Source organism: Neovison vison, chromosome 6 (genome assembly GCF_020171115.1).
Source record: "Neovison vison isolate M4711 chromosome 6, ASM_NN_V1, whole genome shotgun sequence".
Classification (NCBI taxonomy): domain Eukaryota; kingdom Metazoa; phylum Chordata; class Mammalia; order Carnivora; family Mustelidae; genus Neogale; species Neogale vison.
The window spans coordinates 66,861,512-67,005,690 of NC_058096.1; the positions used below are offsets into that span (position 1 = coordinate 66,861,512).

Genomic DNA, 144,179 nt, shown 5'->3' on the forward strand with positions numbered 1-144,179 from the left:
ACATTCATTTTGGCAAACAGCCTTGCTTTGCTGTTACTAATATTTGCAGCAAATTTACCTTAGATTAAAAATCATTTTTTTTCCCAGAAAACTACAATCCAGGGAGTCAAGCCTGACAGCAAGAAGAAATGGAGTTGAGGAGTTCTATTCTGTTTTCAAGGCTGACCCTGAAGCCATCAGTGATGGGTTACTTTTATTTTTTAATAAGGGAGAAAATAAAGAAACTGAGATTTTTTTTTTTTTTTAAATGAAGGGCAAGAAAGAGGAAGAAAGAGGGAGAGGAGGAAAAGGTTATATGGTAATTTTTGTTTTTGTGTTGTTGTATTTTATTTTTTTATAACCTAATTAAAAAAAATTATTTCTTAAAAGAGGAACACAAAGAGCTTTAGTTGGCTCAGGTCTTTGTCTATGCATTGACTTCCTGCTTCCTGCACATCTCTGTTACAACAGGCTTGTGCCAAACTCCACATACAGAGCCTGATCTGCATAGCTCCCTTTTGTGGGAAAAAAATCAGGGCTAATTCTTGTGGCTGAGGATGCGAAGAAAGGCTGGAGAATATTCTAGCTGACGAAAAGTGCTTTAAAAATCCTTTTCCAAATTCCTACAACTGCTTTTCTAAAAGCACTGCCTAATGTTCTTATTCTAAGTGCCTCTTTTTAGCATACCTGGATTTCCAAAGGACTTCTGAAATTTAATTAAAATGCAAGAGAAAGTAAATTTAGTGTTTTTTGCCTAGTTTTAAATTGCAAAGCTGAAACTGTGGGCTTATTATTATTTGTTAATATGGAACAAAATCAGGAGTGATTTTTGACCTGCTGTAGAGCCAAAGCAGGAAAATGGGTGTTGAATAAGGCAGCAAATTGCAGTTTTTGGAAACGAGGTCTATATATTAAAGAACCAGGGCAGAGAGAATTAAACAAGCAGAAAAGATGGGTTAAAAAAAGTAACGATGAACAATTATGCATACGCACATATACACCACCACCCTCAAAAAACGTTGGATTATGAAATCTAAGAATCCTAGTCCATAATTCATGTAAATGTGTTGCTGTGGAACTTATTTTTACTTCTCTCCATAAATACATTGTTGACACAGAGAATAAAATTCTTAGTTTACTGACTACAGTTAAGAGGCATTTCAGGAGCTGACTTTCCTTAAAAAAAAACAAAACAAAACAAAAAAAACAAAACACAGAAACCAAAGAGGCCGTAATTCTCTTTTGGTGCCCTCATACAGGTCTGAGATCTCACCCCACCTATTTCCAAATAGAACACAATAAGACAGTGCAGACATCTGGAACCTAGAGTGAAGGATTTAGTGAGTGAGCTGTCCATCTCTCGGAGAATTCTTCTTTTCTGGTACTGCCATTCTCTATGTATTATTAATCTATTTATATTTAACTCCAGCTCTGAGTCGGCCTCTTCTAGCCACCAAACCACTTGCAAAGCATAGGAGAGGGAGACTAGGGCTGCTATTCTTAGGCATCCCTGTGTGTGATGAGAGGGGCCACAATTAAATAACACCATTTTGCTTCTTTGAAAATGACAGAGACTGTTTGCGTTGCATGACCCAGGGCTGGTTAACATAACCTTTCCCCTCAAGAGGGTCACACAACAGAGATAAATTTCTGAAGTACTTAATTAAGCCTCCAGCAAGGAGTGTGGGGAAAATTACAGACCTATAAAAACCTTCCAGTTCTGGGAAGAGTAAATTTTCTCTGCAGCACTCTGTCACTGCTCATTTACTGCATCACTTTGACAACATCTCCTATTTCCACAGGGCTTTTACATAATCTAGAAACAGGGACAGAAAGGTGAGGAACAGAGAGGACAGGGACAAAGTTTGGACCTCCCACATGGTCACTTCCTTTCAGCTTTCCATTGAAAGGTGGGGCTGAAGGGTGGCCTTTTAAGATGATTCTGTGAAAAGGCTGCAACAATAATCATCAACATGGCAAGAAGAAGGCTATGCACGACTGCCACGGCTTGCTCACTCTTCCAGACGATGAGTGCGATTCAGTCGTAATGAAGGCTCTTTAATGTTCCTCCCCCAAACCTTTTCCGATCAGGAAAGCCAGGAATCTGTCCGCAAGAGAATCACGTTAAGTCAGCATGTGGAGTTCATATGCTAATAGCTTTTACCATTTTCTCCCTTATTTTCTGTGTCTGTATGTTGGCCTGTTGTTGTTCCTTAAAGATCCATCTCTCTGAGGTTTTACCCTGATCAAATAGTAAAATAAATTCTACCGAAATGGAAAACATTTGCCAACAAATTGGTGGTAGTGTCATCTAAATCAGGGGAGATGAAGGTCAATCTCAGAACACCCACCAGTTGCACTTTTATCAGAATTGCCTGCATCGGGATGGGTTCTGCATATATACTTCTGGAGTCGCAAGCAAATGATTTCCTTCTATTATATTATAATATAACCTTATCCCAGTGTTCTTTTTGTTTCTTGGAACCTTATTTTCCCTTGATCTGATTTTTTTTTTCTTTTGTGCTGAGGACAGAAGAAAACGCTTGTGCCTACAAAAGATTCCCCCCTCCTTTTTCAACCACTTCTGAAACTAAATTTGGAAATCACCTCTCCCCGAGTTTAATAACCCACTTTATTAAGAACAGATACACACCTGATTACCTTCTCTCAGAAAGTATCTCTTCTCTATGACCTGTGAGAAACAAATAAAGACTTTAGGGCTTAACAACCATCCCTGGAAAAGTGGTACACTGCAGTTGCCACTAATGGGACTAAAAGGCATATATCTAAATTAAGAGTCTTCTCAATAGTTAATGGACATTTAGTACAATGAGTTACATCTAGAGCTAATAAGATCAGGATTGTGGGCGTATTTCCATAAAAGCTTGCCTCTTTCCCCAAAGTATTAATAGATCGAAAAATAAATGAACATACAAAAATGACTAAATAATCAGAGAATGACATCATAATAACTCATGCAGTTCTCAGTGTATGAAAGCAAATCTGGCTCAAATTTCCCAGCAGTCAGCCCAGATATACAAAACAGAATCCACAAGATAAAAACAGAGCACTACTACAATAGTTCAGCTATTCCTTACAAAGGAGTTTGTAAAATATAGTGAACTGCCACATCCCCAGGGTAAACACAGTGATAAATTCAGTAGGTCCTCAATGGAGATCAGAAGCATTCAATGAGCTTCTTTCCATGGTCTGAATCCACACCCTTGATTCAGTAGTTTCAGAACTGTCTGTATTCGGTCAGCAGGAGAAATGAGGTAAAACAGTGGATGTATCTGCACAAACCCATCACTACTACTGAAAAAATGTTCTCAGAATATATGCCCTAATATAATGAGTTTAAAATTCAGATGATAAAAAATAATTTTAAAAAAATAATGAGGGGTGCCTGGGTGGCTCAGTCAGTTAAGCATCTAAGTCTTGGTCTCAGCTCAGGTCACAATCTTAGGGTGGTGATAGGAGCCTGCTCAATGGGGGGGGTCTGCTTCTTTCCCTCTTCCTCTGCCCATCCCCCTGGCTTCACATGCCTGCTCTCTCCCTCAAATAAATAAATCTTTTAAAAAATGACGAATTCTGTTCTAACACTGGAGAAACTGTCATGTTTGCAGACACAGTATGATTTTCTTCACACAGAATTGTTGTGGCTAAGAAAAGCCATTAGCTGCAGATTAAATCTAAGACACTGAAATCCAGAATTATGAAGCTAAGAATTCCCCTAAATAAGAGCATGGCATCTTCTTCCAGGGCTATGCTACCTTGCTTTCACTGGCTTGATGGCCAAATCATCTGGATTCTTTCTCTCTTTGAGACTATGGCTGGGTTACTTTTAGCCCCAGGAGACCGAGGGTAACATTGCATTTGCTCGTCCCAAAGGTAGAAAAGCTGGTTTATGATGCCTAGATCTCAAAATGCTCGATCCCACAAAAACCAAGAAGAGGCTGATTTTCTTTCCCTCCAAATACGCCAGGAAAATCCTAACATTCTAAAGGAGGGAGGAATCACTCCTAACGGGAATCTGGAGGAGGAGCTAGGTTCCCTCTTGGAAAATAAATCTTTATACTAAAATAGAAAACTGGGCAAAATTTAGTTGCTGGGTCCTATGGTTTCAGGCAACCACCTTAGTCTGGAGGTCTGGCCAACTTCCTAATCCACATACCTTTCACTGAGATTTAGGTGATGAAGAGAGAAGGTACCTTTTTGTTGTTGCTTATAATTCCCTACTTTAAACCTGCAGTGTCTTTCTCTTATCAAATCTTGCTCTCTTCTTAAAACTTAAAACTAACCAAGCTCCCTCTGATTTTTTAAAATCAAGTCTTGCCGAACAACTTGGCAACCTGAGTCTATAACCCATTGTTTTTCTAGGATCTAACTTACTATGTATTTTTTTTTTAAAGAGTTTATTTATTTATTTGAGAGACAATGAGAGTGAGAGAGAGTGAGCATGGGGTGGGGGAGGGCCAGAGGGAGAAGCAAACTCCCCGCTGAGCAGGAAGCCCAATGTAGGACTTGATCCCAGGACGCCAGGATCATGATCTGAGCCGAAGGCAGTTGCTTAACCGATTGAGCCACCCAGGCGCCCCACCACTACATATTTTAAAGAATTTGTTTTTTATTGAAGTATAGTTGGCATACAATATTATATTAGTTTCCGGTTATTACAACATAGTAATTTGACAATTATATACATTAAAAAATGCAGTAAATGCAGTTACCATCTGTTACCAAAGTTACTATAATATTATTGAGTATATTCTCTATGCTGTACTTTTCATTCCTGTGACTTATACATTTTATAACTGAAAGTTTGTACCTTTTTATTCCCTTCACCAACTTCCAAATTAACAAGTTATTAACAAATTTAAGCAATATATTGTGGAATCTTTCTGAGTCAGACAAAGATCTGCAAGCTGTTGTTCTCAGGGTACAGAAGAGTGTATCAGATGGGGACACGGGTCTAAATGAGACAGAAGTTCTTATGTTTGAAGTCTGAAAAAAATGTGGAGAGAAAATCTGGTCCCTTGCAGTGCTTCCCAACATTTTTCACGTCATGGCACATTTAGAAAATACTAATATTTGTACCGCACACTGGGTTAAATGAAGGGGGTTGCTGATCACTCAGCCCGATGGACTCTGGCTGCTTGAACTGAGGGACTATGTCAGCACACCTGTACTGTCTCTGCCACACTCCAGTTGGGAAGTTGTGCAATGAAGCAAAATTTCCCAGTGGTCTAAGGGGTGTGGGGCTTATCTTATCATGACATAATGGACAAAAGAGTGAAATATGAGATCCCTAAATGGTAAAAGAAAAATGATTCATAAAGAAGTTATGAGAAGGGCTGTGTTTTTCTCATAACCTTAAAAGGAAATGTAATACAGAAATTAATCTTTTTCAATACTACATACAGAAATATGTTCTCTTTCACTTTACTATGTCATGTAAACATTAGGCAAACACCTTAAACTTGGTCAATACTATGTGTGATGCAGCCACACGGCATTGTGAAGGAAAGACAAACAGTGCTCAAAATCACCGGTATGCTGAGTCATTCAACATTTTCATTCCAGTTCAGGCCATAAGATGATGCTAGCAAGAGTCAATATTTGGAACACAAGCTTTCTGATAAGGAAAATTAGGGAATCTAGGAGATGACATAACCTTAAAAATAAAGGTAACATTTATGTGGAGAATAATAGCTGAGAGAGGAAAAAAACTCAGGGCTTCAACTAAGCAGAAACTCCTGGGTTCGTGGGGGTTTAAGAGATGTGAGTAAGTACAAAAAGAGCTGGAAAATAGGAAAATATAATCTGTTTTAAGGAGGGAAATCAGGTAACTTTTAAAATAACTCATTTAAATCTGGTAGCTTTCATTCTTTGCTTAGAGAACACTGGTGATAAAATAAATACGTCAGCAGGACTTGAGCAATTATACCAAGAGATAAGAGAGAGCAAAACAAGTATTCAGGCTATGAAGTTCAGGATGAAAGAATAAAAAGACAAAGCATTCTACAAAGAATTTAAACTCTCATAATATATAAATTAAGTTTAAAAATAACTTAATTGAAGCTATTACCTTATCAAAAAACCTACTGAGCTTGACAGCATTGGAAGAACCTGCAGCTAAGTACCGTGGATTCGTGCAATCCTAGAAGATAAGACACAAGATGCGCCGTTAAAAGTTAAGAAGCATAAGCTCTTTGTTAGTCATTACTGTTCCTGTTGTGTATTTCTATAATAAAATGTTAGGCATAATACTCTCATAAAATATTCAAGTAATTTTCAAGTTATAACGCACAAAGCAAAGTGCTAAAGGAAGGTAAAGCCACTTTTTGTTATTTATTGAATTTTAAAAGACACTGAACCAATGTATTCATCATCAAATAATTCATAAAGGAAGACAGGATTGCTAATCTTACTAATAACCAAACCAAGACACTAATCATGTGACTCACCTACATTTACCCTAAAAGCAGAAACAGCGCCATTAAAAACTGTTAACACTTTATTTTTTAGTACTAGTTACCCACTAGCATCATCTAATTAAGTACTATGCAGTTCATATCAATAGCAGGAATCATGAAAATAAGGAGTTAGAGGAGCAAAGAACACACAAAACAGCTGCCAGGGATTTCTCACTGATTGAATGCAAAGTACTACACTATTTGGTAGGCCATAAAGATAATAATGAATGATATATTTTTTGATAGGAATAAACAATAAAAAGTAAGTTTATTATTAAATATCATTAAGTATTATTTTTAATGATAAATAATAATGAATGATAGATATATTACTATTAAATAGGATTTTGAAAAATAGGGAAAAAAATGGGGCCCAGAAGAGACCAAACAATCTGCAACATTAAAATGAGATAACTAGTAAATTACAATGATCAGTAAAGTCTCAAAGGGTTTATTATTCTTTCCTGGAATTTCACTGTTAAGTTGCTTTTGCTTGTAATAATTAACTCGCCACCTTAAGAGATAGAGCACTTTGAATTTTACTTCAAATGCCACCTAAGACCAAACTCTGAAGATACCCTGTAGGCTCCTTTACAAAGATGGTATTTGTCTTTCAGTTGCAGATGGTCTGTGTCCCTTGGGCAATTACTGAAATCACTGCTGTTGCATTTATTCTGTTTTGTAATCTCTTAAGCCCACACGATTCTCTTCCGGTAAATTTTCTAACAATCACCTATTATATCCACATATAATATTTTGAGGCTCACATTTTTAATTTTGGCTGGACGCTGTAATACATTTTCCAAAACCACACAAAAAAAGAGACTACAACAAACTTTACAAAAATCATTAAAGTACTAGAAAAATTAGGTCTTTGAAGCCAGCAAGTTTTGAATCTGAATATCTGTCATAGTATTTCTACATTATGTGACACTGGTTAGATTACTATGCCTTTAGATTTGGGCTTACTTTTTTGTGTTATGAGGATAACATAATACTTATCGCACAGGATTTTTGTGAAAATCAAGTAAGATAATGCATGTCTGGCACATACATAGCATAGCAGATACTGAAATATTAGTTCCCTTCTCTTTTCATGCTAAGAAAATGCTATCAGATTGAATTTTCAGGCACAAAAGCGCCTAACATAATAAAAGTTAATTCCATGTATGGATCAAATAGACTGAAACATCAATGTGTAAACTGTTGTACTTGAAATAATGTCTGAACACATTTACACGGCAACTGGGGCACATAAGAGACAAACCTGAGGTAGACTTGTGTTAGACATGTTTTACAAAATGGATATTGATTAGTGATCACAATGTCAACACTTCAGAGATGACTCCAAATAGAGCTACAGTGCTAAATATAAAAACCAAATCAAACAGCAAACAAGGAGAACCTCCCAAAACTTAATTCTAGAGCTCCCAGTTACAGGTTGACCAGGCCAGAGAAACCCTATGATCTTAGGATAAGAATTTTAGAGTTTAAAGAGCCATCTGCCACTGATCATGGCTGAGGGCAAAGATTGAAGATTAATAACTTTAAATAGCTTATCTAAGCTTGCGAAAGGAATATTAACTAGGGAAGATGCTTCAATATTATCACTTTGAAGTAAACAGAGAAAAATCTGTCCTAGACACAATAAGCCTAAGAGGATTTTAAAAAACAAGTAATCATCTCCCTATTTATAATTTAAACCAACTTGTTTAGGCATAAGATGGTAACTTTGATTCCATCTTAGATATATACATTTATGTTGGTTCTTATGTTTTTTTTTAAAATAGTTTTAAGTAAATTCATATAGTAACCAAAGATGCTAGCACTAATATTGTCACATTACATTTTTACTGGAGGCTTTATACTTACTTGCTGAGTCTTTCTGACTGCTATTTCTTTTTGAAACTCGAATCAAATTTTCCTCCTCAGTTTTTCTTCCCCTGCATCCTCAAAACCCTCCTGTTGTTTCTGCTGTGTTCTTGAATCTGTACACTGATAACAGGTCAAAAGTATGTTGTATGTGAACTCTGTGGAAACCGTGTGTGCCAAAGTACCAGCACCTGAGTACCTTTATATCTTGTTAACAATTAAAAGATGGCCCTCCCTTTGCAAGGAAAATAGGAAAAATACATATCCAGGTGATGGTCACAAAAACGCACGAGTACTACAAATAGATATATTCCAAAATACACTGAAAGTAATTTCTGGAACAAATTAAGTGTATTCAATGGTAATTTCCCACTGCAAATAATGTTTGAACAAAGTAACTTCAGCACTGCTTCAACAAAGCTATGATATATTATATGTTAACAGGAGTCCTCTGGAATACTATGGTCCAGTGTAACCAGCTAGGGCATTTACACTGAATATTCCATGGTGGCAGGTGAGAAAAATAAGGTACCCCCCATGGCAATACAGAATGTAAAAAACAATAGAATGGCAGGCAGAAGTTGATGCAGTTATGGGGGAGAGGTTGGTCTGAAGCAAGCAGTGTTCACAAATGTTGATGTACAGGGTTAAGGGCTCAAAATTACCTGAGTCATTAGTTAAAATTACAGTCCTGGTCCTCTTGTCAGACCTTATGAATGAAAAGCTCCAGCTGTGGGGCACATATTCAAATTTTTTCACAGCTACACTGATAACATGAGTATGCAGTCAGGTTTGGGTAATTAGTGATCTAGATGATTTCTAAGACTTCTTTCAACTCTGAGATTCTAAATGTTAGCTGGACAATAATTAAGTGGAAAATAGGCTTAATTGTAGAGCACTGGCTTGGGAGTCAGAGTGCCTGGTTTGACCCGTATAACCATGGCCTACTTACCTCTTTTTGGTTCTAATCTTCATCTTTAAAATGGAAATACTTACAGCATCTACCTTATAGTATTGATGTGAAGACAAGTATGAGATAATGTACATAAAGTACTAGAACAGTGTGTGGCACAAATTAAGTGTTCAGTATATGATAGTCACTAGTATTATGAAACAGCCACTACTACCATATGTCTGGAATTGCCAGGGCACTGAATATGTCGCAGAAATCCAACTTGTGAACAATGACATTTAAACGGTGACCGAGGCTGTTGGCCAGGATCCTTCTCTGGGCAACACTATCTGGCTTATGTGAGAACTTTTCTTAGCCTTTTTAGTGTTTGGTTCAAACTGAGCTACATATCTCAGGAAGAAACTCTATGCTCATGAAGCACTCCTAGCTTACAATTTGTAGTTTTCTCATTTATCTGTTTGCCCTTTAAGTTAAATTCTGTAGCTTAAGAAACTAAGAGGCTTTTCTAAAGCAAGAATAATTAAGGTGTCAGTGACCTTTCTTTGTTACCCTAATTTAATTATTTTGGTGTGATCTTACAAAATCTTTTTAAGAAAAAGCCCAAGATTTATATTATTCATAGGACAAAGTTTGAACCTTCCAACAGATCAGCATTCAAGGAAGTTGAACTGACTGTCCCCATCTGACAGTCTATGTTGATTCTAATCTTTATTACATTTTGGACCAGAACCCAAATGCCTGATTTTAGTATAAAGTGCCTGGGTGGCTCAGTGGGTTAATGCCTCTGCCTTTGGCTCAGGTCATGATCCTGGGGTCCTGGGATGGAGCCCCGCATCGGGTTCTCTGCTCAGCAGGAAGCCTGCTTCCCACCCCCCCACCCCATCTCTGCCTGTCTCTCTGCCTACTTGTGATCTCTGTCAGATAAATAAATAAATAAATAAAATCTTAAAAAAAAAAAAAAAAAAAAAAAAGAATTTGTGACTCCTGAAGTCTTTGGTTTTGCCTTTATCTAACGATAACACAAGTATACATTAGAGAGAATACATACCAAATTAATTTCTTCTGCATTGAAATCCTCAGCCAGGAAAGCAGTTCTGGTTAAAACTTCGTGGCGCTTGGTTTCATGAATCTGATCCAGTTTAGTCCCTATTACCAACAGTGGGATCTGGTTATCAGCAAACTGTTCCCGGTCATAATCCCTGTGATAAATAATAATGAAGAGGTGAATAAGGGACGCCTGGTGGCTCAGTTGGTTAAGCGTCTTGATACCAGGATCTTGGGATTGAGTCCCACATTGGGCTCCTTGCTCAGTGGGGAGCCTGCTTCTCCTTCTGCCGCTGCTCCCCCTGCTTGTGCTCTCTCTCTCTTTCTTTCTTGACAAATAAATAAATAAAATCTTTAAAAACAAAACAGCTGAATAGAATTTACTTTGATATAGATGCATAATGTTTAAATGCAGGTAGCGTACACTATTTTACTGACTCTTGCTCATCCACCACCTATAAACTTACTTTTGTCCCAATTTCTTCCATTTACTTGTTCATATATCAACCCATCCTCGCCATCTACGGAGTTCCAACTACTCATCTAACTACTCAAATTTTATTTTCCTGAGTCTATAGACTACTTGAATAAATGAATGCCCAATAGGTATCTGAATGTAGGTTGACTTGACTTCTCCTAAAGCTCTGTCTTTCGAGGCTAACAGCTCAGGATTTTTTTAAGTAGATAGAAAGACTGGATTCAAACCTCAGTAGAGCAGAAACACAAGAACCTGGCATGGCACTCACACCTCTTGCCAGAGGGAAAAATGGCAAGCTTCTGGGGTATGCCTAAGTTCTATACCTACATTTCTGCCTATGAATAATAAAGAAAAATAGATCATTTTAGGAAATTAAGAAACAAGGAGGATGAAGGCCAGAAAAATCAACCATAGATGATGCTATAGCCTGGGGAAAGGTGGATTCAACAAATGGAAAGGAAAAGAAGTGGCTGAAATGCAAAATGAATAGTAAAAGGAAAGAATTAAGTGCCAAATAATTGTTTGTCCTGACATAAGAGCCATGGGAGACAGAGGACAGGCGATATGAATCACTTATAGTTAGGGGCCCTGGGTCACTGGCTATTACAATCTTTTTTTTCTCTCCCTATTTTTAACTAAAGGACACAGCAGTGTTCCTTCTATTACTGAAAGAAATATAGAGCCCAATATTGATCAATTAATTTAAATTCTATTCACATATGAGAAATAAAACACATTTGGATTTCTGGCACGTTACAAGCTCAATTTATAATAGTCAGCAAAATTCGGCTGCAAACACCTTATGACAGTAAATCAATATTGCACAATACAGTCAATAAAACCCAGTTGAGCTAGCTTTTCTTCTCCCTTTGAAATTATTTTTCTTTCTCTTTGAATAATCTAAACTTGGGGTATGTAAGTGGGTGTGTGCAAAATTACCAAATCTTTTTGCCCTTCACAATTATCTTACAGAGTCTCAGTTATTGTTCAGCCTTGGAACACAGGTGTTTTGAACTATATAACCCCCATTTCTTTTTTTTTTTTAAACCTCCATTTCTTAAAAATATTATCGTTCTATTTATTGCATTAAAGTCAATGACAGCGTGAGTTCAAGGCCTTTGATTCTGTTTACCAATATCAACACTAATTTAGGAGACATTGTCTAAAATTGAAATTTGCCTTGTTAGAGAATAAAGTTTTTTTTTTTTTTTTTTTTAAAGATTTTATTTATTTATTTGACAGAGAGAGATCACAAGTAGGCAGAGAGTCAGGCAGAGAGAGAGAGAGAGAGAAGCAGGCTCCTGCCAAGCAAAGAGCCCGATGCGGGGCTCGATCCCAGGACCCTGAGATCATGACTCGAGCCGAAGGCAGCGGCTTAATCCACTGAGCCACCCAGGCGCCCCGAGAATAAAGTTTTGAGAGTGTCCTCCTTTAGGAATATTTCCTTTTCCTATATACTCACTAACTCTGGCACACATACAAATTTTTGTATATATTTTATCAACCATCATCTTTGATAGACATTTATCTCTGTCACTTATAGTCCTGTATAATCTCTCATATGTTAATAAATATATGTACTGATATACTGTATATATAATATATGTACAGACATGGAACGTGATATATATGTTGCACATCAACATATATATTTATTACACATGTATCATATCTATGTTGCCATATATATTTGCTCTAGCTTTCCTTTTTATTCACTTTTTCATTAATCTTACATCCAATTTGAATTTTGATCTCAAAATCCTTTTTTTTTAAAAAAAACAACAGGTGAAAAACTGATGGTGAATTTTATCATAGATAATAAGGCTGGTGACATGATAACATCACAAAGAGACAGACAGCCAGGTATTGTAATTATAAGTACAATACTGCCTTGGCAAGAACAAAAACCAAAACCCTGCATTTTTTAGACCTTCTTTTTATACTTAACTACCATTTTAGGGAAAACTTAGGATTCAGAGAAACAAGTTAAGCAGACACTCATTACAAGGATACAGTCAGCAAAATCCAGAATACAAGAAACTAGTAGGACAAGCAAGCCATCTTTCACAAACTGCCAGAGAGTAAAAGAAAAAAAAAAAACAAAAAAAAGGGAGGGGAAAGTAAGATTAAAAAGAAACTTAATAAACTAAATACAATGAGTAGACCACATCTATATACTATTTTGAACAAATCAACATTTATAAGACATTTGGGAAATTAAAATAATATTTGATACTGAAGAATTATTAGCAAATTTTAAGTGTGACAATTATATTTTGGTTATATTAAAAAGTCCTTATCATATAAAGTTAAGCACAGAAATATATATAAATGAAATGATAGTTATCTTTAATTACACAGATAAAATATGTGTAACAAATATTACACAGATACAAAGATACAATTATCTTTAATAAAAATACACAGAAATATATATAGATGAAATGATACAATTGTCTAGGATTTGCTTTAAAAAATAAATGGACAGACAAACTGTGTTCATGGACTGGAAGATGCAACAAAAATTCTCCCCAATTTGATCTACAGACTTAATGCAATTCAATCAAAATCCAAGCTGACTTTTTATCAATACAGACAAGTTGATTTCAAATTTATATGGAAAAGCAAATGAACTAGAATTGCTAAACAATTTTGAAAAGGAAGGAAGCACAATGCCTCATTTCAAGACTTACAATAACGCTGCAATAATAAAGGCAGTGTCATATTGGTCAAGGTATAGACACACAGATCAACTGTACAGAATTACAATCTCAAAACAGAAACATATAAATATGATCAACTGATTTTTGGCAAAGGAGTAAAAGCAATTCAATGGAGAAAGGATCATCTTTTTAAAAAATGGTATTAGAACATCTGGACATTCATACACGAAAGTCAACCTCAATTAAAACCTCACACATTATAATTAACTCGAAACAGATCACAGATCTAAAAGTAAACCTTCAACAATAAAATTTCTAAAAGAAACACAGGAGAAAACCTACATGATCTGAGATTAGGCAGAGTTGATATCAAAAGCACAATAACACTGCGTCATGATGAAAAACTAATGCTTGAGAGATGACGGTTAAGGGAATGAAAAGATGATCTACAGACTGGGAGAAAAAATTTGTAAATCAAACAAAGTGTTATTCTTACAAAGTGTTACAAAGTGTTATTCGGAGGGTACATTCCCAAGACTGCTGTACCATTTCACACTGCAACTGAAGAAATCTGGCCTTACCCATTTGTTACCAATACTCCACTTGGCACCAAGTCCCTGTTGAGAGCTTCCAATGACCAACGATACAAGTTTTGGGATGACTTCTTATTTGTTAAGTCATGTACCAAAATAATACCTAAAACAATCAAAGAAAATAATGTCAGTACTGGAACAATTCCTCTTCACTTCACACTGGCAAAGGGAAGCTTAGTGAATACAAGTGTTAGGATGCTGAATAAACCTAGCATTTAAGTATTAGTAACAAACTCACACAATGAATTTAAAATTTCCTCTATAAATTTCTACAAATAATTAATAACAGAATTTTCTTTGTCAGTTATATAACTCTTTTTAATTCTACAAGGGCTGACAAAATGTCATTTTAGACTGTTTTTTTTTCCTTCATTCAACACTTAATGAGTGCCTGCTCTGCCTGGTCCTACCTGAACTACCTCATCAATAAAAGGAATCAAGTATATAAGATATTATATTCCTACCAAAGTTAATTGTTTCTCCACTGTGCATAGTACTGTCATAGATATCACACATACACTATTACTTATACTCAATAAAATATTAAATCATAAAAATTTATTAAAAAGATATTGGTTTAATTTGATATAATTGCTTACTGTTCAGCTGACAAATCACCTGAGCCCAATCAACTCAAAAATCTATATTTTTAGTTCTTTGAATTAATGGCTAGCTATAAAAAGCTCAATACTTTAGTCAATAAAGCAAAAGAAGTATGTCATTAGAAGAGGGTAGGAAAAGATAGTCAAAAAGTATGAATAGTAGAAAATATATGGACTTTTGAGAGATTGAGAAAAATAACAAAATGTAATGAGGCTCAGAAATACAATTAATAGAATCAAATAAGATAGCAGACAAACAAAGCAGATAACTATTATAGTATTATAGACAAAAGAGGAAAAGCTTTAATGCCTAGTAGAATTTAGAGTATTAGCTTGTGGTCAGAAGACTACAGATTTTCAAACCCCCAAACTTTCCCTATATTATCTAGATTCTACTGTGATGAGAGGATGTGAAACTGAGGATTCTTCTACCTTCAAGATGTGAGATATGTGGGAGGCCTGGGTAGCTCAGTCATTAAGTATCTGCCTTTGGCTTAGGTCATGATCCCAGAGTCCTGCGATCAAGCCTGCATTGGGCTCCCTGCTCAGCGGGAAGCCCACATCTCCCTCTCCCACACCCCCTGCTTGTGTTCCCTCTCTCACTGAGTCTCTTTCTGTCACATAAATAAAATCTTAAAAAAAAAAAAGATGTGAGATATGTCATTTCAAAAAAGAAGGGCATAAGAGTTGGCTCCTCTGGTTTTTAGAGACATGTGTGCAAATAGGGTGCTTGTGCAAGTTACAGCTGTCTTGTCTAGCTAGCTCAGATAAATCTGTATCCTCCCTGGCATCTGGGACAGAGAAATAGAGATCTGCTACTTGCCCTACAGTCAACTGTACTCCCTCTACCTTCCATAGTAAGGGCTTCTGTTAGTCAATAAGGATACAAGATACAGGACAGATTTAAAAAAGGGATAAAGAGCTACCATTCAAGAATACAGCTAACATCTATTCAGCACTTAGGTGCTATACATTATGCCTTACATTTGTTATCTAATTTGCTTTTCAGAACAGTTTTATGAGAAAGAATTAGCATCTTCATTTTTACGTATGTGGAAACTAAGGCTCAGTGAGATTGAGTCACTTGCCTGAAGTCACATGGTAAGTGAGGTAGCCAGAATTTGAATTCATGTAATCTGACAGTAAAAGATTGGGTGAAAGCAGAATAAGTCACTTTAAGGCCAAAGAGTGGTAGATATTTTCTCCTCTCCTCTACTTCCCAAACATAAATATAAAAAAACTATGGGTGAGAATTTTGGGTGGGAGATTAAAGGATTACAAAGGCCTAGATGAGCTAGTGGCTGGATAGGGAGGAGTTTATTTTTTGAGGATCTCTACTTAAGCCTTTTGAGCTTTTAAGGGCATCTGAGCACCCTTTTCCCTTATTTTCCCACTTTCATTTGGGCTGAGAGTTTTTGCTTTCTAGACCATGGGCTAGAAGGGCCATAGTGGGGCCCAAAGGAAAGAAGTCAGTGTGACGGTTGATCAGAGTATGTTCTGACCTTAGAAAGAGGTAGAGACACTTCACAGGTTTCCTTTAGGGATTGCCAGCCTTTCTCATCACAGTGGGAGGAAGGAAGGTAGGGTATTAAGAGAAGAAAGTTACTGCTAAGAATAAAGTCTGCACATTTGAATGGTGTGATCCTTATGCTCCATTTCTTAGCAAACTAAAGATGGTAGATGGAGTAAAGAACCTTCAGTGCTAAGTTTATTATTTATTTATAATTTTTATCTGAACTCTTTCTCAAAAAGATCTAAATAGCAAAAGTGTTACATGTACAAACTTCCCTGTCAGATTGGATTGATAACAGCTTTGACAAGTCATTTGACTGATATAATCCAAGTTTATCACTTGATTCTAGATCTACACCAGGCTTCATTTCTTTCTTTCCTATTCTCTAAGAAGTCACCGAACACTATACCAGTCTTACTATTTTTCTCATTTAAATACATTCTATTAATATATGCCATTTATCATGTACTTTCTTGCATGACAATGTCATATATTAGTGTCACCATCTTATAACTGTGTTTTGTTCCACTTAGGAATGTTTTGTTTCTTCAAGCAGATTGTGACACATTCAGGTAGAATTCTGAGCTAAATGGGGCACAGGTCTGAACTAATATAACTTATACTGTATTTTATACTATGTATCCAATGCCAAGTACCTTCTCTGCTTCATTTTGTATTATCCACAACACCTTATGATATGGGAAGATAGGATACTGAAAGAGGAATACAAGGAATGAAGAAGGCACTCAGTAACTGCAATGTTTATCTGACACTGAGTGTGATCTAAGCATAGTGTAAATGAGGTGCAATTAAGAGCTAAGCATCTACCAGAAGGAAAAGGGGGAGGTGCCAAATCTTGGACATCAATCAGAGACAAGTTGAAATTACATTACACAATTAAAAAAAAAAGGCATTTAAAAAATGAACTCAAAAAGGGGCAGAAGACAAAAAAACCCTCTATAGGCAAATTACAGGTATCGGTGGTATAGTCCCTGGAACTCTATGAATCCCAATTATGTCCTTTATTACACACCTTCATCTGGAAGTCTGCTCCAGGTATCTGATTATCTGCACCCTTAATAACACTCTTAGGCAGCGCTTTATAATTACATAGGATTCTTTGTAAGGGGCAGATGAAAAAAATCCCTCTATCTCTGTGACATCTGGCTTAGATGATAGGACTCCTAATGGTTCCTTCTATTGGATGTACTCCACTGACTGGAGAAATGTCAAGTACCCAAAACAAAGTTTTATTTAGTTTATGACAATAATATCACTACAAACACCTAGATAAAGAAAATATTTAATGTTCTGAATAACATGGTTAGAATCTAGAAACACAAATTCAAATGTGATATGCAGATTTAAATTAAGAGTTGTGTGTATATTAGAGCCTTCTTAAAATAAGATGTGGCTAGTGTCCCACAGCATTCTATATGAGATTATCTATACTTCTAAGCCATTAATATGTGGTAGAAATAAAAAATGCTTTACCATTTACAGAGTTGTAGAACACTGCTCTGGTGCTTTTCACACTGCTGGCACTGCCCACAGAGCCGCCAACATCCCATAATTCTATATAGTAGGTCTTCTCTTCTGGGGTTCCTTCTTTGTAGTCATGAACCTAACAAATCAATCCATCAAAATAATTATTTTGGCCTCTACGAACACTGGTAGCACCCTCATTCTAGTTTAGAGCACTGGACATGCCATATCTGCATGACTCTCTCATATCATTCCCATACTACCTCTGACTCTGATCGTCTCCTGTCTTTCAAGCTTCCTCCCTCTAATACTCCAGCTCTCTATATTAATCCTACCACTATTTACAGCTCCCCTTCCACTTCCAAATCCTGACTTCCTTCCTAAGTATAAATGCTATGATTCATCATTTTAGTCACTCCTTTGCCCTTCTGTCACGCTGTATTCAACTGACAAAATTCCAACCTTGACTATATCCACCTTTTCCCCAATTCTAGGTCTGTAAACCTGCTAGCTGGATGAGAAACTCAGAAAAATATGTATTTAAGCTAACTAGATTCATTTTAAATTCAAGTCTCCCTTTGGAACTGCCCTTTAATCAGTTTCATAGTCCATTTCCTCTTGTCCTCTCCTACATAATGATTTCATATTTTCTTTTTTTTCAAATTTCTCATATCTCTTCCTCATCCTTACGAATGACTAAGAACCTTGCTTTCTGAGACAGAAGCAATCAGAAGAGAATTTCTACAACCTGCTCTTCATATATCTATCCACCTCCCTGCATCTGTGCCCATATAATCTGCTTTCCCTTCAGCCATTACAGATAAACTATGTCCCCATGGCCAAACCCTCTTCTTATGCATGAGATCCCATCACCTTTTTTCTTATCAAAAGTGTAGTTTTATCAATTCTCCTTTTTATCATCAAAGTTTTCCCACTCTGTTGAAGGACTTCCACCAATATACGAACATATTTTTTCCCATCTTAAAATAACCTTCTCTTGACCTCATGTCCTCTTCCAGCTAATATAGCACTTCTCTACTCCTTTTTACAGCAAAAGCCCTCTAGAGAGTTGTCTATTCTCAACAGTCTCAAATTCTTTCCCTTACATTCTCTTTTGAACTCATTCTTATCACACTTGTGCCCCAATTATCCACTGAAACATTCCTTATCAAGGTCACCAATGGCTTCCATGTTACTAAATCTAGTGATCAATGAGCAGTTTTCATCTTACTCTCCCATCTGATACAACCACTCCTATGCCTTGCAGTACTTTTTTCACTTAGCTTCCTCGTTATCACACTCTCCTGGTTTTCTTCCCATTTCACAGCCTAATCCTTTTCAGTCTCCATTGGGTTGTCTTTACCTCTCCGACCTCTAATTGTAATCCAAGGTTGAGTTCTTGGATCTCTTCTCTTCTCTTTTATTACCGACTCTCTTGACAATGTCATCTAATCTTATGATTTTAAATGTGATCATTATGTTGATGAATTCCAAATTTATATCCTGACGGGACTAGTCCCTTGAACTTCAGGCTACCATATCCACCAGACAAGAATTTGGATGTCTAATAGGCATCTCAAAGTTAACATACCTGAAAATAATTTCCGGGATCTTCCCCCTTAAGCCTGTTTTTCTCCTAGTAAAAGGCAATTTCATCCTTCCAATTACTTAAAGGGCCAACACCTTAAGAGTGATCCTTAACACCGTTCATACTATGTATCACAGTTGGAGCTGGCATTGCCCTCTATGACCACTTTGGCAAGCTCATTTCCTGGTATGACAATGAATTTGGTTATAGCAGTGGGGTGGTGGATCTTATGGTCCATATGGCCTCTAAGGAATAAGAGCTCCCTGGACCACCAGACCCAGTGACAGCAACAGGAAGAGAGAGGCCTCAGCTGATGAGGAGTCCTTGCCCTACCTCATCCTCCAATACATGGAGAATCTCCTGACCTCTTTACAGTTTCCATCCCAGACCCCTTAAAGAAGGGTCACGTAACATCAATAAAGTATACTGTACCCCTTCCCAAAATAAGTAAATAAAAAGCAGAAAGAAATTTAGTAAAGAAAATGATACACATCCAGAAAGAACACTGGATGCTATAGATGCTCTCTAACAGTATGGTTTTAGTATGCATGCCTGCAGGAAGGCAGGAGGTCTTAGGAGAGAGTTGGTAGAAAAGAAACAAGAATAAAAAAGAGCAACTAGGAGAGTGTACTAGAGGAGTAGGAATTGAACTCGTCTAATTTGCTGCTATACCTCCAATTCCTTGCTCTGTCTGATACCTAGCAGGTAGGCAATATATGTACTAAATGAATGAATGAATGAATAATATAACGGTTACTGCTGATTGCCTCTTCCTTTTTTTTTTTTAAAGATTTTATTTATTTATTTGACAGAGAGAAATCACAAGTAGATGGAGAGGCAGGCAGAGAGAGAGAGAGAGGGAAGCAGGCTCCTTGCTGAGCAGAGAGCCCGATGAGGGACTTGATCCCAGGACCCTGAGATCATGACCTGAGCTGAAGGCAGCGGCTTAACCCACTGAGCCACCCAGGCGCCCTGCCTCTTCCTTTACATTAAGTTTATTTTGCTTTTAGCCAAACTCATGTCCCTTATTTTTTTACTTTTCTTTTGTATTCTGTACCCATTCACTCCTTTATTTAACCTCTACTTTGTGCAAAATTGATTTAAACCTCTCTATTTCCTCACTGCCTATTCACATCATTTGGTTTCTGCTACTTCTATTCCATCACATTTTCAAAGGTCAGCAATGACTTCATTACTACCAATTCTTTTTTCTCTCTAACTCCTCATATGTCTATGGCATTTCATTATCAAAACTCAATCCTTCCTTCATAAAATTCTCATCTCCCTTTGCTCTTCTGGTATTTTATCACCTCTTACCTCTTTGACCAATCTTTCTCTGACCCCTCTTCCCATCTACAACACTCCAAATATACCCCAAGGTTTTCCTTCAGCTCTTCTCCTTCTAAATTTGCTTTCTGGAAAAACGCATCAACTCTCAAGGTCTGGGATTACTATCATGCAGATGATTCCAACTCATAATTCTCTCTTGAGCTTCCCTACCTCATCTCTGAATGCCTTCTGGACAGTTTCAGTTGGATAGCTCATAGATCTTTCCCTTCATCATGTCCAGAACTAAATTTAATATCATTTCCTTCTTCTTTACCTCTAATATATATATCCCTGTTCTTGAGGAATAGTCCATTCAGTCATTAACACCTAATATAATTTTCCATTCTTTTTTTTTTAAAAAAGATTTTATATATGTATATATATATATTTTTTAAAGATTTTATTTATTTATTTGACAGAGACGGACCACAAGTAGGCAGAGAGGCAGGCAGAGAGAGAGAGGAGGAAGCAGGCTCCCCGCAGAGCAGAGAGCCCGACGCGGGACTCGATCCCAGGACCCCGAGATCATGACCTGAGCCGAAGGCAGATTTTATATATTTATTTGACAGAGAAAGAGAAATCACAAGCAAGCAGGCAGAGTGAGAGAAGGAAGCAGGCTCCCCGCTGAGCAGACAGCCCGATGTGGGACTTGATCCCAGGCCCCTGATACCATGACCTGAGCCAAAGGCAGAAGCCTAACCCACTGAGCCACCTAGGTGTCCCTATAATTTTCCATTCTTTATATGCACATCACTTTTTCTCTTGAGCTGCTGTAACACCTATATTCTCTATCAGTGCTATCTCAGGACCTTCTGTAATGATAGTAATGTCCACTATAGTAACCACTGGCAACATGTGACTGTTGGGCAGTTCAAATGTGGTTAGCTCAACGGAGGAGCTAAATTTTTCATTTCAGTTAATTTGAATTTAAATTGCTACATTACTTTAGTGCTTATTGTATGTAATAGCAGTGGAATACTTTTTTGTTAATACCACTCTGGAACAAGAGGCAGTACAGAGCAGTGCCCAAGAGCACAGGCTCTTTAACCAGACTGACTGAGTTTGAATCCCAACCCCATCACTTACTAGCGACGTGACCTTGAGCAAGACATTTAACACCTCTGTCCGTACCACCACTGCTTCATGTATCAAATAGGGGCAATATTAGTACCTCCCTTGAAGGTTGTTGTGGGAATTACATGAACTAGTATGTAAAATGGGTGTCTAGCCAAAGTAAGCACTAAGAAATATTAGCTATCATTTGTATTATTATTTCTAAAATCATTCATATATATAAACCTTATCCCAGCTACTAGACCTTACTTCACATTCTTAGCGAGGATAGAGATTACCTTTTTTTTAAAAAATTTCTCCTCAGTGCTTGCACATTATTATGCTGCCCAAAGAGAAAGTCAATAAATATTGATTGTATGCAATGTGTAAATTAGAAAGTTAAAATCCCATTAAAGTGAACTAGAAATGACAAGTCAATTTCCTTATTTATAATTTGTGAAAAGATTAGTTTCTGTAAGTCTTATTTTTATAATTAAGAGTAGCCATGCATTTATATTAGTCCCATTAGACTTGGGGCAACAAAATTAGAAGAGTAATGAATAAGGAATACTGCAAAATAAAACTTTTCTTTTTTCCCTTCAATTCAGTATGAACACCTCTCTACTACATACTAAATCCAAAATGGTAGTAATTACTGAGTATATACATTAAGCTCATTAGTTCACCCAGTACTTCAAATTAAACAATTACATTATCACCTTTATCAGCTCTATTTTTAGTTGGCTCTTAGATGTGAAATGAGCTAAATGGGGCAATTGTTCCTAAGAGTTTTGAAGAGAGTGTATTCATGGATCTACAAGGATTCTGGAGATATCTTCTCTCAGGTTTCAATAACACAGAAGCTGTAACTGCAATTTAAAGCTGCTACAGAAGAAAGTGTTCTTCCAAGCTATTTACGTAATGATTTTATCAGATTTAATCATTCTTGCTAGAGGAAAGAACTGTTCACTTTATTATAGCAATAGTTAAAACAATTTACATGTCTATGGCAACTTTCCTTAAGATTATCATTTAAAGGGGCGCCTGGGTGGCTCAGTGGGTTAAGCCTCTGCCTTCAGCTCAGGTCATGATCTCAGGGTCCTGGGATCAAGCCCCGCGTAGGGCTCTCTGCTCAGCGGGGAGCCTGCTTCCTCCTCTCTCTGCCTGCCTCTCTGCCTACTTGTGATCTCTCTCTCTCTCTCTGTGTCAAATAAATAAATTAAAAAAAAAGATTATCATTTAAAAATGCTTTTTATTCATGTTGTCATTCAAGAAATGCATTCTTCTCAAAGATGGAGGACAGAGACCAACAAGCCCAAGATATAGTGAAAAGTTAACAAAAGCAAGGTAACTTTCACCTCCATATGCCCCATTCTTTGACAATAATGCAATTCAGGCCAGCTGGCTTTACAGGAGTCAGTGAGGGACATACTCATTCTGGTAAAATCAGTCACAGTATAACATCACCTACAAACCTGTAGGCTAGCTAAAGCAGATATAATTTACCCCTATTTTGCAGAAGATCTACTAAGGCTCAGAGAATTAAACTGATTAGTCTAAGGTCACTCTTGAGGAAGCAAAAGGCAATATGGGTACTGCCCCAGGAAGTGGGAGTTTAACTCTGAATTTTTTTTTTAAAAATTCTTTATTTACATTCAATTTAGTTGACATATATTGTTTTATCAATTACCAGAGAATTTAGTGACTCATCAATTGCATGTAACACCCAGTGTTCATAATATCAAGTGCCTTCCCTAATGCCTATAACCCAATTACCCCTTCTCACTCACCTTCCTTCCAGCAACCCTCAGTTTGTTTCTAAAGTTAAGAGTCTCTTATGGATTGCCTCCCTCTCTCTTCATCTTATTTTATTTTTCCTTCCTTTCCCCTATGTTTATCTATTTTGTTTCTTAAATTCCATGTATGAGTGAAATCATATGTCTTTCTTCAACTTTTTTCACCAAACATGACAGATACTCTCTAGTTCCTTTTATGTCATTGCAAATGGCAAGATTTCATTCTTTTGGATGACTGAGTATATTCCATTGTGTGTGTGTGTGTGTGTGTGTGTGTGTGCATGTATACACACACACACACATATACATATACACATAAATACACACACATATACACATACACGTATATATATAAAACACATCTTCTTCATCTGTTCATGTGTTGATGGACATCTGGGCTCTTTCCATATTTTGGGTATTGTGGACATCGTTGCTATAAACATTGGGGTGCATGTGCCCCTTCAAATCACTATGTTTGTATCCTTTGGATAAATACCTATTAGTGCAATTACTGGGTTGTAGGGTTGCTCTATTTTTTTTTTTTTAACATTTTATTTATTTATTTAGCAGAGAGAAAGAGAGAGAGAGAGATCGAGCACAAGTAGACAGAGAGAAAGGCAGAGAGAGAGGGGGAAGCAGACACCCTGCTGAGCAGAGAGCCCGATGCGGAACTTGATCCCAGGACCCTGAGACCATGACCTGAGCTGAAGGCAGAGTCATAACCACTGAGCCACCCAGGTGCCCCTATTTTTAACTCTTTGAGGAACCTCCATACTGATTTCCAGAATGGTTGCACCAGTTTGCATTCACACTAACACTGTACGAAGGTTTCCTTTTATGCAAGGCCTCACCAACATCTGTTGTTTCCTGAGTTGTTAATTTTAGCCATTCTGACTGGTGTGAGGTGGTATCTCATAGTGGTGCTGATTTCGATTTCTCTGAGGCTGAGTGATGTTGAGCATTTTTCAAGTGTCTGTTGGCCATTTGTATATATTCTTTGGAGAAATGTCTTTTCATGTCTCTCTTCTTTTCTATGTTGTGCTCTCTCACAGAAAGGGATTTAGGAAAGTCCATAAGGAAATTTTGTCCAGAACTTGCTATTGACAAGTTGCCAACTGAATTTATTATCTAGTATTTAGTATTTATTATAGTTTATGTTATTATATTATTTAGTATTTAGTATTTATTATAGTTTTCTTCTACTGCTAAGAATTTGGGGACATGGCAGGCTGAAATGACACAGACATTCACAGACATTCTGACTTCAAATTCATAGAAATGCCATAAAAATGTTTTTTAAAAATAAAGAGGACAAGCTCAAGAAAAAGAAAGGAAAATACTCAGATGCTAGAAAAGAACTTAAAAACAGAGTGAGAAGTAGGAACTGACCTAGATTCAGAGATAGCTTCAGGGGCCAGTCCCTGGAGTTTTAGTGCCCATACAGGAATAGAGATCTGTTTTCTGGCTTTTAAGGCAAGACTATACATAGGTGAGTGAGAAAGACCAGATGATAGTTCCCATCAAAAATCTGGCCCAGGCAGTAAAAGAGAGTAGGAAAAACCATTCACTGGCTCAGGAAAGCAGGAAAAACTTTCTGACAGGGACCCTAGGTAGGGTTGTTACAGAATAAAGGGTCCACAAAAAAATGGAAACCACAGGCCTGTACTCCAATCAAGTATTTGGAGAATATACGTTATCTAGATGGAACGGAAACTCCTAGCTTTGAAATTTCAAGTTCCACTGAAATCCCTAGGGCTCTGGAACCAAAAGAAATGAAAAAGTACCATACTTCCACAACACAGCACACAGAACTTCTACAGAGAAGAGGGAAAAAAAATTCTGCTGAAGAAGAGATCATCTTCAAAGAATTATAAACCATACAAAGAGACACATTTTTCAAGAAACATGGTTGGCATACACAGCACGTTAGAATATCTAGACTCACTCAGAAAAAACAATAATCCGAAAGAAACCATAAAATAGTATGTTGAAAGTGATTAAAATAAAAAGTAAAGCCATAATGAAAGATCAGGATATTGTGAAAAATCTTGACATTTGAAAAAGAACCAAAAGGAGTATCTAGAAATAAAAAATTACAATTACAAAGATGAAAACTTAGTGCATATATTAAAAAGCAGATTAGACATAGTTGAAGAGATTCTTAATTAACTGGAAGGCAGATATGAGCACATGATCCAGAATACACAAAAGATAAATAACAGAAAACATGGAAGTACAATTAAGATATAAAGGACAAAAATCTAATAGAAGTGCAAAAGGAGGGGATAAAGGGAATGAGGGAAGACAATAGATAATGGCTAAAAATTCTGAAAAATGATGACAGTTGTTGAGAGGCACAACCTTCTGATAGGATGACTAAAAACAAACCCATATCTAGACATATATTAGTAAAACCACAGAACATCCAAAAAAATCTTTTAAAAGCAAATAGAAGAAATTACCTTCAAAAGGAGTAACTTGGCTGACAAAAGATTTCCAATCAGCAGCAATGTAAGTCACAAGCTGTGGAAGAGCTTCAAAGAACTAAAAGAAACTAATTGTCAATCGAGCTAATTACCATTCCTTCCCTATTTATTTCTTAACTCAATGGAGAGATTATGATAGCAGAAGAGACATTCGAAAAGGACTAGCTGGGATTAGCAAAGACCAACAGTATCTGCAAAGATGATTAATTTGGTGGACACTGCACCTGAGCTTCCCAAATGTGAAGTGGAACAGAAGACCTAAACCTAAGGCTCCAGAAGCTTTTGCCTTTACATATATTTCTAGCCAAAGGTTGTTTGTCTTAGTGCCAAAGAATTAGATAGAATTATTTAGGGAGTGTGTTAAGTGAACTCTAGATATATAGCACAGCAGTGAAAACTGATCTCTCTGGATTAACACTATTTAGACAAGATCGGGTCCATTCAGGGTGTATACCCAGGTCCATACTGGCTGTGGACTGGATTAAGACTACTTCAGATCAAATCTTGATTTTGCTTTTTTTGCATTGAGTCAACTTGATTGAGGTACTTTATTTCTCTATGCCTCAGTTTCTGCAGCTATACCTCACAGTTTAAAAAGATTAAGTTAGAAAAGACATGTAAAGCATCTGGCATAGTATCTAGAACAGAGAAGATAGTTAATAAAGCCCAGCTATTATTATTAACTTTGACTACAGTACTGCAATTTGATCATGTAGTTTGAAGGACGTATCTTTAATACGACTACAGAAAAACTGAAATATCAGAAACACATACTCTGACATCTACTGAGCAGCCCACAGTCCATGACGGATTTCCCAGTACTTGATTCTGACACAGAAGATGAACCAGTGAAGATTTCCCAACACCTGTAAAAGATAAAAGAACTCTAGTCATACAAGAAATATGCTGAAATATTTACTATGACAAGAGTAAGTCTGAACATATGTCAGTAAAAATGATATATAAAGTATGGTTGTTTAAAGGATGGTTACACTGTACCAACCATTTAATAAGCTTTAATGATAAAAGGAAGAGGATTAAAGGCAGTGGTTCTCTCAAATTGTGCTTGAATACAGTCAGTGACAGGGACTCACCATTTCACAATTCTATAGACACTCTAGTTTTCTCATATACTGATTTTTAAAAGGCAGCCAACAACTTGGCTCAGACTTAACCGTTTGGAAAAACAGAAACACTCCAGTCCCTCCTCTAAGGCAGTACCCTATTTTCTTGTAGATCCCTTGGGTTCACGGTAATGTAGTTATTAATGCCAGATATAGCATTAGGACATCTGTGTGAATAGGGAAGAGAATGAGTTCTTCTGTATACCTGTATGTAGAGTCACTCAATGAATTAACAGCATCTTGGGGTGCCATGATAACAAGCATAGTTGGTGATTCTTCATGCAATACTAGTTGTATCAAAAATTTAGACAATCTCTGTGTGCATTGCTGTGTATGAACCTACAAGTTATGTTTACTATAAAAAGTTGCATTTAGAGACAATCTAGAAAGAATTTTTTTAAAAAAGAAAAAATTGCCTGAAGAGCCCCATGAGGAACATCTAAGTTTAATAGCACAAGCAGGATTTCGCCAAAAGCACATTGTTACTATGAATAAGCACATGGTGTACTTAAAAACAATACAATTTACGCCTTTGCTTGAATAGCTGGATCTATCTGGAATATCCTCCCCCTTCACTTCCCCTTCCTCATTGGCCTGGTGAATTAATCTTTCAAGACTCAGCATCTTTCTAGTTATAAAGTCCTTCTGAATTCCACAGAGATAAAACTAAGAACACCATCCACCATCCTCTGGGTCTCCACTGTACCCTGTACATTTTTCTACAAAGCACTGAAAACACATTATTACACTTCTTTGTTTAAGGTTTTATCCACTCAATCTTTAAGTTCTTTGAGGGTTGGGACTGGGTTTTACTCATCGTTTTTATCTCCAGTATTCAGAACAGGGCCTTAATTCGTATTTATTTAGTAGCTAAAATTTTCCATGTTATTACAGAATCTTCATAAACATTTTTAATGTCTCCACAGTAGTTCAGAGAGTAGACCACAATTTATATAACCATTCCCTCTCATTATTAGATATTTAGGGTATTTCACATTTTTTGTTATGCTGAGAGAACTGTTTCAATTTTCATTTCAAATTCAAATTATTTCCTTAGTATACCTTACCAGAAGCAAAATTAGTATGTAAAAGGAAATGAACATTTCAACTTCTTGATATATGTTGACAACTTTCATCTGGTTACTGTGTTACCAGCCATACATACAAGCCTGCACGTCCTGTTGCACCTCAACAGTGTGTATGTAGTTGCTTTTTCAACTGTGTTAATTTGACAAAAGAAAAAAGTGACATCTTGCTTTAGTCTGCATTTCTTTACCTTCTGTTAAAGATCTACATTACAACTACTTTTGTTAATCAGTTATATTTCTTCTCTTACGAATTATCTGTTGATGTTCTCTGCCCATTTATCTAATGGCTTTTGGTGTTATCAATTTACATAACTTCTTTCTATATTAGCTGTCCCATGTAATTGAATCCAGTATTTTCCCAGGTTTCCCTTTAATTCTTTTTATATTTTTCAATACCGACATTTAAGATTTTTGAGTATTCAAATTTGGCTCTTTGTCTCTACTGCACTGCGTCTAATATCTGTGACCTTAGGACACACTGTTAATTTCCGTGTTTATACATAGGCTGTTTATGATGGAGGCATGTATCTAAGATCTTAGTTATCAGTCTGATGCAAGCCTTCAACTTCCAGTTAAGCATAACCGTGTCAGTAAACGGATCTATGCAATAATACTGTATGGTTCTCCACGAATTAACTGCTGTGAATGGTAAGAATTGACTGACACTGGATAGACTGTCAATAGTAAGAACAATGGAAGTGCCAGGAAAATTGGCTAATTATTCATTTCTTTAAGAATTTTGGGAGGTACTAATTCTGTCTTCACCAAACAACCAAATTAGATCAAAAGAATGCACTTGATTTGCATGGGGGAAAAAGGTCCTAAATAATTAAATAAATATCAGCTTCAAATATAGTTGTTGGTAATGTGCTAAGCTCATCCCTTATCTCTGAAAGAACAAAGGGAAAAAAAATATGTGTGTATTAGTGAGACTTTCAGGATTCCTTACTAAATCATCAAATATTTCTAGGGGATACAAAACACGTCTTTAAATTTCAAGTCATTTTTTTTTTTAAGATTTTATTTATTTATTTGACACAGAGAGAGAGATCACCAGTAGGCATAAAGGCAGAGAGAGGGGGAAGCAGGCTCCCTGCTGAGCAGAGAGCCCGATGCGGGGCTCAATCCCAGGACCCTGAGACCATGACCTGAGTTGAAGGCAGACGCTTAACCCACTGAGCCAGGTGCCCCTCAAGTCATCCTTTTATATATTTATGAACTCCTCAAAATTTCATAGGGGAAATAAGCCTTTACTCAAAAGCCAACTTTGAAGTTTAAATACAAAGGCAGATGAAGTGTAAAAAGTATATCCTTACCTGTCAGTAAATTAATGTTAAAAGGGAACTGATAAAAAGGTAGTAACTGACAGCACACATACTTAACATCCATGAATGTGTGACAAGATCAATCAAGTGGGCATGACTATGTCTTCTATTTTACAGCTAAACTACAAGGAAAAAGAAAAGCTTACTAATTGCCTGATCACTTTTCCACATTTAATGCAGCAGCCAATTCAACCCTGTTATGTAATGCATTGATTCCACAGCCTCAGCACTTACTATAGTGCCTGCTGTGTAGCAGGTACTTAAGTAATTTTGTGAAAAAGAAAAAGTCGACTAGTTCCAATAATATGTAACATCAAGGGCTTGTTAGGTGCAATAGAAAAGTGAATTAAAAGTGAGAAAGAACACCACGTCAGGTATCATGAACCATGTTAGCTCTGGATTCCAATCTCGAATTTTACTTGGTGATACTCTTGCCAAGTCCTTTTAGATCATCATTACTTTATTCATTTATATAAAACTGAGTGACTTCATTAAAACAATTTCAGCACCACTTCAAGCTAAAGAACTGGAGTTGACAAATTGGATTATATTCATAGAATTTCATAATGCAACTTTCTTAACAGAATATTAAATAATGCTATCTATAAAATATTTTGCAATGCAAATAATCTTCAGGCAATGTGGAAATGTTCTTAATCTCCTCCTCTCCACAATTGTACGCAGTCTGTAAGGCTAGTTTTCAAGCTGTTTGGGGTATATTCTCTCCACTGTCAAGCATATGGTACAATGTCTCTGCTCACAGAACACATTCACAGGTCAACTCCAGAAAATCACATCTATGAAATGCAAGGTTAGCATTTATTCCAAGTAAGAGCACAGAAGTGAAAGTTATGGTTAAAAAAAAAAAAAAAAGGGTAGACAGGCAGGAGGAGGAAATGCAGACTTCAATTTTAGTTCTCCAAAGTCCAAGGTGTCAAAAGAAGAATTTTAACACTAGGATTAAACTGAGCTCAGCATTAAATCCCAGCTGTTTCATAATATGGCTCTATCTTAATTGCTCTTTCTTACAACCTAGCACATACTAGGTTTTCAATTAGGATTACAGAGAACAAAGAAATAAAGAAACCCAGTTGAGAATAAAATAGGACTACCACCCAATATTTCATTTCATAATATGGCTCAGTGTTTTAAGTGCGTGGGCAGGTTCTGTCATTTACCTCTCTCCTCTTCACTTTTTTCATCTGTAAAATGGGGTTAATAGGGGGCTATCAGGTTAAGAGAATTGATATATGTAAAGCATTTGGAACAGTATCATTCTTCTTAGTGCACGTTTGAATTCCTTAGTGATCAAAATCTCTTGAAGGCAGGGCCCCAATGTCACAGCGCCTGATACAATACTCAATGTCCGCATATCTTTTAAAACAAAGGAACTGACAATACAAGCTAGGCTGTGGTCTCCAGGGAGACCGACTTGGAAAGCAGCGAAGGCGGAGAAAGGCCGGGCCTCCGCGCCCCCCCGCCGCGCAACGCCACCTTCCTCAAGTACAGAGAAGTCCTCTGGGAAGTGTAGTTTTTAGACCTTGAGAGGGCTTTCAGCCGTGGCCGGAGCCAGATTGTTGCGGGAGCGGAAAAATAGTGAAGGAAGAGGGTTATCGGATAACTCAAAAAGTATCGGGAGCCCTAAAGGTGGATTAAATCGCTCACCTGAGTCTCCCAATACCAGTACTTTCACCCGATCCAGGGACGCCATCTTGCTACGGCCTGGAGTTAACGCCTGTTCCGGGATGGTAGGCCAATCAGAGCTCGGCATGGTAGGGGGGAAACCTTCAATTTCATTGGCTAGTCAGGGCGTGACTGTCTTGATTGAAGGCCTCACTGTGCTGATTGGCCGGCGTGGTTAAAAAAGTGGTGAGTGGGTTCCAAAGCCGGTCGCAGGATTCAGGCGTTTTCTTTGTCGCACAAGTGGCGTGGCTCGTTTAAGCCGGTAGTTGAGGCGCTGAGGGCAGCTCTAGTGGGAGTGTTCGAGGATTCGTTTTGGTAAACCTTGTTACCTGTTCCTTGTTCTCGATTCCTTAGTCCGCGTCGCATTTCAGGATTTTCCTGTTTCCCCCCCTCTTTCTCCTTAGCTACCCGCCTCCCCTTAGCTACTCTCTTGATGTGGTCCTCCAAAGAACCATTGACCCCGGAGCGGCCAGTGTGCGACCTCGGGTAGGACGGGCTTGGATGTGCCGAGTGTGGCCCCAGGACTCACCTGGCACATTCCGAGGGAATTTAGGGTTTCGGGGTCTGTCAGTGGGAAGGAGAGAACATTACTGAACCGAATTCTTGGAGGGCATCTGGTCCACAGGTTTTGTGGTGATACGCCGCTTTGTGTGTGAAGGTGTGGAAAATACCATGAAACGTGGTAACTGAAAAATCACAGTTAGTCCTATAGGATCCGAGTTCTTCTAGAACTGGAATAGTGGTATACTGAAATAATCTAACTGGACTCCCGCATCTACTCCTTTTTCCTTTATTTCACATCCTGTAGTCAGCATAGTCTTTTAAAATAGCGAATTTGAGCCTGTCACCTCCTGCTTAAAGCCATTTGAAGTTTAAGGTGAGGGTTTCCAGTAGCCTGTCTTTTTCTTCTCTGAAAGCAGTAGTGAAGGAAGTGAACTGGGTGTCGGGGGAGGGCGGAAGCTGGCGGGTGGGCATATTGGATGAACACGTGTTTAGGAGACTTAGGGAAAGTTTTATGAAAGTGCTTGATTAGCTTGGCTGGGTGTTGCAAAGTGGTGAACAAGAGAGAGACACGAAGAAAGTACAAATCTACTCACTTCAAGGAAGAAAGGGGAAGAGCTCTGTGTGAAAGGGGAACATTTAAACTACTAAGGAGAATCTGGGAAGGTCTCTCTGAGAAATGTCATTTTATATGTGAAGGATGATTAGAAGGGAGTTTGAGCTTAGCTTTGTGGGCATGAAGAACAGCATGTGCTGTTTCTTTCAGGCCTGATGATGGAGAAACCATGCGTGGCTCATGGAATTGAGAGAATAACAGTGTGCCTGGAGATGAGGCTGACAAGGATAAACAGTGCAGAGAAAGCATTCATTTCAACTTTGTTTCTCCAATTCTGTGCCTGTGCCTGTCTAAATTTTTGTATGATGAGAAAACATGGTTCAAAAACAAAACCAACTTGCCTTTGGGGGTCTGGATGGGTAGGGAGGTGGGTGAGGCTAGGAGTTGACTGATGGACTCTGAGTCTAAAAAGAAGCAGCAGAAGTTGGTGCTATAAGGTCATACTTCCAAAAGTCTGCAGAGACCATCCAGTCTCCTTCCGTGTTTAAAACTGTCAACTGCTCTCTTCAGCTTCAGGTTACTGTTTCGTGTGGGAATGCGGCCTCACTTTTTTCCTTAGATATTTCCAGTTTTCAAGCTTAAAAATGGAAATTTATGTGAAATTTAACAGTTTTTCAATGTTGACAACTAGTTCAGAAAATTTTCAAAAATGTTTTTTGGGTCAAACAATGTGACAGAGGCTGCCAGTTTGAGACCTCTGACTTAAGTAACAGCAAATCCAAAGTCTGAGTAGGAGATTCATTGTAAGTGGGGAAGTAGAGGTCTGTAGAGGAGAGAACAAAATGGTCAGGAAGGATGATTTTAGAATTTAGAGATAAGCTGAACAGCTGCCTTCTTTGAGCTTCACTTTCTTTTGTTCAGCTACCTGCTGGACATCCTTATGGACTATTCTATTTCCTCAGAGACACAAACATCTAAAAGTGAATGCCTTATTTCTTACAAACCTCTTCCTTTTTCGGGTGTTAGCCCATTTTTCACAGTAGCAGTATTCTCTTCCTAGCTACACTGGCTCAAAGCAAATAGCTATATGTTATTATTTAATAATATTAAATATGTCATTGTTTAATGGGTGTAGTGTTTCACTTTTACAGGATGAAAAGAGTTATGGAGAGGGGTGGTGGTGATTGTACAGCATTATGATTGTATTTAATACTACTGAACTGTGTACTTAAAAATGGTTAATTGATAAATTATACATTATTTGTATTTTACCAATAAAAATATTATAAAAAAAGAAAAAACCCGAATTACTACTTAAAATTTTCCTACTCTGTTACTCCATTTCCAACACATTATCAGATTCTTTTAATTTTGTTTCTGTAATAAATTTCATTCATCCTGCCCTATTAGTTTAGGTTTGGTTACTTTGGCTCCTAATACTTCTTTCAGTGCCTCCATCTTCAATACTTCAGTTCATTTCTCTTATTGTTCTAAGAGTCACTTTCCTAATAGAGGGTCTTATTATCAATGCCAGTATTTAATGGTACTCTTATGATTCCAGCCCTGAAAGCAGAACACTTTACCTCAATTATCTCATTTAATCCATACTTCAAATCTATGAGGAAGGTGCTGTCAGTCACTTTTGTATATGAGGAAACTGAGAATTTTCCAGGGTCACAGTCTAGGAAATGGTGGAACTGGGATTCAAAACCCAGAACTATTGCTCTGCAGGGTGCCTCATAACACTCCCTTGCTCAAATCTTTAGGGCCCCCTCAGGTGTTTCAGGCAAAGGAAACAGGCGAAATGATAATGTGCATTGGCAGGACACGTAATAGCGACCCACCAAATTTGTCTGAAACAGTGGTCAGAGACTTTTCTGAGTATTGGAGTCACCTAAAGAGCTTTTAAAATAACATGATGCCGGGGCACCTGGGTGGCTCGGTGAGTTAAAGCCTCTGCCTTCGGCTCAGGTCATTATCCCAGGGTCCTAGGATCGAGCCCTGCATTGGGCGCTCTGCTTGCCGGGGAGTCTGCTTCCCTTCCTCTCTCTCTCTGCCAGCCTCTCTGCCTACTTGTGATCTCTGTCTGTCAAATAAATAAATAAAATCTTAAAAAAAAAAAAAATAACATGATGCCTAGTCTGGCTCTCCCAGACCAGCTGAAACAGAATCTCTGGGAATGGGGCCCAAGATGGGTATTTTTAAATGCTCCCCAGATGATTCTGCTTTACAGCCGGGGTTGAAAATCACTGGTCTAGAAAATGGAATGTATGGGGTGGGAGGCCAGGGAGGCCAATATAACTGTAGGAAATAATACTGAAAAAATAATTTATTTTGACATTTGTGTGCCATATTTGGTCTTTTGGATATTTCAGAGATTATGTGTTGTGTTCTGCCAACTCTTGACATGTAAAACAAGCAAACAAAAAACTGGGATCAAGTACAATCTATAGGTCAAATTGGAAAGAAGAACAAAGTATACCCAGTTGCTATGATGCTATTCCGGTGCTGAACCCAGGTACTTGCTCAGCATCCTTAAGTGTTGGGATGACAGGAAGGTTCTAGGACCTCAGGATCTAGGTGCTGCTTTATCTCCTGTATATAGCCACGCTTGATTATTTACAATCTGAAATATTAGAATTGACTTTCCTTTTTCTTTATTACGCATAGGACATTGTATTTCTCCCCCAAAATAGATTGGTTGTTTAGGAATATCTTGATAGTATAGTACTGTGGATCTAAAAATATTCTAAAAAAGCTATTAAGTCTGATTTCATTGATAACCACTGATTATAAATAAAAGTTTCATTAGAACCTAGTGGTAATAACAATATAATTCTCCACTGAAATAGTTCAGTGGGATGTCTCTGTTAAGAATTTCTCTACAGTGTAGGGAAATTTCACTAGCTGTAGTGTGTGTCGGTAGCCTAGTCATTTCTAGTATGAGACATACTAAATCAATATGGAAGCTATCGAAAAGTACTTCTAATAAGCATATTGGTTAATATTCTCATTTATTCACCACAGTAGCCTCATTTAGGTAATTGATATTATCCTTATTTCTCAAAGTAAAATGTAAAGTTGTTTAAGGGATTTTCTCAGGATCATATAGCTGCTAAAATACAGGCTAACTGAATTCCAAAGCACTGGCTTTTTTTTTAAACAGCCACGTGAGTCTAGCCCATGCCAGTTTGGACTTGTAGAAGACAGTCTTCTGGGTCATGACATGAGAATTGGGTACAGTTAACCTCTGCTTTGTCCTGCACGAAGGGATCCAATACTTAAGGGTATCTTGGGCTTTTTTTTTTTTTTTTTTTAAATTTAAGGACTGTTTACTTAATTGGCCATCAGGTTTAACTTTGCAAGGTTGGTAAAGCTATCTGGATCTAAGTGTTAATTTCTTTCAGATTTATAACAGTAATTTTGCCAAACACTCATCCAGGGATTACTTATGTGTTTATTGGCTTTTTGTGATTTTATTGTGAGAGCATGACTATGTAAAAGACCCTGAATAGATTTTGATAGAAAAATTTTACTCAAGAAATAAAGACACTTTAAGGATATGCTATCTGCTAAGTTTCTCAGGGTTTTACTGCATTCCCGAAGATCTATAGCATTAACGGTAGGGAGACCTCATTTATCTTTTTTTTTCCTCTTTCTGAAATAAAGTGGGCTTGATACAATATATCATTGCTATAAGTAGTAAGTTACTTTTTAGAATCAAGCACTGTAGATCATAAAAATTAACATTTAAGAAATACGTCAAGCTTTTTAAGTGTAATCCTTGTACTCTAGAGAAAAGTCTTATTCTCTGTTTTAACTATTAGACATTATGAGTCTTTTAAAACAATATTTTGAGTACCTTTGTGGCATTTCAAGGGTGGTAGCTGCCAGCTACCTAATGGGTTGATTATTCTAGATTTAAAATGATTACTATGTCCTTATGCTTAACTAATCTCTTTTTTTCTGAATTTGGTTTATTTAAAGTTGAAGTTCGCTGCTAAAGATGGCAGATCCTGATGTCCTCACCGAGGTTCCCGCAGCATTGAAGAGGTTAGCCAAGTATGTGATCCGGGGGTTTTATGGCATTGAGCATGCTTTGGCCTTGGACATCTTGATCCGGAACCCCTGTGTCAAAGAGGAGGATATGCTGGAGCTGCTCAAGTTTGATCGGAAGCAACTTCGATCAGTTTTGAATAATTTAAAGGGAGACAAGTTCATCAAATGCAGAATGAGGGTAGAGACTGCTGCAGATGGGAAAACCACTCGCCATAACTACTACTTTATTAATTATCGCACTCTTGTTAATGTGGTAAAGTATAAATTGGACCACATGAGACGGAGGATTGAAACTGATGAGAGAGATTCCACCAACCGGGCTTCCTTCAAATGTCCTGTCTGTAGTAGTACTTTTACAGACTTAGAAGCTAATCAGCTCTTTGATCCCATGACAGGTGAGATTTTTACCAATTTATGAGTCTTTGAAGTAACTTTAAAATAAAATATGTATTGTTTTCCTTAAATTGATTCATCTAATTTTTAAACCAATCATGTAGATAATTATAAAGGTGAATGGATTAGTATAAGTCCACCTATGGTCTTTCTTAGTCTTACTGTCATGTTTGACCACCATATTACTTTTAGAAGCTTTTTCACAGCCTTTTTCATTCACAAAGGAGTGTACCTTCCCACCCATGACCCTCCTACCTCTGCTCCCATTCCCACCCCTTATTTGCAGCCACAGCCTGATCTGAAGGGATGACTTCTCTACCACTTTGAAGTCATTCTGAAATGTTTACTTTTAACTTCTTCATTCAACAGTTATTTGAGTGCCTGCTTGTGCCAGTCACTGCCAGAAAGGTACAATACAGTGTATTTAAATGCTTTGTTAATGGAAGTACAAAGCGTTACTGGTAATCTGTAACTAGGGCATCTAATCTGCCTTTGGAGAAGGCCTCTGGAAGAAGTTAAGTAAGACTGAGAGCTAAAAGATAGGAGTTAGCCACATGAAATAAGATGGACAACTTTTCCAAGTTAACAAGTAGATATTTAGTCTCTTAGCCATTCATTAGTGGAAAATAATTGTCAACATCATCTATAATTGCTTCATTTAATTCAGTGCTTCAGTTTTAAGGATTTTTTTTCTTATCAACACAGGATTGTAAAACATGCATTTTCTAAAAGTGCAGCATGTCTAGTATTAATAGAAACTTTAAAGTGCTAGGCTGTTTAGTTGTTTTGTTATTTGTAAACTGTAAAAGAGACTACAATTTTGCTAATGACTCAGTGTATCATTTTTGTAATATTTTCTAGAGGCAAAAATCTTTAGAGAAAGCCAATATTATAAAGTTAGATTGGGCCCCTTGTTATGGCAGGATTCGAGTGAACTTTGTAGTTCATAGATCTGCCTTTTAAAAAACTATCTGAAAAATGTAATTTAAACTTTCACACACGAAATGTTTTATTGCAAAAAAAGTTAAAGATTTATGTATGTAGAATTTTCTAATTTTTGTATATGTTGTGTATTGTATATTTTAAAGACTTACAATTATTTTTTAATGGGAAATAATCCCAATACCAATTAAAGTTACTGACCTAAAGAGCTAGAAAAGCCTATGATTCTTATTTATTGTGAAGAGTCATTTTAGATGAAAGGTTATTTAAAGAATTCATGTCTGTATTAAATATTTAATTTGTCAGAACCTCACTGTTCACCTTAAAAGGGCTTAACTAGGAAGAGATCTTGGTTGTAAGAAAATTTTAACCATCCTGAGTAGAAGAATTGCTTGAGTTTGGTAGAGTGGAATGTTGTAAATATATCTGGAGAATAGACTAGAAAAGTATCATCATTTTGCCATTCACTCTAACAGATTTCTTAAAGGAACTCTGGGTTTTGGTTTTCTGATTCTCTGGGATGTTAGTATTACAGTGGTTGTCTTCATCACTCTTGACTACAGTGGAAGGTGTAATTCAGTCCCTCAGAGAGCGTAACCTAAAGTAATATGCTTCTACTACATTTATTCATTTGATTCTTACTTAATTTCATGAGACTTTCTAAAGGGAAGTATTTCCACTAATAAATCAGTATTTAGGAGATGGATCCATGAAGCTCTTTGTGTTTTACATAGGGTTATTGTCTGAATGAAACTAGTTGTCATCAAGTTGGCCTGTATAGGAAGTGGCCTAATGCTGAAATATAGTCAAGATTATTTGAATCAAGGTTTTTAAATCACTGATCAGCCAACACTAAAAGTCAACTTAATTGTAATTTCTGACCATACAGTGAAGCCTATGGTATCATGATTGAATATTCTTCGTCATTGGGAAACTTTGTTCTGAGAATATACCTGCCTTTTGATTATAATTTGGCTTTTCATTTGGACTTTGCCCTTAAGGAGAGAATGTGCTGATTCAGTGATATCAGGCCCCAGTCTGTGTGTCCTTTCTGGTGTTTTTGTGTTTTCATTATTAATGCCTTGACACCATCCCTTGGTTATACATTCCCTTTAGAAATCTTGGTCTTTTTCTCTCTGTTCCCTTACTGTGCCCTCCCCTGCTATTTTAAAGAAGATGGGAAAAACGCATTTGGTATGTGTATCAGAGGAGAAGGAGGGAACTTTTTCTGCTGTAATCTTTATGCTGTCTTTAAATCGACAGAATTATAGTTTTCATCCTAAGCCCAGTCTTGTACAAAGCTATTATACTTCCTGGTTGTTATCGGAAATTGATATTTCTGACGAAATGATAGGGGCATTTGATGGGCATCTATCTCCATTTCCATTTCCAACAATTACTGGGTTGAACTGTGGTTTATATTAGTAATTAGTGGGCATTCAGGAATTAGATTTAAAGCTTTCTAGACTTTGCTGTTAACCTGATAAAAAGTTTTTAACTCAAGCGTATGGCAGCTTTCTGCCACTGGACAAAGGGTATTGAGTCTTAGATGAGTGTCCAGAAATTCTGGGCTCAGGAAATTCTGAGTTCAGCAAGAATTGTTTTAACAGCATTAATTGACAGAAGCCAGTGATTTTTCTACTTCAGTTTGTAGCTTTTTCCTACCCCATCTCTTTTTTCCCCCTAAAGATTGTGGATTCTTTCCATACTTTCCATTTAGATTTTGCCATTGCTGTTCTTGGGTTGAACTCTCCCCAAATGTTTTATGTTTGGTATGTGTGAGATAATAGAAAAACATATTGGTCTCCACCCCCAGTTCCTTGCACAGAGCCCCTAAAACTCTTATAGTTTCCTAAGTGATAAGAGCACTCATAACCTCTTTAATTCTAATATTTGGTCTTTGACCCTGGCTTCTGAAACCCTTGTGAGAAAAGTGTCTTCTGTTTTAATGAGGTCACTCTGGGTGGGTTCTTGGATGGCTCCTAGATGAAGGCTGGTCACCTGAAAGACTACGCCAAGACCAAGCTTAGAATTTTCAGCCCACTTCCTATTCTCTTGAGAAGGGAGAAGGGCTGAAAGTGGAGTTGAGTGATCATGCCTATTAGAGAAAGCTTCCATAAAAATCCCAATAGTATGGGATTCAGGGAGCTTCCAGGTTGGGGAACATGTGGAGGTTCAGGGGAGGCCGTACACTTGGAGAGGACATGGAAGCTCTGCACCCCTTCCTAAATAGTTGGCCCTACACATCTCTTCCATTTGGATCCTTTATCAAACTGATAAATGTAAGTAAATATATTCCTGAGTTCTGTGAGCTGCTCTAGCAAATCAGCTGAATCCAAGGAGAAGGTCTTTGGAACCTCCCATCTATAGTTTGTTGGTCAGAAGCATCCATGATAACCTGGGCTTGTGACTGGTTGCGGGGGCGGGGTGGCGCAGTCTTGTGGGACCGAGCCCTCAACTTGTGGAGTCTGATGCTATCTCCAAGTAGTCATAACTAAGTCGGACATTAGGACACCCAGCTTGGTCACAGGGAATTGCAGGGGGTAAAATCGCCACATACTTGGTGGTCTGCAAAAACTGTTTTAATGAAATATGAGAGTTTTATGTAAACAAAACAAAGACCACATGACATGAAATGTCTCAGATCCGCAAAATAGCATCTTGTGGTTCATAAGTGCATGTTTTAGATTTAGCAAGCTTTGTGACCGTGTAGGTAGACTTAGTATTTCTTCTACTTTGGTAGTCTTAACTGTGGGTGATTTAGTTAATGGCACTTGTAAGTTAAATTCAGCAACGTGCTTCCCCCAAAGGAAGGGGAAGTTCATATTCTTTTTTAGATGTCAAGGATAGATGATGTAGAAATAGCTTTATGTTTTTCATGTTTCATTTAAAAATTATGCAGCCATAATGCCAGAGAAAATTTTGAAGAGAGAAAAAAATTACCCACAGAACCATTGTCCTTTTGCATATTACCTGTAATTAGAATCATAGCCAAAGATATTTTGTGGTCTCTTGATTCCTTAATGTACCAAACTCTCCTGCTTTTATCTAGTGTTCAAAATGTGTTTTAATAGGTGTGTGTGTATTTTTTTTCCCCTCTTAGTTTTCCTTTCTACCTTTTTTGGGCACTTTGATTTTATCTATTTTTTGTTGGTATAGATAATGATGCTTTGAACACTTCTGTGTATATAGCATTTTGTTCCTGCTTAAGTTTCTCCTTAAGCTCAGCAGTGGGAATAGTGGATGGAAGAATATAGTTTTATATTTCTTTAAAGGCATATATGATACTTAGTTTCATCCAGGGCTGTGGGGGAGATAAATTATTAGGTGTTTGATTTTGAAATAGTTTGGGAGCCCCATTACTGAATTTACCTAGAGACACAAGAATCCCATTTTATTTTATTTTTTATTATTATTATTTTTTAAGATTTTATTTATTTATTAGAGAGCTCATAAGCAGAGGGAGCATCAGGCAGAAGGCGAGGAAGAAGCAGACTCCCCACAGAACAGGGAGTCTAATGTGGGACTTGATCCCAGGACCCTAGGATCATGACCTGAACTGAAGGCAGATGCTTTACTAAGTCACCCAGGCGTCCCTGAGAATCCCATTTTAAATAAACTTTTAAATTAGTTAAATTAAAAAAAAAAGTCTTTTAACTAAGTATTTAATAAGATCTTAGGAATTTAGAGATTATTTTATCTAGTTTAACTCATCAACTGATGTCTGGGTGGGTACACTTACACATATCTGTGATTTGCTCTAGGGTTTGGAGGATCCTACAAAGTAAAGAAGCTAGGGCTATATAGATTTCTAGGATGTTTATGATTGAATATTAAGAAAGAATATTCAGCTTGTTTTGTTTGGATCCATGGAAAAGACTTAGAGACAGATTTTAGGATAAGTATAAAAGAAGTCTTTAATAACTTACTGCAAAAGAAAATAAGTGTCTCATAAATAACTCTTCTTTTTTTTTTAGATTTAATTATTTATATATTTGAGAGAGAGCGAGTGAGTGTGAGCATGAGTGGGGGGAGAGGGAGAAGCAGGTTCCCCACTGAGCAGGCAACCCGATGTGGGGCTTGATCCCAGATTCCTGGGATCATGACCCAACTTGAAGGCAGACGCCAAATCGACTGAGCCACCCAGGTGCCTGCATAAATGACTCTTAAAAAGAGCCACAGTATTGTAACTCTTCCACCTCTTAGTTCTGAGTCACTTGGAAATTTCGTGTGAACTCCATATCTACTTGGGATATCATATATAAATTTGGGGTTAAATCATAGGAGTCCTTTCTTGCCTTGTGACTGCAGGTGAAACTTTTTGGTTTATAAGGTCAGTTTCTTAATCCCCATATCATGAAAATTCCTCAAATTCCTTAACCTAATATTTTTATTTAGGGTCCTGTGTTTGTGAGACTCTTAAAGACTTGTTAATGATATTTACATTCATATATCACACTCCTTTTTCATGTCTTCATCTCTTTCTACTTAGTACAGGAGATGTCTCATAAGCAGTATTTTCAATTCCTGAAATGCTAACAACACAACCACACACACAAAAATCTTTCTAGGATTATTTTGCTCATTTTGCTGATTTGGAATCTTGCCCAGGATGGATTCATTACAACATCATACTAGAAAGCTCAGAGGTGTGGATATGGTTTTTTTTGGGGGGTGTGTGTGCTTATTAGAATAAATTAGAAAATAAAAAGAAGTTAGGGAAAGATTTTAAGGGACAAGTGCCTTCCCTCTTTTACTGTCTAAAATCTTTAGGTCTGATGTTTTAAAAAATACTGTTGCTTTAATCTTGAGGATTTGAGGACTTTTTTTTTAAATAAAATTTTTTGTGTGTTTAATCCTTTCTGTATTTTGATGCTGATTACATAGAAGCTAATTTGTGAAAGGTTGCTTTTTTTTTTTTTCCAATTTATTTATTTTCAGAAAAACAGTATTCATTATTTTTTCACCACACCCAGTGCTCCATGCAAGCCGTGCCCTCTATAATACCCACCACCTGGTACCCCAGCCTCCCACCCCTCCACCACTTCACTCCCCTCAGATTGTTTTTCAGAGTCCATAGTCTCTCATGGTTCACCACCCCTTCCAATTTACCCAAAAGCACATACCCTCCCCAATGTCCATATCCCTACCCCCCTTCTTCCAACCCCCCTCCCCCCAGCAACCCACAGTTTGTTTCGTGAGATTAAGAGTCACTTATGGTTTGTCTCCCTCCCTATCCCATCTTGTTTCATGGATTCTTCTCCTACCCACTTAAGCCCCCATGTTGCATCACTACTTCCTCATATCAGGGAGATCATATGATAGTTGTCTTTCTCCGCTTGACTTATTTCACTAAGCATGATACGCTCTAGTTCCATCCATGTTGTCGCAAATGGCAAGATTTCGTTTCTTTTGATGGCTGCATAGTATTCCATTGTGTATATATACCACATCTTCTTTATCCATTCATCTGTTGATGGACATCTAGGTTCTTTCCATAGTTTGGCTATTGTGGACATTGCTGCTATAAACATTCGGGTGCACGTGCCCCTTTGGATCACTACATTTGTATCTTTAGGGTAAATACCCAGTAGTGCAATTGCTGGGTTATAGGGCAGTTCTATTTTCAACATTTTGAGGAACCTCCATGCTGTTTTCCAGAGTGGCTGCACCAGCTTGCATTCCCACCAACAGTGTAGGAGGGTTCCCCTTTCTCCGCATCCAAAGCAATCTACACATTTAATACAATTCCTATCAAAGTACCATCCATCTTTTTCAAAGAAATGGAACAAATAATTTTAAAATTTATATGGAACCAGAAAAGACCTCGAATAGCCAAAGGGATATTGAAAAACAAAGCCAAAGTCGGTGGCATCACAATTCCGGACTTCAAGCTTTATTACAAAGCTGTCATCATCAAGACAGCATGGTACTGGCACGAAAGGTTGCTTTTTAGTTTGATGCTGACATACAGTATTTTTTTGATTATTGTCTTTCAAATAGTTATATCAAAGCCACAGGTTTTTTTTTTTTTTTTTTTCCTGCTCAGTGCATGTTGAAATGGGTTCAATTTTGGCCTAATTTAGAGAACTTATTGCAGGCTTTAATTTTTACATAAGTACTATACTTCAGTTTGTTGTTTTGCTTCCCAGTCATAGTACATTTCTTCCCCTTTATATGAGTTCCAGAATCTGGGAATGTTGTATGATTATACCAAATACAGATGTATCCAGTTAAGGGAGGACAGAAGCCAATTTTATTTGAGTTGAGTTTTAGAGTGTGTCATTCACAAATACATTTGAGCTCTTCTGAGTTGAAAAATTCATAAAAGCTGCTTTTTTTTTTTTTGCATGCAAACAGGTGAATATTTTACAGTCTTATGTGTTCTACAGTGAATTGTTAAAAGATAGTTTTTCAAATAACTTTTTATTACAGTGAAATAATTATAGGAAATATATTACTATGTTCTTGTCATGTCTATTGATATTTTATAATAACAATTCCTTTTCCCTTATGTTTCCCCTTGCCAATTAAACTGAAGAAATTTGCTTTATGAAATAGTTTGGAAATTAGAATAAAAAGTGACTTTGGGGACTAGCATTTTAATATATAAGCCCCTCAATATTTTAAATTATAAGAGTTATTACAAAGAACATGATGATGCTTTCAAAGAATAGCCTAAGAATGACTGTGTGACTTCTGAATATTAGTTAAGAGAGAGTTGAGTGATTTTGGAGGATTCAAATTAACATTTGTTTTCTTTCTGCTAAAAATACATAACTAATATATTAAGGTAGATGTATTAAGGACTCAAATGGCAAACCTAGTTTTTCCACTCTGTGCTCTCCCACTCAACCTAGTTCCCGTTCTCACCGCTTTTCATTGTATTAACAACTATTGTTTTGTGGTTATTCTTCCAGTTCTTTTTTTTTTTTTTTACCTCTCCAACCCCACCTCACTGCCCCCAAGCCCTTTTGAAGTCTAAGAAAGCAAAGTGATTTGTCATTAAATATGTTGTTGCTATATCAGCTTTAAAATATTAAATTTTGATTAATTCTGATAGTATTGTCAGGGATTTTTAGGGTACTTAACTACAATTGAGTCCTTTTGCATAATCATTGTATTCAGTGCACATGTCATTTTCAGAAGTTTTGTTTTGTTTTGTTTCTTTAAGCAATAGCTGTGACAGTAAAGGGACGGTGTATTAGGATTCCAGAGTCTTAACTTTTAGTCTTGGGTTATGTTAGTAATTATCACCTTTGGTGAATCCTGTAATCATTCTAGGTCTTTTTTTAGCATGTGTAAAATGATAAGTTCAGTTTGTTCTATACCATATATGTTTCTCTCAACTCTAATTTCAGAACACCCTTTGTTTTGGGAAATAGTAGATATTTTAGGCTAGGGTTTTATCACTGCTTTTAGAAGATGATGTTAGTCATTTGGGGTTAATTTGAAAGCCCTGGTTAGGAATTGAAACTCTTGGTTGTAGTAGTATTTATGTAGGAATTATGCTCTATTTAATTAGGCCATCTTCAGAAACACTTCGTGGCATAATGGAGAATAATATTTACAATTTTTTGTCAGTTTTATTTTCCCAAGATTCCAGTTCACTCCCTTTCCCCATGTATATGTAACGCATGAAATATTCAGTGAGAAGGGAAACAATGTCCAAATATGCTTCCTAAGGTATATGTGGTAGTTGGATTTATATAGTATGGTAAAATTAATCCCATATGTTAGTGATATGTCTTGAAATTTTATAGTTTCCTCTTTATCACATTAAAATCCTCAGAGTTCTAGTCCTAGTTACTTGGTTTTAACATGGAACTATCAATTGTCTTTTGTTTTATTTTGTTTTTCCTGGAAGTTTTTGAGTGAGGGGAGTTTGTTCAGTTTTTTCACAGGATTGTCCAGGTAAGTTATTTTAGCCATTATCTCTTGCTTAGATTTTGCACTGTTCTCTTAACTAGTCTCCATGCTTTCACTCTTGCTGCCCATATGGACTGTTTGTCACAGTAGCCAGTGACCCTTCTTAAAAAGCACATTAGACTCTTTCACTCTTCTGTTCAAAACCCTCCAGAGGCCTCTCCCATCATTCAAAAAAGTCAAAGTCTTTAATAGAACATATAAGGTCTTTTATCTGCCCCCAGTTTTAGAGAGAGACTCTCTCTCTCTCTCCCTTTCTTTCTCTCTCTCTCTCTCGTGTTCTCTCCACAACCATTGTACTGGCCATCTTACTTTTGCCTTGCCTGCACCAAGCATATCTTCACTTAGTTGACGTTTTACGTGCCTTGTCTTCTTGCCAAATATCTGACTCCATCAAGTCTCTTCTCACTTGCTTTATCAGAGGGGCCTTCCCCAAGTTTCTTGCACCATAGAGCATACCCCTTTCCATTGTGCTTCTTTTCCTTTATCCTCTTTTTCTTTATTGTACTTATCAACACCTGGTGTTATTTTTTTGTCTTGACTAATTCCCACTAGAAAGTGAGCTCTACAAAAACATCTCAGAAGATGATGGGTTAGTCGTAGAAGGTGAGAAGTTTTAGGACATCAGTTGCACTGTGCTAGTGAAGAGTCCGTGGACAAAAGGACGAGACCGATACAAAGCGAAGGTAAAGCAGGGCTTTATTTCGTGCCAAGCATCGAGAACCAAACCGACTAGCCGGGGCCGCCTCTTACAGAGACGTGACCCCTCCTAGCCTTACAGACTAACTTTTATGGAGCAAAGGCCATGTGGTTGAGCCTGGCCATACACAGGTGGCCAATGAGATTGCAACATAAAGAGAAAGCTGCACAGTCATACTAGGTCACACATGGGTGGCCAATTGAATTACAGTTCACCCCATAGTAGCTATTTGAACTAGCCTATCACCTTGGTCAGAATTGGCGCCCAAAAGGCCGGACCCACATTCTTTGTTAGTCAGGGAGATAGTATGGTGCTTTACTGATTGGATGTCTCTACCTGGCCTCACTCGTCCTTGCATCTGGGCTCTGTTATCTCTCCCTGACCTGACATGTCCTGGTATATGGGCTCTTTTATCAAGGGCTGGTCGGCCATATTTTACTGGTTTCCCAGACTTGTTTCTAAGTAAGTTCCTTTGGCGGGGATGGGGGGTTGGGCGGGGGTTGGCATGGGCAGGGTCAGTTTAAGTTTTACTGTATAAACAACAAAATGGCTGTTCAACCGAGGTGAAATCACTCTGGCTAAATAGGCCCTTACACTAGGGTGAGGGCTTTGTGGTAGCAGACATTTGCCTTTCGCTGTTTCCTGGTCTAGCCCTGAGGATTTGGGCTGCAGCATGGCTGCAGTACTACAGCACCTGTGCCATATCAAAACAATTGGGCCTTTTTTGATTTTTTTTTTTTTTTGGTAGGAAAATGGCTGAGTAATCCAGTTGCAATTAATACTCTTTGCAAATCTTTGACAGTGAATTTCTGGGCATTAGCTGATGACCTATTCATTGCATGTACTGGAGTAGAAAGGGAAAAAATATAATTTTAAATAATGTCTAATTGTTTAGGGAGTTGACTCATATCTTCTGCCCTTTTCCTCAATTTTGATAAACTTCCAAAACATTTTCCTTTTTTCAAAGTAAGGAAGATAAACATTTTTTCACTTTGGTTTTATTTATATTTATTTTTCCTTGACTGAATATGCAAGATAATTAAAATAAGTGTGATGTTTGCTAAAATGAATAGCATGTTAGAAAGAGTGAAGTGGAATACTTTGGCCAGCATAATAAATTTTCTCCTTCTGTGTTAGGCAAAAGAAAAACATTTGAATTTTGTTGAACTTTTCTATTTTTTTATTCTTTTGTTCCTAGCCCTTCTCTCCCCTCCCCACTCCATACCCCTGCCCTCAGTTTCATTTTTGTTTTTACATTTTTTTTAATTTTGGAAGAAAGTTAAAATCATATAAACCACTTCTTTCTTCCTCCCCACTCTCATGCCAACAATTAGGTCTCCATTTCTTTTCTCATTTTTGAGTGATAACTCACCTTCATTAGAAGAGTCCCAAGTCATAGAGTTGGGGCATTCATATACTATTGAAAGGAAAACCCTAAAATATAGTTTGAAATATCTTTTTGTAAAAGATATTATTTCTCCCTACTTTTAATACCTATTAGTTATCTACAACTGGGTGTATTTTGATCTTCTGGTGAACCTGATGCATAAAGACTCAGCTGAATAAATGCTGGGCATGTAATAGGCATGTAATGCTTGTTACAAATCCTCTCTCCTGCTTTATATTTTAAGAAATTAGAACCTATGTATATACATGGGGGAAGTTTGCTAAATTGTAGCTGGCAGGGACAATAGGTTGGGAAAAGAATGTGTAACTCAGGGTAGTGAAGTGCATTTAGTTTTTGAGTCAGAAAGATTCATATTTGCATCCAAGCTTACTGATTTTTGTTTTTAAGTTATGACCTGGTAAACCTAAAACTCTTGAGTTTTATTCCCTCATATGTTAGATTTGGATAATACAGTTGGTACAGACTTGGCTGTGAAGAACACATGGGAATATTTGTGAATAGCTTTCTTAGTTCTTTTGTGGTTTTCTGAGTGTAGATGATCAAACAATATGTTATCTTTGGACTCTTTTTTTCTCCTAATCCCATCATTTGTCCTGCTTTGTCTGAGTCTCTGTAGACTCATTTTCTCCCTGCTGCCACATTCTTACATCTAATTTGCATGTTCCCCTCTGGGTGGCTTGGTCACTGTTTCCGGTTTTTGCCTTCTTAATCTTGAAAGGAAAGATGTTACAGACCTCTGAGTTTCAGCTTGTTTCTTCTCTCATACTTAAGTAGTATAATCAGTGCACACTACATAGTACAGAGTGGTCCAGTTACAAGAAAAGTTGGGATATTTATCATATTGATTATTTAACAGCAGCTCTCCACCAGAAGTATTTGTTAAAATTCCTTGCAGAATTTTCAAAATTTACATTCCTGAGCCCCACTCTAGACCTATTGAATTAGCATCTCTGGAAGGGAGCCTGCGTATTATTTAAAAGTTCCACTAGTGGGGGCGCCTGGGTGGCTCAGTGGGTTAAGCCGCTGCCTTCGGCTCAGGTCATGATCCTCAGGGTCCTGGGATCGAGTCCCGCATCGGGCTCTCTGCTCAGCAGGGAGCCTGCTTCTCTCTCTCTCTCTCTCTCTCTGCCTGCCTCTCCATCTACTTGTGATTTCTCTCTGTCAAATAAATAAATAATTATTCTTAAAAAAAAAAATAAATAAAAGTTCCACTAGTAATTTTTATGTTTACACTAAGTGAAGAACTGGCTTGTTGGAAGACTATCTCAATCCACTAAGGTAGATCAGTATTTACAAATGGTAGTTTTGATGGCCTCTTGTTCTTTCCCAGAATCCTTCAATCACTTTTCTTTTACTCAAAAATCAAAATCAAAATGAGGCTTGGCATTGAAGACTCACCGTGACCACCCTAGTTTATCCTGTTAACTATGATTCTTTTTGATAACTCTATTCCTACTACACCAAAACTGCAGTTAAGCATTATTTTCAACTACTTTTCTTATGATAGTCTAGAATGTCCTATTCTCCTCTTCCTTTCCTTGAGCTCTACAACAGTTGCTTTCAGCTAGAAGTCGTATTCCTTCTTTGAACTCCCGAACACTTAACATACTTTATTTTTGGACTGATCTCACATTAGTCTCTAGATACCTTTCATCTCTACTAAGCTTTAAGCTTCTGATATATTTTGTGTCTTTGTGTGTTCTACCACCACCTACTCAGTAGAAGGGAACTTAGTACATAGTGTGTGCTAAGCCCCTCCCCACCCCCTCCACTGCCACCTCTTATTTTGAGAAAGGTTATTTGCATTTTTTAAACCTTTTTTTTTTTTTTTTTTCCAGAGAGGAAGGGAGAATCCTAAGCAGCCGCCGCACCCAGCACAGAGCCTAATACTGGGCTTGATCTTACAACCCTGAGATCATAACCTGAGCCAAAATCAAGAGTCAGATGCCTAACTGAGCCACCCAGGCACCCCAAACTGATTTTCATTTTTTAATGTTCACTGAAACTAAAAAAAAAAAAAAAATGCTCTGGTTTATTAAGGTCATCTTAAGTCTTTTTCTGTAAATTGTAGAATTTCTTATTTTTCTTCTTGGATATCAGACCTGTCTTTTGACAGGATGGTTCTTATTTACAATTTGTGTTTTTGTGATAAACATAGAACTTAAGATGTCAAGCTGTCTTTTCCTTTTATAATGTTACCCAGACGTGATGACTGTTGGGAGACAGTACTTCATGATTTGTCACATGTTATGAATGTCTTGCAAGCAGAGGTAGTGACTGCCTTTTTTCTGGACTATTCTTTTTCATGGATGTTTATTTAGCAAGGAGCCTCAGAAGATATATTCTCTCTAGGGCAAAGGACAAGTTTGCTTATTGTTCAGTATAATAAAAATAGAGTTTCCCTCCAGAGCACGTTTTCTTAGTGTCTAGTATCGTAAAGATAACATTACCTTCTAGAGCAAAGATAGGCATATTTATGCTCTTTATAAGAAAGTTGTGTTCCTTAACTTCAGGGTCCCCTGTAACGTAACCTACTGCATGTACAGTTGTCACCCAGCCCTCTTTGCATCACTCAGTGGGAACTGGGGCTCAGAGAACTGGCACAAAAGCTGACACTGGCTACTGCTATTGCCATGAGTAATAAAGTTCTTTATTTTTGACCTAGGAGTCTTTTGTCTTTCTCTAGCATCCATGAAACTGCAAGGATAATTTGTTAACTTACAAGTAGGATAAAAGTCTCAGATCTTCCACAGTTCTTGACAGTAATATAAAAGCTACTCTTCTCAGACGGCAAAATAGGCCTTGCTGTAAATAACTTGTTAAATCTTAAATCTAAAGTAAGCCTGGGTCTCTGGAAGCTTACTGGGATTAGGTTAGAATTTTTATGACTATATACTATCTTCTCTCTTCCCCTTCTTTTATTTTTCGTAAAATCAGATCAAGTCAAGTTAAAGGACTGTTATTCTGAGATTTCCTTCTGTCAAATGATGATGTTAACTGTAATCTCCTTTTTTCTCTCTCTTTTTCCAAAATAAAAGCATTGCTATTTTATATGGAGGAACTACACTGACAAACATGTTGATTTGTTTACTTAGCTGAAGTTTGGAATGTATGCTGTCTTCAAAAGAGAAATGGGATATTTGAGAAGATTTTTTTTTATTTGGTTGTAACGTGACAATTTTAATGTAGATAACCTGATAAATTGATAAATGAAATAATATGTTGGATGGTGACAAATGTTAAGGGGGATAAAGGGAAGACAACAATGCTAAAATTTTAGATATTGTTGGCTAAGGAAGCCTAACTGAGGTGACGTTTGAGTGAGGAACTAAAGTAAGTTAGGAAACTAGCCATTTGACAGTCTGAAGGGAAAACATTCTGAGCAGAGTGAATAGTCAGTACAAAGGCTCTACAGCAAAGTCTCTGTGTGGTGCAAGACATTGAGGAGGCTGGGCTGTAATGCTTAGAAGATGTTATGTTCAGAGGATTATAGTGTTACCGTTTGTCTTAGCTGTCTTTCTGTGTGCCTCAAGAGAACATTTGCTTTTTGCTTTTTATGTTTATCTGTTAGGTATTTCATTTGAGGAAGGCGATTTTTTTCCTTTAAAAATAATTTTGAAAACTACTGAATTAGATAACTTTTCTGCATTATTCTTTAGTTTTCATTCATGGTCTCTGAAAGTGCCCATCCATCTTTCAATAGTGAACCTAATCCCACATCAGTGTGGGTTTTTTTTTTTTTTTTAATTCAGCAGGTATTTGAACTCTGATTTAGACTTCATATGATTTATTTTTTTCACTTTTGTGTGGATTATATTCTTTACGTTTTTGTTGAAGAGAAGAGGCTGAGGCAGCCTGGAATAGTTAGAGAATAAGAGAACATACCAACTAAAACCTCTCTAGCCAAGTTTTCTAATTATCCTTTGTTACTAAATGTAAAAGCTGGTTTTCAGTTCTTGTTGACCTTGGAAATTAACACCATCCCATTTCCTCCTTGAGACATCCTATCCTTCTGGTGTACCTTTTATCTCAAGGCTTCCTCTTTTTTGGGTTTATATCTTGATTGCCTGTGCTATTCACTCTTCTTACCTTTTTAGATACTCTGACTTACTTTTTAGCTTTGGTTACCTCTATGTTGTTGATTCTCCATCAGAATTTCTGTCTAAATCCCATTCTTGAACTCTAAGTGGTTATAAGAATTGGCTTCTAAATTAAAAATAGAACGTCCCTATGACCCTGCAATTACACTCGTGGGTATTTACCCCAAAGATACAGATGTAGTGAAAAGAAGGGCCATCTGTACCCCAATGTTTATAGCACCAATGACCATGGTCGCCAAACTGTGGAAAGAACCAAGATGCCCTTCAACGGATGAATGGATAAGGAAGATGTGGTCCATATACACTATGGAGTATTATGCCTCCATCAGAAAGGATGAATACCCAACTTTTGTAGCAACATGGACGGGACTGGAAGAGATTATGCTGAGTGAAATAAGTCAAGCAGAGAGAGTCAATTATCATATGGTTTCACTTATTTGTGGAGCATAACAAATAGCATGGAGGACATGGGGAGTTAGAGAGGAGAAGGGAGTTGAGGGAAATTGGAAGGGGATGTGAACCATGAGAGACTATGGACTCTGAAAAACAATCTGAGGGGTTTGAAGTGGCGGGGGCGGTGGGAGGTTGAGGGAACCAGGTGGTGGGTATTAGAGAGGGCACAGATTGCATGGAACACTGGGTGTGGTGCAAAAAATAATGAATACTGTTATGCTGAAAATAAATAAAAAATAAATTAAAAAAAAAAAGAATTGGCTTCTAATATATCCATTTTGATGGCCAGTGGGCAATATGGATTCAGATATCTAAAGCAACTTTTCATCTTTTCTCTGCAAAGCAAAAAGAACTTGTTCTTTCTCTATTTTGGTAAATAATATCCTTGTCTAGTTGGTTAAGCTAGAGTCTTTATGTTGATGTCCAGTAGTTAAAGACCATAGGGTACTTTGTACCCACAGGTAAACAAAGTTGGGTTTATTGATGCTTTCTGCAGCAAAGGAAGCCACATGGAGTACCATGGAGTTTCTTGTGAAGACCATGCTTTACAGACTTAGAGAATTTGGGTTTTGATAGGTAATTTGGAGAGAATTCAGGGAAATGGTGGTGGTTTGTTTTGTATTGGGTACTGTCAGGAATGGGGATAATTCTAGGATTTGGGTGTCTTAATAAATCTTATCTAGGGGATGAGGACAGGGTGAGACTAGAACTGTAATTGGTAAAGAAGTGACAGTCACTCATGGCAGGTGGAATTTTTTTATGTGATTACACAGAGACCTTGTTTTTGCTTGTACTTTGTCAGACTCAGACAGGCTTGGTTTTGCCTCACTTCCATCATGGGCACAGAAGACTTTAGCTAATGTTGGTAACCTGTGATATTCTGTCTGACAGGAAAACACTGCAGCCTAGCTATGAGTGCTGGGCCACCTCCTTGCTGTAAGGGGCTGCTTTTCTCTCTCATTTGGAATAGATATAAAAGGTCAGGTACAATTTTGGCAGCAGGAAGATGAATGAAGAGTATTTTAGACAGGGTATATGGGCAAAAAATTTGCATGATATTGGCTATTTATGTGAGAAGTGGCAGTGAAACTTACTCTACTTGAAATGTATCAATAGGATCTGGTGTTACTTTGAGTTAGAGATGCCTAGTCTGTTTACTCCTTACCAGGAAAAGAGGGGTTTAGAGCATGTCTCATCCATATGTATCAATCACATATAGAGCTTTTTAAAGCTAAATGTTTGCATGCTTAATGTGGGCCAGGCACTAAGTACGTAGATTATCTTTTTTAATCCCTCAGGTAGATTGGTTTAGAAATGAAAGGTGCATATGTCTGGCATTAGGAAACAAACTGGAAATCCAAGTGAGGCTACTGGTATGGACTATTAAGTAATGTTTAAGAGTGTGAGTTTGGGTTTGACTCCTCCCTACTGACAATTAGTAGTTATGTGATCTTAAGCAATTTACTTATCCCCTTAGGACCTCTGTATTTATACCAACCTCTGAGGGTTAGTGATAACTTAGTAAGTACAAGATATACAATAGCTGCTATAACTGCTTTTATTGGCTCTGTGACTTTGAACCAGTCACAAAACTCCTTGGAGGGGCACCTGGGTGGCTCAGTGGGTTAAAGCCTCTGCCTTCGGCTCAGGTCATGATCCCAGGGTCCTGGGATCGAGCCCTGCATCGGGCTCTCTGCTCCGCAGGGAGCCTGCTTCCTCCTCTCTCTCTCTCTGCCTGCCTCTCTGCCTACTTGTGATCTCTGTCTGTCAAATAAATAAATAAAATCTTAAAAAAAAAAAAAAAAACTCCTTAGAGCCTCAGTTCTGATGTCGCTTTATAGGTTTCGTATAAGGATCAAAAAGTATACATGGAAGTATTTTATAAACAGAAAGCACTATACAAATAAATATAATATCTAGGATATTATCTTTCAAGTATTTGAACTTACTTGACAGGTAAAGGACTGTGGTTGGGTTATGATGTTTTTGGGCCAAATTATAGCGTATTAGGATGAGAAGTTTAGATTTAATGTTGTTGACTTAAGAAATTCAGGCACCAGAGGTGCCTGAGTGGCTCAGTTGGTTAAGCATCTGCCTTTGGCTCAGGTCGTGATCCCAGGGTCCTGGGATCGAGCCCCATGTTGAGCTCCCTGCTCAGCAGGAAGCTTACTTCTCCCTCTGCCTGCTGCTCTCCCTGCTGTGTGTGCTCTCTTGCTCTCTCTCTCTTTCTCTCTCTCTGTCAAATGAATAAATAAAGTCTCAAAGAAGAAAATAAATTCAGCTAGACAGACTTAGGAGCGGGGGGATGAGAGGACAAAAGTGGTGGCATAGGAAACTGGAATTGGAGAGGGAGAACCTAGGGGTTCAAAGATCAGATTGAGGCAGCTGTTTCAGGCTAGGTAATGGTGGCCTGGATTAGTGAAAGAACAGTAGATGTGAAAAATCTGAAATATTTCTAAGGAATTACTACAATTTAGTTATGAGTTAAGTGTGAGGGATATAGAAGTAAGAACAATAAAGACTTCTTGAACTTTAACTTTGGAAGTGGATTGGTTAAGTATGTTTAGGTATAAATGGTTAAGTTTGAAAAAACAGCCTTGTGACAATGTACAGGATGCCTAGGGACTTGGCTTTAGGTATTGTTTGGCTTTCCTTATAATGCAGGCCCCAATTTGTAATGTGCAAAAAGCAAGGCAGTTGGAGAAGGGTACAGGTTTCAGTGGTAAGTTGTAAAAAATTTGGTTTTAAGTATATTTAAATATAAATATGTTAGAAATATGATGAAAAACTTTGCTGTGCTGCAGGTAGAAGTGAAATTACCTTGAAATGCATTAAAAATGATAGATGGACAGGTATGTGATAAGTATTGATTGTAGAATCTCATTGGCGGGCACATTGATGTTCACTGTAAAATTCTTCGAACTTTTCTGCATTTGAAAGTTTCAATAATAACATGTTAGAGGAGGATAGAGGTACAACTCTTTGGTAAAAAACTAGTCTTGAGAATTTCTCTTGCCTGACCTGAGACTTTTGTTTCCTCTGTAGGAACTTTCCGCTGTACTTTTTGCCATACAGAGGTAGAAGAAGATGAATCAGCAATGCCCAAAAAAGATGCACGCACACTTTTGGCAAGATTTAATGAACAAATTGAACCCATTTATGCTTTGCTTCGGGAAACAGAGGATGTGAACTTGGCCTATGAGATACTTGAGCCAGAACCCACAGAAATACCAGCTTTGAAACAAAGGTTAGTGTTGACCTGTGCTCTCACCAAGAACACTTTTAAGCTGACCCATGTTTTAACTCCCAGTACTTTTGAGAGCAGTAGTGAGTAAATAATATACCCCCGACGCTAAAAGCGGGTGTTACAGAGTTTCTCAGTTTTACCACATTTGTCTTATTAACTTGTGCCTGTGATGAAATTTGTTTGTACTGAAAGCAGAATAGTGTGGGCCTTGGGCAAAAATCTTTAAATTGTCAAGTTTGATTTTAAGAACTCAGTCTGCTTAGACCCACTGCAAATCAGCCAATTGTTAGCTAATCCTGAACTGGAAATGCCTCTTAGGGATATTTGGAATTTTCCTAGCCAAGTCCTGAAGGACGAAGTTCTTTGAGGAATAAAGCATTTGTGTGCTCTCTCTCTCTTTTTTTTCTTTACTTTGAAGCTTTAACTGTACATTTCTTGTCTTAGTTTTCAGTGCAACTTCTTTGAAAGTAAAGTATAGTAGTTATTACATATGAGTTAATACTTTTTACTGTGGTTCCCTGTTTTTATTAGTGTGCCTTAAAGTTTGAATTACAAAAGTAACCTTGCTTTTGGTGTGCCATAGAAAGTTGTTTATATTCTTTTTTGGAAAACATAAATGTGAATTGGGTCAGGGAATGTTCTACTTTGCCCATTTTCTGGGCAGAGGCTTATAGTTGCCACATTGAGGCTTACAGTTTATACCTTTCCATAGAACCCAGTGTTGTAACTGTATGGTTTTCAGGAGCACTCTCAGTATTGTATATGCTGTGGTACTGATGTTATAGAAAAGCCAATTCTGGGCAGTCCTGAGCAACTTGAGTTTCTTTTGGATGGTTAAAAACTATCCAATTGTATGGAAAGTTTTACGTCTATATAAGTTGCTATGAATTTTCTAGCCTAATGTCATGGATTAGTTAGGATGCCTTTATCTGTGATAACAGAAAACCAAACTAGAGGTGGCTTAAACAGTAAGAAAAACCTGCCTGCTATCACCAGAAATGCTGAGGTAGTATAGTTCAGAAGTAATTTCACAGCTCAGTTACATACTCAAGGATCTAGATTTGTTCCATCTAGATGAACTCAGCCTATTGGTTTTCCTCTTGGGACCACAAGAGGGGCTAGCCTATGATGGCTGTGTCTTTCTTTCTGCAAGTCCAAAGTAGAAAAGGGAACTGCTTCTTCCTGTTGTCCTCTTTGAAGTTTGAAGAAGGCTTTCCCAGAGGACAACCTTCATCCTACTCTATCCCCCATTGTCTCATCAGCCAGAATTGCTGCATATGTTTATTTCTAAACCAGCATCTGGCAAAGGAAGTGAGATCACATGGTTGCTGCTTAGACTAGTGAGGGTTTACCTCTTAGGGCTGGAGAAGACCCCTGAGTCCTTTGGAGCAAATAGCCATTGGTATTTGAATAAGATCAATAAGCAAAGAAAGAAAGAAACCACAATTGGTAGGCAACTAATATCATCCACATCACAGATACCTTCTAATTTTTGTACTGGTCATTTGGTTTCTTATCAAGAAGTATTTTTTATATCTCTGTTGGCTTAAGTAATACCATAACCCTGACATAGAAGCCTATGAGGAAATTGATTTTACAAAAACATATAATTTTCCAAGCCTGTGGGTTATTTCATGTTGAAATATGCTTTAACATTCTCTGATTGTTTTCTACACAATGTAATAGTATCTGTGAATTTATTCTTGTGTTTCCTCCTCTAAATATAGTTATTTTTCTGTTTATAAGGATGCTTTCCCATTACAATAGCATTCTTTCAGCACACCACCAACATCCCATCTCTAATATTCTCCTTCTTACACAGTTCATCTCCCATTCAAGGATTTGTATTTATAAAAATATCCCTCACTCCATTCCAGAGACAAGTCTTGGTGGTACAGCAATGCTAGAGGCATGACAGTAGCTCTGTATCTAGTCACCTGGTTTCTCATTAGGAATGATGGTTACTCCAGGGATGAAGAAGAATCAGGAAACAGAGGAAACAGACTGATCAGGAAAAGGTGACAGGTTGGTCACTAGGGAAGAAAGGCAGAAATGGAGGCAGGCAAGAGAGCTAGAATGGAGTAGCGGGAGCTGCCAGCCAGAAGTAAGTCCAGTTGCTTTCACGTGGTCAGGAGAAGGACTTTTGGAACTGGGTTAGAAGGTGTTACCTTGGCTGAGATGGCCTCACCAAGCATTTGACAAGCTCCACTGCTTGAATATGACATCCTGGAAATGGTATTGATTTAGCCTTTCTGCACTGTAGGATCTGCTTCAGAGCATAACAGTTGTATAATAGCTGTCTTGCTCCTGGTATAAGAAGAAAAACATCAAATAGGATGGCATGAGAGCTCAGAGATGATAGTAATTAATTGATTAAAAAGGAAACAAGTGGCTTCATTGTTACTTGGGTTACTGATCTGTAACCAATTAAATTCTAGCTAATCCCTAGATTAGAAACCAGAGGCTGCCTCTGCAGAACTCTTTGTAGTCTTAACTCAAGAGCTGATGGACAGTTCCAGCCTTTCAGCAAGTCAACCCATTGGTGATATTTAAAAAGTCTCTCTCTTAAATGGAATTTTTTTTTTTTGTCAGCAATCTCTTCCTTTTTTGTCATCTCTTACCTAACACTCACCTTAAAGATCTTTAAAATTTTAGTTTTGAAATATTCCTCCCTCACCCCTGAGTGAGTTATAGGTCTTAGAAGTTCTAAAATTTCTTAAATAATGTAAAAAAATTCAAAACTGAATTGTCACTTTTGTCATCTTTAAGTAGAATGTGTACATTCTTTCCATAGAAGAAATTTAAATATGCAGGAGTGAACCTACCTGTCTCTCATCTTGATTATCTTTAGTGTCACATTTGCTATTAGATTTGTCTGTTGTAAAGGTAGAAATAAAATCTGTACACTCAACTGTCCATAGTTAAAAGTACCTTTTGTTTATTTTTACTTATTTATTTTTAATTTTATTTTTTTATTTTTTCAGTTCCAAGATTCATTGTTTATGCACCACACCCAGTACTCCATGCAAAACATGCCCTCCATAATACCCACCATTAGGCTCACCCAACCCTCCATCCCCCGCCCCTCCAAAACCCTCAGTTTATTTCTGAGTCCACAGTCTCTCATGCTTTGTCTCCCCCTCTAATATCCCATGGTTCACTTTTCCTTTCCTTTTCCTAATATCTTCCATGTTATTCCTTATGCTCCACAAGTAAGTGAAACCATATGATAATTGACTTTCTCGGCTTGACTTATTTCACTCAGTGTAATCTCCTCCAGTCCTGTCCATGTTAATGCAAACTTGGGTATTCATCCTTTCTGATGGCTGTGTAATAGTCCATTGTATATGTGGACCATATCTTCTTTATCTGTTTGACTGTTGAAGGGCAGCTTGGCGCTTTCCACAGTTCGGCGATTGTGGCCATTGTTGCTATGAACATTGGGGTACAGATCCCCTTCTTTTCACTACATCTGTATTGTTGGGGTAAATACGCAGTAGTGCAATTGCAGGGACATAGGGTAGCTCTATTTTTATTTTTTTGAGGAATCTCCACAGTGTTTTCCAAAGGGGCTACACCAACTTGTATTCCCACCAACAGTGTAAGAAGGTTCCCCTTTCTCCACAACCTCTCCAACACTTGTTGTTTCCTTTCCTATTAATTTTTGCCATTTGTGTAAGGTGGTATCTCAGTGTGGTTTTGATTTGACTTTCCCTGGTGGCTAATGATGATGAACATTTTTTCATGGTTGTTAGCCATTTGTATATCTTCTTTGGTGAAGATATACACTTTGGTGAAGTGTCTGTGTCTTCTGCCCATTTTTTGACATGATTATATGTTTTTTGGGTGTTGAGTTTGAGGAGTTCTTTATGGATCTTGGATATTAGCCGTTTGTCTGTAGTGTCATTTGCGAGTATCTACTCCCTTCCTGTGGGTTGCCTCTTTGTTTTGTTGACTGTTTCCTTTGCTGTGCAGAAGCTTTTGATCTTGATGAAGTCCCACAAGTTCATTTTTGCTTTTGTTTCCTTTTCCTTTGGAGACATGTCTTGAAAGAAGTTGCTGGGGCCGATATCGAAGAAGTTACTGCCTATGTTCTTTTCTAGGGTTTTGATAGATTCCTGACTCACGTTGAGGTTTTTCATCCATTTCGAGTTTATCTTTGTGTATGGTGTAAGGGAATGGTTGAATTTTATTCTTCTATACATAGTTGTCCAATTTTCCCAATACCATTTATTGAAGAGACTTTTTTTTTCCCCCCACTGGATATTTTTTCCTGCTTTGTCAAAGATTATTTGACCGTAGAGTTGAGGGTTGATATCTGGATTATCTTTTTAAAAAGTTCTTCCAAATTTAAAGATTTTTAGGGGGGCACTTGGGTGAGCCAGTCAGTTGAGCATCTAACTCTTGATTTCAGCTCAGGTGGTGATCTCTGGGTAATGGGATCGAGCCCTGTGTCCGCCTCTGTGCCTCTGTGCTCAGTGGGGAGTCTGCTTGGGATTCTCTGTTTCCTTCTCCTTCTGCCCTCCCCCATCTAAAATAAGTAAACAGATCTTAAAAAAACTTTTTTTTTTGTTTGACTTGGGGTGAAATCCCTCCTGCTTCAAACTGGAGTAAAACTGATCTTGAGTTTCCTTAATGGAGTACTGAAAATGAAAACTTTTAAAAGTAATCCCATGTTAACATTTATTTTAAATGTCCTGTTCTTTTTCTTTACTCTTCTTGTTCTCTACTCAAGTACTGAATACTTGTTGACCTTCAGAATATAGTTTTCAGATTTAATGCTAAAGATGGAGCGTAGGTGAAAACAGTGTGTTCTAGGTTATATAGAGAGAAAAACAGTAGCTTCAGAAAGAGAGAGGAAATCATTTAAGAGTCTGGATGAAGGAGAGAAAGATAAGGACAGATGTAGTTGGCCAGGTCAGAGCTAGAGAAACATTGAGTGGGTGTAGAGAGACAGAAAAGGCATAAGGCTAGCTCAGGGAGACACATTTGGGGCAGACAGGCTCAATGCAGCAAGATAAGGATGCTGACTGAGGATGGAAGAGACATGAAAAGGAGTCAGGGAAACTGGGTAAGATAGGAGAGGGTCAGAATGTTGAGTGAGCACAGAAACAAACACAGATCAGATTGAGAGAGAAAGGAAGAGAAAGAAAAGTGAATGCTCAGGGGAGATCTGAATTCAAAAAGCTAATTTATACCAAAGTGCAAACAGTAAGATTCTAGTGAAGGCAGTGACACAGCCTTTTAGAAGACAACATGGAACAGGATAGAGATAGAAAGTGACTAGGAACAGATAGGGATTAAATTGAGACAGACACAGTAATAGGGCAAAAAGTAACATTAGATAATTGTAGAAAGAAAGAACAGGTAGAGAGAAACCAGTTATTTGCATCTGTAACATAAGACTTTTAAAATATAATGTGCAAATAGATAGATGGGATATGGAGAGATGCCTAGTAGGCCTAGACTCAGAATGGGAGAATAATTAACTGGTACAAAAGCTATGTGACAGAATGGTTTACAAAGCAGCCCTGGGTACCGCTAGAGGCAGGAGTTGACATGATACAAAGGCTATGGGAAAGAATGGTTTATAGAGCAGCTCTAGGTACCACTAGAGGCATGGATCATTGTGGTTTGGATGACTGGAAAGAGCACTTTTTTTTTTTTTTTTAAATACCAGAAGTGGGAGGGGGCTTGTAAATATCCAGAGGAAGAACAGGAGAGATAGGATAAGCCCATGATTACCGCCAGAGGATGACCAGACACAGTATTCTCAGGGAGAGATGTAATTGGCCCGTCAGATACATGGACAGAGATGAACCTCAGAGAAACCTCAACCAAGCATGAGACCAAAAACTCAAGTAGATACAGTGGTCCCAGGAAGAAATGAAGAGCAATGGAGTAAGCAGAGATGAAGTAGGACCAAAGAAAAGGGAAAATAGTGAAGGTTTCTGAGAGAGTGGAGTTGGACAGGGCATAAAGCCAAATGAGTATTTATTCATTAGGCACAATGAGACAGGTCTCCACGCAGAAGATAGTCTAGGATCCATAGAAGAGATTCAGAGAAAAATGGAAGGAAGTAGAGGAGAAGTGGGCCAAGAGAGTTAGTAGACACTTAAAGGAATATAACAAAAGGTATCAAGAAAGACACAGAGCAGGTACTAAGTAAGCAGATAGTTCATGAAACATGGAGATAGTTTATGGGATAAAACATAGAGATCAAGGGAGAGTTATGCATAGAAGTTCATGTAGAGAACACATCAGTAGCAGGCAGAGAAAGACAAGGCCTTCAGCTCAGGTCATGATTCTAGGGTCTTGGGGTGGAGCTGCATGGTAGGATTCCTGCTCAGTCAGAGACTGCTTCCCACCCGTCCCCTCCCACCACTTGTGCTTGCTCTCTCTCTTTCTAATGCACTGCCTTCTCTCTTAAATAAATAATAAAATCTTTAAAAAAAAAAAAAAAAAGAATGAAGAACAGATTGAAAGTGAAATAAGTAGATAAGACACAGAACTGCCAAAGACTGAAAACCTGACTTAACTAACAGAGATGAGGAAACATAAAGTAACTAGGGAAAGATAAGGAATGATCAGACCTGGAACAGGCAAGTAGGTCATAGGTGGTAGAGATAAAAAGCAAAGCAAAATAGATCATGGTTACTGCAGGGTGGAAATAATGGTTGGGGATAGATACCAGGGTCAGCGTAGGTACAGAAATGGGACAATACGACTCAGTAAAAAAGAGATTAATTGTGCATAACGATATACCTTGTTTGGTGAATAGCAGGAGGGAAACATTAATTCTAAGTTGAGGCCTGGTTTTGTAGAATACTTTTTTAGTTTCTCAGCACACAAAGAGAAAAAAGCTCACAAAACCACTCTGAATCCTTGGTTGAGATGAGAGAGGTTTTTAAAAAGGTAACATGTTTTGTTTGGGTTTTTTTTTTTTAAACAGAATACTCATGAAAGGTGTGACTGAGAGATTTTTGTGAGCTAGTGTCTTTAAGTGGATTATGTCACCTTTATTATTCTCCCCTCTTAAGTAGATTTATTGAGACATCTTAAATTATGAAACCTCATTCATTTATATACGTGCCAGTAGACCCAGTGTTTGAGAAACTTAATACAAATATGATACCCTGTGTTATAAGCGATTTCTCAGAATTGCTAAAGCGTGTGTATATGATTGCTAGATAGCATTTATTTCTTCAGTAACCACCTCCCCAGTTGTGCTTCTTTTCCAACACTAAGACTTTACTTTTTCTTCTTCTTGCCCTCTTCTCATCTTTTTTATAGCAAGGACCGGGCAGCAACTACTGCAGGAGCTGCTGGCCTGCCAGGTGGGCACCACCGGGAAGCATGGGCCACCAAAGGTCCCTCCTATGAGGACCTATACACTCAGAATGTTGTCATTAACATGGATGACCAAGAAGATCATCGAGCCTCACTGGAGGGGAAATCTGCCAAAGAGAGACCCATTTGGTTGAGAGAGAGCACTGTCCAAGGAGCATATAGTTCTGAAGAGATGAAGGAAGGTAAGAGTAGAAGTCATTAAAATGAATTTATTTTGGGTTCAGTGGAAAATGGACTTAGTGGGCAATTCTTAGTTTTATTGGTAATTCATTATATCTGTTTTACAAAACATCCTTGCGCAGGGGCCATGCTAATCTTCTCTGTATCGTTCCAATTTTTTTTAGCATATGTGCTGCCGAAGCGAGCACTATCTGTTTTACAAAACAGTTGTGATATGCCAGGAAGTAAGAAATTAATAAGCATTAAAACTAACCAATATAGGGGCACCTGGGTGGCTCAGTGGGTTAAAGCCTCTGCCTTCAGCTCGGGTCACGGTCTCAGGGTCCTGGGATCGAGCCCCGCATTGGGCTCTCTGCTCATTGAGAAGCTGCTTCCTCCTCTCTTCTCTCTCTGCCTACTTGTGATCTCAAATAAATAAATAAATATTTATTTATTTATTTATTTGTCAAACAAATAAATAAATAAATTTATATTTATTTATATGTCAAATAAATAAATAAAATCTTTAAAACAACAACAACAAAAAACTAACCAATATATACTTGTATTAGCCTTCAACTTTGTTGAAATAATAAGTAAATTTTAAATCTCCATTTTTAGAATTAAGAAATTAACCACTTCTTTGTCTTAATTTCATGGAAAAGTCCTATTATGTTCAAAGTGGCCAAATTCACCTCTTCTTTATTCTTCTGTTACCCTAACTTATATTCCTTTTTATTTCTCTGAATTGGGAACCAAAACTATATGCAGTCCAAACTTGTTTATATTGTCTCCTCATAAATACCAATGTATTTGTGCTACCTGAAATATATAAAAAGGAGCCACCTGGTTAAAGGATTAAGGATTCTTATCAGCCAAGAAGATTGACAGAACTCCATATTAGAGGATTTTAGAACTCTCAGTGATCCTCAAAGACTTAAGAATTACATAGTAACCAGCAGTTTGAGCCCTGCAGCAATTTACTTTTTAAACCTGTAAAGTTACTGGATTCAAAGACTTTTGGGTGGTGATGTATGGGAGTAAAAAAAGTAGAAAATGTGAGGCTCAGACTGGACAGAGATTGCTCGGAAACTGGGAAGCAGAGATGAAAGGGAGTTAGTACTTCTGGTTAGGTTTTGTTGGCGGTAGAGTCTGCATGGCCCTACACTCAGGTTGGGTAGGTATCATTTCTAAGACATCACCTGAGTATAGTTCTTTAATCCCTGAAACTGAAAGCTACCTGTTTTTTGGTATTTTTCCTAACCTCTTCCCCCTTTATATTAGCATTTCTTTAACTATGTATCCTAAGAATTAAGTAGTAGTATGGAGTTGGGTAGTGATAATAAAATCAGGTAATACTTCTAGTAGGATTCTTCTTGGTGTTTTGATTTCAATCAGAAAAAAAATTTTCTTTGGCATTCATACTTTACCCACCCTCCTTAGCACTGAAAAGCTTGGCTATGATGTTTAGTTATATTGATTCAAATTGTTTCACTTTATATAGGAGTGATAGTGTCAACTATTTAGTAGGCTTGTTTTCCCCAACTTGGCTTCTTGCTTATTCTTAAAGCTACCAAACCTTTTCTTTGAACTTAGAAACAAAATTGAATTAAATGAAACCATTGTTAGCCCATGTTATATGCAGTTAGGTTTATAAGCTTAACATTCAATGTTTACAATTCCTAGAATGATAGAATTTGAATCATAAGGGCCCTTAAAAAGTTATCAAGTCTACCCAATTCTGATTTGTGAATATTTTCTTTCTGTATAAAATAGGATAGTATACTCTCATGTCTAAATTTGTATTAGGTTTTGTGATAGGATAGGCTCTATTGAATGTGTGAAGAGAGTCTTGTTTGTCCTACACTTAATTTTCCTCAGACTTCAAGTTACTTTAATATTTTTAGAATTTTACAGACCTTAATCATGTGCTCATTACTATACTGAAAGCATAGTGATCTATTCTACTTCTCTTTCCTTCTACTTTCCTTACAAATAGTCCTCTTTCCTGAAGTCACCTACATCTACATTTTTTGGTTTTATTTAAATTGTCTTTTTCTGGACCTTCTCCAAGCATAATATACTTTACTTTAGATCTAGTAACCAGAACAATATATGTTTATGCATGGATCCATCATAAATGATTTGAGTTTTACTTAAAATATCCTTCTGGTTTTTATCTAATACTTTGTTACTTTGGGTCAAGAAGCAATATTTTAAGACCAACAACTTTGGAATCGTGTACAGGGATTTTTAAAGATCCTCCCTTGCTCTGTATCAAGATAACTTGGACCAGGTCTTTCAATATGTTTTAGATTGTTTTTCTATGGGCAGATTTTCTTACCCTTGCCAATATAGAAATAAATCCGCCAGTTTTCTGCCCACTCTTAGCTCTTCCTGTGTTTTTTTCTTTCTTTCTTTTTTTTTTTTTTTTGCCATCAGCTTGGCCTTATTTAAGCATCCAAAATTGCTTAGCATCATCAGTGAACTTGACAGTTTCCCATTATATATGTCTTTTTTGTAACTTATAACTTAAATAAGACTGTTCCTAGAACTAGTGTTTCTACTTTACCATCCAGATATTTGCTCATTTATCCTCATTTTTTGTTGTCTGTCTTCATCTGTAGCAGAGCAGTTCCTTTTTTCCCCAAACCTCTCAAGACCTTTGTCATAAATCTTTGAGATAGGATTTAGTTTACAAAACTAAATTGCTTTTCCCCTAATTTTATGTTTACTTTAAACATTAATCAAAGTACTATGTTGATAATATTAAGCTTATTGGAAATTTCTTATAGGAGTGATGATTGCCTTAGAGACAATTCCTTTTTTTTTAACTCCCTGTTGCAATACTGCATTGGCAGTATAAGGACTCTTGGAAGGAGCCTCAGCCTTTAGCAATGTTTTAAAGTAGTAAACTTTGATTTTAATTGTCATTTTTACATCCATGGTATCAAAAGCCTATATTCTCTGACTTGAACTTTTAACTTCTTAATTCCTGTTTCCTTTCTGTCTCTTAAGCTGCCCAATCTCATATCTCAGGAGTTCTGCACTTTCTAAATTGTGCAATGTTACACTAACCCATTCTAATATGTGAATGAGAAGATGCTCTCACTTCATTCATGGCTGGAATTGGTCATTTCTGAGCCTTTTCTTGGTGATGATGTTGATGATAGATAACACTAAGCTAAGTGCCAGGCTCATTCTAAACACTTCACAGATATTCACTTAATCCCCACAATTATCCAGTGACACATGTACTCATTTCCCCCCCCTTTTTGTACTTGAGAAAATTGAAGCAGAAAAATGAAGTAACCTAGCCAAAACCGTAGTTAATAGGTGTTAGAATCAGGATTTGAATCAAGGAGTTAGGTTCCAAACAACATTTTTAATCCTTTTATATGTTTTAAATAGCAGTATACTTGGTACTCAGAATACAAAATATAAGTGTTTTTCTTAAATTTTCATCTGTAATTTTTCAGGCATGATATATACACAAAATGATAGGAGGTGTGCGGTGAGAGAACCTTCATTCCTGATACTAGATTCCTTTTTATAAAGAGTTCAAAGTATGTGTAGTTTGTTTCAGGAAAATAAAATTGCATTTATTCACTCATGTATTCATTTGGTGCCTAATAAGTGGTAGGCACTATTTTGGTACATGGGATATATCATTGAATAAAAAAAGAGAAATATCTGCTTGTGGAGAATGTACCTCTTAGGAAAGGAGGTAACAGGGACTGTAGACAAGAATTATTATGTTAGAAAGTAAGTGCTATGGGGGAAAGAAATAGAGCATTGGGAATATAGGGTGGGGTGAATTATAAGAAGGTGACATTTGAATAAAAACATACAGGATGTGAGGGAGTTAGCTATGTAACATAGAGAAAAAATATCCCAGGTAGAGGAAACAGGGAGTACAAAGGCCTTAAGGTCGGAGTGAATGTTACATATATAGGGAATACCATGGGGCTACTGTCACTAGAGAAGAATAAGCAAAGGGAAAGAGCAGAGGTAAGTAAGGTGAGCATGTGAGCAAGAGGGGTCCCAAATATTATTATATTATTGTATTATATTATATTATTGTAAGCTTTTGGCTTTTACTTGAAGCAAGATGAGGAGCCATGTTTTGAGTTCCCATTTTACCAGCTACAGTACTTGGTCCTTCTTAGACATAATTACATATGTTCTTATCCAGAGCTCTGTAAGGTAGATGTTCTTATCACTCCTTTTTATAGGAAAAGGTACTGAAATTCACAGACTAAAAACTTGCCCAAAGTAGTACAGCTTATATCTGAAAGGACCCAGATTCAAATTCAGGCTTTTTTATTCTTAAAACACATGTGTTTAAACCATGCTACTTAAGTTCCAGTTTGTGCAAAGTATTTTTAATATCTTATGGACAGTTCCTCAAAAACTGGAACTAGTGAAGTCTTATAAGTTATAAAGAAATGCCTTTTCTACTTAAGGAAATTGACATTCTGGTTTTTTCTTTCCAGGTGGTATAGATATAGACGCATTTCAGGAGCGTGAGGAGGGCCGTGCAGGGCCAGATGATAATGAAGAGGTCATGCGAGCACTACTCATTCATGAGAAGAAGACCCCCTCAGCCACAGCAGGCTCAGTGGGGGCAGCTGCTCCCGTGACCACTGCCAATGGCAGTGACTCAGAAAGTGAGACCAGTGAGTCAGACGATGACTCCCCACCTCGACCAGCAGCTGTGGCAGCGCATCATCGGGACGAGGATGAGGAGGAGGATGATGAGTTTGAGGAAGTAGCAGATGATCCCATTGTTATGGTGGCTGGCCGTCCGTTCTCCTACAGTGAAGTGAGCCAGCGGCCAGAGCTGGTGGCCCAGATGACACCAGAGGAGAAGGAAGCATACATAGCAATGGGACAACGCATGTTTGAGGACCTTTTTGAGTGAGCTTTCCCTACCTTTTCTTCCTTTCTCTAATGCTCATTTCAAAAAGAAATTTCTTACCGTTGAAGGAAAGTGTTTAAGTGGTATTCTGCCCTTCTCAAAGTAAAGCAGCTAAACAGTAATGGGAGAGAAGGTTTGATTTTTATGCCAGAAGCTTCCCCACAGGGTGGTTGGCTATCTAAGCATTTCCTTCCCTGCTGTTATTACAGTATTAATATCTTACTGTATTTCATATTTACCCTAATCTTTTTCCTTTTTGAGACCCATTTTTCTCCCTTCTGAAATGAGTGCAGGAGATCTGTGCAGTAAATTCTTCCCGTCTCCCTGTAGAAGCCCACTATGATCACTAATTCACTGATCACATCCTTTTAAAAATCTGGTCTGACCAAGCATTCTAAACAAGTCCCAGTATTGCTGCCAAGCAGCTTGGCAACAGACAAATTATTGATGAGAGACAAAAAAATCTTAAAACTGCATATTGCCACATGGTTGAGGATTGGAGTCAATATGTGAGGGAGGAAGAGGGATAGGTATGCCTAAATCTCTTGATTAATATCTAAACCAAAATTTATGTCCTTCAAATTGACTTGACAGAGTCTGTTGTTTTGCTTAATGCCTTTTGGTTTAGATGTTGGATGGTAGAAAACAGAAAGTATACTTGGTAAACGCTTAAGAAGAAATTAGGAAAAAAACATGGATATGGGAACAAGGAGTTCCTACAGGGTTGAAGAGTGGAGAGCATTGGGAACAGTGCCTTTTAGAATCGCCTGAGTTTGTGCTGATTTGTAAATCCTTTATCGAAAGCTAAGACTGGTCCCTTTCCTTCTCCTGTCTTCTACAGTTCTATAAATTGTCTAATGAGGCCATCCCAGCAGAAATCAGCATATAACAATTGATAACTTCTCTCTTTTCTCTCAACATCATTGAAGTCCTTCTTTGTCTCTCTTTTTGATTCTTGTCAGACATGATGTTTTAGAGTGCATCCAGTACATTGTTGAACATTGTAACCTCAAGGAACATAGTTTATTTTTGGTTCTGATCTGTAGCATGGTATTATCCCCTAAAGCAGAACTTTAAAAATAAAGAACTTTCATGCGAGGGGCTATAGCAATTGTATTTTTTATAATATTTTTTCCTTGCATTGTCATTTTTAAGTATTTATCATTTTATAGTACATGTGTGAAGATAGATTTTAGAGTATCTGGTCCTTGTATGAAGGGATGGTTGCATTTACCTAGGCTGTATTCATGACTGATTATTGACAATAAATCTATTTTATACTGACTGAAATTTGTTAATTTCTAGGTCTGTAACATCTTGGAGCATAATTAAAATGAATACTCTTCCCATTAAAGCAATGTTTCAGACTTCTTTCTCCTAATAGTCATGTTTCAAGTAACAGATGCAGTTGTTACATGGTGTAATTTTTTTCTGGCAATAAGCTGCCTTAAGACTTTATGTATGTGTCTTGTTTGGATGGACCTATTCAACTTTTAAACATTGTTTTTAAACTTTCATAGTTCTAGAAAGAACTTCATTTAAATAAAACATGAATCAGGTGTTTAAAAACATAGTTTCAGGGGCACCTGGATGACTAGGTCAGTTAAGCTTCTGACTCTTGATTTCACCTTGGGTCATGATCTCAGGGTTGGGCTCTACGTTGGGCTCTGCACTCAGTGGGGAGTCTGCTCAGGAGTCCCTCTCTCCCTCTGCCCTTCCTCCTACTTGCTTGCTCACTCTCTCAAATAAGTAATCCTAAAAAAGAAAAAAAGAAAAAAAAACGTAGTTGTAAGAGAACTCTAAGCTCTTTATTTTAGTCAATAAATGTTTCTGGATATTTTTTCTGGAGTCTGACAACTTGCATCTTCTACTTCCTAGAGCTACTGTTCTAGTTTTTCTTTTTCTGTTATCTACCAGCTTCTCAGAGAATCATATAAACTAGTTGCATATTTCTTTCCTCTCTGTTTGCAGTTCGTGTCTTGCCCGATTACTACACTGAAATGCCTTTCTCCATCATAAGTGTCCTATGTAACAAACCTTTACTCCTCAGTCTTTTTGGTTGTTTTTCAGTTTTTGATGCTATCAATCCATGCTTTCTCTTTGAAACGTTTTCATTTGGTATCCTAGTCATTATGCTGTCTTGGTTCTCCTCACTTCATTGCTATTCCTTCTCAGTCTTCAGGCTTTATTTCTTCCTCTGCTGTACGTATGAGCATACCTCAAGGCATGGTTTGTTCTCTTTTTGTGTGTGTGTGTATGTGTATGGAATTTGTGCTACAGAAGAATGTCGGGAGTGAAGATACAAGTATGAATAAGTATTTATTGCAACAGTGTTTGAAATGGGATATAGATACATGGATGTACTAAATATGTATTGATCAGAAATTAAACTATGTTCCTATGTAGTCCTGTAGCTATTAAAAAGAATATATTGATGGGAAAAGATATCCATTATGTGTTAAGTATTAGGAGGATTGTTTTTCCACGTGTGTGTGTGTGTATAGAAGAAAGTTTCTAATAGTACTTACTATGTGTCTTTACATATATTGACTCATTTACTCAGGTTTGTATAAGCAAACCTGTGAGGTAGATATTTGTATTTAAAGATATATATAATTAGAGATGACAATTACAGTCTTAATGTGTTATAATGGAAAAGATACTCCCATATTAGAAAAAGGATCCAATAGATATTTAAAGAAGTGCATGTAGAAAATGTGCAGTAGCATTAAAGAAATAGGGTAACAAAAGCAAACTTTTTATATTAATACTAGGGCTTATAGGTGTGACTTAGGTACTTTTTAAAAACCCTGGGTTCATCATTTCCTTAAAGAAAGGTCTCTGATTTTCAAAATTAATAGGAAAATATAATTCAGTATGTAAAATTTTGGACTTCAACGACATACCTAAGAACTCCATAGAGTTTGAAATTACTTCATCAGACAGATTTAGGTCTACTGAATGGCACTATAATCTGTTGAGAAAAGCCAGTCAGTGACAAAAATGATTAAAAATGGGAACCCTGCCAATTGTCTGCCTCTGAAGCTCTAGTAAGGGCAAGCTCACACAGGAGGTTGGTCAGTAGATGTAATCACAGTGTCTGTGGATCTCAGGGTGGCTGGAATTGTTACTACTTTCAGCCTGTAATAAGGGATGGCCAGGAACTCATCTCCGAAGTTGGCTATGTTATTATTATTCAAGTATCAGCCGCCCAGGTGTCTCAATCTTTCACTCCCCTGTAAGATTTAAATAGAACACTTTTCACATCATGGGATACTTCTTCCAGTTTCATTCTCTTTTTCTTTAGTGGGGAGAGTTGTGGAAAGGGCTCCTCCTATTCTGCCTACTTGCTTCCCTGGCTTCTCTACCTCTTCCACACCACCTATTCCAACTCCCATGACCCATGTAGCAGATATTCACTGAAGTTTTTATAGTAGTGGGGAGGAGGTGGGCAGCAATGGGCCATCTTGTCTAGGCATTGCAGAGTCAAGAAATACAAGAGTAGATCATATAGATCCTTGTTCTTAAAGAGTTTCTATTCTACCATCCTCACGTTTCATCCCAAGTAGAGTCCTGCTTTCAAATCTTGCTAAAACTTCAGCTTCAGCTTCCTGTTTCCTTCTCTTCATTACCCTTTTCCCCCAAAGACCTTGGAAAGTTATAAACGTACTAGAGGAAAGAACATTTCTTTATTTTATTTCTATTTCAAGTAGTACCTCGAAAGCTCTTATGTCCAAAGTGGCCTATCCAAGATGTTTCCCTAACCAAAGAGCCATTTTCCCACTCTACAGGATCAGCATGAGAGGTTAACTGATTTTAAAAGGAATTTTTTTCTCTACCCATGCCACTAAATAATATTATTCATTATCCTTTGCCAAAAGTAAGGTGATGAATAAACAGTCTAGGCCTTTAGGTGATCCACATAACCTTATATTTGGTGGAGAACTGCTTTCATTCTATCTGCCCTTGAAGTGGAAGACTTTTTCTCATTTAGTTGCCCCTTTTCTCCAAAATAATACTTAAAGAGTATTTCCACTACTTAAGGAGTGTTAAATTTAGATGATTAAAAAAAGAAATTGTCCAGTTTGGCGTGCCTCCAGCTCAGAAGACTAGGTTCTGGTCCCAGTTCCAAGTTAAGTAGACACTTGCAGGATGACACCTGATGCAGTCTTTCTGGGCCAGTTTCTCAGCTGTCAATAAGGAGAGGATTATGATAGAATCACACTGATTCCTTTCTGCTCTGATGTCTTATGGAGGTAAATGCGGCCTAATAATAACAACACAGCTGAGAAGTTTTCTGATGTGCAATAGCAATTCAAACCAGGTGAAGGATATTTCATTTGAGGGACTGCTGTAGGTGGTTTAGGTTTATAGGTTTAGGTTTAGGGTTATTTATAGGTTTAGGTTTAGGATTATAAGGCAGCAAACTTCACCTAAACAATTGCTAATTAGGTTTCTCTTTTCCTATCTTGCCAAGGTGCTTCATTTCTATCTGAATGACTGAGGAAGAAATAATTGAATATTTCATAACTCTTTTTGGTACTGTTTTGAGAGAATTGGACACTGAATGGGAACAAGATTGGGAAGAGCAGTTCCTTTTCTTTCTACCAGTTGGTTCTATGGCTAGCTTCCCAGCCAGGACAACAATAGAAAGACTTAAATATATATTTTCTTGTTCTCTTTATTCCTAAGTCTAAAAAAGTAAGAAGTGGAAATCAAAAATAAATATGAAACTCTTTAGAATTTAGAAATAGGTCTAATTCCACCTTCTATTTGTTTAGCATTTTTTTGTTTCTACCAAAGCTATTTCACAATGTGTTATCTCTAGCGGATCACTAGCTGGAATGCTATCAGTTTTTCTTTAATTACCTAAAACTTTCTTGGGGAAATGAATATTTTTAGAAAGGAACTGGTGTATTGGTCAATTTACTGTCCATTCTGTTGGCCTTTTATATTATGAAAGAAGCAAACTGAACAAGATAATTACAGGTACTCTTAAACCACATAAAGGCAAATGAGTTGGGAAAAGAGTCATGAAGTTTTATTTCTTGCTTTGAAGAACTAAAGGAATAAACTGATTCTGCTGTGCCCTCAAGGAGAGAAATGAGTACCTTAACTTCTCTTTATTTTATTTTTTAAAAAGATTTTATTCATTTATTTGACAGAGATCACAAGTATGCAGAGAGGCAGGCGGGGGGGTGGAGTGGTGGAGGGGGAGAGTAGGCTCCCTGCTGAGCAGAGAGCCCAATGTGGGGCTTCATCCCAAGACCCTGGGATCATGACCTGAGCTGAAGGCAGAGGCTTTAACCCACTGAGCCACCCAGGCACCCCTTAACTTCTCTTTAGAAAGAGCTTTCCATCCTGAGTGCTAGAGGATGCCTTTCTTCTTCCAGTGCAAAGCAGATAGACTTAGTACACGACCAGTTTCAACAATCAACCCACATTTCCCATCACACAAAAACATTCTCTCACCTACCTAATGTAAATAAGTCTGAGAAACTAGTCTGAAGAGAAGGCTAGTGCAAGGTCCTAAAGTACCTTGAATCACGTTGGGGCATACAGGATGGTTGTACAGTTTTGTTGCTGTTATATAAATATTTTAAAATCCATCCAATGATAAGTATATATAGTTTTAAAAAAAGAACCCCCACCTCAACCCATCCCCATCTCACTACCCTGAGGTAAACCATTATTGATAATTTGATGTGTGTCATCCTAGACCTTCTCTAGGCCTTTAGAAACAACATACACACCGAACTAATAGATAACACTGTGGTGCTTTTCCAGTGAATGCAGCCATGTATACATTGCCATTTGCTTTTCAAGTATCTTGGATATCTTCTCATATCAATATATTTAGATCTGCTTCATTTAAAAAAATAAGGACTAGGGGCGTCTGGATGGTTCAGTCAGTTGGGCATGAGACTCTTGATCTCAGCTCAGGTCTTGATCTCAGGGTTGGTGGTGAGTTCAAGCTCTACCCAGTGTGGAGTCTACTTAAATAAATACATAAATAAAGGACTAAATAGAATTTTATAATATAGTTGTGTGATGTTTATGTAACAGTTTCCTTATTGAGTGGCATTAAGGTAGTATCTAGTTTTCCACTATTAAAGTGCCTTCATATTTTTGTTCTTTGAGTATTTCTATAAGATGGAATCATAAAGGAGAGCCAATCAGAGAGCTTGTCCATTTTAAACTTTGATAGGTAATGCCAAATTACTCTTCATAAAGATTGTTGGAGAATTTTTAGCAGGGGAATAATTTGTAGCACTGAAATTAAGTTGGGAGTTTAAAACTGTGGCAGTTAAGTTAAGGCAGTTTCAGTAGTGTTGGTAGGTAATTTGGTCTAATGAACCAAGTCAGGGATGGGAAGGAGGGGACAGATTTGAGAAACTGGGAAGACAGAATTAGTGGATAATGGTGACTAGATAGGGCAGTACCTTGGATGAAGCTCAGGTGTCTGGATGGTGGTTCCATTTACTGAGATTGGAAATTCAGAAGGAGGGGCACGTTTTGCTCCTGTTTCAGCTCCCCATCTCCATAAGTGACATCATCATTCCAACTATATACTCCAGGCAAAACTCTAATAGTTAGCCAGCCTTTCCTTTTTTCATCTCACCATGTAATTCATCAGCATGTTTTGTAGATTCAAAATACAATCTATATAATCTAATTTTGAAGGTAGAGCTGACAGGAACTGCTGGTAAATTGAAAGGATATTCTAAATCTGACTTCTCACAACTTCTACCACTACCAGCCTACTCCATGCCACGTCACCTCTCCTTGGCTCCTGCAGCAGCCTGCCAACTGGTCTCCCCACTTTCACTCTTAAACCATCCCCCAAACATGCAGGGATTTGGTTATTCCCCCCACACAGTCTTGTTTTAAATGTAAGTCAGATGATTCTCCCCCCACTCAGAACCCCTCATTGATTTTTTTCTTAGAATAATGTCTAAAGCCCATACCCTTTTCTTTAGGCCTTAAGAGATCTGGCTTTTGGCTACTTTTATGACCTCCTGCTATTTCTCCTTGTTAACTACTCTATAACCACATTGACGTTCTCTCTGTTTTGCAAATATACCAAACTTCTTTCTGCCTTAGGTCTTTGCCCCATTTTCTTTGTGTAAAACACTCTTCTCCACTCATGTCCCTGTTAATTTATTTTCTGGTTAAATGCTACCTTCTCAGAGAAGCCTCTGCCCTATTAGTTAAAGTAATCTCCTCTTCCATTCATGATGGTATTTTCCAGTTTTATTTTCTTCCTAGAAAAATTACTATTTGAAATGAACTTGTTTATTATTTAATTATTTATGTCTCTCAACTTTTCCTCTAAAAGGCTAAACTCCCTGCAGGCAGGATACTAGCATATAGAATTAATTCTGGCATATTGTAGGCCCAATAAATGTTGAATGGATGGATAGACAGATGAATGGGCAAGGTGAACACATCCTTTTTTCCCACCAAGGCTGATCATTTTGTTCCTCACTTGAATTGCAAATATATGTATAGTCTCTTAATCAGTTAATTATGTTAACTTGTGATTCATAGTACCAAGGCTATGTCCCCAGGACTAAGAATGGAGGGTGCCAGTATGTAGCTTCTTAGGAGCAGCCAAAAAGACAGCTAAAAGCTTCAATTCTGGGGAACCATTAGCTTTAATGTTCATGAAAAGGTAATTTTTTTTCTAGGGCAACACTGTTCAATAAGGTGGCCCCTAGCCACATGTGGCTACTGAGTACTTGAAATGTATCTAGTCCAGATTGAGATGTACTATATATAAATTTTATATAAATTTAAAATACATACCAAATTTTGAAGGCTTAGTATGGGAATGAATACAGAATGTAAAATACCGTATTAATAATATTTATATTGATTATATGTTGAAAATATAATACTATAGGTATTTGGGTTAGAGGAAATATACTATTGAAATTAGTTTACCTCTCTTTACTTTTAGAAGATTTATTTATTTATTTATTTATTTATTTTTTAAAGATTTTATTTATTTATTTGACAGACAGAGACCACAAGTAGGCAGAGAGGCAGAGAGGAGGAAGCAGGCTCCCTGCAGAGCAGAGAGCCCAATGCGGGGCTCTATCCCAGGTCCCCTGGGATCATGACCTGAGCCAAAGGCAGAGGCTTTAACCCACTGAGCCACCCAGGTGCCCCTACTTTTAGAAGATTTAAAATTGCAAAAATGACTCTCATTTGTACCTTGCATTATATTCTATTGGACAGCACTGGTCAAGGGCATTTTCTTCAGGTGCTAGAGTTACATCTTTCGTACTTAGTTATTAGTTGCATTTTTCCTCATATACAAGTTTTTGACCTGAATGCTATGTCCACCCTCCTTTCCTCCCTGGCTCTCTACCAGAAAGATAAGCTTTGTTTTGTTTGTAGGCTCTTTGTCCTTGGGAACAAGAATGGATTTTGCTTTGGGTGTAATTTTTCACCTTTTAGGTTTGGGATTGGTTGGGGTGAGGCATGGTTTTTTATTTGTTTTTTGTTTTGTTTTGTTTTGTTTTCCTGAAGTTAGATAAAATGTGGGAATAATGTCAGCAATGGTAGTGGGGAACTGAGATGTTTTTGACTACTTGAGACGAAAGCTGCGGTGTTGAAAGTGCTGCTGACTCCTAGGGGACTGAGGGAACTGAGGACCCTGCAGAGCTGTGCCAGAGATGGAGGAGCTAAGAGCTGGTCCTAAATCAGGTTTGGAAGCCCACTATGCTTCTTCCTATGCATTGTATTAATATATAGTGTATGCGAAATTGCTTATGTGTTTATCGTTTGCATCACCTTCTTGCTAGAATGTAAGCTCCGTGAGGGCAGAGAATTTATCTTTCTTGCTCATGGTAGTGTTCTGGCTCCCATCTCTGACTCGGTGCTTGGCACATAGTAAGTAGTCATCAATACATATTGAAGGACTACACAATTATGTTTGTTCAGGCCAGGGGTAAACTGTGGCCTTTATATAAAAGATAGTTATTTTCAGTTTCTGTTGTTACTTGTATACCTAATGTTTGTGATGCTGTTTTGTATTTATTGTCTCCCTTTTGGAATGCTTACAGGTGGTGAGTGCTGATCTGCGTAGCAAAGGGCATTTTCCCAGCAACTGGTGAAACCATCCAACCAAAAGTACATATAACAATTAAATCTAACCTAAGGCTTACATGTGAATTTGTTCACTTAGTCTGTGCTAAGGTCATTTTTTGAAGAGGAAGTTTTTAAGAATAAAGAACATGCTATTTCTTCAATTGGGGGTATTATTTGTCTCATAATAAAATTGATGTTACTGTGGTTTTCTTCGTGATATCAAAGACCCATTCTTGGCAAATGTTTGTTGCTTCATGGGCACCTAAAGGCTGATCCACCTACACCTTCAGGTAGAAAGACGGAAGGAGTAAGGGGATAAAGGTATATGCCAACTGATCAGTATCCCTCACTCCTTATTATGGGATGTCTTTATTGTGGTAAAATGCACATGACATAAAATTAACCATTTTTTTTTAATACTTTTCAGTATTTTTTTTTTTTTGAAGATTTTATTTATTTATTTGACAGAGAGAGAGATCACAAGCAGGCGGAGAGTCAGGCAGAGAGAGAGAGAGAGAAGCAGGCTCCCGCCAAGCAAAGAGCCCTATGTGGGGCTCGATCCCAGGACACTGAGATCATGACCTGAGCCGAAGGCAGTGGCTTAATCCACTGAGCCACCCAGGCGCCCCTAAAATTAACCATTTTAAAGTGTACAATTCATTGGCATTTAGATCCTTCACAATATATCAACCTAGTTTCCAAACATTCTCATCATCCAGAAGAAAACTCAATACCCATCAAGCAGTTGGTCAACATTCTCCCCTCCTCGCAGTCCTTGGCAACTGCCAATCTTCTGTCTGTGGATTTACCTATTCTGGATACTTTATTTAAATGGAATTGTATAGTTTGTGATCTTTATGTCTGGCATCTTTCCCTTCTCTAGCATTGTGTTTTCAGGGTTTATCCATGTGGCATGCATGTTATCAGTACTTTGCTCCTTTCTATGGCTGAATATATTCCATTGTATATATATATCACAATTTTTTTATCCATTCAGCTGTTGATGGACATTTAGATTGTTTCCACATTTTGTCTGTTGTGAATAATACTGCTGTGAATATTTGTGTATAAGCATTTGAGTACCTGTTTTCAATTTGGGGGTTATATACCTAGGGTGAAATTGCTGGGTAATATAATAGTTCTGTGTTTCTGTGCCATTTGTTTTTAAAGTCATACATTTGTCAGAACTGTGTGTGATAATTAATGTCACTCATTGGGGAATATAGAAAGGCTTATAACCCAGATGTCTGTTTTGGATGTGAGGGTTAGCAGAGAATACCAGAATTCTAGGGTTTCTAACCAGACAGCCTTTCCTGGCAGCAGCTACAGAGGACAGAGTAATAGAAGGGCTACATATGAGGTAAGAATTCAAGAGTCATGGATTTTCTTTCCTGGAGAAATTAGCTTCTGAGTTCCTCTTTACATCTATTTCTGGTATTCAGACTCTAAGTCATAAGAGACACTTATCCTGGCTTCCCAGTACCTTCACTTGGAACTGTGATCTCTTTGCTCCTATTCTCTGTCACATAGTTAAGCCTTAAGTCCAGGGTCAGAAGTGGGCTAATGTCTTCATTTGATTAAACATGAAGTGAGGTCCTTCTGTTGAACATGCTTGGAAGTGTACCAGTCAGGGGTGGTGGTGAGACAATTGTTAAGATCCAGATGAGGGATCCAGAACTAAATAGCCTTTCACAAATATTTGCTCAGTATGAAGTCAGCTTTAATCAGTCCTCTTCCACTGGCTTCAAAAATGGGAGGCTGGCAGCTTTTCATTTCAGGGTAGTGATCTACCTGGGAGATCTAAAGAGTGATTCTGATAGTGTTTCAAGAGAATCCTTCCCTGCTGTTACGTGCCTGTGCACAGGTGTAATGTGTATGTAGGAGGGTAGAAAAAAGGCACAACAGGGTGGGCCTTTATGTTTTGTGGGTGGGTGGAGAGGACCTACTGTGCTTTGTGTGTCAGTCATATTTCACATCTCTTTGACAGGCTGTAACTTCTAGTAAATATAGTGATAATTTCTTTGCTGTTTCTCCTACTGAGCTACAAAGTTATGGCAGTGTTATGGGCATCTATGGCCATGCCTCATGCATTAGTTTACCTCCCGTAAGACAGACACTATCTTTTCCCTCCCTCCCTCCCTCAACCCTAACAGGGACAAAAGCACCTACTAAGCAAAGACTAAGTAGACTAAGACTACTAAGACTACTGACCATAAATCTATAACAGTGCCTACTTTTGCCTCCTCGAGTACTTTTTCTCAAAGAGTGCAATGGGCCACTTTGGGAATTCTTAAATACGTCCTTTTGGTGGACAGATCTCTTTTGCCGCAGCTATCTTATTAAACTATGTACCCATCCCCAAGTGCCCTTGGTGAGTCCGTTATTAAACTTGCTTTTTTCCCTCTGCCTTGAATTCTTCCTTATTTTTCTTCCTTCCTCTGTCCTGTGTCTCCATAATCATCCCTTCCGGAACAAGCCTTTTAGCCTATTTCCTATGATAGGAGTGGGTGGTTTTCATTTACTCCCCCATGCTCCTTCCATGTGATTCAGCTGGGATTGATTCCAGTCATAGTGATTGATTCAGAGAGGAGCATATGATCAGGCCAGACAGAGTTACCTCAGGATTTTTGTTGAAATGAGAAAAAGGCACTCTCTTTTTTTTACTAGAGTTACTTAACTGGTAGTTGATGGCAACAATCTTTGTCACCAATTGAGGACAACCTGTCTGAAAATGAAGGCAGACGCTAGAAATGGAGAAAGACTTCTAACCATAGCACTTGAGTCCTGCCACACTCAAAGCCATTTTACTTTTGTAATTGTTATGTGGGTTGATAAATTTTATTCTCGGGTCAATTTTAGCTGGCGTCCTCTCCCTTGCAATTAAAAGTCTTATATTATTCAACATTACTTTGGCTATTCGGTGTGTTTTCTGGTTCCATACAAATTTTAAAATTGTTTGCTTCAACTCTGAAAAAGGCTAGTGTTATTTCGATAGGGATTTCATTGAATGTGTAAATTGCTTTGGGAAGTATGGACATGTTTACAATATTTGTTCTTCCAATCCACGAGCATGGAACGTTTTTCCATTTCTTTGTGTTTTCCTTAGTTTCTTTCAGAAGTGTTCTGTACTTTGTTCAGAGTACAGATCTTTTGCCTTTTTAATTAGGCTTATTCCTAGGCATCTTATGGTTTTTGATGCAATTTTAAATGGGATCGATTCCTTGATTTCTTTCTACTGCTTTATTATTGGCATATAGAAATCCTGTGACTTTGCTGAATTTGTCTATCAGTTTTGGCAATTTTTTAAAAATTTATTTGACAGAGAGAGAGAGATCACAAGCACGCAGAGAGAGAGAGAGGAGGAAGTAGGCTCCCCGCTGAGCAGAGAGCCCGACGTGGGGCTCGATCCCAGGACCCTGGGATCATGACCTGAGCTGAAGACAGAGGCTTAACCCACTGAGCCACCCAGGTGCCCCAGTTTTGGCAATTTTTGAGTGGGTTTTTTTTGGGTTTTCTACATAAAGTATCATGTCTATGAAGAGTGAAAGTTGGACTTCTTCCTTGCCTATTTGAATGCATTTTATTTCTTTTTGTGGTCTGACTGCTGTGGGTAGGACTTCTAGTACTATGTTGAACAACAGTGGTGAAAGTGGCCATCCCTGTCTTGTTCCTGACCTTAGGGGGAAAGCTCTCAGTTTTTCCCCATTGAGAATGATATTATTTGTGGGCCTTTTGTATATGGCCTTTATGACATTGATGTGTATGTTTCCTCTGTCCCTACTTCCTTGAAGTTTTTTTTTCAAGAGTGGATGCTGTAGTTTATCAAATGCTTTTTCTGCATCTATTGAGAGGATCATATGGTTCTTATCCTTTCTTTTATTAATGTGGTATATGATATTGATTGATTTGCAGATATTGAACCATCCCTGCAGCCCAGGAATAAATTCTACTTGGTTGTGGTGAATAATCCTTTTTAATATACTGTTGGCTCTGATTAGCCATATCTTGTTGAGAATTTTTGCATCCACATTCATCAGGGGTATTTATTTGTGATTTTAGAATCAAGGTAATACTGGCCTCATAGAATGAGTTTGGAAGTTTACTTTCCATTTCTGTCTTTTGGAACAGTTTGAGAAGAATAAGTATTAAATCTTTAAATGTTTGGTAGAATTCCCCTGGAAAGTTAGCTGGCCTTAGATTTTTTGATTACTGATTCAGTTTCTTTGTTGGCTATGGGTCTGTTTAGATTTTCTATTTCTTCCTGCTTCAGTTTTGGTAGTTTATATGTTTCTAGGAACTTATCCATTTCTTCCAGATTTCCTAATTGCTTGGCTCAGTCACACATCATCAGGGAAATACAAATCAAAACCCCGATGAGATGCCACCTCACACCAGTCAGAATGGCTAAAATTAATAAGTCAGGAAATAACAGATGTTGGCAGGAATGCAGAGAAAGATATGGTAAAAATGCAAACTGGTGCAGCCACTCTGGAAAAGAGTATGGAGATTCCTCAAAAAGCTAAAAATAGAACTACCCTGCAATTACGCTTCTAGGTATTTATGCAAAGGATACAAGAATACTGATTCAAAGGGGCACAGGCACCACAAATGTTTATAGCATCACTATCCACAGTAACCAGAGCATGGAAAGCCCAAATGTCCATCAACTGATCAATGGAAAAAGATATGAGGGAAGCCTGGTTGGCTCAGTTGGTTAAGTGGCTGCCTTCGTCTCAGGTATGATCACAGGGTCCTGGGATTGAGCCCCACGCTTCTCCCTCTCCTGCTCTCCCTGCTTGTGCTCTCTCTGTCAAATAAATAAATAAAATCTTTTAAAAAAAGATTTCTCATATATATATATATATATATATATATATATAATTTCAGAAAGAATGAGATCTTGCCATTTGAATGATGTGGATGGAACTAAAGTGTATAATGCTAGGTGAAATAAGTCAGAGAAAGACAAATACCTTATGATTTCACTCATGTGGAATTTAAGAAACAAAATGAACATAGGGGAGGGGAAGGGAAAATAAGATAAAGACAGAAGGAGGCCAATCATAAGAGACTCAAACAGGGTTGCTGGAGGGGAGTTGTTTGGGGGGATGGGGTATCTGGGTTATGGGCATGAAGGAGGACACTTATTGTAAGAGCACTGGGTGTTACATGCAAATGCTGAATCACTAAATTCTATCCCCAAAACTAATACTACACTATAAAAAAATAATAATAAATAAAAAAAAAATAAAAAAGATCTTGAAAGAGAAAAAAGTCTGAGACAATGCCTGGCAGCCCACTGATAATCTCTACCTTCACTCTGTACTTCCCTTTGGGTCTTATTCACTTGGAGATAGCATTTCACTAAATCCTAAACCTCCTTAACTATTCCCACTGATCCGTATCAGTGTTATAGTCCATACACACAATCCATCCAGGGCTTTATAGTCTACCAAGTCACTTTCCTATCTCATTTGATCTTCACATAAAGCTCTCAGGAAGGTAGAAGTGAGATTATTACCTTCTTTCTTCAGTTAAGGAAACAAGTTGAAAAAATTGATAATGATTTGACCATATTGTATTTATATTCACTGTTGGACCTCAAACTCAAGTTTTCTGACTGTGGATCTAGAAGAATTCTCTCTTTTATATTCTGTTGTTGCCTCCCCTGGGTAGAAACATGGCTCTAATGTAAAATCACACTCTCTTCTCCCGTGGAGACCCTCTTTTTATGGGTGGGCCCAGTGGGACAGAAGTCCTCATCTTTATTTCAGTATCTCTCTCAGTTGGTGGTTCTCCATTTTCTATGATTTGGATTCCATTTCCTTTGTACTACAAATCTTTGTTACTCTTAGAGGTGACTTCTCAAGACAAACTAGTTTCAGAATGTGACTGGCTCTGGGTTATATTATAACTTTGGCCCCATTGGCTATTTGAGAACCCATTGACTTCTTCAGTTCTCCCACTTCTTTAATAACTGAAGATCTCCCACAAAGCCCTTCAAATCATCCATCATCCCTGCATATCTTCCTGATCTGATTTTTATGTTCCTATGCCTGGGCTGGGGAGTGCAGCAGCAAAGATACTAACTCATGTCCTACTGGCTATGCTGCTTATTTTCATCTGGGCCCTTCCAGCGGTGCAGATCTCTGGATGGCAACATTCCTACAGTGGTTGCTTCTCTCCTTCTTGACCTTTGCCAAACTATATGTTATCTTGCTTTCTCCATTTCTTTGATGTCTGAGATCAGTTTGCCTGCATATAACCTCTATGATAAACAGTATTGGTTGCCTATTCAACATCCATTGCTCCCTTCCTAGTAGTACCTGATTTTTGCTAAGGGATCTCCTTTCCAAAGAAGTACATGTACTTAAGGAGAAGCTAACTCTACAGTCATATATACAGGCAGTCCTGATTGAGCCAGGAGTATTTGTAGTCATGATTCAGGCTATTTGTAAATATTCTAGTTCTAGACACATAGTAAGATTGCATTTCCTAGTTAGGTGTGGCCATGTGACTTGCTTTGGCCAATAAAATGTGAATAGAAGTGATCTACATAATTTCCAGGTGGAAGACTTTTAAGAGCCAGTGTAGGATTTCACTAGGTCACTTTCCCCCTGCTACAGTGATGCTAAATCATTTGTCAAGATGAAGCCTCCATCAGCCTGGGTCCCAGAGTGGCCATAATGGTAGAGCTCCCCCTGCCGACCTACACTGGCCTGTAGAGAGCAAGAAATAAATTTTTGCTGTATTTAGCCACTGAGGTTTGGGAGTTGGCTGTTAGCTACAGTATAAGCGGGCCATTCTAACTCACAGTAATCTCACCCTGTCTGCACAAGGAACCTAACTAACCTAAGCCAAGCAGTCCATGACACTCCTTGGTCAAGGAAACTGGTTGGGGCTTGTGACTCACTTGGTACACTGAGATAAGAAAGGAAATTTGCTGGGGTCTTGAGGAAAGAAGTTTCCTCACTTTTAAGACAGCCACCAGAAGAGATGAATACTCCCTTCCTCTAGATGTTATGTGTAAATATGAAGCCTGGAATTATAACAGTCATCTTGCAACCAGACTGAGGATAAAGCCAACACATGGATAGTACCAAAAGGAGTCATAAAGAAATGAAGCCAAAGCCCTGACTGAGTCATAAGCAATCATTATTGTAACTCTGGTCTTTCTCAGTTAGAAAAGCCAATAAATTACCTTTGCTGCCTAAGCCATTTGATTTGGGTTTTCTGTTACACACCTCCAAACCTAAGAGTTGTAGCTTCCTATCTCCATTCTTATCTCTACTTTCCAGTCTCCCATCCAGTCTCAGTGAAAAAATAATTAATAATGGTGTCCATTTTTAGTAGACTTACTATGTATCTGACACAGGGCTAAGTACTTTACAGAAGGAGATTCGGATTCCATTTCACAGTAGCCAACATATATGAGCTCCTTGAAAGCAAGAATCTTTTCTTATTTATATTTGTTTCTTTCTTTTTTTTTTTTTTTAAAAGATTTTATTTATTTATTTGACAGAGAGAGATCACAAGTAGGCAGAGAGGCAGGCAGAGAGAGAGGAAGGGAAGCAGGCCCCCTGCTGAGCAGAGAGCCCGATGCGGGACTCTATTCCAGGATCCTGAGATCATGACCTGAGCTGAAGGCAGCGGCTTAACCCACTGAGCCACCCAGGCGTTTCTCCTACAGTGGTGATTTGGGGCAAAGTAGTTGCTCAACAAATATTGATTAAATAAGTATGAATTAAGTTTTACCCTCAAAGAGCTTATAGTATTGATTACCCAAGTCTCACAAACCTGAAAGATTAGAGACAAATATAAGACAGTGTAAGCTATTAGGTACTAAATTGAAGTCCTAAAACACATGTTACTAACAAAGGTTGTGAAGAAGAGATACCATTATTGCCTGAAATTTAGGAGTAAGAAGTTTTTGGAAAAGGTCAGATCTGATCTAAAGAAAAAAAAAAAAAAGATGACATTTGGATTAGCACAACAGAGTGAAAGAGTGGATATCACTTAAAGTTAGCTCAGTAAAAGCAACAGCATGGTGTCAAGAAAGAACATGATGCATTGAAGAACCTTCAATTTAGGTGCTTTTCTCGTCATGACACAAAACAGCCATTTCCCCCTTGAAATGTTTGATGTAACCTTGATGTAAAAGAGGTGTGGGCACTACTCTATTTAGCTGCTTATTTGTGTAAACCTCTTGCACATTGTAGGTAGTCAAAAATGTTCATAAATTTACCAAGACATCCATGTATGCGCTATTTCTCCCCAGAGAAAGAAGCTCCCAAGGGCCTGTCTGCTAAGAATTCTATTTCTTTTCTGGCTCTATTAACTCAATGCTGGGCACACACTGACACACAGTAGGCCCTTAGTTACATACTTGATTGAATTGATTTAAATTATCTGGTTTGAGAAGTTGTTTGCCTAGTAAGCCTAACACATCAACACTTCATCAAAACTCTGTAAGATCAAATTCTCAATAGGGTATCTTAAATACATGCTATTAAAATACCTAAATAGAAGTCCCATCTGTTTGAATAGACTGAGCCTGATGAATCAGCCAGAGAGGTGGGAGGCTGATCCAGCCAGACATGAACCGATCGGGTGGGGAACAGGCAGCTTTCTCTCCCTTTGCCACCCCAGAATGTTTGCTCACACAGAATGTACAGATTTATACAGAGAAAAATGGATCAACCAGTTAGCAAAATATGAGAACTGAGGCAAGCCACAGGGCAGTGTTTGTGGGCTCATTAAAAGAGGTCTGGCTGCAGCGCCTTGTCCCAACTGTGGGTCAGTGCAGGAGAAAGAGGAGCCCAGAGACTTGCCCCTTGCATAATTCCTGGGCCTCCAAAATCTAGATTTTGTTTTCATGTGATTATAAAAAGCATTTAAAAACAACAACAACAACAACACAGGACTTATTTTGGGGACTGTCACTGGTGAAGTTACCAAGGACTTAAAGACCTAAGATAAAATACAATGATGAAAAAGTGTTGAGGAAGCTGCATCTTCCCCACCCGCTCAGGCCCAAGGATTTTACACAAGCATTCAACCCTGATGAGATGTTATCAAGCTCGGGTTTCCAAATGATCTTGGCTGCCAGAGTCCCAATTACCAGCCTCTCTACTACCACAATCTCCCCTCTCCCACCTCCCTTTAAACACCCTCAGGGTTGATTGCACTCTTTGATGCTATCATAAAGAAGGAAAAAAGATTTGGGGTTCAATCTTCATCACACCAAAATACATGTTAAAAAGTGTTCTTTCCTGAGTTCTGCTCCTCTTGGTAGCACCTAACACAAAAGGCCTTGTACACAATAGGTGCTCAACAAATAATATGTTCAATTAAATTAAATCATTTCTCAGTCCTCTTGGATAAGAAAAAATTCTGATGCACTTTCTTATCACCACTGATCTGATTTCTCTACTACTCTTCTCCCAACTTGCCCCCGCATATCTGTGTCTTTAACCCAGCCCCCATACACGCATGTAAACACAGCCCTACTCTTACTCAGGTGTTTCTAGTGCTCCTTTAGGGTTCTGTTTAGGGTATTCTCTTTATTAAATGAGAGAGGAAGTGAGGAAAATATGAGTCAAAAGATCCAGATTCTGGTCCTAGCTGTGTCATTTACTTTTGGTCTGAGGTAAGTGACTGTGCTCAGATTCCTCATCTCTGAGAAACAGGTTCTTATTATAAGAACCTAACCCTTTCTTTCAAATTCATGTACCCAGTAAAGCACATGCAGTATCAAGAAAGTCCTTCATCTTGTGTTTCCCTGGGAACTGGGCTCCTTCTCACCTCCTCTCCACAGAAGAGGTTAACCAGCTGGCTTCGTGGGGCCTGAATGGGATACATTTACTCGTGAATCCACTGGGGTCCCAGTTCAGGCTCTCAGCTTTGCAGCATCAGAAAATCAATCTTGGCAGAGCTCCTGAGTTGATCAGACTCAGGGATGCTGATTCATACTAACTCACAAGAGACTGATATATAACCAGAATACAGGTTTATTAATTTATAGTTGGAAACGTTTGACCTTATCTCCTTTTCTCCCTATAGGCCAGTTGCAAGGGAAGAGAGATCATCAGAAGGTTGCTCAGTGAGCAAGGAACTTTGACAAGAGGTTTAGATGATTCAAATGTTCAATAATGTCAGGCTCTGCTCATCTCTGCATCTTCTTACCAGGAATCTACCCTCCAGATGTTCTAGATGTTTCTGGCAGGGGATCAAATTCCAGGATCCTGCTTGCCTTTGTTAGAGTGTGCCAAGTGTGCCCTTTCCCCTCATTTCCATTGCTGAACAACCCTTTTCTTACCTACACATTGCTCTTTATATATGTTAATCATTTTGATACTTTTTTTTTTTTTTTAAGATTTTTATTTGACAGAGAGATCGCAAGTAGGCAGAGAGAGAGAAGGGGAGAAGCAGGCTCTTTGCTGAGCAAAGAGCCAGATGAGGGGCTCAATCCCAGGACCCTGAGATCATGACCTGAGCTGAAGGCAGAGGCTTAATCCCCTGAGCTACCCAGGTGCCTCTCATTTTCATACTTCTTAAAGTGAAACTATAGTTCCCAAAGCCAGTCTGCTGGCCAGGGTGGGGCTGATTGCCCCAAAAGCATCTTGTAGACTTATAACGAAATAAAGACCTTTGTGGATCTACTAGAAATTCTAAGTTATTGGGTCTGTGGAAGGGTTTAGGAATCTGAATGTTCACAAGGATCATTAGCCAGGTTGGGGAACAACTGATTTTATTAAAGTTTTGTTTAAGAATCTATACTATTTCTTTAAGATGACTTTGCATATACTGATCTGATCCATTATGGATTGATTGTATAGATTAACTCTCAAAACAAAATATTATTTCCTACTTCTCAAGAGCCAGTCACTGTTGCATCCTAGAAAAAACCTTCCTTTCTTCTGTCCTTCATCTCTTCTTTTCCTTCCCTCCCTCCTTCCTCCCTTCCTTCTTTCTTTCTGCCATAAATATTTATAAATACTTAATGCATAAGAAGGTTTACCAAGGGAATGTTGTGAGGATTAGGATATATATAGTCCTGGTTCATAGGTGGCTCTATGTCCAGACAATAAAACCAAGACCCAGCATTGAACAATCTAGATAAATAAACCCATGGTAAGTAACCCCAGGTCTTGTCATACTTCCTGAGCTGATGTCTTCTACAAAAAACTTTATGCTCACAAGCAAACTTGAGGGGAAACTCCAAGGACCATGTTCCCGTTCCACTAGTGGCAAAGAAAATAGATCACTATCTTTCCTTTCAAACATAGTTCCCATCTCACAAGCTTCTGAGAGTGTCTTGCTTCCCGCAGAGCACCAAAATCAGGGGAATCAAGAGGGGTGCCAATGTATGATGGGGATTGTGCCCCCGTACTTGACATTCACAAAAACCATTGATAGGGGTTAATATCCCCATTTTCTAGATGAAGAAATTAAATTCAAAGAAATTAAATCACTAAAGGTCATGCAGGCACTAAGTAGTAGAATTGGGATTTGAATCTAAGCCTACTCAGTTCATTTCTATGTTCTTTCCATGATTCCATATTACTTAGTGAACAGGGTTTTGAAGTGAGAGTTTTCAGCATAAACTTTACTGTGCTATGATTTGCTAAAGCATTGTAGATAATATTTTAAATTTCTCTATACAGAATTTTATATATATATATATATATATATATATATATATAATTATATATCACATATACTAGTATCTAAATCTGTATTTGGTTATACAGCTAATTCTTACTCCTTCCTGAAAAGAAAACAAAAAAAAGGAGTATATAACTGGGGATAGGATTGGGGGTCAGGGACCAGAATACTTGGTTTAGAGGCCTGGCTCTACTATTCACTGACTGTGTGCTTTGAAAAAGTCCTTTTTCCTATCTGGGCCTCAATTTCTTCATCTGCAAAAGGAGGGTCATACTAGGTCTCTAATAATATGCTAGGATTCTAAGGAGCTGGTGACAACTATTACTGTGTTTCTTAACTATTTTAGATGAAAGCATAGCAACTGAATACTAGAAAAGAGCAAGTTGGGGGTGCCTGGGTGGCACAGTCAGTTAAGCCTCTGACTCTTGGTTTCGGCTCAGGTCATAATCCTGGTGTTGTGAGATCGAGCCCCACACTGGGCTTCGTGCTCAGCACAGAGTCTACTTAAGATTCTCTCTCCCTCTCCCTCTGCCCCTCTTGCTCAGGGTCTCGCTCTCTCTTTCTCTCTCTCTATCTTTCAAATAAATAAATAAATCTTTTTTAAAAAAAGAAATGAACATATATATTAGAAAACTATTTGAAAATAACTAATATTGGGGCGCCTGGGAGGCTCAGTGGGTTAAAGCCTCTGCCTTCAGCTCAGGTCATGATCTTAGGGTCCTGGGATCGAGCCCTGCATCAGGATCTCTGCTCAGCAGGGAGCCTGCTTCCCCCCCCCCACCCACCTCCTGCTTGTCTCTCTGCCTACTTGTGATCTCTGTCTGCCAAATAAATAAAATAATATATTAAAAAAAGAGAAAATAACTAATATTTGTTAAGCACTTCATAGATTCCAGGGACTGTACTAATTTACAAACTTTCGAATAAGTCTTAACATATCAACTGTAATTTAATCTACCCAGTATCCCATAGCTAGTCGATAGAGAAGCTGGTACTGAAATCCAGACCTGATTCTGGGCCAGCTCCCTAATATCATCCTGTTCCCTGTACACTATTGTTTTATGGCTCCCATTCTGATGTGGAGGACATTTGAATTATCTGACTTTGGAATATGAGGAAAAAGGAGCCCAGCTCAGGTAAGGAAACTTCCTAGAGATGATTGTTATGATTATTTCTCTTTGGGAGGGAGGTAAATGTCAGACTGAGTATGTTTAGGTTCAGAGTATGTTCTCGTTTCAACAGTATCAAAGAAAACATACTGGTCAGCAGTCCCTGGCCATAAAATTGCTCTGTTCATTAACTTTATTAGTACACTTTGTTTTCCTAGCACTAAGCTAATAAAAGTGAGGCTCCGGTTCCTCTGACTGGGTCTAGTTAAGAAAAAATCAATCAATGAGGGAAAAATTCCTTTTCTGTCTGGTACCAATCTTGTGGAAGTAAAGGGAAGAAGGAGGAAGTGATGATTGCTGTTAGGAAGATGAGACCAATTAGAGGGCTGAATCTTGTACAGACTGGGGCTAGGACATTTATGTCTATTCTCTTCAAATGATACCAACCTGTTGCCTCTGATCTTCCTGTACAGGAAAATAGGGTGACGAGGATGAGCCATGGTCTAGGAGGAACTATGAACTCATCGTTGGCCCCATCTACCTCCAGGGGAGTATTCCTGGATCAGACCACAAGGATGTCCAATCCTGAGACAAAAGTAGGAGAATAGGGAGGAAAGTACAGGTAGTGTCACTACTACTTTCCTATTCTCCTTGCTCACTACCCACACTAAAAAGACCTCTTTTTCTTCTTTGTATGCCTTGTATTATATGTCATGCAGGTGGGCTGGAGAGAATTAAAAAAGACTGTCTATAAATTGCTCAAGCTAATTTAGAAGTCTTTCTGCACAGTGTACCCAAGCCTACACTTTCAATAATGTCAGAAAAGTTTGCTTTACTTTTGCAATGCATCAATAGGTTATAGCATTTTTACTAAGCTTACAAGTGACACAAAGCTAGAAATCAGAGTAACAGAACTAAATCAGAATTCAAAATTGTCTAGACAGTCTGGAGTGTTTTGTCTATCTCAATAAGATGAAGTGTATCAGAAATACTGCAGAATTTTATATTTAGAGTAAAAGAAAGAAAGAAAGAAAGAAAACCAGCTATTTAGGATTAGGATGGAGGAGATTACCTGGACAGTATTTATATGAAAGAACTGGGAATTTTAACCACAAGTTGAATATTTGCCAAAACCATGATGTGTCTCTTGGGGAAAAAAACAACCCAATATTTGACTGCATGAATGGAATTGAAGTAGAGATAACAGGCAGCCCTGGCCCTATTGCAGTGGGCTGTGGTCAGAACACACTCAAATACTGGGTTCTGTGGTAGGGACCACAATTCTTGGGGGATATTGACCATCCAGAGTAAGGCAAATAAGATAAGGAGAGTCAGGAAATCAGAGATAGTTCATAAAAATGATCGCTGTTAGTATGGACAGGAAAAAAAAGTTAACCAAAAAGACAACAATAAACAAATTAAAAAAAAAAAAAACCAAACCTACAAAACACCATATCATTGTCTGCAAATATTTCAAAGGTTTTTCTGTGACAGGCAAAATAAATTTGTTCTTCTCTGTCAAGATGAAGAGCTAGACCAAGGAGTAAAACTTAAAGAGACAGTGTCAGTTTAGCACAGGGGCTTTTCAACAGTTGAGACATTGTCCCAAAGAGAGGGATCTCCCAGATTCTAGAAGTACTCTGGCTAAGGGTACCTGGGAGGAGACCTTACGTTTACTGCATGGAGGCCAGGTGAGTGGTGAGGAAGCATTATCTGTTTAATTTATATTCCCTATACCAAAGGAGCCACCATTGTCTCTCTTTTCCCCAGTTGGATTCATTTCCCTGATTTCACCTGATATTTCATATTTTTCCTTGGGCCTCAATACAGAAGCTCCTGACATCAGCTGGAGGACCAGGCCTGCGGATTCAAGGCCTGTGACTTTCGGAGTAAGGACCTCCCCCCTGGAGAGCATGAGCCCCTTAGCCATTGTCCCCATAGTGGCTCTCAAGCTTTTGTACTCATACATTTACCTTAAAATGGAAAGACTCACTTTAATTTTTGAGCCTATATTAGGCAATTATCGTTCTTGTTGCAGAAATATTTTTACTATTCCACAAATTGGGCCTTAATTTCTTTGAGTTTTATTTGATAAATCCTAGAAACTTTCTTTCCTGCTTTTAAAGATGATGAATAAACCTTTGGTAATATGATAATTCTGATACTAGTTAAATATATTACACAAAGGAAAAAAAAAAGATGAACAGGAAGTTTTAGTTAAATGATACCTGTTAAAATGCAGTTAAAATGATACCAGGAGCCTTCTTCCTGCAAAGTGCTTCTGTTCAGCCCCAAAAGAGATTGATCACCATCCTCCATTATTCCTTACCTTATAGTTATCCCATAGGGAAAGGCAGGCAGTCTCATTCTAAAAGCCTTGATCTAGGAGCTTAGGAGAATTACAGCCCAAATTTCTTTTCAAAAGAATACAAGCCTGGCTTCAAAATCCTTTGGAATAAAATACCAATAATAATAAACAACAACAAGAATAACAACAATAACAAGTGATTTCCATAACACTTACTATGTGCCAGGAACTATTTAAGCATTTTACAAATATGATTCATTTAACTTTCACAATAACACTGTGGTAGGTATTATTTTATCTCCATTTAATAGATGGAGAAAATATGGCATGGAGAAGTTATGTCACTTGCTCAGGGTCACAGAGCTAGTAAGATGTAAAGCCGGGAATTCACAAGTTCTGGCTCCAGAATCCATGCTCTTAACCATCATACTATACATACTATCAAACCTGAAGATAAATCCATGACTTAAGTTTCTAGTTTCAACATCTTGTAACGATTCTAAAAATGTGTACTTTTGGGGTGCCTGGGTGTCTCAATTGGTTAAGCATCTGCTTTTGGCTCAGGTCATGAACCCAGTGTCCTAGGATGGAGCCCTGCATTGGGCTGCCTGATCATCCAGGAACCTGCTTCTCCTTCTCCCTCTGCAGTTCTCCCTGCTTGTGTTCTCTTACTCTTCCTCTCTCTCAAATGAATAAATAAATAAAATCTTTTTTAAAAAAAATGTGTACTTTTTCCATTATAAATGTAATAGTGTAGGAGCTAAGAGACTTGACTTTAATATCAGATAAACCTGAATTCAAGGGTAGGCTCCCCATTGATAAGTTACTTAATTTCTTTAGTTTCTTTACATGTAAACCCATAGATTTGTAAAGAAGAATAAATAAAGTAAAATATATAATGTGCTTAGCAGCGTGCCTGGCTCAGGAAAGTCAGTACTCAGGAAATGTTAGGGCTCATTAATATGTAATATAATCAAAGAAAGTATGGGAAAACTGAAATTAGAAAGATGAAAGAAAAAAGAAACCACTGATAATTCCACAACCTGAACTGGTTTGGAGCCATTTTCATCATGTTTTTAATCTGTGTGTAAGAGAAAATAATGTTCCACTATTTATAATTCTGAGAGAGGGTCCTGGTAGCTAGAATGCTCTCTGCTTGTCAAGTCATGATGGGTAGCAGGGTTAAAAATTGGGTGTGTGTGTGTGTGTGTGTATGTAGAATTACTCTGCATAATACAGGGAGGTAAATGACATTCCCCAGGGAAGAAATTATTTAATTTCTGGATTAGCTCTTCTGAGCAGTCCCTGTGATAGACAGAGAAGGAAGCCATAGAGGGCCCTAAGTTTTACAACTGCCCTTGTGCTACCTTTGTGATGTCTTTTACACCAGTTCTCAATTCACTGAGATCAATGATGCAATGATAAGTTTTTGAGAGCCAAGCCTGAAACAGCTGTGCTGAGAGCCACTGCTCTAGCCCTCCACTTCCTCCAATTCAGTCTTCTCTGACTCATTCCCCCCAGGGGCAGCCAACAAGCTCTCTTTATTTCCTTATCTCAAGTCATGCTCTTATAGAAATGGGAACACACATGAGCCAATTTAAATCACATTAGTTAATAAAGCACTCTTGTGAGTGCTTTATTAGTAGGAAACCTGGACCAGAAAGATCACTTCCCTGAGGGCTTGGGTGATGGGTGGAAAATCCAAGGAGAAAATACTTGACCAGACTAATTTATAATCACAAGCTAATGTTACTGAGTGATAGCCCAGGGAAGAATTTTACTTACCACTAAAATCTAGGCAACTATGTTACTGTTTACTTCTCTGCTTTACATTGTTTATTTATAGCCACAGGTTTTAAAGAAAGTTCTCACTATCCATTAAGTAAACCTGGACCCCAAGGATTGAGATCCTAGGGTATCAGAACCATAACTCAATGAAAAAGATTAAGAGGTAAAATAATGAAATAAGGACCTCCTTATTTCTATGCCTAACCTTCAGAAGGAAATTTCATAGAGCCAGAAGCTTCTTCATTAACCACGTATGGATAGATTTTCAGATGGGTCTAATCAGCCATGACTACCCCTTGCTGGAATTATTTGGGTACTAGTCGGTTTGATAGAGACTGTAAGGAAGGGAAAAGAAAAGTCTGGAAATTCTAGATAAAATTTAAGAAGACCTTATAGGATGTCCTACAAAGAAATGCTACATGTAAATCTTCTGTTAAGCATTTAGTGGAAAGCTGGTCAGAATGACCAGTAGCAGGTGCACAAACTAAATTAAGAAGAAGGTAGGAGTGAGGGGGAGGTGGGGTTTAGAGGGAATAGCAGCTTCCCAGGTAAAGCCAGACACTTTCCGGGAATGCAACTTAAAATAGTGAAGTTAAGAGGGAAAGATTCCAGCCAGGCGAGTCCAGAGAGTCAAGTCCAAAGAGTCCAAGGTATGAGGGTCTGGCCTTGCCAAGGCACCAGTGTGGGTGGTAAGGATGCAAAGAGAGGACTGGGAGATCCCAAGTAACCAAAAGATCCAGACTTTGAAGAACCATTAAGGCATCCAAAAAAGGCATTTAAGGGGAAACTCTTCCCGGAAACATTCCAGGGTTGTCTGCTGACTGTCCCCCCTCCACCCGCCCACTGTATCAGCTAGTGATGTTTAGCTTTAAGTTAAAAAAAGAAAGAAGGTAAGAAAGAAAAAAGAAATCTGATGAAAGTATGACTTAAGCCAGATGGACATATACTTTCTCTTAAATAACATAAAGTTGGGAAGTTGGTAGTTCAGAGCTGGTATAGTAACACCACAATGCCATTGATGTCCCAGTCTTATTCTTTCAGATGCCAACATCCTTAGCCTGTAGCTTCCATCTTCAAGATTGCCTCGTGTTCACAGTCAATTTCTGCAGCTCCAGCCATCCTATCTACAATGCAGGTAGGATGAAGAAGGGAGAGCACACGCATTTATCAATGTCCCCTTTAAAGAGGATTCTCTGCAGTATTATACCCTGTTATTTCTGCTGAACTCTTTTCATCAAATCTGTTTCATATGACCTATCCTAATTGAAAGATAGTCTGTAGAAATATAGTTTTTAACCTTGACAGTTAGTTGTCTTAAATAAAATTGGTGTAAGGTAAAAGGTAAATATGGATATTAAGTAAGAAGTAGCATTCTCTGCCACAACCCCCCAACCATAAGATGAGAGAAAAAAATTATTTTAACTCCCAATTATGTGTTGGGTGAGGCTCTAGATGTATGGGTGTTCTCTGGATGTCCTTTCACTATCCTGAGGAAGAGAAAGATAGTTTATATTCTGTTTTTTTCAATACTTGTGTGAGCTAAATAAAGTTGAAGATTAGGTACAAGGATATTAAACTATGATGCCTAGGAGGACAGCCTGGAGGAAGTACATCATAGTGATCTTTACAGTGGACAGTAAAATAATAGTATCATGACTTTTCTAGTGTTCTGTTGTACATTTGTTTTATTTTAAATTTTCTTTTAAAAGACAGATGATTTTCTGTTAAGTTCCTTTTTCCTATTTTAAGACTCCCTGTAGAAGGAAGCCATTTGGCCCAGCCTACTTAAAATGAGACATATGCCCGATGTGCAAAGTAGGCCGAAAGGCCACAAAATGTGTTTAGGAAACAAATCAGGGCATTTGAGATTGCCCTTGCATAAACATATTGTGTGTATGAGTCATGGTGAGTTCCGTGTCATAGGGGAGCCATAATGAGCTGGTAAAGGCCCCCAGGAGGGAAAATGAGAAGATGAGAGAACTGCCCCAGGAAAGCTACTGAAGAGCAGCGAGCATAGCAGGAGGCCTGTGGGAGGGGACCCCGTTTCTAGGGCTTTCACCACCCCTCCCTTCAACCAGCTGCATGATCTCAGGGAAATTAACCTATTTTCTTCTAATTTTCTTACCTATAAAATGAGAGAATAGGACAAGATGACCATTATTGTTCTTGGCAATCCTAGTTTGATTTTCTGTGATTGTTGAACAAAGAGAAAACTAGGAAGTATATTTCAAGGTAAGGGTAAGGGAGAATGAAAACAAAGTAAATAGCCTAACATAGAAAGAGGTTAGCCTAGGGTAAAAAGTCTTTGGGGGTGATTTTTGGTGCATGGTAGCTATATGGAACCCCTTTGGATTGGGGGAATTTACCATACCCTGTCGAAGAATTGAACATGCTGATTGCAACTCCAGCACCAGGAGAGGATCCCCATGAACAATGGTCATCCAATTAAAATGTCTGAAACAAGAAATTACTTTTACAACCACCTACTCAATGAAATGAACTAATTCCCTTAGAAATATGTTTAACAGGATGATTTTTAAATAGCATTAATTTCTATAAGTTTCTTAACCTTGCCCTATAGCTTTCCCTAATGTCTTTTCCTCTAAACTCCCAGTCTATTTCTCTTTAAACCCTCACAAGTCTTTCCCTCTTTAAATTTAGGAACATCTAGTGATCAGTTTATCTTACTTTCTGAATGCTTTTTAATTGAGAAAGTATGTATGTAATTTTAATTGGAAAATGAAGGGTGTGCGTGTGTGTGTGTGTGTGTGTGTGTGTGCGTGCGCACATGCAGGAGACTACTGTGGCTGTTCCAAAATATTTTCCTGGAAAATATCTTATAATCTAATATATTGCTCTAATGAGATTTTTTCAAATGCAAATAAGGTCCTGAATGCTACAAAAGAAATGGAGTTTCTCTCCCTGCACTATCACACTAATTATGATTATTTAGTTACGGTAGCTCTTCTTTGAGCAAAGCTTTGCTCATTCTTCCTGCCAGCAACTTGAAGATAAGAGGTGAAGTCTGTTTCCTGGGTTGGGGGGAAAGTTAATGAGCAGAACGTTAAGCAAGAGGAAGCAGAACAGTGCAGACTTAGCCCACAATCAGTGGTAGTTTAGGCTCTTCACCTTCACTGTGGCCTCAATGTCGCCTCTATTCTTTGGTCTCCCTAAGCCTTCAGACTGCTTTGATAAACTTGGAGGTTCTAAGGTGTCTGCTCCAAGATTCCACTTTCATTTTTAGCACATGGCATTGACGTCATTCCATGAAACTGCTCTTTCAAAATCTTCCTTTACTGACACAGAGAAAATGCTCCCCATCCTTAGTTCCTCATCTAACCCTACAGATCCAGGGAAAGAGGTGCCTCTCTCTCTAAAGTTAATTTCTTTAATTCACACCTTCTCAAAATTCTTTGAGAACTTACCTCCCAATATCTGAAGGAGCTGGGCTATCAGGCTCTCAACAAGGCCAGACTTAGCACATTCATAGAGACTCAAGAAAACCTGAGGCAGAAAATTGTAAAGGGCAATGTAGATCTTCCCTAAAGTTTCCTAAGGAGTTGAAGAAGAGATAAGCAAAACATCTTTAAAATATCTTGTGAACTCTTCTCCTTTCCAAATCCTACTTCCTTCTTATCTGCATCTTCTCCTTGTGCTTCCTACAACCCTTCTTTCCCTCTTCAACTTCATCTCTGAAGTCATTTGGATTCCATCAGCTTTTCCAGTGACCCTCTCCCCTCCACACCACATGGTACAACTAAAGCTCAATAACAATTTGCTGAAGAAAATGTTCTTTCTCTTCACAGCTCAGGATACTGGATGATCTTCATCATTCGACCTTATAAATAGGAACAAGAATCATGCTTCATATAGTTGTTGTGAGAAATTAAATGAGATGATATATATAAGTTCTTAGAATAGTGACTGGTACAGGGTAAGTGCTAAATACAATTTGTTTCTAGTATTATTAGCTACTTTTTCCATGTCACTTATTTTTCCTTTTCTGGCAGTTTTTTATTTCCCATTTGCTCCTATTCTCTATCACAAACAGTCTATATCAACAATTTATAACTATTCTTTCCTTTATTTAAAAAAAATTTTAAATGATAAGCTTCTGGAAAGATAAGATATTCTACATTTTCTTAGTCTAAGTACATAAAATCTCCTAAAATCTTTGGTTCCTCGGAGTTGGAAAGAGGTGAAAACAGTATGAAATGAATGCATTGTAATACATGTACCATAGCCTCACAGAGAGCTCTGTTAGTGCCAGAAGGATGGTGCAATGGGACGAATATCAAGCTAGGTAGAGTGCACTGGGAAGACTTTATCAGAATTGGGAAGAGAAAAAAATAATTTTTGGCAGAGAATGGGGAAGGGCATTCAGATGGGCATGAACTCTGATTTGGAGTAAAAATGTATAAGTTGTTTAAGGCAAGAGTAAGGTCATTATAATGAAGCAGAATGTTTAAAACAAAGCAATAAAACATGAGGTTATTAAATCATACGATTTGTGATGAATGAAGACTAGGCCAAAGGTAATTGGTAGAGAGCTTAAAGGAAATGCAAAAATGTCTAGATTTAATGCAGGGAGCAAAAGTAATACTATGCCTTTGAGACACAATTATTAACAATGATCACTCTTATTTTTTGAGGGCTTACTATATACAAGGTATTGTGCAAGAACCTCTTAAATGATCTCCCTCTATTTCCTCTTGTTCTGCTAATTCTTTCCTCAACATAGCAGGCACAGTAGTTTTTTAAAATGCAAATCTGATCATGTTATTGGCTTCTCCCTTACCCTTCTTAAAATCCTTCACCAGCTTTTTTTTTTTTTTTAAAGATTTTATTTATTTATTTAACAGACAACGATCAGAAGTAGGCAGAGAGGCAGGCAGAGAGAGAGGAGGAAGCAGGCTCCCTGCTGAGCAGATAGCCCGATGTGGGGCTTGGTCCCAGAACCCTGGGACCATGACCTGAGCCGAAGGCGGAGGCTTTAACCTGCTGAGCCACCCAGGCACCCATTCACCAGCTTTTCTTTGCTCTTATGATAAAGACCAAATCCTTAACTTGACCTTCTAGGTCCTGCCAGATCTTGCTCAAATCTCTTACGCTTCAAGTCTTATTCTCTTCAGTCACTCTTTAAAAAAAAAATAGATTTATTTATTTGAGAGAGAGAACATGTGCACACACATGAGTTGGGGGAGGGGGAGGGAGAGAATCCTCAAACAGACTCCCTGCTGAGTGAGGAGCTCAATATGGGACTCAATGGGGGGCTCAATACGGGGTTCAGTTCCAGGACCCTGAGATCATTATCTGAGCCAAAATCAAGTATTGGCTGCTTAACCAACTGAGCTGCCCAGGTGCCCTTTTTTGGTCTCTTCTCCTGGCTTCATGGCTCACAGGGGTTCTTTCTTACCCTGGACAACTGCTGCCTGCCCTTCTTGGTCTGGCTAATACTGCCTGTCCTAAACATCTCCATTTGAATAACACTGTCAAGGAAGCCTCAGTTAGGCTCTACATTAACCTTTCTTACAGCTTTCCTTCATAGTATGGGCATTCATGGAGGTATACCAAGTGGATCTCCCTCCAAGAATTTGCTATTCAGCTTCGAAGTGTGCAGTTGACTGACTGCCTTCTTTTAGTGCCTTCTGGCCATGCCTCAGGTTTCTAGCCAAGGCCACATTCTTCCTGGGCAGCCTGAATCTAACCACTGGACCCAGTGGGTGGTCCTAGTGGGTGGTCCTGGTCATTTCTGTCCAATGTGGGATTCCTCAAATAGGCAATTGTGCTTCTAAGTCCCTCTCAAACTAGCCAAGCCTTTGACAGATCTGCATTGCAGTCTGAAGCTCTTCCTATCCAGTTCTGCTTCTTCTGCTCTTAATGGTTCTCAGGCATTAACTCCAATAAATCTCTTATGCTTCTAATTCTGTCTTCTCATCTGCTCCCTGGAGGACTCAAATGATACATACTACATATCACTATTTAAACATATATATTTGTATAGTATCTAATTAGTGTTTGCCCCACACAGAAAATTCATGAGGGAGGAGGCCACTTGTCCACTCAAAATTATATGCAAAGTATCTTCCAAAGTACATAACAGCCTTCAAAAATCATTTGTGGCGAGACAGTAAGAACTTTTATATGGATTATCTCACTAATCCTTTGAGAGAGGTTTTATTATTATGTCATTTTGAAGATTGAGAAAACTGAATGACAGAGGTTAATTTGTTCAAATCTGAATCCAAGTGTGTGTGATGTCAAAGACCTTCTGTACCTCTACTTAATTCCCTTCCTGAGAATGTGAAAAAGAGGATCAGAATGACTCTTCAACCAGGACCCTTGGGTTTTTGCCTTGCTGGGTTCTTGTTCCTACTGTATATCATGAGCTTGATTTGAAAAGCCATCTTACCTAATTATTTTTTGCATTTCTCATAGTGCCCAGCACATAAAGTGATCATTCCATGTGTACTAAACTGGAGGAACAGTGGAGGTCAGGCATGATGTTTAAGGACGATGATTCTTAAAAAAAAAAAGGGGGGGGGCGCCTGGGTGGCTCAGTGGGTTAAGCCTCTGCTTTCGGCTCAGGTCATGCTCTCGGAGTCCTGGGATCGAGCCCCGCATCAGGCTCTCTGCTTGGCAGGGAGCCTGCTTCCTCCCTCTCTCTCTCTGCCTGCCTCTCTGCCTACTTCTGATCTCTGTCTGTCAAATAAATAAATAAAATCTTTGGAGAAAAAAAAAAGATGATGATGATGATGACGATTCTTGCTGCCTCTGTAGACACCAGTAGAGGAAAGTGAGTTAACGCTACAGATTCTCAAGAGGAATCGATGTCCAATGACTCTGGAGTGTAACTTTCTTTAATCATATCTCTCTTCCCCCCATGTCTAAGGTTACCTGGGAATGTCCTCTGCAAAGGTTCTGTTTGGGTTGTGAAGAGAAATCAGTGCATCTGAGAGTCATTTTCCTCTTGCCCTCAGAGCTGTGATACACTTGATGCAGTTAAGAATGAATTATTGCAGCAGAGTCTAAAAGGCAACTTAAAGAAAGATTTAGTCTGTTTGCTTTGTAAGGAAAAGAAAGAGAGACTGAGAGAGGTAAAGCATCTTGCCCAAGTAGCTGAGATAGAACTGGTACCAGATCATGTGTCTCTTTATTTCTGACTTCCAGCTTGGAGAGGAAAACTAAGAATCTCCATTTTGTTTCCTGGCAGTAAGGCTAAAGTTTGCTTCAGAGAGTCACCCTGCCACTTTTTGATGGAATGTGGTCTAAGGGCAGAGGAATGGACTGTGGGTATGCATAAAACGTTCTAGAATAGCAGTACTATGAAAGAATCAGTATTTCTTAGATAAGTCTGACTTCTGAAAATAAGATACCCTCACTGGAAAGAAAAGCATAATTACTTGACTACAAAGCTACCTAATCCAGTTGGGACCTTACTGCAGGAAAGTCTGGCAGGATTCGAGTGCTTCTGCACTACATCCTCAAGTCTTTAATAGTTCTAGCCCCCAAACAATCCCTGCTTTTTTCCAAGGAGCTCTTGCTACTACTCTGACATTGATTGTATCTAGGTGAATATTTGTGCTTTCCTGGTCTTATTTTAATCTTATACATAAATGAAGAAAGGAGGCAAAAATAGGTCCTGTCAAAGGTCACAACACCTTGATATTAGGACCAGTTTCTCTTTGTTTACAAAGGTCAAGGAGATTCTCAGATGAGGAGAGATGGACCAGGTAACCCTGGTTCTCTCCCAACCACTGGTCCTCCCTGGTGCCTGTCAGCCTGCCAAGAGCCAGTACTGCAGCTCTCTTAGTACCCATTATTATCCTGGTTGGCGAGGAGGACTTGCTGGGTTTGGAGAGGGTCAGGGCACAGGGCCAGCCAAGATGAGAGGCCACAAAGAAGAAGCAAAGAAAAAAAATCCTGGGGAAATGCATCAAAACAGTGCTGAGGGCAAAATTCTGGCTATGTATCGAGGACTGGCAAGAAAGTGAAATAGTCTGTTCAAGGTCAGAGCAGTGAGGACATTCTCAAGTTGGAAACAGAAATCAATTCTTCTTTCCTTTCATCCTGGCAGGTGCATCTGGTGGGTGCCTAGGAAGCTGTAACACTAAGAGACAGCCCTGGCAGCAGCACCAGTAAAAGGCAAAAGGGCCTACAGACAGTAGACTAGAGCCAGAAAGGAACCCATTCTTTGTCCTTTGTCATGGGCTCTTTGCTAATAAAGACAGAGCCATTCCATGGCCTACAGAAGGCATCATGGCAGTAGCTATTCTTGTGATTCCCATTTTCATCATGATCAGGTTTTCATAAGTTTGTTTTTAAAATTTAGGAATAATATGTCTTTGTAGCAAAAGCAGTGTTTTGATGAAGTGGAGGTAAGAAGAGAAGCTTTCTCTATTATGAAGCTTAAAATTCAGGGCAGGGAAGATGCTGTACTTCTTACCACAGTCAGTTTTTGCCAAGACAGGTTCAAGTATTTTGGATTGATAGAGCAAGAGTAATGGAGGTGGGGAATATAGGAAAATAAAGCCCCTTCTCTTTCTTCTGTTTTCATTGCTTGGCAGAGTGCGTGAAGGTATATAATTTCAGGACATGGAAAGAGGTGAGGTAAGATATTGTCCAGAGAAGAAAAGTATCAAAGAGTGAAAGTTCTAGGGATAGAAGAAAAGCCATATTTTCAAAATTTCTGTGTGAAAACCACATTTTTGCACAATATATAATTTATGTAGATCCATTAATGAGCCAATAAAATGAGAAGGGAAAAAGAATATAATGGACCAAACAATATGGGCTGGAGGCAAATCTGACAACTTCTACAATGTGGAAGAAAGAGAAGAGATGTGGTAGAGGCTAATCATTGGCTCTTGCCACATTTTAACTCAACCAACATTTATTGAGCACCTATTAGGTGCCAGGCATTGTACCAGGCATTGGGCATTCAAGCTAACAAGATGAAAGTTAAACTACTAAGGAATTCACATCTAGAGAAGGAGATAGATTGACAATATCAAAACGAAGCATAATGTGACAGATTCAATAGAAGTACAAGCTGCATACTAGTGAGGATGGAGGAGGCTAAGATTAGTTCCATCTAGTAGATCATGAAACCCTCATGGAGGAGGTGACATTTAATCTGGAATTTGAAAGATGATTTCCTTTTCTTTAATTAAGTTCTGCACATTGATTTTTTTGCTTATTTGGGTAAATTTATTTATTTAATATTTTGCTTATTAGGTAAATGTTTTAACTTAAGAAAATTAACTATCTTCATTTTATATTAAACCAACAGCCGCAACAATATGTGTGATGACTCCTTGGGGATATTATTATTATATATCTATATAATATATATAGATATTATTATATAGGAGCCTTGGTCCATATTCAGTTGTTCCAATAGCCATTCAAAGAATCTAATGGAAGTGAGAGAATGTGCAGTCCAGAGAGAACACAAGCTACAATACAAAATAGGAACTTCTCCAGAGCAAATGACAACACATTATTTAAGAAAAGAAATACTGCCCATTCTTCAATAACATACAACTATTGCCTCCTTATGATAATAGCTCAGATCTTATTTATAATTCACTGAAACTGCTTTAAAAATACACCAAGTATTGAGCTGCCTCATTCAGGTATTTTAACTAGTGGTCAACAAACTTTTTCTGTAAGAGTCCTGATAGCAAATACTTTCATTTCAGCTTTACAGACCACATGGTCTCTGCTGCAGCTACCCAACTCAGCCTTTATATAGCAGCCATAGGCAAGGAGAAATAACAACCAGCATGACAGAAATATGAGGCGATATAAGAGAATGTTATGAAAAATTATATACCAACAGACTGAACAACCTAGAAGAAATAGATAAACTCCTAGGAACATAAAATCTTCCAAAATTGAATCAGAAAGAAATAGAAAATTTGAAAAGACTAGCAGTGAAATTCAATCAGTAACAATAAAAAATAAAAACCAAAAAAACCAAACCTCCCAACAAACAAAAGTCCAGGACCAGATGGCTTCACAGGTGAATTCTACCAAACATTTTAAGAGTTAAAACCTATTTTTCTCAAACTATTCCAGAAAATAAAAGAGGGAGAAAAGCTTCCAAATTCAGTCTTTGAGGCCAGCATTATTACCCTGAAACCAAAACCAAATAAAGACACTATCAGAAACAACCCCCAATTCCCTCCAAACTAAGAAACTACAGGCCAATATCTCTGATGAACACAGATAAAAAAATCCTTAGCAAAATATTAGCAAAGCAAATCAAATGACACATTAAAAAGTTATTTACCTGAACCAAGTGGGATTTACTCTAGGAATAAAAGTGTGGTTAATCTTTGCAAATCAATCAAGTGATACATCATATTAACAAGAGAAAGGATAAAAACCATATGATCATCTCAATAGATACAGAAAAAACATTTGACCATTATATTGGTCCATTAATTCATGATAAAAACTCTCAACAAAGTGGGCTTAGAGGAAACTCACCTTAACATAATGAAGGCTATATATGAAAAACACACAGCCAACATCATACTCAATTGTGAAAAATTGAGAGCTTTTCCCCTAAGATCAGGAATGAGACAAAGATGTACTTTCTCACCACTTTTATTCAACATAGTACTGGAAGTACTAACTGTAGCAACCATACAAGAAAAAGAAAGAAAAAGAAAGAAAAGGCATCTAAATTGGTAAGAAAGAAATAAAATTTTCTGTAGTTATGGATGACATGATAGTGTACATAGAAAAACCCCAAAGACTACCAAAAAAGCTACCAGAATTGGTAGATATAAAATTAATATACAGAAATCAGTTACCTTTCTATACACTAATAATTAAGTAGCAGAAAGAGAAATTTAAAAACAATCCCCTTACAATGACTTAAAAGACCTCAGTGTGAGACCTGTAACCTTAACACTCCTGGAAGAAAACAAAGGTAATAATTTCTTTGACATCAACCATAGAAACCTTTTTCTAGATATATATTCTCAGGCAAAGGAAACAAAAACAAGAATAAACTATTTGGCCTAAACATCAAAATAAAAAAGCTTTTGTATAGTCAAGGAAACCACCAAGAAAACAAAAAGGCAACCTACTAAATGGCAGAAGATATTTGCAAATGACATCTGATAAGATATAGATCCAAAAACTATGTTTTGTAGTAGACATACAAATGAGCAACAGACACATAAAAGGTGCTCAATTACTCATTACTCAAATGCTCATTACTCATCAGGGAAATGCAAGTCAAAACCATAATGAGATATCACCTTACACTTGTCAGAATGGCTAGAATAAAAAAGACAAGAAATAAGAAGTGTTGGCAAGGACGTGGAGAAAAAGGAAACTGCATGCACCATTGATAGAACATAAATTGGTACAGTCACTATGGATAACAGTATGGGGTTTCCTCAAAAAATTAAAAATAGAATTACCATATTATCTAGCAATTCCTCTACTGCTTATTTATGTAAAGAAAATAAAAACATTAATTCAGAAAGATATATGCACACCTATGTTTATTGAAGCATTATTTACAATAACCAACCTATAGAAGCAACCCAAGGGTCCACCTATAAATGAATGGATAAAGATGTAATACACACACACATACACACACACACAAATATTAAGCTGTAAAAAAGTGAAATCTTACCATTTACAACAATATGGATGGATCTAGAGGATATAATGTTAAGTGAAATATGTCAGGGAAAGATGAATACTATATGATTTCATTCATGTGGAATTTAAGAAACAGAACAAATGAACAATGGAAAAAAGAGACAAAACCAGACTCTTAAATACAGATAACAAGCTGGTGGTTGCCAGAGGGAGGTTGATGGAGGGATGGGTAAAATAGGTAAGGCTGATTAAGTGATTAAGGGATGAACTTAATAATGTATAGAATTGTTGAATCATTATATTGTATACCTGAAACTAATATAATACTGTGTGTTAATTATACTTAAATAAAAAATACAAAAATAATAAAATAGATGTAAGTGAAAAGTGTGGCTATGTTCTAATAACTTACAAAAACAGTGAGCTGGAATGGGTCCATGGACAATTTGTCAACCCCTGCTTTTAGTCATCATTTTAACATGACCCTCTCTCAACCCTGCTACCCTCTCTCTTCTATAGCAGAAGAGCAGTTGAAATATTCATTAAGAGCATAGCCCTTCTTTTCAACCCCCATTTGTACTTTTTATTAGTAATTTCCTTTTTATATTTTAAACTCAAAACATTCTATCCCTGCTTTCTAACCTATTTGTTCACCTCCACTTATATTCTACCTCTAGCTAGGCATATCTTCATAATTACATGGATTAATCTTCTCATCCTTAGCAACAACTGTGGCTAACGTGCTCTGAAAACAGAATTTCCAGAGCTCTAGCCTGAAAAGTGGCATAAACGGCTGGTTATTAACCTCAATATTTAATCTATTCTCTTGTTAATAATATAACTCCCAATATTTATCAATGTATATAGCCGGTCAGAGTATAGATATTTCCAGGTCTCCTTGTAGCTGAGATGGCCAAGTGATTAAATCCTAGCTAATGTGAAATAAAAAGAAATATTGTACAGCATCTTCTAGGAAACCATCTTTACAGGCATCTGGTCAATGTTTTCTCCCATTTATCTTCATCCCTTTTGCCATCATTCCATCTGAAAAAAATAAGGTGATGACTGAACTCTAGCTAGTCTCTTGGACCTTGAAGACAAAGACTTTGTCAGAAGAATGTCAAAACAGTGAGCTGGAAAGAAAATTAATACCTAATTAAAATTGAGGATTGTCAATTCTCATAGTAGCCTCGGTCACCTTACTTTTTTTACCAGATAGAGAAATAAAGTTCTACCTTGTTTAAGTCACTGTTACTGACTGGCATACCTAATCCTAATGAATAGATCTGGAGTTTCAAATTTTGAATAAGAAAAAAATTTCTGAAACAAAGACTAAGATGAGTTTCATTGTAATGTCTGTCTTTTTATTTATTTATTTATTTTAAAATTTATTTGACAGAGATCATAGGTAGGCAGAGAGGCAGGCAGAGAGGGGGGGGAAGCAGGTTTCCTGCTGAGCAGAGAACCCGATGTGGGGCTTGATTCCAGGACTCTGGGATCATGACCTGAGCCGAAATCAGAGGCTTTAACCCACTGAGCCACCCAGGTGCCCCTTTTCATAATGTTTAAAATGACTATTTAAAAAATGATCATTTTAATATTTAAATAGCTGAATATTCACAGTTGTTAAATGTGGCAGAAGAGAACGCAGGTGTCTATTTGAATTTATTGAAGTTTGTACTATAGCTAGTAAACGTTCATTTCTTCTTATAAATTGAGATAACAAAGAGAGGCAACTGGGAAACATTTACTAACGTATTAAACAATCCTGGGATCTGAAGCCTGCCTGGTTCGCTCAGCAACAATTGTTAAGGCAACAGGGCAAAGGTTATGCTTTATAACCAGGTTAAATTTACAGCATCAGAGTGCTTGAAGAGAGCAGTATCTCTAGGAAAAACCCTGTGGGTATATATACAGTTCATCCATTGCCTACTTGCACTCCAGGCTGTCAATCTACAGCAATGCCTGCTCCCTCCTCACAAGCTTGCATTCTAAGGCCATCTTTATATGGATGACAGAATACATGAGAAGGACCAGGGGGTCCCCATAAGTATCAGCTTATACTCTCAATTATCTGGAGAGGAGTTTGTTCTTTGGATACCAGTCATACTGCCTGAATTCTCACACTATTGCAGGAGTTACCTGCAAGGGAACACCCTGCAGTGCAGACCTGTTCTGCCTGATACTCCCATGTGGGGCAAAATAATTTGTCTCTTCTTTGCATTGGTGTGGATTATCCCTACCATGTTGATTTGTAAGACATAAGACAGAGGCAAAAAGATTACATACTGCTCCTGTTTTTCTCCAGGAAGCCTGGAAACAAAGCCTGGAAACAAAGATTACTCCTTTCCTGCTGTACTTTACTTAAGAAAGTGAAAAGTAATAAACTACTATTCTTTACTTTCATTCCCCAGAAATGCTCTAAGGCAGTGACCACAAAGTTCCTGAAAAATTTGTCTTTCAGGGACCCAAGATATCCCAGCCCATGGCTTATCTTTCCAGCCTTACCTCCCCAAATTTCACACTTCCACTTTCTCATACTAAGGTGGGGAGTTGCCCCTGTTCCTTACCCTGGTAGTAATCCAGAGCCAGTAATCCAGAGTAACATTTCTTCATGCCTAATATTTGACACTCCAATCCTAGCAACAATTTCAGGTTAAGTTCTTTTGATTGTAAGGAACAGAGACAAGTGAGGAAGAGGGGTGGCTATCCTGAGGATATACTTGGACTATAATTGAGTGGAAATCTGGCGGGAGCCAAAGCTGTCCTGGAGACTGGCTGCTTTCTCCAATTCTCTGAGAAACATATGGCTTCTCTAAATAATATTGTCTTTGCCACTTTCTTTTTGATCTCCTGATTGGCTGTTTCTTCCTTCATTTGCCAAGTATTTGTTGATTACTTACCACATGCTGGTTAATTCTCTCAGCACCAAGAATGCAGCAATAAACAAAACAACAAAATCATGGAGTTTAAACTTGAATGGGAAGAAACAGACAATAAACAAGTGATAAATGTGCAATGTCAAGTAGCAGTAAATGTTATGAAGAAATATGAACAAGGGTAAAAAGATTGAGTAGAAGGGTCCTATTTTAGATAGACTGGTCAGAGAAATCCTCTCTGAAGTAGTAACATTTGAGTTCAGATCTGAGTGAATTGAGAGAGGGAGCCATGAGGGAAAGGTGTTCCTGCAGAGGAAACAGCACATGAGAAGACCCTAAAACAAGAATATGATGTCATGTTAAAAGATCAACACAGAAATCAGCATTGCCTTTGAAAGTAGGAAAAGTTAATATTAGAAGTCAGGGACCAGATTATGGAGGTAAGGCATGGTAAAAAACAGTCATGATCTGGTTTACAGCTTAAAAGTGTGATTCTGGCTGTCATGTGGAGTCTAGCATGTATGGGAGCTGGAGTGAAAGCAGAGAAGCCAGTCAGGAGGCTAGTACGGTAATAACAGAGATGAGAACAGCTTGGACTAGCATGCTACTGCTAAGGAGGCAGAAAGTGGATGGATTGGGATGATTTTTTGAAAAGTTTGTGCATTGAATATTGAATATGAGGGAGAATAAAAAGAAATCAGAGAGAACTTCAAATTCTTTTTGGCCTCAGAAACTCTATGGTGTCATTTTCTAAGAAGGAAAATATTTGAGGAAAAGTAGGTTTAAGCAGGGGAATATCAAGGTTTTGATTATAATAATTTTTTATATTGATAAGTTTATTTTAATTTCTGAAAGCATTTGTTAATTCTCAATAACATTCCTTTAAAAAAATCATTTAAACTAAAAAAACAAAACAATTCACCCATTTCTCTTACCTCTACCCTTTGCCTCTGGCAACCACCAATCAGTTCTCTGTATCTATGAGCTTGGAGAGACACCTTTATCCGGATCCCACTTATAAGAAAGGTCTTTTGGTGTATGTCTTTCTCTCTGTGATGTATTCTCTTAGTATAATGCCATTAAGGACCTTCCATTTTGTCACAAATAACAGGAGTTCATTCTTTCTGATGGCTGAATAATATTCCTTTGTGTGTGTGTGTAAGTGTATAGCCACAATTTCTTTATCCATTCATCCATTGATGGACATAAGTTGTTTCCAAATCTTGGCTATTGTAATGCTGCAAAAAACATGGGGACTCATACATATTTTCAAATTAGTGGTTTTGTTTTCTTTGAATAAATACCCAGAAGTGGAATTTCTGGAACATATGATAGTTCTGTTTTTTAACTTTTGAGGGACTTCCATTCTGTTTTCCATAATGGCTGTACCACTCTGCATTCTCACCAACAGCACACAAGTGTTTTCTTTTTTCCACATCCTCACTAATACTTGTTTTTTCTAGGTTTTTTTTTTTTTTTTTTTAATAATAGCCATTCTAACAGGTATGAGATGGTATCTCGTTGTGGTTTTGATTTGCATTTCCCTGATGATTAATAATGTAGAGCATCTTTTTATGTACCTGTTGGCCATCTGTATGTCTTCTTTGGAAAAATGTCTATTCAGACATTCTTTCCATTTTTAATTGGATTTTATTGTTGCTGTTTTGCTATTGAGTTGTAGGAATCCTTTATATATTTTGGGTATTAGCCTCTTATTATGTATATCATTTCCAAATATTTTCTCCTATTCTTTTTATTCTGTTAATGGTTTCCTTTGCTGTGGAGATGCTTTTTAGTTTGAGGTAGCCCCACTTGTTTCTTTTGCTTTTGTTGCTTTTACTTTTGATGTCAGATTAAAAAAATCATTGCTAAGATGCTTGTCAAAGTGCTTACTACCTCTCTTTGCTTCTAGGAGTTTTATGCTTTCAGGTCTTTTGTTCAAGTCTTTAATCCATTTTGAGTTAATTTTTGTGTATGGTATAAGATAGTTGCCCAGCTTCATTCTTTTGCATACAGCTAATTTTCTCAGCAACATTTATTAATGTTTCTCCATTATATGTTCTTGTCTTTTTTGTTGAAGATTAATTGACCATATATGTGTGGTTTTATTTCTGGGCTCTCTATTCTGTCCCATTGATTTATATGTCTGTTTTTATGCTAATCCACACTGCTTAAGTACTGTAGCTTTTTTTTTTTTTTTTTTTAAGTACTGTAGCTTTAAAATATAGTTTGAAATCAGAAAGCAAGATGCCTCCAACTTTGGTCTTTTTTCTCAGGATTACTTTGACAATTGGAGTCTCTTATGGTCAATATAAATCATAGAATCATTTGTTCTAGTTTTTTGGAAAATATCATTAGAATTTTTTAAAATTAGAAATCTTTTATTTTTTAAGAGATTTATTTATTTATTTATTTGAGAGAGAGAGAGAGTGCAAGCAGGGGGAGGAGCAAAGGGGAGGGGGAAGGAGGATGAAAGAATTTTGAGAAGACTCCACACTGGGTGTGGAGCTCAGGGCAGGGCTCCATCTCACAACCCTGAGATCATGACCTGAGCTGAAACCAAGAGTTGGTTGCTAAGCTAAATGAGTCACCCAGGTGCCCCTACCATTAGAATTTTTATGGAGATTGCACTGAATCTGTATATTGCTTTTGGTAATATAGACATTTTAAAATTATTAATTCTTTTAATTCATGAGTGTAGAATAGTTTTCCATTTATTTGTGTCTTTTTCAACTTCTTTCACTAATGTACTGTAGTTTTGAATATACAGGTCTTTCATCTCTTGGGTTAAATTTATTCCTAGGTGTTTTTTACTCTTTCTGATGTAATTGTAAATGAGATTGTTTTCTTAATTTCTCTTTCTGATAGTCCTTTATTAGGATATATAAATACATCATATTTTTATGTATGAATTTGTATCCTACAACTTTACTGAATTCCTTTATTAGTTCTAACAGTTTTCTTCTGATTCCACCTTTATAGTTTTCTATATATAATATCATGTTATCTGCAAATAGTAATGATTTTACTTCTTCCTTCTGAATAGTATATATGCATGTGTGTATGTATTATTTATCTTGCCTAATTGCTCTGGGTATATTTCAAATATTATTTTGAATAAAATTGGCAAGTGTGGCATTCTTATCTTATTCCTGATCTTAGAGTAAAGGCTTTCAGCTTTTCACCATTAAGTATAATGTTAGCTGTGGGCTTGTTATATACTAGCCTTTGTTATGTTGAGGTATACTCCCTCCACACCCACTCTATTAAGAATTTTTATCATGAATGTATGTTGAGTTTTGTTAAATGCCTTTGTATATCTATTAAGATGATCATATGATTTTTTCTTTCATTTTGTTAATATGATATATCACAGTAACTGATTTTGTGGATGTTGAACCATCCTTGCATCACTGGAATAAGTCCCACTTTATAATGGTGTGTGATCTTTTTAATATATTGTTGAATTTGTTTTGCTACTATTCTGTTGAGGATTTTTAGATCTATGTTCTTCAGGGATATTGGCCTGTAATTTTCTTTTCTTGTGAAATCCTTGTCTGTTTTTGGTATCAATCAGGGTTAGTGCTGGTGTTGTAAAATGAGTTTGGAAACTTTCCCTCCTCTTCTTTTTGGGAAGAGTTTGAGAAGGATTGGTATTAATTCTTCTTTGAATGTTCAGTATAATTCACCAATGAAGTCATCTGGTCCTAGAATTTTGTTTGTTAATTTTTATTATTATTATCACTGATTTGATCTTTTTACTAGTAATCAGTCTGTTCATATTTTCTCTTTCATCATGAGAAAGATGGAAGTCTTGGTAGGCTGTATGTTTCTAGGAATTTATCAACTTCTTCTAAATTGTCCAAATTATTGGCATAATATTATTTATATAGTTTCTTAGGATCCTTTGTTATCTGTTGTAACATTTCTGTTACATTTATTTATTTCTGTAACATTTATTTATTTAGGTCCTTTCCCTTTTTTTCCTTTTGATAAGCCCAGCTAAAGGTTTGTCAATTTTGTTTAATTTTTTTCAAAGAATCAGCTCTTGGCTTCATTGATCTTTTCTTTGTCTATTTAATCTTTATTTTTTTTTTTCTTTTTCAAGATCTAATTATTTTAGAGAGTGAGGGAGCACAAGCAGGAGGGGTGGAAGGACAGAGAGAGAATCCCAAGCAGACTCCCTCTGAGATTACAAAACCAACCAAAACCAGTATTCAAAGCTTAGCTGACTGTGCCACCTATTTAATTTATTTATGCTCTAATCTTTGTTATTTCCTTACTTCTACTACCTCTGAGCTTTGCTCATCTTTTTCTAGTTCCTTGAGAACTATTTCTATAGCATTTAAAGCTAGTAAATTGAACATGTCAGTTGAGACTTGTGGCACAGCCACAAATGCAATTTGGAGTTAAATAAGTAAAAAATTTTATGATCCTTAGCAAGTTTAGTTAAAAAAAAATTAAAGTAGCTATATAATTATAACATAAAATATTTGACCAGAACTTACTACCACTATGTACTAGTCATGAGCAGAAGACTCATGAATACTAAACCCTGTTAGCTCCTAGCTCCTAAGCACTCTTCTAAGTCATTTACATTCTATTAAATTAATCCTCAAAATAATCAAGGGAAAAGGCATAATTATGTTTTTGACTTGCCCTGGGTCACATAGCAAATGGCTAGAGTTACTGGAGAAAACTGGATAGTTGGTCCCACCTCATGCTACTACCGTTATGCTCTACTACCTCATGTGGTCTTGTCCTTCCTTTAGTTTATTAATATGATGTATCACATTCATTTATTTTTGTATGTCATACTACCGATGCATTCCTGGCATGAATCCCAGTTGGTTGGGTTGTATAATTCTATTTTCTGGTGTTCTGCTGTGGAATTTTCTGTCTGTACCAAGAAGTGATATTAGTCTGTAGTTTTAATCTCCCCCTTGGAATCTGTTTGTTTCATTTTTGTATTAGGATACTAATATCCTCATAGAATCAGCTAGGAATTGTTTCTCTCCTTTTCCTTTTTGGAAGAATTTGTGAAATATTGAAAGCTGGGCTTTTTGGGGAGAAAGTGTGTCAATAAATAATTCAACTCTTGTTATAGGTGTAGTCAGATCTTATATTTCTTCTCAAGTCATTTTGGTAGTTTGTGTCCTTCTAGGAATTTGTCCATTTTCATCTACATTATGTATTTTCCTGGCATACAGTTGTTCATAGTATTTCTGTGTAACCTTTTTATTTCTGTGAGGTCATTAATAGTGCCCTCTTTTATTCTTGACTTTAGGAATTTGGATATTCTCTCTTTTTATTTTCTTGGTCAGTCTAACAGATATATTAATTGGTGAATTTTTTTAAGAATCGATTTTTATTTTCTTGATATTTTTCTATTTCATTTATTTCTTCTATTATATTTATTATATTCTTCTTTCTGTTTGATTTAGGTAGACTTTTTCTCATTTCATCAGGTAGAAGATTAGATTACTGATTTATGATTTTTAAAACTTTTCCCCCCAAGTTTATTGAAGTATAATTGGGAAGAAGAATTGTATTATATTTAATGTACACAACATGATAGTTGGATATATGTATACATTGTGAAAAATTCCTACAATCAAGTTAATTAAAACAACCATCAGTTTATTTATTTGGTCTTTTTATTTTATTTTTTTTTTAGATTCAGATTCAAGTATAATTAACATACAATGTTATATTAGTTTCAGGAATACAATATAACGATTTAACAATTCTATGCATTCTTCAGTGCTTATCCCAATAAATATACTCTTAATTCCCCCTCACCTATTTTACTCTCTCCATCCCTCCACCACCTCCTTTCTAGCAACCACCAATTTGTTATCTGTATTTAAGAGTCTGGTTTTTCGCTTGTGTCTTTTTACTTTTTTGTTTTGTTTCTTGAGTTTCACATATTAATGAAATCATTTGGTATTTTTCTTTCTGTGACTGACTTATTTCACTTAGCATTATACTCTCTAGGTCCATTCATGTTGTTGCAAATGATAATATTTTATTTTTTATAGTTGTATAATACTCCATTGTGTATATATACCATATCTTTTTTTATCTATTCACCTATTGATGGACACTTGGTTTGCTTCCATAACTTGGTTTTTGTTAATAACACTGCCATAAACATAGGGGTGTATGTATCTTTTTGAATTAGTGTTTTCATTTTCTTTGAGTAAATACCCAGTATTGGAATTACTGGATTGTATGGTAATTCTATTTTTAGTTTTTTAGGAAACTCCATACTGTTTCCTAGAATGGCTTCACCAGTTTGCATTCCCACCAACTCAGCACATAATAGTTCACTCTTCTCTGCATCCTTGCCAACACTAGTTTCTTGTGTGTGTATGTGTGTGTGTGTTTTAATTTTAGCCATTCTGGTTAAGTGTAAAGTGATATCTCATTGTGGTTTTTATTTGCATTTCCCTGGTGATTAGTGATGTTGAACATCCTTTTCATGTGTCTGTTGGCCATCTGTATGTCTTTTTTGGAAAAATATGATTCAGGTCTTCTGCTCATTTTTTAATTGGATTATTTAGTTGGTTTTTTTTTTTTTGGTGTTGAATTGTATACATTCTTTACATATTTTGGATATTAGCCCTTTATTCAATATATCATTTGCAAATATCTTGTCCCATTCAGTAGGTTGTCTTTATGTCTTTTTGATGGCTTTCTTAACTATGCAAAAGATTTTTATTTGGGGATAGTCTACTAGTTTAATTTGATTTAATTTGATTTTGTTTTCCTTGTCAGAAAAAAAAAAGTTTCTATAGATGATGACAAAGAAATAACTGTCTTTGTTTTCTTCTAGGGATTTTCTGGTTTCAGCTCTTACATTTAAGTCTTTAAACCATTTTGAGTTTATTTTTGTGTATTGTGAAAGTGGTTTCATTCTTTTGCATGTAGCTGTCCAGTTTTCCCAACACCACTTGTTGAAGAGACTAATCTTTTTCCCATTGTGAGATCTTGCCTCTTTTATCATAGATTACATGACCATATAAGCATGGGTTTATTTCTGGACTCTCTTTATTCCATTCCATTGATCTTTGTGTCCGTTTTTGTGCCAGTACTATACTATTTTGATTACTATCTCTTTGTAGTATATCTTAAAATTGTGGATTCTGATATCTCTAGTTTTGCTGTTCTTTTTCAAGATTGCTTTACCTATTTGGGGGTCTTCTGTGGTTCCATACAGATTTTAGCATTATTTGTACTAGTACTGTGAAAAACATCATTGCTATTTTGGTAAGAGTATATTAAATCTGGAGATCACTCTGTGTAGAATGGATATTTTACAATATTTATTCTTGCAGTCCATGAACACAGAATATCTTTCCATTTGTTTGTATAATTTTCAATTTCATCAGTGTTTTATAGTTTTTGGAGTACAAGTCTTTCACCTCTTTGGTTAAGTTTATTCCTAGGTATTTCATTATTTTTGCTGCAATTGTAAATGGGATTGTGTTTTTAATTTCTCTTGTTGTTACTTCATTATTACCGTATAGAAAGATAATTGACTTCTGTATGTTTTAATTTTGTATTCATTTACTGAATTCATTTATCAGTTCTAGTAGTTTTTTGTGGAGTCTTTAGGGTTTTCTCTCTATAGTATTATGCCCTCTGGGTCACCTAAAATGTATATATTGGTCTCCTTGATGTCCCATAAGTCCCTTAAGGTATCTTCACTCTTCTTCATTCTTTTTTCTTTGGTCTTCTGATTGAATAAACTCCACTGTTCTGTCTTCAAATTCACTAGTTCTTTCTTCTACTTGATCTGGTCTTTTGTTGAACCCCTCTACTTAAGTTCTCAGTTCAGTTATTATATTCTTCAGTTCTATGATTTCTGTTTGGTACTTTTAAATATATTCTGTTTGCTGAAATTCTCATTTATTTTCCTGGCCTCAGTAAACATCTTCATCAATATTTTTAGCTCTTGATCATGTAAATCACTTATCTCCATTTCATTAAGGTTGGTTTTTAGAGATTTATCTTATTCTTTTATTTGGACATTTTCCTCTATTTCTTCATTTTACTTGAAACTCTGTGTTGGTTTTTGCCCATTAAATAATAAAGCCACCTTTCTTAGTCTTGATAGATTGCTCTAATGTAAGAGATGAACCTCATCAATCAGCCCAGCCCAAATTCCTGATTGCCTATCAAGCCTTTGTCCATTGCTATTTTTGTTCTTTTGTTCCAGTAGATGAGGTTGCACTGAGGCCTGTTGGTGGTCCGATGGCATGGGAAATGCCCATATGCGTGCCTGTTCTGATTCCCAGAAGACTACTTATTCCTTTCTCCCCTCCACCCCCAACCCAGCTACATGATGCAGGCTAATTGGAAGCTTGACCTTCATTCATGCAGTGGCTTGGAAAATTGGGATATTTGATATGTAATCTAGCCCCTATCAGGGAGAAATCAGGAGCAGGAGAAATCAGGAGCAGGTGATTTATGGGGGACTCATGAATACTAAACCCTGTTAGCTCCTACAGCTAGGTGATTTGGAAGTCGGTCCTTCGGGTGGCAGTTAGTTGGAGTGAGACAGAGGAGGCAATGGGAAACATGTCTACTTAGGCTTCTGGAAGGATTCCAATTAGCTTCTACATGCAGGCTGATTAGAAGTCAGAATTTCAGACAGCATCTGGTAAAATATGAAGTCAGAAGCCTTCCAGGGATAAACTGGGAGATAGGCATTTTTGCCTGTTCTCTCTGTGCTGAGCCTGGGGGGTATGTGAAGGCATAGTGCCTGTACATCCATTTGAAAACTACTTTTGGGGCACCTGGGTGGCTCAGTGGGTTAAGCCGCTGCCTTCGCTCAGGTCATGATCTCAGGGTCCTGGGATCGAGTCCCACATCGGGCTCTCTGCTCAGCAAGGAGCCTGCTTCCTCCTCTCTCTCTCTCTGCCTGCCTCTCTGCCTACTTGTGATCTCTGTCTGTCAAATAAATAAATAAAATCTTAAAAAAAAAAAGAAAACTACTTTTGTTTGTTTGTTTGTTTAATTTGGTCCCATGGGTCTTGTGAATACTATACTCCATTGGCTATCAGAAAGAGCTAGGTGGTTTGACAGCCCATCCCTTTGGGGGACAGTGGGCACATGCAAAAGTTCAAATGCTAAGTATGTGGACAAAGTTCTTCCAGGAGAAGCTGGAGATTTGTTCCATTGTTGGAGTGAGCCAGAGGTAGAATGTAGGATAATTACCAGCTCTTTTGGGCTCCCAGGACAATCCAAGTCATCACTTATGCAAAGCTGATTGGAAGTCAGACCCTCAGTCAACAGCTAGTTAAGTATGCAGTAAACCTTTTCTAAGGAGAAACAGAGATGGCATTTTTGCCTGTTCTCTGTATGCTGAGCCCGAGTATTAAGCCACAGGGAGAGCTCATATGCCTTTTTAAAAGCTTCTTCTTTATTTGCTATTATCTATCCTGTGGGACTCTAAATGCAAACACTATTGGTTATCAGAGCAAGGTAATTTGTGGGGGGGAGGTCTGTCCTTCACTTGGCAGCCATAAAAGTTGGGATGCTAGATGTGTGGACTAGCTCCTTTCCAGCTGATGCTGGTTTTTGCTGTTGGGAAGAGCCAGAGAGAGAAGGTGAGGGAATGCCAACTGGTTCTTTCAGGCTCTGGAGAAGATTCCAGTCAGCATCATGATGTGGGCTTATTAGAGGCTAGACTCTCAGGTAGCAGCAGTAAATTATGCAGTCAAATCTCTTCCAGGGGAAAACTGGGAAGTGGGTGTTTTTGTCTGCTCCTTCTGTGCTGAGCCTGAGAGGATAGTTCATGCGCCTTTTTGATAGCTCTTTCTTTGATTGCTATTGTCCTGTTAGACTTATGAATGCAAACCTCATTGGATCCCAGAGATAGGTGATTTGGGCCCAATCCCTTGGGGAGGGTGACTTAAAAGTTAGGGAATGATATGTGTGGTCCAAACCCTTCACTCCTCAGGGAGATACTGAGAGTTAGACATTCCCTCATGGTTATAAGGTATTATACCAATTTATGACAAATTGTGTCTCAGCATTTTTTTTTACCTATTTTGATGTGTGTATTTTCTCAGTCACCTAATGTGTAGGAGTTGTTCATCTAGCTTCTCAATTTTTCTTAGGATCGATCCTTATATAACTGTCTATTTGGTGCACCCATGGGAGGAAGAAAATTCAAGAACCTCCTATGTTACCATCTGGGTGATGTCACTCCTATCTTTTTTAACCTAAACACATACAGCTATAAATTTTGCTTTAAATACTACTTTAGCTGCATCCCATAAGTTTTAGTATATTTTGTTTTCATTTTGTTTATCTCAAAGTACCAAAAATATACTTTGTGATTTCTCCTTTGATTTACAAGGTATTTATGAGCATGGTATTTAATTTCTGCACCTTTATCAATTGAACAGAATAGAAAACCTAAAAATTAGCCCACAACTCTGTGGTCAACTAATCTTTGACAAAGCAGGAAAGAATACTTGGTGGAAAAATACAGTCTCTTCAACAAATGGTGTTGGGAAAACCGGACAAAACATGCAGAAGAATGAAACTGGACTATTCTTTACACCATACACAAAAATAAATTTAAAAGGGATGAAAGACATAAATGTGAGACAGGAAACCATCAAAATCCTAGGGGAGAACCCAAGCAGCAATCTCTTTGAGCTTGGCTATAGCAACTTCTTATTAGACATGTCTCCAGAGGCAAGGGAAACAAAAGCAAGAATGAACTATGGGACTTCATCAAGATAAAAGGCTTCTGCATAGCAAAGGAAATAATCAACAAAACTAAAAGTCAGCCTATGGAATCGGAGAAGATATTTGCAAATGAGATATCTGTTAAAGGGCTTTAGTATCCAAAACCTGCAAAGAACTTTTCAAACTCAATACCCAAACCCAAAAAACAAATAACCCAGCTAAAAACTGTGCAGAAGACATAAATAGACATTTTCTCAAAGACATATAGATGGCTATCAGACACATGAGAAAATGCTTAACACCACACATCATTAGGGAAATGCAAATCAAAACCATGATGAGATACCATAGCACACCTGTCAGAATGGCTAAAAATAAGAACACAAGAAACAATAGTTGGCAAGGATGTGGAGAAAGGGGAACCCTCTTACACTGTTGGTGAGTATGAAAACTGGAGCAGCCACTCTGGTAAACAGTATGGATGTTCCTCAAAAAGTTAAAAATAGGGGCACCTGGGTGGCTCAGTCAGTTAAGCATCTGACTCAATTTTGGCTCAGGTCATGATCTCATGTGTCATGATATCGAACCCCACATTGGCTCTGTGCTCAGTGGGAAGTCAGCTTTAGATTCTTTCCCTCTACCCCTCTCCCTATGCTCTTTCTCCCTCTCTCTCAAATAAGGAAGCCTAAAAAAAAAATTTAAGGGGGTACCTGGGTGGCTCAGTCAGTTAAGTAGCTGCCTTTGGCTCAGGACATGATCCTGGAGTTCCAGGATTCAGCCTCACACTAGGCTCCCTACTCAGTGGGGAATCTGCTTTTCCCTCTCACTTTGCCCCTCCCCCCATTTGTGTATGTGCTCTTTCCCTCTCTCAAATAAATAAAGTAAAATAAAATAAAATAAAAATAAAGATTGCCTTTTTTCCAGTGGATATTTTTCCCTGCTTTGTTGAAGATTATTTGACCCTATATAGAGTTGTGGGTCCATAACTGGACTCTCTACTCTATTCCATTGATCTATGTGTCTGTTTTTGTGCCAGTACCATGCTGTCTTGGTGATCACAGCTTTGTAATAAAGCTTGAAATCAGGCAACATGATGCCCCCAGCTTTGTTTTTCTTTTTCAACATTTCCTTAGCAATTCAGGGACTTTTCTGGTTCCATGCAAAATTTAGGATTGTTTGTTCCAGCACTTTGAAAAATACCGGTGGAATTTTGATGAGCATGGAATGCTTTTCCATCTTTTTGTGTCTTCTTCAATTTCTTTCATGAGAGTTCTGTAGTTCCTCTAGTACAGGACCCTAACCTCTTTGGTTAGGTTTATTCCCAGGTATCCTATGGTTCTTGTTGCTATAGTAAATGAATTGATTCTCTTATTTCCCTTTCTATATTTTCATTGTTAATGTATAAGAAAGCAACTGATTTCTGTGCATTGATTTTGTATCCTGCCACATTACTGAATTGCTCTATGAATTCTAATAGTTTGGGGGTGGGAAACTTTGGGTTTTCTTTTTCTTATTTATTTATTTATTTTTATTTCTTTTCAGTGTAACAGTATTCATTGTTTTTGCACCACACCCAGTGCTCCATGCAATACGTGTCCTTTATAATACCCACCACCAGGCTCCCCAACCTCCCACCCCTTGCCCCTTCAAAACCCTCAGGTTGTTTTTCAGAGTCCATAGTCTCTCATGGTTCATCTCCCCTTCCAATTTCCCTCAACTCCCTTTTCCTCTCCATCTCCCCATGTCCTCCATGTTATTTGTTATGTTCCACAAATAAGTGAAACCATATGATAATTGACTCTCTGCTTGACTTATTTCACTCAGCATAATCTCTTCCAGTCCCGTCCATGTTGCTACAAAATTTGGGATTCATCCTTTCTGATGGAGGCATAATACTCCATAGTGTATATGAACCACATCTTCCTTATCCATTCATCCGTTGAAGGGCTTCTTGGTTCTTTCCACAGTTTGGTGACCGTGGTCATTGCTGCTATAAACATTGGGGTACAGATGGCCCTGCTTTTCACTACATCTGTATTGTTGGGGTAAATACCCAGTAGTGCAATTGCAGGGTCATAGGGAAGCTCTATTTTTAATTTCTTGAGGAATCTCCACACTGTTCTCCAAAGTGGCTGCACCAACTTGCATCCCACCAACAGTGTAAGAGGGTTCCCCTTTCTCCACATCCTCTCCAACACATGTTGTTTCCTGTCTTGCTAATTTTGGCCATTCTAACTGGTGTAAGGTGGTATCTCAATGTGGTTTTAATTTGAATCTCCCTGATGGCTAGTGATGATGAACATTTTTTCATGTGTCTGATAGCCATTTGTTGTCTTCATTGGAGAAGCATCTGTTCATATCTTCTGTCCACTTTTTGATATGATTATCTGTTTTGTGTGTGTTGAGTTTGAGAAGTTCTTTATAGATCCTGGATATCAACCTTTTGTCTGTACTGTCATTTGCAAATATCTTCTCCCATTCCGTGGGTTGCCTCTTTGTTTTGTTGACTGTTTCCTTTTGATCTTGATGAAGCCCCTAAAGTTTATTTTCACTTTTGTTTCGTTTTCCTTTAAAGACATATCTTGAAAGAAGTTGCTGTGGCTGATATTAAAGAGGTTACTGCTTATGTTCTCCTCTAGGATTCTGATGGATTCCTGTCTCATGCTGAGGGCTTTCATCCATTTTGAGTTTATCTTTGTGTACAGTGTAAGAGAATTGTTGAGTTTCATTCTTCTACATATAGCCGTCCAGTTTTCCCAGAACCATTTATTGAAGAGACTTTTATCCACTGTATATTTTTTCCCGTTTTGTCGAAGATTATTTGACCATAGAGTTGAGGGTCCATATCTGGGCTCTCTTCTCTGTTCCACTGGACTAAGTGTCTGGTTTTTTTTGCCAGTACCATGCTGTCATGGTGATCACAGCTTTGTAATAAAGCTTGAAATCAGGTAACGTGATGCCGCCAGTTGTTTTTGTTTTTCAATGTTTCCTTAGCAATTCAGGGTCTCTTCTGGTTCCATACAAATTTTAGGATTATTTGCTCCACCTCTTTGAAAAATACCGGTGGAATTTTGATCGGAATGGCATTAAAAGTATAGATTGCTCTGGCAATGAGATTAAAAGTATAGATTTTAACAATGTTTATTCTTCTGATCCAAGATCATGGAACGATCTTCCATCTTTTTGTGTCTTCTTCAATTTCTTTCATGAGTGTTCTGTAGTTCCTCGAGTACAGATCCTTTACCTCTTTGGTTAGGTTTATTTCCAGGTATCTTATGGTTCTTGGTGCTATAGTAAATTGAATCGATTCTCTAATTTCCCTTTCTGTATTTTCATTGTTAGTGTATAAGTAAGCCACTGATTTCTGTACATTGACTTTGTATCCTGCCACATTACTGAATTGCTGTATGAGTTCTAGTAGTTTGGGGGTGGAGTCTTTTGGGTTTTCCATATAAAGAATCATGTTATCTATGAAGAGAGAGAGTTTGACTTCTTCTTTGCCAATTTAAATATCTTTTATTTCTTTTTGTTGTCTGATTGCTGTTTCTAGGACTTTTGGTACCATATTGAACAACAGTGGAGATACTAAGCATACTTGTCATGTTCCTGATCTCATAGGGAAGATTTTCCTTGTTGAGATTGATATTTGCTGTGGGTTTTTCATAGACAGATTTCAAGAAGTTGAGGAATGTTTCCTCTATCCCTATACTTTGAAGAGTTTTAATTAGGAAGAGATGCTGTATTTTGTCAAATGCTTTTTCTGCATCAATTGAGAGGACCATGTGGAATGAAACTTGACCATTCTCTTACACCATACACAAACATAAACTTGAAATGGATGAAAGACCTCAACGTGAGGCAGGAATCTATCAAAATCATGAAAGACAACATAGGCAGTAACCTCTTTGACATTGTTCACAGCAACTTCTTTCAAGACATGTCTCCAAAGGCAAAGGAAACAAAAGCGAACATGAACTTGTGGGACTTCATCAAGATCAAAAGCTTCTGTGCAGCAAAGAAAACAGTCAACAAAACAGAGAGGCATCCCACAGAATGGGAGAAGATATTTGCAAATGACACTACAGACAAAAGGCTGATGTCCAAGATCTATAAAGAACTACTCAAACTCAACACCCAAAAACCAGATAATCATGTCAAAAAATGGGCAGAAAACATGAACAGACACTTCTCCAAAGAAGACATGCAAATGACTAACAGACACGAAAAAATGTTCATCATCACTAGTCAACAGGGAGATTCAAATCAAAACCACATTGAGATACCATCTTACATCAGTAGAATGGCCAAAATTAACAGGACAAGAAACAATAAGTGTTAGAGAGGTTGTGGAGAAAGGCAAACCCTCTTACACTGTTAGTAGGAATGCAAGTTGGTGCAGCCACTTTGGAAAACAGTGTGGAGATTCCTCAAAAAATTAAAATAGAGATACTCTATGACCCTACAATTGCACTACTGAGTATTTACCCCAATGATACAGATGTAGTGAAAAGAAGGGCCATCTGTACCCCAATGTTCATAGCAGCAATGGCCACAATTGCCAAGTGTGTGGAAACAAGATGCCCTTCAATAGATGAACAGATAAAGAAAATATGGTCCATATAGACAACAGACTATTACATAGCCATCAGAAAGGATGAATACCCATCTTTTGTATCAACATGGACAGGACTGGAGGATTTTATCCTGAGTGAAATAAGTCAACAGAGAAAGTCAATTATCATATGGTTTCACTTACTTGTGGAGCATAAGGAATAACATGGAAGACATTAGGAGAAGGAAAGAAAAAGTGAATTGGCAGAAATTAGAGAGGGAGACAAACCATGAGAAACTGTGGACTCTGTGAACCAAACTGAGGGTTTGGGAAGGGAGAGGGTTGGGGGGATGGGTGAGCCTGGTGGTGGGTATTAAGGAGGGCATGTACTGCACGGAGCACTGGGTGTGGTGTACAAACAATGAATCTTGGAACACTTAAAAAGAAAAAAAGAAAAAAAGAACTACCTATGATCCAGCAATTGCACTACTAGGTATTTACCCAAAGGATACAAAAATACAGATTCAGAGGGGTACATGCACCCAGATGTTTATAGTAACATTGTCAACAGTAGCCAATTTATAGAAAGAGTCCAAATGTCCATTGACTGATGAATAGATAAAGAAGATGTGGTGTGTGTGTGTGTGTGTGTGTGTGTGTGTATGATCTATCTCTGGGCAGTAAGGAGGGTATTTGTTATGATGAGCACTAGGTGCTACATGTAAGTGATGAATCACTGAATTCTACTCCTGAAACCACATTACACTATATGTTAACTAACTAGAATTTAAATAAAATTTTGAAAAAAAAGTCTGCACATTTATGGATTTTGATTTTTTTGTTATTGATTTCTAATTTCATTTTGCTATAACTAGAGGGCATAATTTAATTTGTGTATTAATAATTTTTAAAAACTATATTGAGGCTTTTTTATGACAAAACATATGGTCTATCCTAGAGAATGCTTATATGCCCTTGCAATAAATGTGTATTCTACTGTTGTTGGGTGGTGTATTATTTAAATGTCTGTTAGGTCTAATTGGCTTATGATGTTGTTCGAGTCTTTATTTCAGCCTCGGTTGAACTTCAGCCTAGGTATTCTATCCAGTATTGGAAATGAGATATTGAAGTCTCCAACTATTATTGTTGCATTGTCGATTTTCACTTTCAATTCTGTTTTTGTTTCATATATTTTGGGGCTCTATTCTTAGATGCATTTATTTTTTAAATTATTATATCTTCCCAATGGATTGACCTTCTATCATACAAAATATTTTTATTTGAAACAAACAAACAAAAAAAACAAAGCAAAAAAAGAGACAAACCATAAAACTGACTCTTAACTATGGAGAACAAACAGATGGTTAGCAGAGGGGGAGGTGGCTGGGGAGATGGGAGAAATAGGTAAAGAGGATTAAGAGTACACCTACCCTGATCAGCACTGAATAATATACAAAATGGTTGAATTGTATATTGTACACCTGAGGCTAATATAACACTGTATGTTAGCTATACTGGAATTAAAATAAAAAATTAAAATATTTTTCTCTGTATCTAGCATAAAATTTTATCTTAAAATCAAAATAGTCTGAAAATGTTATAACCACTTCAGCTCTCTTTTGGTTATAGTTTTCATGGTATATTACTTTACACCTTATATTTTAAATAAATTTTTGTCTTTGAATCTGAAGTGTCTCTTTTGAACAGCATATAGTTGGATTGTATTTTTTTTTTAAGATTTTATTTATTTGACAGACAGAGATCACAAGTAGGTAGAGAGGCAGGCAGAGAGAGGAGGAAGCAGGCTGCCCACTGAGCAGAGAGCCCGATGCAGGGCTTGATTCCAGGGCCTGGGATCACGATCTGAGCTGAAGGCAGAGCCTTTAATCCACCGAGCCACCCAGGTGCCCTTGTATTTTTTTTTTTAATCCAATCTGCCAATCTCTGCCTTTTGATTGGAATGTATTGTTAATAACACAGGATTTATGTCAGCCATTTTATTATTTGTTTTCTATGTCTCATGTAGTTTTTATTTCTCCATTCCTCCATTACTGCCTTTTTGTGTTAAATGTTTTTAGGTATATAATTTAAATTCTTTTCTCATTTATTTTATTGTATTTTTAACTTTCTTAGTTTACCTTGGGCATTATTGTTAAAATTGTTATTGTTAAAATTTTAATTTATAACAATCTAGCTCAGATTAAAATTAATTTAATTTTAATAATATAATTAATAATAATAAATTATAATAAATAAATAATAAACAATAAATTAATAATAATTTAATGCTATAATTTTAATAATATATAAAAAACTTGCTCCTATAAAGCTCTTTTCCCTCTTTTTTTCTCTTATTGTCATACAACTTCTATCTTTATTCATTATAGCTCTTGATGCAGTTTTGTAATTATTGCTTTATGCAGTTGTCTTTCAAGTCAGATAGGAGAAGAAAAGAGTTAAAGTTTAAAAACACATTTTTCATACTGATGTAAATAATTAACCTTACTGGTTCTCTTTATTTTTCCATGTGGATTTGAGTTATTGTCTAGTATTCTTTTATTTTAACCCAAAGCTCTCCCTTTAGTATTTCTTACAAGGCAGATCTGTTAGTGATACATTCTCTGAGATTTTGTTTATCTGGGAATGTCTTAATTTCTGTTTTTAAGAAAACTGGATATGGAATTCTTTTGACTGGCTTTCTTTTAGCACTTTGAAGATGTCATCTCACTGTTTTCTGTCCTCCATGGTTTCTGATAAGAGATCAGTTGTTAGTCTTATTGTGGCCTTCATGTACATAAGGAGTTGCTTGTCTTACAGATTTCAAGATTCTTTGTCTTTGGTTTCCACCAGTTTGATTATGTTGTGTTTTAGTGTGGAATTCTTTGTGTTTCTCCTACTTGTTTTTTTTTTTCTTTTTAAGTTTCTTATATGAGTTCATCAATGTTTTTCACTAAATTTGGGAAACTTCAGCCACTATTTCTTCAAATATTCTTTCTGTCCTTTTGTCTACCTTCCTCGTTCTGGGACTCCAGTTATGCATATGTTATGTCTGATGATATCTCACAGGTTTCTGATACTCAGTTCACTTATTTCATGCTGTTTTCTTCCTGTTCTGTAAACTGGATGATATTTATTAATTGACCTACCTTCAAGTTTATTGATTTATTTCTTCTGCTATATCAAATATGCTGTTGAGCCACAGTAGTATATTATCCATTTTAGTTCTTGTACTTTTAAACTCTATAATCTTTATTTTTAAAAAAAATTATAATTTCTATCTCTTGATATTTTCTATTTGGTAAGAAAGTGTTCTTATATTTTCCTTTAGTTTTTTAGACAAAATTTCCTTTAGATATTTGAACATATTTGTAATGGTTGGTACTCAGTCTTTGTTTAGAAAGTTCAATATCTGGACTTCTTGTCTCTTTGTTTTTTCTTGTCCCTTTGCATGTATCTTACTTTTTTGTTGATAAGTAGGTGTTTTAAATAATCTAATGGGCAACTCTGGCCAATAGATTACGCCCCCCTCCTTTTTAAGCTTTGATGTTTTTGCCCTTATTGCTGTTGTTGCTGTTTGTGAACTAATTCTGTAAATTCTGTGTTCTTTGTCATGTATCAATCACTGAAGTCTCTCCTTGGATATCTTAGTGATCAGCTAATGACTGCACAATGGTTTTCTTAAATGCTTTGAACCAATATGTTTCCTAGCCTTTGCTGATAGGCTCTGTATGCATATTGGGCACACCTTCAACTTTCTGGCAATTTACAGTTCTGCCTTTTCCTTTACTTCCTGATCATGTAGAGTCTCAATGTGAGCCAGAGTCAAGAGATTAGGGCCTTCTCACATGTTTCATGGGCATGTATACAAAGTTATACATGTATGTAGCTGTCTAGATTTCTAGGAATATGTTGGAACTTTTTCACAATACCTTATGGGTATTTCATTCTCCAGCTTTTTTTTTTCCCCAACAGTTATCTCCCTTTCAAACAGTTGTGACATTAAGCAATTATCACTAATTATTTTTGACAAATATTTCTGGGGAATGCTGTATACACTGAATTAGTTTAAGATAGATCAAATAAAAGACTGTGAGTTGAAATCCCCAGGGAGCTGTGGAACAAGTCAAATAATGATAATTTTGATTTGGGGGTGTCTAAAGCCAATTCTGTCTTTTACCAGTGGCCGTTAGGCTGCTGATTTTAACAGCTAACGTATTTGCAAGGTTGTTAATTTTCAAGACTATTGAGAAACTGAGAAGAAGGAGATAGGAATAAGGCAAGTTAGAACACCACAAAACTCACTATTCTTAACAAGATTTGACCATTTTTCTTGAATAGATTCCTCTCAGATTGTTGCAAGTCTTCAGTTAATTTCCACAGTTCTAAAAAACTTGATTTTGACTATTTTTTTTTTGCTAGTGTTCTCTTTGATTTTATGGAGGAATGGATTTTTGTTCCACCATTCCAGAAGTGCTTCTCGTGAATATACTAAATTTATTATTTATTTGCAAAATTAACAATATATAATCTGAAACCAGATTTCTAAGTTCTTTGAGAATATTTGCTTCAGTTTCCTCCTCTATTAAGTGAGTCTATTAACCTATCTCATAGGGTTGTTGTAAGTATTATATGAGTTAATCATATGCAAAGCATGTAGAACAGTGGTCAGCAAACTATGGTTTGTAGGACAATTCTGCTCACAATTTTTTTCAGAGCGCATAAGTGAAGAATGATTTGTACATTTTTTTAAAAAGATTTTATTTATTTATTTTTCAGAGAGAGAGAGAGAGAGAGCACAGGCAGACAGAGTGGCAGTAGAGGCAGAGGGAGAAGCAGGCTCCTTGCCGAGCAAGAAGCCCAACACGAGACTCGATCCCAGGATGCTGGGATCAAGACCTGAGCCGAAGGCAGCCGCTTAACCAACTGAGCCATCCAGGTGTCCCGATTTTTACATTAAAAAATTTTTTTTAATAGATTTTATTTATCCATTTGGTAGAGAGAGAGTGAGAGAGAGCATGAGAGGGGAGAAGGGCAGAGCGAGAAGCAGACTCCCTGTGGAGCTGAGAGCCCATTGTGGAATTTGATCCTGGGACTCCGGGTTCATGACCTGAGTGAAAGACAGTCACTTAACCAACTGAACCACCCATGTGCCCTGATTTTTACATTTTTAAATACTTTTAAAATCAAAAGGATATTTCCTGAAACATAAAAATTTTATGAAAATCAAATTTCAGTGTCCATAAATAAGTTTTATTGATACATAGTTATGCTAATTCATTTACATATTATCTATGGCTGCTTTTGCACTAAAACAGCAGAGTTGAGTAGTGTGGTCAGTCTTTATGGTCTGGAAAGTTTCAAATACTTACTATCTAGTTATTTGAGGAAGTTTGTGGATTTCTAATGTAATACATTGTCAGGCATGAAAGTACTCAATAATCATTAGCTATAATTTTTACTAGGTAGCTCAAAGTTACTGTTAAGTGTCTGCTGTTTTTTAAAAGTACATTTCACATAGTTCTCGGTGTAGGAAATTGTTGGGGTTTGAGCTGATGGCCAAGAAAGAATTCTTGAGATGTCTTCAGTACAAACAGGTGGTTTTATTAAAGCACAGGAATAGGACCTGTGGGTTCAAAGACCTGCACTGGGGTCATGAGGAGTGGCCCACTTTCAAGATGGAAGGGTGTTAGGGATAGCATAAGTCTCTAAGGAATTTTGGAAGCAAGGTTTCCAACCTGCAGGGGGCTGGATATTAGGAAAAGGTCATTTATTATTGTCTAATAAAACCTTAGTCACGAGAACCTTTCAGACGTATAATGGTGGATATGTATATGCTTGGGGGAAAATTGCCAACATACATCTTGGGAGTAGAGATAAAGGAAGTTTTCAAAGGAATTTTTACATATTAAAGTAGACTTACAGGACCATGGGGGATAGGGATAATGTTAAGATAAGATTGCCTTTTGCTCTTAGCAAAGTATTAACATCCAGGTAGTTGAGTTCTCAGAGGAGTCACTCTGCCTATCTCAAAGACTTGTCAATAGTTTATAGGCAGTAAGAAAATTTAATTTTTTTTCTTTTGCTTTTGTTTCCCTTATCAGTCCACACTGGTCTCAACTTTGTCTCATCAGGTCATATTGACTCATCATGGCCTCCCAACCTCAGCATAATCTGAGCCCAATCTTCTGTCCTGAGCTCTTCTTTCCCTCTTGCTCACTCTGATCTAGTTGCCTTGGCTGTTTGTCTGTCCTGGGAATGTGTTAAGCAATTTTCTTCCTCAGGGTCTTTGTATTTGCTTTTCTCTGTTTGGAACACTTTCCCTGACTCTTCACAAATCTGGATCTATATTATTTTTCAGGTCTTGGTTCAGATAACACACCCAGCAAGGCCTTCTCAGACCACCTTATCTAGGGACCTACTCTAGATCTTTCTCCCTTGTTATTCCTTATTCAAATATCCTATTTACTTTCTTTGTGGCAAAATAATCTGTAATAGTCTAATTTTTTAAACTGCTTTTTTTCTGCTTCTCCACTAGAATATTAGGTCCTTCAGAACAAGGACTTTATGTTTCTTACTCTTTATTAAAATATAGTATTTAGTGCCCTCATTAAATATATGTTGAAAGAATAAATGTTATTTTAGCTTCAAGTTGCATGATTAAGTATATTTATACTATTCTTTTTCTTATATTTCCATGCAAGGAAACTATTTTTCATGACTTGTCTTTTTGCTCAAAGGCATGTCACAGGTTTTTGGATGAGCTATTTCTTGGCCCAGTTTGATCAGATAGATATCCTTCCCTGGTGTAATTAACCATGGCCAGGAGCTGGGAGTGAAATGGAGTCAAAAGGGGCAAAACAGGCCCTCTCTAGGGCCTGTCCTTTCAGTAGGAGCTGTGGACATATAGGAAAAATTTGGGTGAAATCAGAAAACAACTTTGTACTTTTCCTTCACTGCCTACACTCTGTGCAGTTATACCTTCCTCTGTTCCCAAATGAAATCTTAGGAAGATCTTATAGTTTTTACACTCACAATTAGATAATAAAGTCTTGTTTCCTCTGGTTATTTGAGTTTTTAAAACCGCCTTCATTTAGTAATTAGTATGTCTAGGACTGTAACAGTAAAAATTCTAAACTTCATTCAGTTACTTCTTTCCCCTAACTTGGATCTGCTTCAACTGGAAGCTTGCTATGAAGGTGGGTGTGGATTGTTTCCTTTTCTTCTGCCCCACTCACTAGGCTTGCTCTGGTTCCTTTACTACTGAAGTGTGGGGAAGCAGGAGAGATGCGGAACAGCAAAAATCTTACTAGCACCACTATAGTGATCTTAATTTCTTATGACTGGGGCAGAGATGCAAGCACACGCTCTACTAGTGTTTTGTTGCCTCTTCAGAGATGATCCCTCCTAGTAGATAGTGAGCTGTAGCCCATTCTCCTGGCTGCTGACAATCCCTCCCTGCACCTTCCCAGAATTTCTATACCTACTGATATTTCTGAACTTCCTTCTGCTGAAAGTTGTCTTGTCCCGCACAGAAAACCCTCCTGGGCACTATTCTAACCAGTTGCAGGCTATCACAATTCTACAACTAACTCTAGAAGAAATCCTTTTCTCAGTCTCCCAAAAACTGTCTCAGCATATTCAAACTTATTTTTCTGGGCAGAAAATGGGTGATCAATGAATGGTTACAAAACAGCAAGTCCCACTTAGGAGATCTAGCACTTCACTTTGGAATATAGAAATAGCTGGCATTTATTACCCTAGTGGCTTTAGCCAAAGGCAGACAGAGTCTCAGTTTAACATCTCATTACACATGTCTGGGACTCTCTGAAACATTACATATCTCATGCATGAAATACTCACTTAACTTATGTGTGTGTGTGAGATAGTTTTTATTCTAAAGATTGCATCATACACTTTTCAATCTGTTCTGGAGAGGTTGCAAAGGCCCATGGCCAAAAAGTTTTATCCTCATTTGTGAACTAACTTAGACTATTGGGTCCATAAAAAATATTATGAACAAAAATTAAATATTTTTAGAATAGTTTCAGGTGTGCTAGGTGGGGTGGTGCAGTTCTATCACATGGCAGATTCTACTTGTATCTCTTGAGGCATCATTTTTGTAACACAGCTTATAAAGGCAGCAGAAGGTAGTTCTGCGTTTATTACTTATGTGTTGGTGGAGTGAGAAAGAACAATTTCTAATTTCTGCCAGTAAAATTCTTTTCTGTTCCTGTCTGTTGAGCTTGCTCTGGCAGTTATAATATTCTCTCTCACTTTATCCCTCCAGCCTTAACAGAGATACATTTGTGCTCATGCTGGATTGATACAAGAAAAGTAGAAAAACTTCTCTTTTGGGAAACATTAATTTCTTCTTGAATTCAGAAATTAGGATTGAGTAGCCTGCTCATCTAATTGTCTTCTATGCTATAATGTGGAGAGAGTTTATGAAGATTGGTGAAGAGTCGAATGTTTTGTGGCATTTTATTAACAGCCCCTATCTCTTTAGCCCTCACTTTTCATTTTTCGACCACTCCCCTACCTGTTCGTTAACTTACTCTTTTTTAGAACCTCCTTTTTTGAATATAAGTGACATTATGCATGGATCAGAGTCAACAAATTGGTGATTTTCTGGAATATCTGCCATGTGTGCTATGGTATTCAAGAGGGCTCAGGTTAGAGCTGCTTGATTAGAGAGCTGTCCAGGTGTACAGAGCAGAAGTCAAGTGACCATGAAGTTTGAGAGATACTACAAAGTGGAAGTCCCTGTTTCAGGTGATGCTAAGTGCCCACAGATTCAACCCAAACAAGAATAGTTTGATCTATACTTAACTGATTAGGAGAAGAGTAGTGGAAGACTCTTAGAAACTCTTGCTTAAACAAAACAAAACAAAAAGAATAGATCTGAAGGTCATATTTTATATCACTTCCAGCTAATGCCTGAATCATCAAGTAATATATTTCTCCAGAATTCAACCCACTAACAAAGCTATTAATATTCAATTCTCTTTTATAGTTGGTAAAGAGTTTTGTGGAAGATGATCCTTGGGAGCCTTGTAGTACACTTGCAGTGAGCCCTGGCTCCCTTACCATAAAGACTACTTTCAATCATAAATCCAGGCTAGTATGGTTCACCATGCAAGCTTCTCTCCTTTAAAAGTGCCTTGCTTGCCCTATCTTTCAAATCTGTGGGTTCTGAAGTATAGTAAAACCTGTCATTTACTGATCTCTTACTATATGCCATCAACTGTGCTAAGTATTTTACATATTTTTTCACATTTAATTCTCCAAGTTTCCATCCTAAATCCTGAGTTATGCTTCTCTTTTCTCTATTTACCAGGGGAGCTCATCTGTTTCAATGGCTTCAACTTTTACCATCACACTTAATTTGGATATGTCCACACCACCAGGTTCACATTCCAAAAGCTCAATCAATATTTCCCCATGGATGACTTGCCATCACCACTTTCTAATTCAATATCTTGGAAACCCTTTCTTTTCTCCTCTCCCATCTTCTTTCTCTGTGCATTACATCATTGTCTTTGCCACCACCCCGGTTTAAAATTTGCAGTCATCTTTGACTCATCCTTCTCTTCCTTTCATATATAAACATGAAGAAGACTCACCAAGTCCTACTGATTTTCTTCCCTTTATTGCCTCCACCATAATGCTATTTCAGATCTCCTCATCTCACATACAAATTAATGCACCTCACTTCTGGGGAAGCATCCCAATTCCAAGCATTTTTCTCTCTGATACATTCTGCTACCACCCTTGGCCAATCTTTTTTTTTTTTTTTTTAGATTTTATTTATTTATTTGACAGACAGAAATCACAAGTAGGCAGAGAGGCAGTCAGAGAGAGGAGGAAGCAGGCTCCCTGTTGAGCAGAGAGCCCGATGCGTGGCTTGATCCCAGGACCCTGGGATCATGACCTGGGATCATGACCTGAGCCGAAAGCAGAGGCTTTAACCCACTGAGCCACCCAGGCGCCCCACCCTTGGCCAATCTTTTACACACCCTTTTCTCATGTTATTCTGACTGCTAATGGCCCACTGAATTAAGTCCACATTTTTATTCAGGCTCTACTTATCTAACTTTACCACATACTGCTCCCCTTTTCCTATATGTTGTCTCTGCCCTAATCAAGCCCAGGATCTTCTGTCACTTTCCCCTACATTTCTGTTCATAAGGTTCTCTTCATCTAGAATTTTCTCCCCCCTGCCTTGTTTTTTTAATGAAAAAGCCAAGTCTCAGAGCAGTTTAATGATTTTCTTGAGGTTGTACTGCAAGTGACTGAGCGGATTTAAACCTATTCTTCTGATCCTCAGGATAGTCTTTTCTTTCCTTAACCCCAACTGCTGGCTTCAGAATCAGATTAATACAGGATAAAATCCATAGATGGAAATCCAAAATACATTTGTGGTGTCTGCCTGATAATAAAATACTACTAGCTCAGGATATTAGCCTCTGAAGACTGTCTCCCTTATACTGGACCCTAGCCATGGCAAATGAAGACATTTTGACATACCCAGCCAAATTATTCTGAAAAATTAATTTTAATAGCTTTTCATCCCTTAAAGAAAACTTAAAACTTAACATTAAAAAAATGATTGTGGGTTGCTCACGATGTTTTTCAAAGTTACTGAAATTCTCCAAATTTATATTAAATCATTAGGGGCATTGCTCCTAGTTGTCCTAGGTTTGTACTTTAAGCTGCACCCAAAGTTCCAGTACTGTTTTTTTTTTATGAGTCTAAAAAAGGATCAGATAGCATATGTTCAAGCTGAGCAAGCTACTAGGATGCCAATAGTATGTTTCTATAAACTTTCGATTGTAGATTTCCTATGCAAATAGGATTTCTCAGAGTTCTGGTTAGTGTTGCTTTTAGATCGAGACATGACCTCTTAGTTTAAACAGATATCAAAGATTACTAGACTCTTATCCGAAGTCTTTCTTAGGTGTTCCTAAAATGCAGAGATCTGTATTTGTGATCTGGCTGCAAGCTGCAAGCTTGCTGAATAACCAACAGATGTCTTCCTCCATCTTCATTTCCTTTTCTAATGAAGGAAACTAACACTTGTCTCTTTCCCTTCTCCAGGGGTATCAAAGGATTAAGGATATTGTGAACATCATTAAAAGAGAGGTTATATTTTATTACATAAAAATCTCATGAATATAATCACATTCTGGCAATAGATGAATTTTATTACATTGTGTATACAATGAGCAGTTTTTGTTACTCATTTAGTCAGCTGTCATCACCATCACATTGATATCAGTTTGAAAAGTCAGATTCTCAGAAACATAAATACCAAGTTGATTCAATTTCTCAGAAACATATATATCAAAGTTGATTCAATCTAGCAATACTGATGGCCCTGACAGAACTTTGAGGAGAATTAGAAACTAGGCAGTTGTGAAAATCTACCTCAGAACATTCTTCTCTTTTCTTGGATTTTAGTGTTTGAGTATCAGAGGCTGGTTGCTAATAGTAGCAGAAGATGTTAACCTCCTCTTCAAGCCATGATCAAAAGCTAATAATCTTGTGAATACAGTAACTCCTTTCCACTGTCTTCCCAGTAAAAGAAAAACCACACATTATATCGCAAGCCATATATCAGACCATTCTTTTATTAATTTAACACCTACAGAGTATAAAACCTTCTTTGTAATTATGGGGGTGGGAAAGAAAGTTCAAAACCGAATAAGACAGTCTCTGTTATCTAGGAACTCATAATCCAACAAAAATTTCTTACACTATCAATACCATAGTTTGTATTTCATATCTAATAACTGATTTTTTTTTTTTTTTGCTTTGCTTTTTTTTTTTTTTCTAAACCTCAAGGTTTAGACAAGTGGTTCAAAAACTTGGGTCTTGGGACTGGCTCTGCCATTGACCAGTCTCTTGGACCTTGACAAGTAGTTTATTTCTCTAGGCTCCAGTATTCTCATTTGTAACATTCCAAGCATTAGAGTTCTACTCATTCCTCCAACACTTATCAGCTATTCTTAAAAGACCTACTGTATGTGAGGCACTGTTCCAGTTACTTAGGCTACCTTAGTGACGTCAACAGACACATGTTTCTGCCTTCTTTTTCTCTGACATTCTATATGGGAGAAAGATAGACAATGAACATGATAAATGAATAATATAGTATATTAAGAGGTTGTAATGCCATGGTATAATCAGGAATGTGGGATGGGAAGTTGTAATTCTACACAGAATGATCAGGTGGGACTGAGAAAATGCCATTTAAACAAAGACTTGACAATGCCCTGTCCAATGCTCTATCAAAGTATTCTTTCCTATGTGGTAAGATGGGAAAGAATTAGAGAAGTGCTAGCAAACACCACAGAGATGGTTCAACCTTTCTTTCCTTTGCTTCTTTTCCTTCCTTCCTAGCCAAAGTTAGATATATGACTTAGAACTTCTCTGTCCAGTATATAGGAATAGCCAGTAGCTCCATGTGGCTGTTGAACTCTTGCAATGCAGTTAGTCCAAATTGAGATATTCTGTCAGTACAAAATACAAAACAGATTTTGAGGAGTGTAAAATAGCTCATTAATGTTTTGCATTGATTGCAAGCTGAAATAATAATATTGTGTATGTTGGGTTAAATAAAATATATTTTAAAATTACATTTTACTTTTTTTAGTGTAGCTATCAGCAATTTTTAAAATAATACATATTGTTCACATTACATTTATATTGGGAAACTCATAGCTGGAACATGGGGATTTTGCTGTTAGAGTAAGTGTCAGTCTTGCTTTGCTAGGTAAGTCATCTCTCATTTTGCTGAATGTCTTTCCTTTGGCATTCCTCAAAAGTTTTCCCTTTGTGGCTTCTGGGTCAAGGAATGCAATCACAGGGTTCACATTTCTAGAATTCAGAATACTTCAGGACCATAATCAAGATTCAATGTGGTAGAAGCAGGAGAGAAAAAGGATTTAGATTCTGGGATAGAACATTGGTATACAAAGGCAAGTCTGAGCAACTATAAGACAGGCTATTTTGATTTGGTTGTTATATTAATTAGAAAGAATTATTTCTATCTTTAATCTTCATTCTGAGCTTAATGATAGAAAAAGATGGCGGTCATGAGTGGTGAATGAGAGGAGTGCTCTTTCCTTCCTTCCTTCCTTCCCCTCTCTTTCTTTCTTTCTTTCTTTTTTTCTTTCTTCTGTCAGTGGAGAACAACTAGTCTCTTAAAAATTTTCAAGTATATAGTTTGAATGCAATTAATTCCTCTTTTCTTCTTCCCTTCAGAATCATTATATTAGCTGCAAAGTTCTACACAGTTGCACAGTATTGTTCCTTACCTTACATTTATATTTTTGTGGCTCTGTCTTATAAACCAACTTGAATTTTTAAAATTGGATTTCATCCTGTTGTTCTATTTTCTCATTTATCAAGGTTACTATGAATTTTTTTTTCTTCACCTCATACCAAATAGATGTATATCTGAATCTATAGTATGAGAAGGTCATAAACCATGGCAATACTAAAATATATGTTCCAAAAGGGAACAAAGAGAAACTAGGTTCTACTGAAAAACATAGATGAGAAAGAACAAAGAAGGTGATATGAGAATTTTAGTAATTGAAAAACGTACAGGAGCCACTTAACACAGAACACCAGGGAAGAGGAAAAGATGAATTTACTGAAAATAAAATGATTCTTAAGTAGCCAGGGTTAAATTATATAATCTGGATTATCTCAATTAATAGGCTATTTAGAAATCCCCTGCTCATCCAATTTAAAACAATTCAGTTTAAGTGATTTTATTTAGAGCACTGTTCTTTGAGATCAATGGAGAATAAACCTTGTTCAGGTTCTAAATTCTAGTAATTCTTTGTAGACCAATATCACCACTAGTGAGTTACTCATTCTAACTGCTGTTGTTTTGCTGGGCACCAAATAAAACTCTTAACTGAGGGGCATCTGGGTGGCTCAATCATCAGTTAAACATCTGACTCTTAGTTTTGGCTCAGGTCATGATGTCAGAGTTGTTGAGATTGAGCTCCACATCGAGTTTTGCACTGAGCATGGAGCCTGCCTAAGATTCTCACTCCCTCTCCCTCTGCCCACCCCTCTCTAAACATAAATAAAATAAAATAAAACAAAATAAAAGTTCTAACTGAGAGAAAGATAACTTTTTCCATTAATCTAAAGAATCATTGCCTCAATAAAAATGTAAAATGCTCCTGAGTAAATTGCTTACTGATGGATCAATTATCTTGGGAGTAGACGGTAAATAATACTGTCTTTTTTGACTGTGTGGGGGGGGAAAGGGGAGAATTGCTACAAAAGTGGTTGACAATTCCAGGTGTTTGATAAAATTGCTGTTATCTAGTTTTTTTTCACTGTCTTCATCACAAGTGTATAAACTCCTTGATGGTAGTGATTATGTCTTTTTCATTTTGGGATCTCTTGGTCTAACTTCAGGGCTCAGAACAAAAGGTATTCAATAAGTAACTGTTGAGTGAATGTATGGATCCACAGATGAATGAATAAAGTCATCTATTTACTGACAAAAAAAATAAGTAGCAATACCATATTTCAAAGCAAAATTATTCACTTAGTTCTTCCAAATATATGAATAATAACATAGTTTATGTATTATTCCAGTCTATACTGATGAAACATTAAAGTAGTAAAGTCCCCTAATTTTATGTAAGTTAGTCTGAAAGATAAATAATATTAATATGTAAAAAGAAATATATAATACATTATATATATTCATTTAGATATAGAGGTGTGTGTATATATATATGTATATAGGTGATCATACATGAAAATGAAAATCACAGTTATCATTAGTGTCACTTAGGTTTAACTGCAGCAAGTAAATCTTGAATCTGATTTTAACTGAATGATGGCTGTGAATTGATGGAGAAATATTGAGAGCCACCCAGGCAAAGGGAAAATTATTAAAAAGTGAGCAAAAATAAGAATTAACTAGAGTGGGAAGGAAAATGGTTAGACTATCAATTTGACTTACACCAAGCAGAGAATACTAAGAAATGATGAAATATTAATACATACCCCATCTACATATCCCTTTATATTTGAGTCAATAGGCAATTAGAAGAAATTGGTTCTTGAGCAAGAGAATTACAAGAAGAAAAGTTTTTTGTTTTGTTTTGTTTTGTTTTAAAACATTGTGCCAGGAAGAATTGAGGACCAGAGGTGAAAGTCCAGCTGGGAGGATACTGTAATGATATAAAGGTGCAGTGATTAGGGCTTTTACAGGGATGACTACAGGCTCACATAGGAAAAGAAAAATGAAAGATGTTTAGTAAAACAAACCACAGAACTTCGTACCAGGATGTATATAGGGAACAAAGCAAGAAAAAAAAAAAGTAAAGTTGAGCTGAGTAAGGGGAGATTGAGAATACATGTGTCATTAATGATAAAGGAGAACTTAGGAAAGTATAATATTTTAAAGTGACCTGTTAAGTTTTAGTGTCATTAAAATAAATACAACTAGAAGTAGCTGACTGCTGAGTCTTCCTTCCTCTCAGCCTGATTGCTTCTCTACCCTAGAAATGATTTTCTGTTTATTTGTTTGTTTGTTTTATGTTTTGGCTTTGGACTAAATTGTAGACTGACCTCTACCTTTATAGGAAACCTGTATGAGCCTCTGAGCCAAGGCTATTCTTTCATTTATTCATTTATCCAAATGATATGAACTGTGTACCTTCTCTGTGTTAGAAATAATGCTGAGTGCTATAAACACAAAGACAAAAAGATGGCCTCTTAGTAGTTATCCAAACAAATAGTTATAAAAAATATAATTAACAGTGAAACCTAACGAAACCTTACTTTTATCCTTGTTTGAGGGTAAAATTCAGGGTACAAAATTCATCACGAAACCGTCTCTAACTCTGTCTTCAATCTACTTAGCAGAAAACCCAGACTTTTCAAAATCCTCCAAGATAGTTTAGGATCTCTTAGAAGGGCCACATGTTTTCTCTCAGTTATCACATGGCATCGCTTTTACATACTAGGGTATTTGGAAAATTCTGGATCTAAATCTACTTCAGTATTGCTAGAATATAAAGTATGGAGTGAAGCCTAGTAGGATATAAAGCTGAACAAACAAGAAGTCAAATATTCATAGTGGATCTCTCTGGCCTCTGTAAGATTTCTTCATAATTTGCTTTTATGAAACGGGACCTAGTCTTCATAGGAATATTCCACAGAACTTTGTTCAGAGGAACAATGAAAACAAACAGATCTCTTTGTTCTGCACACTTGGAAATCTTTTGGTTTGAACTGGCAGGGTTTTGTTTGTTTGTTTGTTTGTTGTGTGTGTGTGTGTGTGTGTGTGTATGTGAAATGCTGCCATTTGCTTTTTATGGATTCTCCATCTTTCTGTTTCTCATCTATTTTGTCTGGTAACAGAGTCTGTCACCAGTTTCTCTCACGTTCTTCATAGCCATGTAATTTCCTAGTCCTCTACTTTTAGGCTTGATCACTGTTCTGGAACTTTCTCCTGAGAGGGTCCTTAGAGCTGCCTGATCTTTTTTAACTTTTACTTGCTTTGCTGGCAGAGGAAAGGAATCTGTTCTCTCCCCAAGAGGTGCCATCCTGCCCCCTGCAGTAGTGTTGGCTCTCTATTTTCAGGTTTTCCCAAGTCTATCTTTGTTTCAAACTGCAACTCATTATCTGCCTCCTGTTCCTTCGATTAACCCCTTTCTCTTGTCTTCTTTTTATGTAGTTGATAATGCTCTTTTCAATTCTCCAGAGATATCCTCGACCAGTGCTTTTTGTACTTTAAATTACATAGGAATCATCTGGGGGTCATGTTAAAACACAGATTTTAATTTAGTAGATCTGGGGGCTGAGATTCTGAATTGATAACAGTATCCTAGGTGAAGCCATTGGTCCATGGATCACACTCTAAGTAGCAGGGTTCTGAAGACTTACTTCTCGGGGTCTACCCTAGCTCTGGTCTAAGTAAGCTACCTCATTTGAAAATGTAATGGTGGTCACCACTGCATCTGTCTGCCCTAGTTATACTTCCTTTCACTGCACTCCTGGATCCCTGATCTTCCAGCTACACCTCTTGGGGGACTCAACATGAGTTCAAGTGCAGTTAACCTCATGTCTGGTCACCAAATGTCAGGGAATGTCACATAAGTGCTTCTACCACTCCCCTCCAAGGTTTCCAAAGCAGCTCTCTGTGTCTTCCTGTTTTTCTTTCTATAGCTATTGCCATCCTTGGATATCTGTTTCACTCCTAGCTTGGCTACAGGTTGGGACACAGATTTCTTAGCTCCTTAGTCTCATAGTCTCTTAAGGTCCACAGGCACTATTGGTTTTAGGATGTTCTTTCTGTTTTGGCAAAACAGTTTTGTTTTTGTTTTGTTTTGTTTTTCTACTATGTTTGTAGAAAGAAATTATAAACATAAGGAAGTTACAGAGATTTAAACTCTTAAAATCCTGGTCCCTGTTTTGGAACTGTAGCTCTCCTGAGATGGTAAAATGAATGCCTAAAATCCCTTCCCTCTGTTATCGAAGTCCTACTTTATTCTGGGTACTTCCTACCAATCACCTCTCCCTGTTTGGTTTTGTGACCTCCCTCCTTGTTTGCTCTCCAATATCTGACCCACCTTCTCATGACACTGGTCCTTTTCCTGCTCCAAACTATCCAACTCACCATTTTGCTTCTTCCGAGGGAAGGAACTAGGAAAACCCTGTTGGTTTGACAGCAATCTTCTAGGTGTTTTAGAATGCTGGCTTTGCCAGTCTTACTTGACTTTGTTCCCCTGGACTGCAGATCTGGCTCCTGACAAGTACTTTGGACCTCAGTTTTGTTAGCACTATGACTTTGTCAACTGCCTGGGCATGCCATTGAACTGATTATTTTCTGCCATTGAATTTGGAGTTCTTGTTTCTATCCTCATATTCTGGTTCTAGTTCACAGACCTGTTGCCAAACAACAAGTATTTAGCATAGAGTAGTTAGGGCCAACTCTTACATTTGTACATGACTGACTATTAACAAATTGTCTTTGTTACCTTTAAAGAATGTTGGAAAATCCAAATTTCATATTATAGATTCAAAGTAAATTGAGAGGGAATATGCATTTCTTCAAAAGTTGACACACTAATCCTCAACTGCACTGGCCCCTTTGCATATGGTGTTCTCTTTTAACGCTCTCCCCCACCCCAGCTCTTTATATGGCTCATTTCTTCTTCTTGTTTATGTCTTAGCTTAAACATAAAATTTAGGGACCCTGAAGTCCTATCTAAGAAGTTTACAACTTCTTGTTTCATCTTTTATTCTTCTTATCTTTTTCATAGCCTAATCACAAGCTGAACTTGTATATTTACTCATCATGTTAATTTTTTTAAAAAATCTATTTGGTAGGCTATAAATTCTATGGGACACAGGAACTGAGTCTGGTTAGCCAAAATTACCAGCATACTGATTTAAATAAAAATATAAACCAGCATGTTATATTGTAGGTATTCAATAAATACTTGATGAATAGATACTTAAATTGGATCTAACCTTGGTAGAAGACAAATATGCCTGAATTAACTAAACCAAAAAAGTGCTTTAAGAGCCTCTCAGTGATGATGGAGGTCCAAAACTCTGAGTTGAAAAAGGCTGAATGGGAAGGCTGTAGAGTCAGGTGGAGTTCTATAATTCCAGAAATTCCAGACAGATTTCAAGACTAAGCAATCAAGTACATCTGGTCTCTTGACCTAGTTTTTACTGAAATCCCCCCTGAGACCATCAAACATGATCAATTACTGGATTAACAGACAAAGGATTAACGGTGCCTCCTTGTTCAAATGGTTTGAAAGCTGATATAAGACATTTATATTTTTAGTCTGTCCCTTGAAAGATTCTTCTTTTTTCTCTGCCCTTAAATTATTTGTTATAGCTCCTGTATATGACTGAAAAGGTTATCCCCTATTGATTTTTAGAGTTTTTTTTTTTTTTCAGTACATTTAAAGAAACAGATTTGAAGTCTCTAGGTGAATCAAGAAGTGAATGGAGAGAAGTACAACATGGTATGATTAAGGAATGAAACTCTGCATAATTTTAGAAAAGTTAAGTAAATTGTTAGAGTTCCCTGAAAATAGCACTGAAAAAAATTAAACCACTTTTCAGTCATGGTTGTGAAAAAGGAAAACAGGAACATAGTGAAGGCTTATAGGTAGCATTCTCAATCTCTGTTCTTAGAAGACAGCTCCAGTAGGATTAGACCGTTCAACTTTATTAAACCCAGGAAAGGCAAATAAGCTCCATGTAAAAGAATGACACATATATGAATGTGGGTAAATGTGACTATAAGAGGGGAGGAAGAAGAATGTCGTTTTTTTTCCTGTCATAGAAAAAAAAGTTCGTTCTTTTCCTGGACTGTGAAACCATTACAACTTCAAAAGAGATTCTTGAACTAAATCCAAGTATATACATGCCATATGATTCAGCAATTCCATTTATAGACTATATCCAATAGAAAGGCATATGTATATCCACCAAAAAACATGTATTAAAATGTATATAGAAGCACTACTTATAGTAGTCTCAAACTGGAAACTACCCAAATATCTTAACAAAAAAATAGAATGAAAAAATAAACAAACACTATCCTGCGCTGGAGAATTAAGATCTAAAACTGTACATGACAATATAAGACTTCACAAATGTAATAATGAGCAAAAGAAAACAGACACCAAGAGTATATATGATATGATTCAATGATACAAAATATGAATACAGGCAAATCTATGCTGTTAGAAATCAGGATAGCAGTCATGCTTGAAGAGAAAAGACTGGAGAGGAACACTGGGGTTTAGGGTTTCTAGAATGCTGCTAATATTCTGTTTCTTGATCTGGTTATTGTTTAAATGGTGTATTCAATTTGTGAAAAGTATATGCACTTTTATATATATTATATATAAGTTTTTAAAAGGTAGTTCTCTTTGCGGACTAAGGGTGCTCTATTTTCCCAACTACCAAATTATTACCCTCTTTTCCTTCTGTTTTCAACCATTTTGGTTGTTATCTTGAAAATTTAAAAGAGAAAAGAGGAACAAGAAACAGTGATTTAAATGGCCAAATGCAAATGAAAAGAGTGAGAATCAAAGAAAGTTTTTTTTGTGTGTATGTTTTGTGTGTGTGTGTGTGTGTGTGTGTGTGTGTTTTGTTTTTTTAAGGAAAGAAAGGAAGAAAGATAAAGAGAAGGAAAGAAAAGAGAAAAGAAATCCCATCACTTAGTGCCATCTCTTATTACTCCCTTCTGGTGCCTGAGCTACTAGACCTTTTTGCTTAGACAGCCTACCTTTTTCCCTTAGCTTATCCAACACAGTACCATAGAGGAGCCAAATTCTGGGAACTTTGTCAGGAAGCCATGGCTGAATGGATAAAAGAAAAAGAAAAGAAGGGTAGTAAGGGGTAAAAAGAAGAAAAGGAAATCACCATCTTCAGTGAGGCTCATTACCTGTATACTGCTTTGAAAATTTTACCTATTTTCTCATCATTTAACTGTTCAATAGCCACTTTGGGGAATACACTCAATAAAAAGCATTAATTATAGTTTTCAACTCAAATACATTTAAACTAGATACAAGTTCTCCATTTATTCCTTAACATAAGCAATAACAC

General features: G+C 37.3%; 2 protein-coding genes and 1 non-coding gene across 7 annotated transcripts; 1 reads left to right on the forward strand and 2 right to left on the reverse strand.

Annotated features, from left to right (window-relative positions):
- Window positions 1–867: 867 nt before the first annotated feature.
- RABL3 (RAB, member of RAS oncogene family like 3) lies at window positions 868–31,145 on the reverse strand. Of its 2 annotated transcripts, XM_044251470.1 has the most exons (8): window positions 31,073–31,145; window positions 26,645–26,736; window positions 17,628–17,757; window positions 14,007–14,121; window positions 10,289–10,439; window positions 6,068–6,139; window positions 2,633–2,671; window positions 868–2,083 (listed from the first exon to the last, which is right to left on the reverse strand). In XM_044251470.1, exons 1-8 carry the CDS (start codon window positions 31,116–31,118, stop codon window positions 2,018–2,020), a joined length of 711 nt encoding a protein of 236 aa, XP_044107405.1. In that variant the 5' UTR covers window positions 31,119–31,145; the 3' UTR covers window positions 868–2,017. The 2 variants fall into 2 exon arrangements, with proteins under 2 accessions (XP_044107405.1, XP_044107407.1); XM_044251472.1 differs by lacking the exons at window positions 868–2,083; window positions 2,633–2,671; window positions 6,068–6,139 and adding an exon at window positions 8,282–8,450.
- On the forward strand, window positions 31,142–69,159 carry GTF2E1 (general transcription factor IIE subunit 1). 4 transcript variants are annotated; one of them, XM_044251467.1, is made up of 6 exons: window positions 31,287–31,405; window positions 34,523–34,665; window positions 36,135–36,601; window positions 55,174–55,375; window positions 62,669–62,907; window positions 67,381–69,159. In XM_044251467.1, exons 3-6 carry the CDS (start codon window positions 36,154–36,156, stop codon window positions 67,806–67,808), a joined length of 1,317 nt encoding a protein of 438 aa, XP_044107402.1. In that variant the 5' UTR covers window positions 31,287–31,405; window positions 34,523–34,665; window positions 36,135–36,153; the 3' UTR covers window positions 67,809–69,159. The 4 variants fall into 4 exon arrangements, with proteins under 4 accessions (XP_044107404.1, XP_044107403.1, XP_044107402.1 ...); XM_044251469.1 differs by lacking the exons at window positions 31,287–31,405; window positions 34,523–34,665 and adding an exon at window positions 31,142–31,155; XM_044251468.1 differs by lacking the exons at window positions 31,287–31,405; window positions 34,523–34,665 and adding an exon at window positions 31,260–31,276.
- LOC122910994 lies at window positions 62,983–63,093 on the reverse strand. The gene has a single exon (XR_006385339.1). It is a non-coding gene; the product is annotated as a U6 spliceosomal RNA (small nuclear RNA).
- Window positions 69,160–144,179: the final 75,020 nt, after the last annotated feature.

Excerpts from the sequence above, each read along its gene's own strand:
- RABL3 (XM_044251470.1), bottom strand. The coding sequence starts at position 31,118 with ATGGCGTCCCTGGATCGGGTGAAAGTACTGGTATTGGGAGACTCAG. Across the intron at positions 14,122-17,627 it reads GTTCTACAACTCTGTAAATG|GTATTATTTTGGTACATGAC; the intron begins GTAAAGCATTTT and ends TGATTGTTTTAG. Across the intron at positions 2,672-6,067 it reads TCAGTAGGTTTTTTGATAAG|GTCATAGAGAAGAGATACTT; the intron begins GTAATAGCTTCA and ends TGTTTCTCACAG.
- GTF2E1 (XM_044251469.1), top strand. The coding sequence starts at position 36,154 with ATGGCAGATCCTGATGTCCTCACCGAGGTTCCCGCAGCATTGAAGAGG. Across the intron at positions 36,602-55,173 it reads GCTCTTTGATCCCATGACAG|GAACTTTCCGCTGTACTTTT; the intron begins GTGAGATTTTTA and ends TTTCCTCTGTAG. Across the intron at positions 55,376-62,668 it reads ATACCAGCTTTGAAACAAAG|CAAGGACCGGGCAGCAACTA; the intron begins GTTAGTGTTGAC and ends TCTTTTTTATAG.